Below are 117,680 nucleotides of genomic sequence, written 5' to 3' on the forward strand. Positions count from 1 at the left end.
CGTAAAGTCTATGGAAAGCTTTTTTTGTGGCATGGTTTGTACTTATCTCGTTCAGCAGACAAAAACGACAACCAACGGGCACTTAAATTTGAGCTATCTGCAGTTGATAGCAAAATCACACGAATCCGACACACACCAAACTGACATAAAACAGACAGAGAAATGTAAAAGCTTTATTTCAAAGTTTGTTTCAGCTTTATACGGTATTCGGTTCTTGAGATATTTCAATTTTAATATTAACCATGTGCATCCATGCAGGAGCTCTATAGACACCGGCACCAGAATCGAGCAAATTACGGCATGTCTCGACACATTTTCTTTAAGTATAAAAATCGGCACTAGGCCGAATGAAACTTAAGCTAAAAAAGAAATGTTAAAATGACGAAGCTGACCAAAATTGCTATCTTCAGAAGATAGCAAGCAAAAAAAACAAAAACAAACAAACAATAATAATAATTTTAAAAAAAGAAGAAAAAAAAAGAAACAAAAAAGACTAGAGTCAACAGACACTGAATACAAGCCGCAATTTGACCCCTATAACTTGACCCCTGGGTTACGGATGGGGTCAACTGCTCTTGCATTGTGCTTAGGATGTCATAAGAAATATTCCTGGTGAATTTCAGCTTAATCGGAACTTATACATGGATTTTGATTTTTTGAAAATTTTTGATTGACCTTTTGACCCCCTTAATGACCTTTGACCTCAATGAAAAAAAACCTTACGTACACCGACAAAATGCATTGTTCCAATTTTAATTAAAAAATTCTAACATGTTTAGTTCTCGAGATAAAAATTCTATAAAAGTTATTCAGCTAAAAACAGGAAGTGACCCCTTAATGACCTTTGACCCCCAAAATAAAAATGCCATGCATACACCAGGGAACACTGATTCATGTATGATGGTTATATTATTCTGGTCAAAATTTTTGAACATTTTGATAATTTTGGTTTTTGACCGGAAGTGACCCCTTAATGACCTTTGACCCCAAAACTGTAGGCATCCTAAAGACCCTGGCTAGTAGTGATGCATGTGTGCTAATGGCGACTCTCTGCTATGTAATTTGTAAAGACAGTGATTTTTTGAATATCGCAACTTTTGAAATTTTAACTTTATTCTCAGTAGATATAGCAGCAGTAGGCCTAATTCGATTCGAAAATATATATCTTGCGCAGGGGACAACGAAAACATAGGCCTGCATTTTATTTTAGCTATATACTAGTATTCAGTAGGTAGAACAAAAACTGACATGCAATTAAAATTATGAACCAACACAAAATGTAACAACATTTGAAATTTTAATTTGATCTTCAGAAGATAGCACACCAGTAACATGATTCTATAAAATATCGCTTTAGGGTTCATATACCACTAAATCCGCCTGTGAAGCGGTTTCCGGTAAAAGTTTATCACGCCTGTAGTCCCAAACTTTGCATAAAAATTCTAGAAAATCGGTACAATATTAACAATTTTAGTGATGAAAATCGTGTAGAACTTGTGAATGTGATCTCTAAAAATTTGAAAATTTGAGTGATATTTACGATTATGTGTGCATGAACAAATGAGGTCAGAACGCGGTTAGCAGTCGGATGTAAACACGGGAAAATGTGGCCTTTTATATAGCACTAATTTTCTCAAAAATTAGTCGGACCTAATCATCGCGTAGTCATTTTCAGAAAAGTTCGACGTAACTCGACTTATGGCCAAAACGCAACCCCTATGTAGCACGTAAAGTCTCTGGAAAGCTTTTTTGTGGTATGTACACAGAATTAATTCTGTGAAAATTTGAGTGATATTTACGATTATGTGCGCATGAACAAATGAGGTCAGAACGCGGTTAGCAGTCGGATGTAAACACGGGAAAATGTGGCCTTTTTATAAAGCACTAATTTTCTCAAAAATTAGTCCGACCTAAAATGCGTAGTCATTTTCAGAAAAGTTAGACGTAACTCGACTTATGGCCAAAACGCAACCCCTATTTAGCACGTAAAGTCTCTGGAAAGCTGTTTTGTGGTATGTACACATAATTAATTCTGTGAAAATTTGAGTGATATTTACACAGCCGTGACGTTAGTCACGGCTGTGTCTTTTTTCTTACAGGTTCTTTCTTCTTATGTCAGGCGGATTTATCCGCCTGATATACTGTGAAGCTCCTAAATCTTCTTTCTTTCTTTCTTTCTTTCTTTCTTCTTTAGTAGAACCAAAAATTGCTACTAGTGCCAGACGCTTGGACCAATTTTGGCCAAACTTGGCCACAAGAAGCACTGACCCAAGCTTAATATAACTCCTACACAGATAGGGGTCAAAGGTCATGTAAGGGTTATTAGGGGTCATTTTGTGAAAATCTTAAAAATGCTACTGCTCCTTTAAATGACATACTATGAACACCAAACATGGTCAGCAAGAACCGCTGGCCCAAGCTTCAAATAAGTTGTACCACAGATTGGTGTCAAAGTTCATGCAAGGCTTAATAGGGTCATTTTGTGAAAATATTTGCGTGAAATGTAATGAAGCAGCTATCATTAGAGGCAGCAATTTGGCAGATACCTTGTGCAGGGAAACAGCTATTTGATAACAAGAGATAAGCATATAGTTTCGTTGCATGCTTGGGCATGTCTACTGGTGTGGTTTTAAGTTTCCAGGAAAATTAACAGTAAATATTGCGCTGCTATTTTAATAATAAGAGATAAGAGTTGTTAGGTTTGAAAATTATGCTATCCCATGATGCATTTATGAAAATACACACTAAAGGTTTGGAAATGATGCTATCCCATGATGCATTTATAAAAATACACACTAAAAGTATGTGATAAATGCTATATAGTTGCTTGTGCAGTGGGGATGGTGGTCAAATTATATTCCTTCCCATGATGCATTTATGAAAATCAATAGGCCTACATACACACTAAGGCTATATGGTAAATGCTATATAGCAATAATGGTGAATACCAGTACTCGGGTGGGTGGGGGGGGAAATTCTGAAATATGTCCGATTGGGCTAAAACTTATATATAATAATCATTAGGGGATCATGAAACATCAGCTATGGTCATCCAAGGTCAAATGTTACAGCTGCTCCGATGGGGCAGTAACTCTGGGTAAATGATCCCTGACACTTGGGGAGTATGAAACCGCAAAGGTCATGTGAGGTCAAAGGTCAGGTCAAATTTAAAGTTGCTCCGATAGTGCTGTAACTTGGAAAAAATGATCCCTGACAATAAGGGAGTATGAAACTGCAAAGGTCATGTGAGGTCAAAGGTCAGGTCAAATTTAACGTTGCTCCGATAGGGCTGTAACTTCGGGAAAATGATCCCTGACAATTGGGGAGTATGAAACCACAAAGGTCATGCGAGGTCAAAGGTCAGGTCAAATTTAAAGTTACTCCGATCGGGCTGTAACTTGGAAAAAATGATTCCTGACAATTGGGGAGTATAAAACCGCAAAGGTCGTGTGAGGTCAAAGGTCAGGTCAAATTTTAAGTTGCTTCGATTGGGCTGTAACTCGTGGTAAATGATCCCTGACACTTGAGGAGTATAAAACCGCAAAGGTCAACTGAGGTCAAAGGTCAGGTCAAATTTAAAGTTGCTCCGATCGGGCTGTAACTTGGGGAAAATGATCCCCGACACTTGGGGAGTATAAAACCATAAAGGTCATCTGAGGTCAAAGGTCAGGTCAAATTAAATATTACTCCGATCAAGCTGTAACAACTTGCGGAAACGATCCCTGACACTTGGGGAGTATAAAACCGTAAAGGTCATCCAAGGTTACAGGACAGGAAAGGTCAAATGAGGTCAAATGTTAAAATAGGCCCGATTGGGCTTAAATGTGATGCAAATTACCCTTGATTTGAGAGAGCATGAGTAGTCAACTCGCGTTTACCTGAGGTCAAAGGTCAAATGAGGTCAATCAGAAGTCATCGCCTGACATTTGTGGCTCGTGAGCCACAGTAGCTCTAGTTCTTCTTCTTCTTCTTCTGTCAATTTTTACATTGCTCTAGCACTCACATGCTTACATCGATTTTGACCTAACTTAGTCACAATGATCATTCACCGTGCACCTACAAGTTACATGAAACTCATGGGGTCAAAGGTCACGCAGAGGTCATAGGGGTCAAAAACGTGATTTCAACTAAAATGCATCTTCTCCCACAACTTACGTAGGACAGCGACGCCACTAGCACACATGCATTGATATTACCCAGTGTCTATGTGGTGTACACAGATTTGGGGTCAAAGGTCATTAAGGGGTCACTTCCGGTATAAAACGAAATACCTTCAAAACATTTTATTAGCTAAACAAACTATAGGGCAGTAACGGTATGTTCACATCTGAGTTACAGTTACCTAGTGTATATGTGATATTTTTTTTAATATGGGTCAAAGGTCATTAAGGGGTCACTTCCGGTATAAAACGAAATAACCTTTAAAATGCATCTTCTCCCACAAATTACTTAGGACAGTGACGCCACTTGCACACATGTATTGTAATTACCTAGTGTCTATAGGGTGTACACAGATTTGGGGTCAAAGGTCACTTCCGGTATAAAACGAAATATCTTCAAACATTTTTATTAGCTAAGAAAAACGTAGGACAGTAACGGTATATGCACACATAAATTGTGGTTGCCCAGTGTATATGTGGTATTTTTTAATTTGGGGTCAAAGGTCATTAAGGGGTCACTTCCGGTATAAAATGAAATACTTATAAAATGCATCTTCTTCCACAAATTACGTAGGACAGTGATACCACTTGCACACATGCATTGGTGTTACCCAGTGTATATGGGGTGTAGACAGATTTGGTGTCAAAGGTCATTAAGGGGTCACTTCCGGTATAAAACGAAATACCTTCAAAAAAATTTTATTAGCTAAGAAAAACAAAGGTCAGTAACGGTATGTTCATATATGAATTGTGGTTACCCAGTGTATATGTGGTATTTTTTTATTTTGGGTCAAAGGTCATCAAGGGGTCACTTCCGGTCTGAGACGAAAAACCTTCAAAATGCCCCTACTGCCACAAGTAACATGGCATAGTGATGCCACATGCAAATGTACATTGACACTAGCCAATGTCTATGTGACTTTCATATATTTTGGGGTCAAATGTCAATAAGGGGTCACAGCACGGCTGTGTTCGTGGTCTTAGACCACAGCTAAGTCTAGTTACAATTATGTGCGCATGAACAAATGAGGTCAGAACGCGGTTAGCAGTCGGATGTAAACACGGGAAAATGTGGCCTTTTTATGATATAGCACTAATTTTCTCAAAAATTAGTCGGACCTAAAATCCCGGGGGGGGGGGCACTTCCATGACAGATATGCAACATGTGCCTCGGGATATACCCCCTTTTTCAAACCGGCTTGTACCCAATGACCCCCTTTTTGTGTTATGGTCCTACCTATTACCCAATGACCCCCTTTAAAAGAATTCATGTACTCAATGACCCCCTTTTTCTATTTCCTGCTATACCCAATGACCCCCCTTTTAATTCCCAAATTTAGGTGGTATTTGTGTTCTCCTCCAGAAATAATGAGACTTTTCACATTTCCAAGGTGGCTAAGTTGTTTTTACGCAGTTTGGCACTTATTTATGTGTATACTTAATGATACTCTTTTGGCAATCCTGTACTCAATGACTCCCATTTTACTTTTTGTTACCCCAATGACCATCCTTTTTTCAAAGTTTCATACCGAATGACCCCAAGTTATTCAGGTTGTGTACTGAATGACCCCATATTTTTGTAATTGTACATTTGACCTGAATGCCCCCTACTTTTAACATGGCCGAGGCACATCCCTGCCATTTCAGATAGGGAGTGCCTCCCCCGGGCCTAAAATGCGTAGTCATTTTCAGAAAAGTTCGACGTAACTCGACTTATGGCCAAAACGCGACCCCTATTTAGCGCGTAAAGTCTCTGGAAAGCTTTTTTGTGGTATGTACAGAGAATTAATTCTGTGAAAATTTGAGTGATCATATTTACGATTATGTGCGCATGAACAAATGAGGTCAGAACGCGGTTAGCAGTCGGATATAAACACGGGAAAATGTGGCCTTTTTATATAGCACTATAATTTTCTCAAAAATTAGTCGGACCTAAAATGCGTAGTCATTTTCAGAAAAGTTCGACGTAACTCGACTTATGGCCAAAACGCGACCCCTATTTAGCACGTAAAGTCTCTGGAAAGCTTTTTAGTGGTATGTACACAGAATTAATTCTGTGGGCTTGCATCATTTACGGCCGGCATCATTTTCTCGGAACGCGCGCGCAAACGGTTATCTTCGGAAGATAGCATTGCTCGGGCCTAATAAAAACAACAGAAAATATTTCACAAATTGAGAAAACATCTGTTAGGAAAGTTTGTGTTTGATGTTTTTTTGTTTTTTGTTTGTTTGTTTGTTTTTTCCGCTGTCTACTCAAGATAGTATTTTTTTTAAACAAAATACAAAGAAAGTAAGTAAAAAAGGTTGACAATATTTTGTTATCTACTGATGATACCATTTGGAACCGTATGAACTAATTAAAAAAAAATCATAGAAGTCAGAAATTTCATTTGGTATATTTTTTTTGTTACTACATGTTTGTTTGCTTGTTTGTTTGTTTGTTTGTTATCTACTCAAGGTAGAATCAACGGTGTGATTTGCAAATCACTATAGGCCCTTTGCGACATCACGCATCATCTGCTGTCAAAAAAACGCACTCAAAGCCTACTTACGGCCTGCATCATTTTACTAATAAAACAACACAGAAAATATTTCACAAATTTAGAAAACGTCTGTTAGGAAAGTTTGTTTTGATGTTTGTTTGTTTATTTGTTTGCTTGTTAGTCTGTTTGTTTGTTTGTTTTTTATCTACTCAAGATACCATTGACGGTGCGATTTGCAAATCACCCGTTGCGACATGCATCATCTTCTGTGAACACGCGCGAGCCCACTTACGGCCTGCATCATTTACGATCTGCATCATTTTCTCGGAACGCGGGCGCGCAAAAAACGGCTATCTTCTGAAGATATCATTGCGGGCCTAATAAAACAACAGAAAATATTTCGCAAATTTAGAAAACATCTGTTAGGAAAGTTTGTTTTTGATGTTTTTTGTTTGTTTGTTTGTTTTTTCCGCTGTCTACTCAATATAGTTTTTTTTAAATAAAATACAAAGATAGTAAGTAAAAACATGAAAAAGGTTGACAATATTTTGTTATCTACTGATGACACCATTTGGAACCGTATGAACTAATTTAAAAAAATCATCATAGAAGTCAGAAATTTCATTTGGTATATTTTTTTTGTTACTACATGTTTGTTGTTTGGTTGCTTGTTTGTTTGTTTGTTATCTTCTCCAGGTAGAATTTACGGTGTGATTTGCAAATCATTATAGGCCCTTTGCGACATCACGCATCATCTGCTGTCAACAAACTCGCTCAAAGCTTACTTACGGCCTGCATTATTTTCTCGGAACTCGCAAACGGCTTTACGGGCTTAATAAAACAACACAAAACATGTTTCACAAATTTAGAAAACGTCTCACGGTTAGGAAAGTTTGTTTTGATGTTTTTGTTTGTTTGTTTATTTGTTTGCTTGTTAGTTTTTCCTCTATTTACTTAAGATAGAATTTATTTGTAAAATACAAAGAAATTGGGGGCAAGGGGGGGGGGGCGGGGCAGCTTCCCCCACTGTAAAAAGTATTGCCCCCCATCTTGCCCCCCCTTGTGGGATAGTGACCGCCCTGACATTTAAGACTTTTTATGTTTCTGACCTTTACATTATATTTTGCCATTTTAACCTAAAAAGTGACAATTTTTGCACGCTTCGCGCGTATTTGTTCACTTTCTGTACCATAGCTTCAATATGGCAAAATATGGCATTTGTAACATTAACTGATTTTGTCATCAAAATGTCCCCCTTAAAATGTCATAAAAAGAGCATGCTATAGGATTGTATTTGGTTTTTGATTTAGTTTGTATTTGGTGCAATCAATACTTTTGAATAATATTAACTATGTTCATAGCTATATGCTATATATATCTTTTAAGTAGTTTATTGGGTCCCAAGTTGAAACATGTTGTAAAGTTACATTGTAATTTGATTTATTTTGTATAGCATCTTATTTGCCTTATGTTGCGTGTATGTATGCAGGAGGTGATGGAAGCGATATCACCAATTTTGAGGTCGCCATTGGATTAACACATAATCATGAAATCTTCACAAACATTATTCTAAATTTGTTATATAGGCTATATGTGGTGTCAAAGCAAAATTATCTTACTCTAAAACCGGGCTCTAAAACCGTCGGGGTACGACAGTGTACCACATTGCAAGTATGTAAATTTTCCATTTGTAATTGCTAACCGTGTATTTTGAATGGGGCTGTCAGCCCTGTATCTTCGCCAGCCTCGTATATACGTCACGTGTTGCGCTTCCTATGCCGCCTGTATGTATGTGTGTGAGTAAAAGGCTCCCTCAGTTTTGATCCGAGCCTCGCCAAATTTGCACAGGGCATACTGCAGTTACTGTCCGTTTTCCTATACACAATACACAGTGCTCTCACCATTGACGCGTGAACTCTACAAATGATGTAGGCCTACGTTAGAAGAATGGGCACATGCCTAGTTAACATCACTGTGTGAAAAATAACCAGCCAATATTTTAGCTATTCTCCAAACTTCTAGCAAATATATTTCTCTAACATGACCTAAAATTACAGCTAGGTTAGATGTTCAGAAATAGTCGCACTTTTGTAAAATATGAGTGAGGGCAAGGCATAGCTAGCCAACTCCCCGTGTTAATTGAATGGAGATTTGACCGAAAATATTAGTATCGGACCGCTCACTTCTGAGGATGCCACTAAAAAAGGGTATAAGCTACATTTTAACTATTCTAAATAGGTTCTAGAAAATATAGTTTTGTAACATGTCCCTAATTTTTAGCTAATTTAGATGTTTGGAGAGGGTCGCACTTTTGTGTTTTAGGAAGGATATGTAAACGACAGATAACACCAAAAATATGAAGAAATTATTTCCAAACCGTGTTAAGTCAACAATCATTATGTTGCTCATTTTGAAGAATGCTGGTTAACAAAAAGCAGGTCTTTGTCTCATTTCGTGAACAAAAGTACACATACCATTGTTTCCTTTCGTTTCCTTTATAATCGGTTACCCAACTGAAGCTATAATACCAGCTTTATTGTGATGTCGCACATTGAAAACAGACACTTGTGCACAACCAGAGAAGATCTGATTTTAATCAGTTGAGCTGCTTCAATGAGTGTTATCTTGGTTTAATAGCTTTTAATGGGGTTTCCTGCAAAGGTCGAAATGAATTCTACTGTAGACATGACTGCATCATGGGATGCAGAAAAATACGGGGAGTGTCGTAAGCAAGGTCGTAAGCAGGTCGTAAGCTATATACCTTCGGTCGCCTGAAATCGGAGGTCGAAGGTCAAAGGTCAAATTTTAAACTTGGTCCGATTGGGCTGTAACTCGGTGGGTGGAATCAACACTTTGTTCAAAACCAAAATGAATCAAATCGAACAAGTAATTATTGCACAGTTTAAAAAACACGTTTTTCTCAAAAAGTCAAAAATGGATGTAAGCAGTTTTGCAATTCAACTCTAAAGAAGAATTACGCATCGCACACTAGCACATTTAAACATGAATTTACAAATGGAAACATAACATGCATAGGCAGATATACCAGAGGAAAAAACTCCGGACATACCTGCCTGTGCGGGGACTTGAACCCAGACCTCTCGCTTGTCGGGCGAGCGCTCTAACCACTGAGTTACACAGACTGTCCCTGATAAACAGGACTCAAGTCTGGAACGGGTAATTAAGTCATGTCATCTGAGGTCACAGGTCATCCAACAGGTCATCTACTGTCAATGGTCATGATGGGGTAAAACAGTATCCTATCAGCTGAATTGGGCTTAAACTTGGTAAAATAAATTGGAAGAATTGGTCTCAATAAAAGTCCCTATAGGATTAGGCTAATACCATTTTGATAGTAAGATATATCGCATATTGAGCTTAATAATCATTTACGCATACGGGTATAGCTCTAGTTATCTAAATTTGCAACGGTATTTGAATGTTGGCCTATATGCAGTATTTTTAAAACCTTCATAATTATGTTTTTTATATGTAAATGTTGTATTGATCAGGAAAAACAGATGATTAATCGTGTTTTCAACTGATTGAGTGTCCCAGGTTAACTAGAACTTAAAACAAACAAACAAACAAACATCCCCGTCACTTCCAAAGTCGAGCCCCGACACTTCCGCGTCGAAGTAAAGGTCCGAATGAGTGCAGAGGGCCCATTATGAAATCTCATTTGATTTTATGTCCATGTCCATTGTCCAGATTTGAGCCTCCAACCACAGTAGCCATGGTAGCCTGAGCGTATTTATAGTAGTTTTGTCACTGGCCAAATGGGGGAGGAGAGGAGAATGATGATTTTCAGGGGAACAAAATTTGTTGATTTTGGTCAAAATTTTTCCTTCATTCAAGTTCATTCATTCGTTCATGGCGTTCATTCATTCACTCATTACGTCCATGATTCATCTATTCATTTAGGCCCTAATTCTTTCTTTCATTCATTTATTCATTATCTTCCATTTGTTTATTCGTTCATTTTATTTTAATTAATAACTCCGGGGGGCACTCAACTTTAGAAGTGACGGTAGGCCCCCCTATGTGCCTGTCAATATAGGCCCCTCTTTTGAAGTCGACAATACCCGATTTTTTTAGTTGCGGCTACCCAATGACCCCCTTTTTTTGGTTGCGGCTACCCAATGACCCCCTTTTTTTCTAGATTTTCTGGAATAGCGTCATCAAAATGCCAAAAAATAATGCCGAAACTTTCAAATTTTGCTCAATTTTTTCAAAATTATGTCGAAACGTTCAAAATTTTGCTCCATTTTTTCAAAATTTTCTACTCGATGACCCTTTAAAAAAAATCTTATACTCAATGACCCCCTTTTTTCAAAATATTATACTCAATGACCCCCCTTTTTTATTTTGTTTGTACCCAATGACCCCCTTTTTTAAAATAACGCTCTGTCCCGATAGGCCCCTACTTCGCGACGCCGGTAGGCACATACCGTAAAATGTGGTAACTTCGGTCAGCGGGGTAACTTTGGTCGGTCAAATATATTTTTTTAAATGGTCATATTTTTGTACAGCAAAATTGTTTTTAGTCATATTTGGTGTCAATTTGTTAAGAAATATGTTTGGAAGAAATAATAGTAGCTCATATCCAATTTCCTCGAAATTTACGAAACTTTACGGGATTTTTGACCAAAAATGAGCATTTTTAAACTTTTTTTCAGAAAAATAAAAATCTTATTTGTGAGCAAGGATGTGTGATTAATTTGCAAGGGGTCAAATGTCACAAAAAACAAAAACTTGCCCATAGGCCTACAGCGAAGATCATTTTTAAATTTTTTTTTTCTTCATGGAAATGGAATGTAACTTACTCTGACCAAAGTTGCCCCAAATGCGGGGTAACTTTGGTCAGGCTATTTTTAACCCCTAGGGCACCCTTACAAAAGTATTTAAAAAATCTTTTTCAACTTCAAGGTGTAGAAGGGAACCCTAATGTCATTAAAAAAAGAGTTAATTAGAAATATAATTGGTTTTGTTTGGAAGCAGTGGGTTATAAACTCTGAAAAGTGCCCAAAGTTACCCAATTTTACGGTACCCGTCACTTTTAAAGTTGAGTGCCCCCCGCCCGGGTAATAACTTTTCTAACAAAATTCTCAGAAACGATGTGTCTTTTTGTTCTTGTTTGTTTTAAACAAAATTCTCAGAACTTGTTGATCATGCATGCGGGTAAAAAGGGAAGATGATATAATTTATAGGACGTCATCATTCCGACTTTGAATACAATAGCATCTAATGTATTAGTAATACAGGTACCGATTGTTCGAGTTCGCAGGGTCAGGTGTAATGTGGTCTCCCATTGGTCCACGCAAAGTGATTATGCAAATTTAGCTTTATTAACCAACTTCAACTCAAAACCGCTAGAAAACCTTCAGGTGCTTTTAAAATACTTCAGCCAAGTTCAGCGTGTGGTCGCGGCCCGAGTGCAGGCCATATGAATGACGTCACGAAACTCCCAGAATTCATCAGTACAGCCAAGTGGTCGCCATTTTTTCTGGGAACAAAATCAACAAGAAGACATTACGTATTTTGTTGAAGACAATTATTTATGTTTCTGTGGCTCAACTGTTGTGACTGAAGTGAAATCATATAGAGATCGTTGTTCAGCAGATCTTCAACTACATGTTGGACATGTTAATATCAATATTCACTTTCGAAATGGCGAAAATTAGGCTATATATTTGGTGACCCACCCGGTCGAAATACTCGGTGAATCATCGTATTCAGTGTTTGTACCCGTGTCACCCTGCAGCGAAAATACGCTCTGCAGTGGCATTTAAATCTGTCACATATCTTGATCAACCATGAAAACACGACATTATATCATCATGATCTGTTGATCAGTACAAGTAGTGGTTGGTTCTAATTCCAGGCCATCCATTTTGGTTAAAGATTGTCGTCAAGGAAAGGCTAGTCCCATTGACGGCACTCCGTCCACAGTAACTTTCTGAAGTTGATCAATACCGTTCCTCAACGGAGTGCAAGGCCAGGCCGGTGTAGGCCATTGTTTGGGCCATCATTGTTTATAATTTATTGTATGGAACATTAGTCGGATTTTATTCGACAGAACTGGAAATAAACTTTCAATATGTCTAGCTCTAATTCAACAAATGGAAAAAATGACCGAGATAAGGTGGGTTTTCAAAACTAAATTATTTAATTTGTGTACATCGTGGAACATAATCTTTGCGTCGCTGTGCGTAATACTGTAAGTGTAAGCTATTGTACGCAGATAAGGCCGTGTAAAATTAATATTTTGGTTCTCGCCCCTCCTCCTCAATTTCTGGGATTTGTCAGATTTTTTATTTTTTTTAGATTTTTCTATTTTTTTAGACTTTGGAATGATTTATGAAATCTTCATACATATAAATAAGTTTATTAGAGAACAAGCATCACTTCCAAGTCTTTTTGTGGAACTCTAGAGGGTTTATCCCTCAGAATCTCACATTTGAAAAAAAAAAAAAAAGGCCTCATCGTTTCCTCGAGCACTGTTGGAGAAGACCGAAAACTACTGACAATGCTAATTTTACATTGAAAAAAAAAAAAAAAAAACACCTCCCTCCCTCATCAATTCATGAAAATCCTCTGGGACGAGAACCAAAACATTAATTTTATACGGCCTAACCTCGCATTATGGACGCGTAGAGTAGCGTTGTACGCTTGTGTATTAGCATGATTAGTCGCGGCGTAACAAGCGTAGTTGAATCATGAATGTAATGTTCCACGATGTACACAAATAAAATAATTTTTCTTTAACTTTGAAATTGAATGATTTATTGGACTTTAAAAAAATAATTCAAACTACAGTAAAATTCTTGTCCAAACTGGAACACTATTTAGCACTAGTAGTGGCTCCGCGATAACATGATAAACATGTGTACGCGAACATAGCACGGTACAGAATAAAGCATACATGTGTCTTACAATTGCATTGCGCGTACACGCTTTATACTAATAGTATGCTACATGGACGCAACACGCATGTTCCAGTTTGGCCAAGAAATACTTAATTTAACTGTAAAGTGTAGTAAAGTGTAAGTATCATGTGGGTTGGTCTATGTGTGTGCGCATGAGGGAGGTCGGACATGTTTTTTCTGTCTGCTACATCTCAGAAAACCTCGCCTTTCAACCATCTAGAGGAATAAACTTCCATCTTTTCCTTTTGTGGACTGTATACTTATCATCTGAGTGTCTTTTGGAGTGATTTTTGTCCCGCTTTGAGTCTGAACTTTTGCACATTTTTCCAAGTAAAATTCTACTCGTGTGACGCAAATTTTACCAACATCAAGATGGCGTCCAGCATGGAGGAGTAACGGCAGACGGTTGGGGCGGGAGTAGTATTTAGTAGTACTGGCGGGCGCTGGGTGACCCTCTCTTTTTGGTTTATTTCTTCGTCTTTATCATCAGGCCCTTCACAATTAATTCTTAGTTTCCTGTTTCAAGTTTGAAAATAAAGGACGAGGCGACTTTTAATTATTAATTATTAATTATCTATTAATTATTAATTATCTATTACTTTCTTTATTTTGAAAATGTGGTCGTGACTATTATCAACAGTCCATTTGGTCATTTTGACTAAGACTACGGATTTAATTATTTTACCTTTATAATTGATTTTTAACATTAATATTAGTAGGGGACCCTACAATGTTCTTGTTTTATATTCATAATCAAGTTGAGATGATCCAAAACAGATATTAGCAAATAAAAGTAATTACAAAGTCAATTAAAAGATGAAAATACGTAAATAAAAATAAAATAATTAAATATTTTTCCATTCTTGATTTTGGACGCGCGAGGGAAACAGGAAACTAAGGATCAATTGTAATTGGCCTGACATATGAAGTATAAAACGTGAGTAAAATAATTTTCTTTTGCACAAAACCAAAATATTTTACTCACTTGACGGTTTCGCCTATCATGGTCGATAGGCATCATCAGAATGATGTTGGATGATCCTTACTTCCGGTATATAAAACGTGAGTATTTTCCCTGTCATTTTGTGTATTACTGTGGGACTTATTCATGCAACAATGGAGTTTGATGATCAAGAATTTGATCATGTTGAAAGAGCCTTGTCATCAATGGCATTGACGCCCATCGTAGATGTCGCTGAAGATTATGATATTTATCATGTTAATAATGATGATGATTTGTTTAAGGGGGTACTACACCCCTCGATAAATTTGTGTATATTTTTGCATTTTTCTCAAAAATTAATAACACAGTGGTAACAAAAAGTTATGTATATTATAGGGGCAAGGAATCCAATTACTACACTGGAATTTCAGTGACCCAAGACAAGCGGTTTGTTATTTATGATAAGAAATAAGGTACCGCTAGGATGTACCTCGTTTCCTATCATATATACTGAACCGCTTGTCTTGAGTCACTGAAATTTCAGTGTAGTAATTGGATTCCTTGCCCCAATAATAATATGTATAACTTTTGTTACCAGTGTGTTATTATTTTTTGAGAAAAATGCAAAAATAGTCACAATTTACCACAGTGTAGTACCCCTTAATACATTGGACACATTTATTATGAAATTATGGACTCATACTGTTAAATAAAACTTGATCACTTTGGTATTAAATAACACCATTCATCGTTGGATTTCAAATTTCCTGTCCCAAAGAAAACAAAGAGTCGTTGTGGGTAGCGACCACTCTGAATGGGTCCCTGTGCGCTCAGGCGTTCCCCAAGGGACGGTCTTAGGCCCCCTTTTATTTTAATCTTAATAAATGACCTCCCTGAAAACTTGTCATCCCAGGTGCGTTTATTCGCAGATGATTGTGTGATTTATAGGGAAATAATAAATGACCTCGATGCTGAAGCCTTGCAGAAAGACCTTGTCAGTATGGGAGAGGACTTGGCAGATGAGATTTAACACAGCAAAATGTTTCACTCTGAAAATAACACATGTTCGTAAACACAAACACATAAACCAGATATCAGCAAAAGGTAACAGGGCACTTGGTTTCATAAAACGCAACCTCAGTTCTTGTACTACTGTAGTCTTGCCAGCAAGACTTCAGTCTTTATCATAAACATAATGACATCTACGGACCTGAGTTATGCTGAGTTATAGTTACTAGAACTAGTACTACTGGGGACATCAACTACACAGCTTTTAAAGCATTCATAAGACCAACCATTGAATACTGCTCCTTATACCCAAGATCAAATTTACCAACTAGAAGCGATGCAGCGTCGAGCAGTAAGATTCATCAAGAGCGACTACAGTAAGCGCACCAGTGTTACCAAATTAATGAAGGACTTGGACATGGAGTTACTTGCTGACAGGAGGAAGGTAGACTTTCCATACTACAGAAAGCCAGAGAGGGTCATCTGGCCCTGCCAGTACAAAACAGACTACAACCAACCCACCATCGTACTAAGCGAAGCCACGCAAATTCATACACAAAATTACAAGTCAACAAGGACGTTTTCAAATACTCCTTTTCCCCAAAGGAAAGCGAAATGAAATTTCCATGCTATTTTGTCCGAATAAGTTTGCCGTACGTCGTACGATCATGTTTTTATTGAACCAGGAAGTGGAACGAACCAGGAAGTAGGTTTACACTGGAAGTCGGTGATAGTAGCTCATATTGGCGTGATTTTAAGCTTATCTAACGACCTTTTTCAGCATTTTAAAAATCTCATTACGAGTGTCGACACATGTCGATTGTCATATTTTTTCCCCAACGAAGTGTTGAATTAGAAATCATGTGTCGATAACACCTCTAAAGATAAATTTGAATGGGGCTCCAATTTTGTCAATGTTGCTGTTTTCCTTGTTTTTTGTTTAATTTTTCATTAAAAAATATCTAATGACAACTTTCAATGACTTACCCTTCACTTAATTATGTCATATTTTTATTACTGTTTGTTGCAGGTTTTATTACGATTGATACATCCTATGAATGGAAACAGCAAAGAATTTGTGTTCTCGCCGCATGACTCGGCAGCAGATGTAGCTCAACATGTATTTGATAATTGGCCACAAGGTATGTATGCGTGTCACTAGGTTTTCTGTACTATTAGTGTGAGAGAGGGTAGTCTGTTTTATCGCAGTCAAAGGAGGACCCTCCATTGTTGGGAAACAAACGTACCAAAAGATTGTTAAGTAAAACACGATTTTCAACACTAAAATTGTTAATATTGCACCGATTTAGCACAATTTGTATGCAAAGTTGGGACTATAGTTGTGATAAACTTTTACCGGAAACCGCTTCACAGGCGGATTTAGTGGTATGAACCCTTGAAGGGGCTAAAACATCGTTTTTAGGCCTTGAAAATGATTTTGTTATCTTTTCCACTAAGTTTTGAATTAATCTTAAGACATTTTAGGTTATTTTCTTTGATACTTTAGATACACGGGCAATTTTAAACACAAGCATGATAACCGACAATTGCCATTTTTCGTCATTTTGACGCACATGAACGCACTATAGTTGCAGATTTGCAATTTTCATGAAGATATTACTTGATGTTAAGAATAAAAGTCATTTGAACATCTTCTACAAGTACATAACTTCAAAATTAAAACATTCTAAGTACGTGCAGAATATTTAACAAGTCAAACAATGACAATCAAATAGGCCTACCCCCCCCCCTCCAGCGTCCGTTTTAACCAGTTTTGTTCAAAAACCATATGTAATGAATGGCTATTTGAAATTAAATATTAATATAAATTTAACTTTGAGTGTTATAACAATTTACATTACTGAACAGTGGTATAAATAAAGCAAACTAGAAACTTAAATATCTTAAAATCAATTTTTTTATGCAATTTTATTAAATATGAAGTCCAAAACTTGAGCTTAAATGACAAAAAAAATTAGCTAAAAAAGAACAATGAATTTGAAAAACCTCTTAGTAATTTAGACACCCATAAACAATGTTTTCAATATTTTGAAACTCTTCTCTATTCATATCAAAAGGTTTCAAACTTCAACCAAAATCGGAACTTTTGTTAAATTGGAAATAAAAGCAGGCCTATTCGCGGCAAATTTACGTACAGCGTAAAACCTGGCGGCGTCCATGCACGCGCTTGTTGATGTCCTTCCTCTTTTCTTCGTGTGCATTTTGAATAGATAAAGACGCGCGGAAAACGCATGGAATTGCTCCTTAAAGGGTACATAACACAAAATAGCTTTCCATAGACTTTACGTGCAAAATAGGGGTCACGTTTTAGGCCATAAGTCGAGTTACCTCTTACTTTAAAATATATATTTGATATCATCTTAATCAGAACAAAATTCTGCATAACATATCTGAAAATGACACAACATTTTCCGTCTACTTTTGAGAAAATTAGGCGATATAAAAGGCCCGATTTTCCCGTGTTTACGATCCGACTGCTAACGCGTTTTGACCTTGTGTGTTCATGCGCTCATCATCGTAAACATCACTCAAATTTTTGCATTTTCTTTTCAAATTAGTATAGAGATCACATTCACAGGTTCTAGTAAAACACGATTTTCAACACTAAAATTGTTAATATTGCACCGATTTAGCACAATTTGTATGCAAAGTTGGGACTATAGTCGTGATAAACTTTTACCGGAAACCGCTTCACAGGCGGATTTAGTGGTATGAACCCTCAAAGGTGTATTCATGATGTCCTCATCATGTTGCTGACTAGAAGCTTGAATCAACTTCCAGAATGTGGGAGTACAATACATTCACCTGCTTTACTGCTACATTGTATAGACGATTTCACACATTCCTACTCCTCAATGGCAGCCATAGCCGCGACGGGGACCCAGCTATGTCACCTAAAATGTGAAATGATGTGGCCTTGAAGGGTATTTTAAACTGCATTCTATCACCCGTGTTACACATAGACAAAAGAATGATGACAGTGTACAACACAAAAGAATCTAACATCAAATTTTAAGCGGGTTTAATCCACCCAATTGGGCACTCACAACACCTGTTTGGTGCATGCGGGGAACCAAATATGGCCGACCAAATCCTGACCATGACTTGGCTTGTTGGATTCGTCTATACCTGGATGTGTGATTGTATTATTCTCCATGCTCTGCTCTCCTGGAGGCAATTAACCTTGTGACATCACATGCAAGTGCCCTATAAAGATATGTTCAGTAAAATAAAACTAGTTGAATTTCATAGCTGACTCCGTCCCTCCCTCTCTGTAACCTGAAGTGGTCAAAATAACATTTTTTTAGAGCAAATCATTGTTAGGGAACAAACCAAAAGATTGTTGATGTCCTATAAAGTCATAGCAAGTTGTGTTTCAAACTTGACCATCTTCGCTGTCGCTGACGAAATCGAAGGTGGGTCAAAATGATATTGAGTGATAATTAAAAAGTAATCAACATTTATAACTCCCTCCTCACTCTATCAATCTTTTGGTTTATTCGCATACCCGTAGGCAGGTAGGGGAATAAATTGCATTGACTCTCAATTGTAATGAATATAAGCATTTTATGAAAAATTATTACTGGGGGTTATATAGCACTTGGCATATTACCGTAATCATTACATTTAGCGTACCATGTAGTTATTTTACATGTGAGGTTATTTTACGATGTTTTCATAATTATGAAAATGTCCAAAAGCTAATCGTTCATTTTAGTGCAGTGCACCATTTATTTGGTGAATTCAAATGCAAAGTAGGGATTTTCTGGTGCTCCTACATGTAATGTAAAAAGGATGTACTTTTTTGTGTATAAAGGTATTTTGGATGGGCAGTTAATAGTATCACATTCAGCAAGTAGAAATATCTTGGATGTGCTCTTAATGGGGCATGGGCGCTTTTATGGTGCTTGCGTTGGTCAGTAAATTTACAATTTGTTTAATAGAAGATTTAAAATTTGAAGCCAGATTAAGTTAAACATACTCTAGTAATGGAACCAGAACAAAATTGTCTAGAACATGTTATAGAAGCTAAAAATGTTTTTGGTCAGATCTATTATAGGAAGTCTGTCAGGGATCTTCAAATAATTTTGTTCCAGCACTCAAAATATATTTTTGTACAGCCTACATGGAAGTCTTAGGCCTACCCATTGTATACATGTATGTACAGGTCCATACTTGTTGCAAAGTATTGTATTTTGTTTTGCGTAAAAATTAGTGAATAAATTAATAAATTCCAAACATGGTGGAAGATGTCCACCCACACTATGTTGATATACAATGTATTATCTGCAATTCAGCATCGACGTGGTTACGTAATTCTCTAGGTTACCGGATCACGCTACTTGTGTATTTTGGTATGCCTTCGAGTGCCATATAATATGTGTGGTGATTGTTTCGATCGTGGTTCATTACTCAAGCGTGTGATCCCGTTGACATAGTAACATTACTTAACTTCGCTGACAAATTGTGTGGTTCTGTCCTTTTGTTGTGTGAATGGACAAGGTACTGGTAATCTGGTAAGACTAACTAGTATAAAGCAGTTACATACATATACATGCCGTTTGCACCAAAAACATTTAATGGGGTGTCCAGCGGTGGGGCAGAGTGCCTCCCCCGACAAAAATGAAAGAAAAAGTGCCCTCTGACAAAAAAGAAAGAGAAAATCAAGAGAGCAAAGGAAAAGAAAAAGGGCATGCAGCCTTTTTTCTAGCAAAATTCAGGGGTAAAATACAAAAATTTTCCGCACTAAGCGCGCACATTGTGAATATAAAGCCCTTTCCAGCCCGATAATGGCCGAAAATAGTGTAAAATGTCTTTTTTTAGGCGCTGCGCGCGCACATCATCCTAATAAGCCTATTTCGAAAAGCTCGAAGACATACACTCTCTATGTATCGTATGATGCAACTACAATTTTTTTCGTCTGTGCCCCCGAAATTTTATTTTGCCCCCCTGACCAAGAAAGCTGGCTACGCCCCTGGGTGTCGGGTGTGTCTGATCATGTACACGTCTGTATGCATCCCGTCACACTATCCGAACTTTGCTGTAGCCTGTAGCCCTCTAGTCCGAAAAGGTGCAGCACCTCTGGTTTACAAACATGTTTTAGTCATTGAAGGAGTTGAATAAGTATTTAGCAAGTTTTGGAAAAGCACATTCAGAACTTTCTATAGTTGTTTTGCTCGAGTCACACTTTAATATAAAAGAACTCCAAAGGTCACGAAATTAAATCACCTCACACCTTGTCCTGATATTATTTCCTGTTAGTATTATTACATTAATTCTCTTAACGCGGGTGTTGACTGCAGACGACGTGTTTCAAATTTTTTATAAAAATTGCAGAAATGTAAATTTTCATGACCATATTTGGAATCAGCATGAAAAATGCATTAAAATGAGTACATACAAACAAGCCTAGTATTGGTTCAGTAGTTCTTATGATAGCACTTGATATTTTGAGAAAATATTTCAAAACTTAAACTCTTTTCCGTTGAAGCGCATGGCTAGCACGCAGAGCATTAATAACAGCGTACCGCATGGTACTATCAATTGTAACACAAACCATATCCAACTTCCCCATCATTGGATGAGGCTCTTTAAAAAAGAAACAAGAATTTCTTCCTTAAAATGATAAAAAGTGACAATTTGATTATAATGGATAATGTTTACAAAAAAGTAATTAACACACTTCTTTGCATCTGCATCAAAGTAAGATACTGGAAATGTCATTCATTCCAACAGAATTCAATGTTTCCTAAACTTTTATAAATTTTCACTGTTGTAGAACAATGTTGAGCAACAGGAATTTTGTGAACCTTCATGGCAATTTGAACCAATTATCATTAATTGAAAGCGAAATATCAAGCCAAGGTATGACTTCTTATTTAAAGTGAGTGAGTAAAACTTAGTAAGTAGTGCACCATAGTAATAAATCATTATTTATCCAGTATTACTCATCATGACTTAAATCCTTCAAATCATTTTGATAAACATTTCAAAGGAACTAAGGAAGGCAGTAATTTTGTAGAGATTGGAAAGTCTTAGCACTCTTAGCTGATAGGCTACATGTACATGTACTTGCCTTGAAATGCTGACGATGAACTGGATATTCAACTTGGACACTCAACATCAACTTCAAATTTAAAACTGTATATCATGTAATTAAAGATCACTTTTTAAAGAAGAATAAAAAGATTGATCATTGTTCACTTATCAGTCGAAATATAGGGAATGACTAAGCTAGATGAACACACAAATTTAAAAAAAATTTAATTTGTGCTGGATTGTTTTACCTTCAAACATTTAAATGTTGTGAATATTTGGCAAAATTGTTCATGATATCTTAATAAGTACAGTGTATGTGTAGGCAATGAGGTGTGTGCACTGGAGATATTTGGTGATGGTCACAAGGTGTTTGCATTTTCCTTGTTGATAATTAGAAATAATGAGCCCAGCCTAGTCATAAGATGTAATGAACATTGTATCTTAGGAACCGTGGAAATCTTGAAAAGTGTTGGAATGTGTTACATCATATTGGTACATTACACCAGTTAAAACCTGCGTGGACATTGATAGGAATACATTTGAATTTATTGGGCTTTAAATATGTAATTGCCTGATCACAATTGACATATATAAATAACTGCACTAGACATGTATAATTCATTTGGAAGACCTGACTAGTTTAACAATAAAAGCATTGATCCGTCACGCGTCTTTTTTACTATTCACATTGGAAAAAGACATTGTCATGATGCTTCCATTGTGCTTGAATGAAGTGACAAATTGAACTTATAATTAGCACTTGTTCAGTGCGTAAGGGACCATGACAAGCCCTCTCTGACATTACAAAATCCACCAGTCCTACTCGCTGTAACCATGGTAACTGGAACCAGTTCTAGTTGAACCAAGCAGGGTATTTCCCTTTCTAAAAATAGACACGAAAAAGCAGTGAATAAAATGCTTAACTTAAAGCAGTTGCTCCTTCATTTGTCATTTTGAAGTACAAATATAGAGACTTGAACAATCTTCATCAACATCAATAGTCATAAATTGATAATATTGTTTGAATATTGGAAGAAAGAGCTCATCTTTTTTCCAAGGTTAAAATTACTTCACCATTGTTTTCTTCATTTATTTTTCATACATATACCTGTCAGCGTATGCCTGTAGGGGTTATAATTAGTATGATCAATTATATTGATTGGCGGTTATTGATTCAGCGGCAGCCTTGGTAAAATATTGCTACATTAAATAATATTGACATCATCATGACATATAGATCTGTAATGTGTCCAAATTAAGGAAAATACTTGAGGTTTTCCTGAGGACAACCAATTTAAAACAGAGATTCTGCTTGTCCTTAACATATTTCAGTTGTTCCATAATTGAATGATATTTTTGGTTCCCAAAAATCAAGTTTGATATTTTTGCTCCGGAAACTGTATCTTCAGCTAAGAATTAGGAAACATGTGATAATTGTGCTTGCTTCCAAATTCGCCATTCTGATCATGCAGATCTTGATTTCTGGCACAGTGAAATGATTAATTAAAAATATTCAAAATTTAACATTATACGTTACTGAAGCATAATGTCATAATGTGTGCTAGCAGTGATCGGTTGATCTTTCTTGATAAACAATAACTTTACTTAAAGCCTTAATGTACGATCTTTTTAAATTTTTAGATTTTTCTTTTTTTCTTCTAAAATGATAATATGCAATCATTATGAAAGTTCCCAATACATTTGGACGCGAAAAACATTGGGAATTTGCAAAGAAACAACATCATAAACTTCACCGCTATCACTCGAAACATCTCGCACTATTTGGATTAGGACAGCGAGTGCGGCTTCAGAGTTAGTCTCCCCACTGCGGCCAGTTTGGTTACGCTCCCTCCACATGTGGAGGGACCGTAATCAAGCTAGTTTTATACTGAGACTACGGTTTGCGATCGTGGCCGACATTAAGTCATAATCTAAAAAATTATGACTTTATGTCGGACCAACAGAAAATCGTCCCGTTTTACTACAAATAGGACGAATTTGACAGTTTGCTCATAGATTTAAGTTAGAACATGTGTAAGTATTACAAATATGCCAAAAATTGGTTTTGAAAAAATAAAGGTAAATTCTGAAAAAGATCGTACATTATGACTTTAATGCAGTAATTGTGAGTTTTTGGGAAAATTGGATTTCCAGTGGACAAGTGCATGTTTGACCATTGCTGTCCCCAGTGATTTCTGGACAAGAGGAAAAGTGCGTATTTTGAACAGTGCATCTGCATACATAATCGGCATAATGCTTGCATACAAGACTGTGCATTTAAAGTTTGAAAATGTTCATATTCATTTTCACTACTTTTACAGACTCAGTACACCGGTCGATCTTACCGTTTCCGATGTTGATTAAGATACTTCTTGCATCGATCCCGAGATGCGGAAAAACCAATAGTCATTTTGTCCCACATAAATGAATAAATAACAAAACCCCCGATCCCCGGTGGACTCACCCAAAAGGTGACGTCACACCATATGATCGTCCCTTATCCTCCTTGGTCTCCGACTGACACAGGCGTGCCTATCGATTGTTCATAGCACTGTGTATCAATTTCTCGACAAAGGCGAGATATACGGTTGTAGTTTCACACCTTAGGTAAAACCAAACCGGTATTGTTCGGCTGAGGATAGTTTTGACGGCATTTTCTGGCGAAAAAGTGACAAAAAGCGATCCAAAACTTAGCTACATATCGTGCCTCCGTTTATATCACGGGACACACGAGCAATTCAAAATGGCCGCTCGTTGGCGCCATTCATTTTGTTTCCCACGTAAAACAACCATTGCAGCCTGTAAGTTACAATAGATGTTTGTACATACACATTGTATTTCATGTACGGTAGGTTATTGTTGCTATGTTAGGGTGATTACTCTATCGTTATGTCTTCATTACCGTCCAATAAAGACGAGTTAATCAGATATTCATACGGTGGGGATTGGTAGGGACCCGTCTGACATTTTAGTAATAAAGTTAGCCAGTCCTTACTTTACCACTAACGTTAGCGACCAGCCTCCGTGCTCAGGTTTGCTTACTGGGCTTGAGTCGCGTTTTTTTTTTTTTTTTAAAGTTGTTCATGAATAATTTGTATATTATTGACTTTTATTGATTCTTAACATGTTTCATTGGTAAATCTATTTAAGTGTAAATTAAGTGCATTTTAATCTTGTAGTTAACTTTTAATTTTGTTTAATATGTTGTTCTCATGTAAATCTATGGTATATATTTTAATGGTTTTTAAGCTTGTTCAGCGCTTTGAGTTTGTTTTTACATTATAAGGCGCTTTATAAATTTTATTTATTATTATTATTATTTTCTCCTCGCTTCGCCTCGGCCCTGTCGGGCTTGCCCTTCCCTGGTGACGGAGCGGGACCCACACCCGCTCTGTTTCACCCACAGGGAGTGCTCACGATCTTCTAGATGTCTTTCTTTTGCTTAGGACTCTCCGAGTTCCAGCTTGACGATTGGGATAGGCTCCGTCATCGCCATAAGACGAAGAAGAAATCTACCAAGGGCACTGGTAAGGTCGATACGGTGGATTCTGCTGTGACAGCCCCTATGTGTCATGGCAGGTCTGCTTAAGGGGGCTCCGGTCCCCGAACAAGCAGGCGGTTCCTTCGGGACTGCTAAGCGCGTCCAAAGGCTCAGCAGCCAGCGAAAGCACTGACTATACGTCGGAGCAAAGTAGCAGCCCCGAGAGCTGCACCCACCCCCGACACCACGCGCGGGCGTTGCACGAGAAAGATCCACGGCGAGTCGGTAGATTCTGCTGTGACAGCCCCTATGGGTCATGGCAGGTCTGCTTAAGGGGCTCCGGTCCCCGGACAAGCAGGCGGTTCCTTCGGGACTGCTAAGCGGCGTCCAAAGGCTCAGCAGCCAGCGAAAGCACTGACTATACGTCGGAGCAAAGTAGCAGGCAGCAGAGCGGTAACCACCAGCGAAAACCCTAAGCGGGTTTTGTAGCAGGAGGATACCAGCCCTCTAGCGAAAAATCCTCACGGGTTTTTAGCAGGAGGACACCCGTCTGTTGCAGGCATGTCTCACGGGCTCAAACAGCCACAGTAGTAGCCAGCGACGGGCAGCATGCAAGGGTACCCGGGCTTGCCTGGGTTGAACCCTAGCATGCATGGGTTCAACAGAGGCGATACCGCGGCTAACGCTGTGGGTGTAGTCTTAGCAGAACCAACTGGGGTTGTCACACGGCAGCTGCGTTCCATGGCGGGACCGCCGAGTGATACCCTGGGCCCTAGAATAGCTGCTGGCTGTCCACAGGGACTGGCTGGCGATTATTCAGGGGTTGGGGTCGCAGTCTCTCACGGGACAGCGACCCAGGTGCATTCGGTGGCAGCTACAAAGGCGAGCTACGGCTGGACTTCAGTGGTAGCCGCTATGCACCCGCCCATAGCTGCCGTGAGTGGTCCGCCACACACAGCGACCTTGGGCGAAGCTCTAGAGGGTACAGTAAGTAGCTTGAACAGCCTAGCTGATCAACAACCCACTTATGTCCTCGAGAGCCAGCGGAGCGTGGGTGATCCATTACCGTCAATGGGTCAATTACCCTCTCTTGATCGATCACTGTCAAATCAACAGGGCATAGCTCCATTGATTGACGCTGCCTATTCAGGTGGCGAGGTGATTGATCGGGGGTGGGCAGGCTCAGCTACCCGTGGTACTAGGCAAGCTCCCTCTAGCCAAGGGACAGCCGGTATAGCGGGGTACCCATACACACGGCTTGATCCCCTTGCGGGGAACGCAGTGAGGCATGGGTACAGTGGTACACAGCCGGAGCCCTCACGGGCACCTACGCTAGTGCAGCGCCGGTACCACGCCAGCACACAGCTTGATCCCCAACAGGGAGCGCGGTGTGGCGAGGGTACAGCGGTCCACAGTTGGGAACCCTCACGGGTACCCACGCTGATACCGCACCGGTACCGCAGCACCGCTTTAGTCGCCACAGTCTCTGTGGCAACAAGGGGGAGGCGGTGCTGGTACTGCAGTACCATGGGGTTACCCTGGTGGCGGATCCTTTCAGGGTCAGCTGCCGGCGGGTATGCCCGTGGTACCCGCCGCAGGGTGTTTCTTCCACGGCCTAGCACCGTGGCAAGTGTCGCCTAGCGATGGCCACGCAGTACCATCATCAGCTGTTGACCAGGCCAGCCGGCATGGGGCTAACCCAGATCTTGATCAGGGTAGGCCCGTGCTGCTAAGCGCTAGGACGACGGCTGCGAGAGCATGCGGACCCAGTGGTGCCATGGCGGATACCTCAGGGTCTTGCGGAGTACTCCCTCTTCTGCTGGCAGGTAGTCGGCGAGCCACACAGTGGTTATGCCTTCTTACCCGCTTTCAGATGCCGTCCTCAGTTACCGTCATCATCAGAGCATGATACGGATACTGTGGGCGAGGAAAGGAGTCGGAAGCTGAGTCCGGTAGTGACATCACTACAGTCTCCTTCCCCGCTGCCCCGCGAGGGAGCAACAGCACTGATCTTCCTCCGGACACCCCCTAAGGGGAGTCCATGGAGGAGGACCAGGGATCCTTTCAGTAGGATGCTCAGCTGCTGCTTCCTCACAGGGGCGCCTGCACTCTCATTCCGGCAAACCTCACGGGTAGATATCGTAGGGCTGTCGAGCTCAGTAGAGCTATGGCGCCGCGTGCTTGCACGCTTCCTCTGCGTGTAAGCGGGAGGACCACGAGACCTACCTGAGGGGATCCGAGAGGGACCCAGATGTCGTCAAGCGTATCACGCTCAGACAACATCTGAGCTCTTCCGAGAGGTGAGCCTATTAGCGGTGCTAACAGCTAGCCTCAACGAGAGCTCCATGGGCCTAGCCCATAGGGTGTCCACTCAGCGCCGGGGAGGGCCTGCCACTCCAATCGCTCAACGCGATGGAAAGGCAGGGTCCTTTTCTCTTTGGATGCTTCTGCGCTACGGTGGAGGACCGTGCAAAGAAGCTACCAACGGGAGCACTCTGAAGAGGTCGGAAACTGCCCTTACCATGGGTAGGAGCTCCGACTTCAGCAGGCCGTGCACCACCAACAGTACCCGAGCCCACTACCTCTGCAGCACCCATTTCTGGGAGGCGCAAGGGTAGCACAGGAACAGCTGGCAAGCCCGAAGAAGAGCAAGCGCTCTTCCAAGGGAAGCTAGGCAGAGCATTCCTGGGGGCTCAGCGGTTTTTCCACAGGGGATCTCCCAGTGGGCGACCGCTTATGGCTTTCACCCAGAGGTGGGAAACCATCTCTTTGAGCGCCTGGGTATGGTCAGTGGTGAGTGGGGGTTACAGACTGGCAACCCAGTCTCCCCACATTCGTCTGCACATTTCAGAGGTCCACAGTAGTGCCGTCAGACGGCCCCCAGCGTCGGGCACTACTGACAGGGATCACACAGCTTCTCACGAAGCGGGCGATTGTCCCGGTCTACCCCCGTTCTACGGGTGATCTTGGAGCCATTGGCTCCAAGGAAGACCGGCGACAGGAGCCCCATCCGGAACCGCAGGCCGTTGAACACGTTCTTCAGGCCCAAGAGGTTCAGAATGGGGACTCTCGCCTCGGTGCTAGCCTGCCCCATCAGGGGCATGGGAACAGCATCGCTAGATCTCTCGGACGCCTATCTGCATATGCCAATCGCCTCTCAAGATCGGAGGCATCTGCGCTTCTAGGTACAGGATCAAAATTACCAGTTTTGATACCGGCCATCCGCCTGTCCATCTCTCCCAGGGTGTTTAACACTCTTGGTCAGAGCGGTGGCAGCGTACCTGAAGCACAGGGGTGTCAACATCAGTTGCTACCTGGACGTTTGGCTCATATCACGGACGCACTCCACTGAAGACTACGGGTCTCATGGGGTTGATAGTCCGTAGGGTGCGGGACCCTGGATTTTTGATCAGCTCAAAAAGTCCAGCGTGGTCCCGACGCAGACACCACTATTTGTAGGGGCCCAGATCACCCTCACGGAGGGGTTCGCGGTGCTCTCACCCGGCGGGTGACGAACATGGTGCGGTGTGCCTGACTCTTGGCGAGTCTCGGGCAAAACCCGCTGTGGCATGGATGAAGGTGGTAGGCCTAATGGCCAGTATGGTAGACCTCGTACTGTACTGCCGTTTCTACGTTAGGCTTACCCAACTACACCTTCTAGCCTGCTTGCAGGCCCAGTCGTCACCAATATCCCTCGCGGTTCCGTTGTCGGAGATCGCGCGAGAGGAACTCTGGTGGTGGACCCATCAGCCCAATTTGACCCAGGGTGTCAGGTTCCTGCACCCCGGTATGTCACGTAGTGGCGACCATAGCGTCAAAAGCGGGGCTGGGGGTCCACATCCACGGAGACTCCGTCTCGGGCCTATGGGGCCATAGAGACAGAGTTTCACATCAACCTCCCTCGCTTACGAGGAGGTGATCGTGGAATCACATACCGTTGTCCTGACGGATAACACAACCGTGGTAGCCTACCCCAACAGACAAGGGGACTCCGGGCCACCACGATTGAGCCTGCATGCACGACACCTGATAGGGTGGTGCAAGTTCAGGCAGATTACGATGAGAGCGATACACATCGCGGGCGTCACCAGCATCCTCGCGCACAATCTGTCACGAGGAAGGGTGTCGGGACCAGCAGAATGGTCCCTTGCTCCGCAGGTCGCTCAGGCGATCTTCAAGGGATGTACCACCCTCGAAAGATCTGTTCGCATCTCATCGCAATCATCCACTGCCGGTGTACTGCTCAAGGGTCGCGGACCCCAAGCATTCACCGTGGGACGCTCTGTCCATAGACTGGGGAGGATGACAGCTTATGCAGTCCCTCCGATCTCACTACTCATGAGGGTGGTGGCCAAGATCGGGTGGGAAGACTGCATTGTCATTCTGCTAGCGGCAAGGCGCTGGCACTCCCAGTACCAGATCTACTCCGGATGCCCGGAGCGGAGGTACCCATTCTATCACTAGAGCACCTGCAGTTAGCTGTATGGCCCTTACCAGGGAACACGCAGCGGAGGGATACTTTTCATCAGAAGCTGTTTTTCTCATCGCCGGGGCTAGACGGAAGTCTACCCTCCGTACGTATAGCCAGAGTCTGGCTCCATACTACGCTTGGTGCAATGAGACAAATAGCTCTCCGCTAGAGCCTCTGTGCTGCTAGTTCCGGAGTTTCTGACAGAAAAGTTCCAAGCAAGACTTCAGCGGGCCACTGGGGCCAGCTATAAGTCAGCTGTCCTCTCCATTCACCGAGGTTTGAGCGGTCGACTATCATAGCCGATGGTTACCTTATTAGTCTACGCCGACGGTATGTTCAGCGAGTGTCTACCAAAAGCGGAAAGTGATCCTCCTAGGGATCCCAACACAGTCTTAGATTACTTTAAGGGTCACCCTTTTGACCTTCCGTCAAAAGCCGCTAAATCACGTAACTCTCAAGATGGCTTTCCGGTTTGGCGTTGGCTTCGGGACGGCGGTGCTGAGTTGCACACGGTCTCGAGGTTAGCTTCCGTGTTCACAAACACTGGAGCGACACTGTTTCGGCGCTCTGTTCTCGTGACTACGAACGGGCGCGGTGCATACCGACATTCGTCCCTCTCCAATCCCCAGGGTTGGGCAAGGGTCGGCTGAAGCCAAAGATAGGCTGGGGTGTCCGATAAGGCGCTGCAGCACTATTTCTTCGAACACAAGCCTTGCGAGGGACTCACGACCGCATTCATCACCCTTACAGAGCCTTTCGGTCCAGCCGCTGTCGCAATGGCTGGTCCAGGTGTTGGTGGGGTCCGGGGGCTCGCGAAGGTTTCGCGTCCCACGACCCACTCGACACGAGCTATCTCATCATCTTGGGTATACCGTTCGGTTGTCCCTTGAGGAGATCTAGCAGGCGGTGTCCCGGAAGCCACCTTCGCCCTTCTCTACGATACTTCCGTTTACGTTAGTAATCAGAGACGGGGCGGGAGGTTTACCGGGACATTGTTCTGGCGATCATAATACGGTGGTGTACGGGTACCAGGTTTTCAGACTATACAGAATACTCAGCATGGTAAGAACCAGTGTCGCTATTCTTAACCACCAAACTTATTAAGTAAGGAGGTTTATGTCTGTGATCGCGTGGTCTTTTTGTTTCCCGACCGTTGGGGAAAATATTTTCTGACCTCGCGAAAACCATCGTTACCGCTCCCGATCCCTGATCAGATGCTGACCAATCTTCTACCTCCTTCCGTCGGTTACTTGCTAGATCGATCTTTCAGATGTTGATGCAAGAAGTATCTTAATCAACATCGGAAGCGGTAAGATCGACCGGTGTACTGAGTCTAGTCCCAAACAAAAATGTTTGGTAGACTCATAACCGGTGCGATCTTACCTTTCCGATATTGATTATCCCGACCCGCCACCCCTACAAGTTTGGTCCGAGTAGGGGATCCCAAGTCGGATAAGGGGCGATCATATGGTGTGGCGTCACCTTTTGGGTGAGTCCACCGGGGATCGGGGTTTTGTTATTTATTCATTTATGTGGGACAAAATGACTATTGGTTTTTCCGCATCTCGGGATCGATGCAAGAAGTATCTTAATCAACATCGGAAAGGTAAGATCGCACCGGTTATGAGTCTACCAAACATTTTTGTTTGGGACTAATGTTGCAGAAGTTGCTATGTATGAAATGTGTCCTACTGTCTGTTCAATTAGCTTAGATTCTTGAATTTTCAAGATATTTGAAAAAATAAAAAATTATGGCCAAAGTCATCAAAGAAAAGTGTTAGCACAGCCTTAGACCTAACGTGATTTATACTTTTCAAATTCCAAAGTTCAATTTAAAACCCCATTTCTTTTAAATTTTGCCTCATTTTAGGCAGTTACTTGGGTCCACCAAAAAGGTTCGCGACCTTTTTACAAATCGAGTGGGACAGTCCATTCTCAACTTAGGGCATAGACCCTATCCAATTTAGCAAAACAATAATCTATCCACCAATCTGTCCTGCCATTTCAATTGTTATACCGTTCCGGTTATTGGATAGGTTTTATAGGTGATGATGGTCCACCGGTTTTTGTTACACGAAATAATATGGCGCGATTAAGTTTTATGCATAACATTATTCTGAGCATTATTTTTTTCCTAAACAATGACATTAAAATTATGGATTTCGTTCTTATTTCAACTGGTTTACAATGTAAATTGAGTTTTATTTAATACCATCATTCCTTCCCAAAAATATCAGCATTCGCTTGACATTTACAAGAATTGTTTTCTGTAACCTGATTGTTTTAAATAATATTTTCTTGTACAAAAGTTCTTTTGTTTCCAAATGTCCAAATAAATAAATAAATAAATAAATAAATAAATAAATAAATAAATAAATAAATAAATAAATAAATAAATAAATAAATAAATAAATAAATAAATAAATAAATAAATAAATAAAATTTAATAAATAAATAAATAAATAAATAAATAAATAAATAAATAAATAAATAAATAAATAAATACGCAAGGAATGTATTTATACAAGATGGGCCTAATTTAGAAAACGTTAGTTCATAAATAATAACTTAATGTTTCAACAGTAGTTGTTGAAACTTTTGCTTTTAAAATTTGAATTCATTTACAAGGGAAAATTTGTAGAGGTGTGTAATAATTATGAGCCCCTGGGGGGTAAAATTTCCAAACAGCCTGCCAAAAATCGCTTGGACCATCTCTCGGCCGCCCTCCAAAAATTGCTTGCCCCCGCTCTTGGCTACAATACAGTGTCAGTAATCAAAACCGGACCTTATGCAGCTGAACCTGACCTTATAATATGCAGGTGAAGGTCACAAAAAAGTTTTTCCTTACTTCCAGTCTCCCCACTGAATCCACAAAGAGTGAGTGGTTACCCACCTTTTGACATTGCAGAGCAGTACATAATTGATGGTGACTCAGCTCAGTGATGCAAGGTGTTCAGTATAAACATATTGAATGAAATGGTACTCAAAGAGCTTATTGATCAGTGTACGGTTTCTTGTATGCACATGATAAACCTATGTTGTATATTCCGAGCATTCCCATGTAAAGCTTACCCTCATGCTCATAACCACCTAAGCTGCTGAGTGGATTTTGTGCACGGACACACCTCTTTGCACAATGTGTACTGTGTACTTCAGAAGCACAGTAACATGCAATATTTTATGATTAAGAAAGAGAAAGAAGCCCCTTTTATTTTTTGTCGCTAGAAATGATCAAAAATTCATTTACAATTTTTTGATTCCCTATAGAAGTAAAATGTTATCTGAAGCATATTATCTACGGCAAGTTTTGGGACTCTCTGCTTCTCAGTTTATCAATCCTTGGTCAGTTGTGATATTTGCACAATTGTTAGCACTCCGACAGTTTCAAGTAGACCTATTTGTGTAGCACTTGCTAATTTCCTAGAACCATAATGCAGGACTCTATCAAATTCTTTACACTGTTAGACCCTTGTGCATAGTCCTCAAATAGAGCTGGGCTCTTTGATATGAATAAATTGTCTCCTCAATTGATTTGTTTTTCTCCTTGTCTTTTTCAGAGTGGGATGCTGACAGAGTGAATTCACCAACAATATTGCGTTTGATTTACCAAGGCAGATTTATCCATGGAAATGTGACGCTTGCAGGTGAGTTGATTTAAATTGCTTATTTCCTTATTGGTTTTAGGGGCTGGTTTGTTTATAGTTTTGTGGATCCACACAGCAATATAGTCAGAATTATTGCTTGGTCATATCCTGATCTGTCAATGTACTTAATGATTATTTTGAGAGACATATTTTTTTATTTCATACATGAATATGTTTGCAAGGGAGAAAATACCACGGTTTGAACCAGGATCTACTTTTGTGAAAAAAACACACCCAGCAAACACAAAAATGATTTTCACACATTTTAAATAGATTATATTTTGAGTTTTGGTTAAAACCCCGAAAAATTGTGGAAAATTAAATCGAAAATCTTGAACACGATCGCTATTTTGAGCATCGTAACCCAGCTATCAATCACAGTATATACACAATAGTTTGTTGTGAATTAATATTCATTACCCCTACGTAAGCTTACCTATTCAGCCAATCACATCCGCTTTTATACATTATCTGGTTGCTAGAAATCTGACTTAATTTTTCCGATTGGTCAGAGAAATACCTTCAGCGTACTATCGACCAATCAGAAACGCTGTTAGTAACTAAGCTTCCTCGTGTCGTGAACAAAATCCGAACGCAAGGCAAATCAATTGATCTCTCGATTAGCAATTATTGACTTCCCATTGCAAACCGATGGCGATACCGGTATCGCCTTATCTTGTACATGTGAGCCCATCTCTAGATATGTTTTGAACGAAATAGTTTTTATCCCGGCGAATTTGATCAATATTATTACCAGTTACAGCTGTTTCATCGCTGTTTCGAGTCAGTTTTGCAGCTAACTAGGGATTGCAAAATTTAAATAAATTAAACTGTTGATTTTTGATTGCTTTGTATTATTTAAGTAGGTTTTTTGAGCAATCAGGTTAGTTTTAGTGTAATTTTAGTCGAATTTTACTTTGGTGTCGAATTCAGCTGACAGCAATGCATCGATTCGCTTTTGAAAAATTGCCTTGGTGCCCTTCTCAAATTTTCAACAGTTGCCATGATGCCCTTTTGAAATATTACAAATTGCCGTGCTGCCTTGCCTTTTCAGTGAAAATCCAAGGCAATTATCAACTTGCCCTTAAAAAGTTGCCGTGCCCCTTCAGATCCATAATTCGAGGGCTGAAGAAAACGTTTTAAAACATTTTATGAATTAACACTACAGCAATATTTTGTCAACACTTTAACATTATGTTATAATTATTGCAGTAGGTATGAAAACATACCCTCTATGACCTTTATAAATTTTAACCCAACATTTAAACGTTTTCTAGCAAACTTTTCTAACCTTTTGCAAATGATGTCCAAAACGTTTTGTGTTTGCTGGGCAGTTGAGGTTGATTTTGTGTGAACTACTGGCATGTAAGTGAGATATTGAGACATTTTGCCAGGAGACAGGTTCAGAGTAAAAAGAAGAGCTCTATCTCGTGATCATTCTATAAAAGAGGCTAAGCGGAAGTTACTTCATGGTAACTAGTGGGCAAATAGAGCGTAGAGCCTGCTTACTTAACCCTAGCCTAGTTGGTTTCAATGTTCTTATTAGTGCTAATAATAATTGAATTTTCATGTCACCATCATTAAATACACCAGCAAAGTGCTTGTGTAATCCAATAATCACTAACATTCGTGAACTATAATTGAAATGTTCGTGACTCAAAAGTCTGTCGCATGTGCGCACCCTTGGCGAATTACCATGACTTCATACACTCTTCGATAGCGAGAACCAATCGGAGCAAATGATAGAAAATGTGAACCATGTACTAATTGTGAATAATGCATATGCGGCACTCTGCGTACTACTACGCGCAATGCTTTCACACGTGTTCATTTTTCTTGCGGCTTGATGCATTTATATTTGCTTGTATTTTCCAACATTTTTAGTGACAATTTGGTAATAACAAAAGTCCTGGAATTTTTTCCCCGTGTATGAAATAATGCATATCATTTGTTGCTTGAGAAATTGTACAAAGTAATGCACTTCTAATGAGATGTTGATGCGTGTAATGATGCGTGTAATGCACTACCTCTGCAGGGCTCGTGCATTAAACGTATCGACATCTCAGAACGCATGCATAATTTTGTACAATTTCACTCCGAACAAGTGATATTCTTTTATTAAGCTATAATTCATCATTATCATTCGTAATCAGCAGGCCATTGTAGTCTTTACTATTAATATTACATTATTTTATCAAATCTTGATTTAAAACGATTTTTATGTCAAGGAGGACATTTGGTTGGAAAACGAGAGAGTTCTTAAATGTGTTGTCGCAATGGGAAGATGAGTCCCAACTTGATAACAAAAATATCAACATATCCTTTTGGCCTACACATGTAGATCATGTTACTGTCTGAAGTTCACAAGGAAAGGTGACAAAACATTTCTTCAGTCTGATGGGATCCCAAATCCTTCAATTTTACTTTAAAGCAAAATGCATCAAACTTCTGGGAAGAACTATGTACATGTATGTTCATCAGAAGAAGTATTTGCTAGTAAATGCTAGAAAATAAGCTTTCCTGTGAGAAGCTCTCATTTCTCTAATGGAGGTAGTGTTATCAAACCCATGACTTTGTAGCCCAATTTGGTGATTTCAAACTTTGTTTCATGACTTTTTGAGCTACATGAAAGGCTACTTTTGAGCTTGAGCTAAAAATAATAAGTCCATTTTCAATGAATGTTGCTACATATTTTGGTGGATTTTTGTAAATTTGTAACATTTCAAGTGTGGAATGTGTTGAAATATTTTGCTACTGAGAATTTTCTTCCAATCCAGTAGCACCCAGTAGCAAGGGTCTGCCAAGCTAAAAAAAGTTGTTTTGTAGATATAGTTGCACACGAGGTGAATATAGTATTTTACATAAGAACACTTTTTCATCAAACTTCCTGGCAAAGCATATTGCACTGCAGATTGCACACTAGGTGAATATAGTATTTTACATAGATATGTGAAGAAGACTTTCCTCAAACTTCCTGGCAAAGCATATTGCAATACCGTTGACTTAATATAACTGAATTTGATTTATTGATCAAGAACAACCCCTGAGAATATGATACATAGGAGCTATGAATGACACATTCTCTTCCCGATGCTTGGGGCTGGCTGTGTGGGAGGTGAATTGAATGTGTATTTGTGGGTATGGGTGGGAGGGGACAAGGTCAGTGTATGTTATTAAATTTTAACATGTAAAATTCTAATATTATTAAAGCGTTTCTCAATTTTTATATTATATCGGTTGAAAAGGGTTTGAAGAAGTCTAATTGCATAATTGCACATGTTATTTCACTAACAGTATCTCAGGGGTTGTTCTTGATCAATAAATCAAATTGCTTGATAAAGCAATCAAGTTAGCTCAATCGATAAGGCGTTTAACTATAGTGCATGAGTTTGCAGATTCGAACCCTGGCAGTGGTTAATACACTCTCATGGAAAAATTGAGTTAGCTTGAAATTCCCCTGGACAAGGAAGTTGCTGCTAATTGTCTCATTGCAACCCTAGTACCGAAACTCGGGGAGCTAATCCTGGTTGTGATGGTCAATTGTGGAATGTCTAGGGTGTAAGCTCTTGAAGCTGCAATGTCCCTGAGTTGTTGTTAAATGGTTTATGGATGATATGTGGCAGTAGTGGTCAGCGACAACCAGTAGTCGACACTCGACAATTTTGGCGCGTGTTGAGAGACGGATGTTTTTATTCGTTTTTATGGTCACTATGAGTTTCTTTTAAATAAAACCATGTGATTCGTGCTTGATAATTATTTTTCTTACATATAAGGCATTTATAATGTTGTGATTGCTGGAGACGTGTGATACAGATAACCACCAAACTACTACCTTGTTTTTTAACATATTTCAGTGGCGATATGAGAAAAATAACATAATCTGCATGGGTACATGTAATACACCTTTAAACTGTCATCAAATCTTTCCTTTATTGTCAGACACTAAGGCCAAAGAGACACACCATTTAATTTCCATTCAAAGCTATGGGAGTTCAAAAAATTTTGCCCACTGATGAGTCAAAAAATGTAAATTCCCCACCCAATTCTGTATAAGTAGGCTTAGAGAAAAAAACGCAATTTTTTGACCCAAAATGCGAGATGGCAACTTCAAAATGCGAGAAAAAAGCGAGATTTATGCCCAAAAATTGGCGAAAATCAGAAAAAGGTAAAAAATTGAGTGAGGGCAGTATTTCATTGACTCCATACCCCTGAGTGATACCAAAACAAAGCATGGAAATTGCCGACTGGACTATCAAAAATACACAATTTTGTCCTCATAAATCAGCTTAAAAGGTCAATATATACTGCAAGGTTTGAGTAGTAAATAAAGAATATTACTTGTGTTGTTGCTTGAATGTGCCAGAAAATGGACCGTTTTTGTACATTCAGGCTGGAAAATCAGGTCAAACTTAAGCTTTTTTAGTTGCAATGGTTGTCGAATTCTGCAACCTTTCGCCACAGAAATAGATTTTCGTGGTAGAAATGAATCTTTTAAAAGCGAGAAAAGCACTAAAAAGCGAGATTCACGGCGAGAAAAGCGAGATTGCGTTTTCTCTCTAAGTCTATGTATAAGGTTAAAAAATTACTGCTTTGGCGGCTAAAAAAAAATTCTGTCTGACCCAAACTCCAATGCCACCCCCAAGAATCAAATGGTGTGACCGCTTATGGGTTCAAATTTCAACCAGCCTAATCATGAAGCTCCTGTGGCCGAGTGGTTAAGGCACAGGTCTCGTAAACCTGAGGTCCTGGGTTCGATTCCCAGGCGGGATCACTTTTTCTACCTGTCTCCTTTATTTTTTGCGACGGCGAACCTGAAAAAAAAAAAAATGTTTATTTATATAATTCCTGTCGACCATGCCACTATTTTTCTATGGTGTATCCCTAATATGCAAAAATTCAATTGTCTGATATTTTGAGTAACTTTTTCTCTTGTCTTGACGATACTGATTTATTGGAAATGCAATAATAGACACATTATTTGACTGTGGCAGGTGATGACAAAACCAAAAATAAATTTCAATTTGACAGCCTCGCCAAATTTCCTCAAGCATAGTTACAGAGCCATTGAGAAAGGGGAAATTGTCAATATGACAGCATTCAAGCTTTGACTTACATTTTGTGGACAGAATGGTGAAAACATAAAGTGAAAGATATCCTACTTAAAGGAACATTTTCTAGGGTGAAATTTTGTGTAGAAACTGAATCTGACATAAAAAATGCATAATTATCAACTTGAAAATTTTCCCCATAGCACTGTACAGGCATATTTCTGCCCGAAATCCTCAAATATCATGAAAATTTGCTCTAAAAAAAATAAGTCCTTCAAAATGGGGATACTTAGGGCTAAATAAACATAAACTTGCTCTAGAGTTAGGTATTGGCAAGAGCAAGTTTGTGTTTGTTTAGCCTTAAACCTCCCAGTTTTGAAGGACTTATTTTTTTAGAGAATCCATTAATTTTTTCACGCCCTCAAAATTCTTAGGGGTGGGGGTAGCATATTGCAAGTTATTTTCTTTTCTGTAAATGAAGCTTACTTATTTATTATATTACCATTTAGCTATTGAAATACTGAGCAAAAAGACACTTAAAGCATCCCTATAGCTCATACGAATGATGAGATATGGCCTTTTCAAATAGAAAATGAGGCGAATATCGTACTTTTTCCAAATCAATTGTCACCCGAACACTCAAGTTTCTACTGCTGCTACGGAAATAAAGAAAGATGTTGATCCCATTCAATGCTTTTAATATCACAATTGTACCCTTGTTACACAATTAGTATAGAAAATTAGGCTCTATTTAATAGTGTTCATGTTCATACACTCACAGGAAATCTGCAAGTCAATTTTTTGTCACCCCAAAAGCGGCTATTTTCGGTCAAAATCGGACATAAAATTGAATTTTTCTTGAAATCTATAAAAGATAGGGAGTTTTAAGTGCCAAAATCTGAAACTACATGATATTTTACCCTTGGAAACATATAAACAATCAAGAATTTTTATTGTTTTCACCCCTAAATAATTTTTTCACACTTTTGTCCGCCAAATGTAAGTCAAAGCTTGAACACTGTCATATGAGCCATTAGTCAACAGACAATTTGCGTTTTAAAAAAATGGTTGTTTGAAATGACAATATATTTTGTATGTTTTTGTTGCAGCCTTGCAATTACCAACAGGAAAGGTAACAGTGATGCATTTAATGGCAAGGGAAACCCTTCCGGAACCCAATTCACAAGGTTTGTGCCAATATTTGTACACTTCGTATAATTTTTTTTTCAGGATTGCATGATATCAGCTTTTTAAAATACTGTAAAAGTGGACATTTTCGCATGATTCATTTTTTGTACTGTGCCAAGTTTGAACTTTTCCCCTTGTTTTTAATTTCATGATTCTAATTTCTTTCCATCGACCTATATACAAAAGGAATATATTTGCATGTTGTTATTTTCACGGTAGCAGTTGGAATACGAAAATAAATGTAGCGTGAAAATTTCCACTTTCATAGTAGTTGACTAGACACCAATTATTGGTCGTCGCGAGCATGTGATGATGCAGTTTTATTTTTGTACAATCCCATGATCATTTTACGTAACTTGTCATATATTGCAATGTTCTTGTGCTGTGAACATTTTTGTTTGAAAATGGATTTTTCAGATACATGTAAAGATTGACATGTTTTATTCAAGTTCAAGTTGGTTTTTTTCATCACATCAACAGAATACTATTAGTTAACCTTTTTTGTTCATGAATACAGGAAAATATCTACAGTCTGGTGCAATATTCCATGAAGCGAAGGCTGAATGGAATACTGCACCAGACATGATATTTTCCTGTATATTGTGAGAAAAAGCAAGGGGTAACAAATTTATCCTTTTAGTGAACATGAATTCTATTATCTTCCGACTTGTTCATAAACTTTGTTGAAGGAATTTTCTAATTGAAAGTAGGCCAGTTTCTTCCTTGCTTTTAAACAGTGCAATTATGCTGCGTGTGAAGTATGCACATGAGTCTTATGATATCGCGCAAATTATGTTATGCATACTCATGTGTTAGGACTACGAGATAATCGGAAAATATTACCTGCTTGTATGTTAATGAGAGTACACAGGTAATAATACAGACCTTTATCCAAGTTGTGTTTGACCAATGAGATTACAGAATTCTTATCAACTAAAGGATAATATTAGTTACTCCCTTTATGTTCACAAAATACGGGAAAATATCTATGGTACGGCACCAGACTGTAGATATTTTCTCGTATTTCATGAGAACAAAATATCTTTTTATAGTGAACATTACTATTATCTTCCGACTTGTTTGTAAACTTTGATAAAAGAATTTAGTTTGATAATCTTTGCTGAAATGTAGGCCAGTTTCTTCCTTGCTTGGAAACAGTGCATCTATGCTGCGCGTGAAGTATGCGCATGAGTCTTATGATATCGCGCAAGTTATGTTACGCATACACGCGTATTAGGACTACGCAGATAATACGGAAAATATTACCTGCCTATATTAATGAAGAGTATGCAGGTAATAATACAGAATTTTATCCAAATGGTATTTGACTAATGAGATTACAGAATTCTTATCAACAAAAGGATAAAATATAATGCACTATTGAAATACTTTCTATACTGAAGTAGGCTCAGGCGATTGTTAAAAACAATCGATTTCGATTAATTTTTTTTTTTAATCGATTATTTTCGATGTATTGAACATCGCGTGACTGTAATAGGTTGAGCATCATTTGTTGCATAAAATCCCACTATTAAACAAAGATGTGTTTAACAGTTGTTTCACTTGTTATTCTGGTTTTAGTTTCAGCTAATAATCACTTATAAAGATGCAACTATTTTAAAAACCACCTATCAGTTGAAAAATTGCTTTAATAATCTATTTGCTTAGAAAAACAGTCGATTATTTTCGATAAAATCTAAATGTCGATATTTCAATAATTGGGTTTATAAAAAATTGAGTACCCGATTAAAATAAAAATCGATTATTTTCGATTAATCTAAATATCGCCCAAGCCTGTTAACTGAAGAGTGATACTATCTTTCAGAATGTAAGTGCTTATTGTGTTAAAAGATGTTGAACAAACGATTGTCAGTTTCCTGGTTTTGACCAACAAAGAGGTCTGAAGTAGTTGACCAAATTTAACTTCAATGTTCACTCAGGTCGGCAAAGATTACCAAAAATGCTCACAAGAAAGCGGTAAATTATACTATATCACCAAATTTCGGTTACTCCATGTAATTTTACATGATATTAGGCTTAGGGTTAAGGTTAGTATTAGGGTTAGGTTAGGGTTAGGATTAGGGTTAGCATTAAGGTTATGATTATGATTAGGGTTATGATTAGGGTTAGGGTTTGGATTAGCTTACATGAAATAATTACATGAAGGATCGACTCAAATTTCACAGGAGATTTCATCAAAGTGGGCAACTCTACTGTACTTAAGTTAATTAAAATGTTAGGTTTGCCTCCTTACTGAAATAAATTAATAATGTTCATAGGAAGCAATTTGGTGTAATTGTCTATATTTAGATTCAAGGATATGAACATTAATTTCTTCACGTGGCTATTAATGCCTAATACATTTTGTACAACCAATACAACATTCATTTTTTTCGATTATCTTGTTTTGCCAAGTGAAATTCCGAAAATTGGCCATATACTAATTATTTACTTCAGTTAGTTATAAATAAGGAACGAACCAACAGGTTTGTGGCGTCCTACAAATGAAACTAGTTCTGTTTTTTGGGAGGGTAAAATACTTGATTCCATTTGGAAAAAAAATATTGGTCTGAAAAATATATTATAATTGTAAGAATTATTGTGGTTTTTGTTTGTTTTGTTTTTTTGTTTTTTTATCAACAACAAACATTGCAAAATCATTTTCAAAAAAGATCTTCTAATAAATGCCTATATTGCAATAATCAACATTTTCCATGATTTTTATTACTAGTTAATTACAGTAATTCAAACATTAAAAAGGCACATAAAATTATATGCTACATTGATTTCAGCTTGCCCAGCATTTTCCTCAGTTTTGGAAAGAGAATGAATCAAGAGTACCTGCTGGTTTGAACCATATCAAAGTCATAAGCCTTACAACATGTATAGCTGGCACATCTGGGGTTCGAACCGGGGGCTTCAGATGAGTCGTGGAGATAAGTAAAGTAAAGAAAGGTCACCTCACTAAATCGACTGACTATATAAGTCATCATCGGAAATAAGTTTCAAAATCAAAAAGCATGACTAGCATGTTTCCCCTAAAAGATGCTGCACCAGCCAGTTTCTGTTTAGTTATTACAAGGTGTGTGGATATGCCGGCTTTATTTACCCATCGACAGAGATACTAGGGTGTAATCCCATGATATGTCCAGTTTAATATACCCCGTTTAACCTACCTTTAAATATACAACTCAATGTTTTCAACATTTCAGGAAGACGTTTCTGACAGGGAGGGACGGAGTTGGCTGAAAAACTAAACTAAACTAGTTACATTTTATAGGATATCATCGATCTTTTGGTTTATTCCCTAAAGGATGAGGATTTATCTGTGTTTCATTTGACAAAACAGGATATTTTTTAATCCGCAAAAATTAGTGCTGTATTTTTCATGAGTACATGTAGTAAGATTTTATTGTTTTCTTGCTCATATCACTAGTATCCACAACATGCTCATCTATCAGGGCTCAGTTCTTTAACCCCAATACATTTGCACATTCATTGAATGACCTTTGAAAATTTGGGTTCAAAAACTCATACTCTGCAACATGAGGTCAAATTTTGCACTCTGATTGTTTAATTGAGGTTACTAAACTATGCTATTGGGAGGAGGCTATTGTGGTCCATAGTGTATGTAATTTGTGGGTGTATACATGAAGGTGAGATCAAGTTGAAATGGCAATCCTCATTTGCATGGTTTATTGCTATATAATCAGGTCAATATGGTACACGGACAAAGGTTCTGTTTATTCTATATCTGGTCTCGGTATTTAGTTAGCTTGAAATTCCCCTGGACAAGGAACTCACTGCTAATTTGTCCCGTTGTAACACGTACGAAACTCGGGGAGCTGATCCTGGATGCGATGGTTATTTGTGGAATGTCTAGGGTGTGCGCTCTTGAAGCAGCAAAAGTGCCTGATTTGTTGTTAAATGGTTTATGGAATGATTTGGGCCATAGTGGTCAGCGACAACCTGTAAAGTGTGCTGAGGCTTGTGGATTCACGTCTAGACGTTGTGCCTGTGCGTAGCGCCTGTGCGTAGCGCCTGTGCGTAGCGCCTGTGCGTAGCGCCTGTGCGTAGCGCACTATAAATCTCTGCTTTTTTTTTTTTTAATTTACTGAAAAATGTACACATTATTTTTTACTGTCAGAGGATGTAGTGGGCTATTCCAGTTTCAATCCATACGCCTCCTGTGACAGACATTGCCTTATTCTTCCGCACAAGGGGTGTAGATTTCACCCATTTTGGTAACCCCATTTTGAAATTCACGCATGGAAGATAACGGTCAGTGGCATCAACATATTTATTTTGTGATGCTGGTTAGTGCAAAAGGTGACAGGCTCAAGAAAATATTCAATTGAAATTTGTTTTGGGAACAAAAATGTGACTTCCGGATGTTACTGTGTCTTCTCTTGTGCCAGGATCGTGTGACAATGTTCTAAAACGTATGTGTCAAAACAAACACAGGTCAAAAGTTTAACTTGGACACAAATCAGAATCAACCCCCCAGATTCTGGTGTTGATTCTTACACAAAATTTGCTGAGAAGTTCAGACTTCCGGGCATCAGTCGCCAGTCTAGAAAAACCTTATTTGGGACAGTATATCCTGGTTTGTTTCCATTTTCTGTGTGGGTTTTAATAGACACATAAATCTGTGAAGCCATACAGCCATTGTTTATATCTCAGTACTAATTGTGTTTTTTTTCTATATTTCTTCCATTTTTCTCTATGCAGGACAAAGAAATCGAGGCAAGACAGAAGAGAGCAATTGCTGCGTCGTGCTGTAAAACCTGGCAGGGTGCAGAATTCTTTTTAGTAGTCAACAGCAGATCTATATCAACTCATTCATTCCCACAGTGCCTCTTATGTACCCACACCAACCCCCTGAAAGAATCAAAATCAACAGGTTTTATTTATGACATCGTGCTATTATTATAGAAGTAATTTTTTTTTTTCTGCGGTAAGAGTGGGTGGATACGAAGCATTCCCAGTTGAGTCAAGAGAAAATTTAAAGTGTGAAACATTACATCTGCATGCAGGTGGTATTGGAAGCATGGTATTGAGGGTATTAACTATTGTTTGATTCAAGAGTAGAATGGACATGCAATCACAGGTCCCATATATTTTTTTTGTTCGTAAAAGGTCGTGACACACGCTTCCTGCTTGATGTGGTTGTGTGTCCATTTAGTTTGTTAATTAATAGAGAGTAAGTGTATGCTGCCAGGTATCAAATCCAGAAAAGGAATGTGTTAATGAGCAAGCAATGATTGCATAATGTGTATAAAGGTTGATGGGACGTTCTTGGTCAAGTACGTCCATGATTAGATGGATGACTCATTTATAAATATTTCTGGATGTGATAACTGGCGAGATGGCATTTACACTGGTTAATCCAATTTCCCTAGGTCTAATATTCACCAGCAGAGCTAAACTTGCAATGTTGCGTCTGATGTCAGGGCAATGGCGCCCCGTGATTGGTTGTCGACATGTGCAGCGCAGTACCTCATATCTGGTCGTCCGGACGTCCGGTCAGAAGCAACATTCCAAGTTTGTATCTGCCGGGGACTATAATCATTTTCCCATTTCTGTTTTGTATAATCAAAAAGTCTTATAATTCCAGTGACTTGGGTCATCATTAATTTCAATTGAATTGGAAAGATTTGTCACCCATTCAGGCCAGATTAAGGTCATGTTATCCATGGAAGGTATATGGATTTCAACTGGAATAGCCCTATTCACCCATTGCACGATTCAGCCATATGCGAGGAGAGCCTCGATCTGGCAGCATGCATGAATGGGAATTGAACCAGTCATATAACATAGCCAGTTCGAGGCTCTTCCCGCATATGGCGGAACCGTGCAATAGGCGAATAGCTAGCGTGGAAAATAAACAGTCCCATTTGTAGAAAGTATTGCAAATACTCCCGATTTAATTTAAATATATCAAATACGAATATCAAATCAATGTTAACACTTATGCCCAGGGTAAATTCTGTTTGATTTTGCACATGAATGTGGTGTATGGTATTTGAGACTTTGTCATGACTTAAAGCACATCCATAAATACTGGTGGGGCGCTTGAAGTTAGGGACATGTTCTTGAATAGTCATTTTGAGTCAGAATTGAGTCTTTTTAACGTTTCAAGATGTATACAACACCATGATGAGAGTGTCTTGAGACTTAAACTGAAGTTATACTATCAGCTACAAAGGTGTCATTCCTTCATGTGAGCTACAGTCAGTCTACTCTGAAGTATAAAGTACCGACATGGACGCACAAATTGTGCACACCTGCAGTACTGCATACCTGCAGTAGAGACGCAGCACTACGCACTGTTAACGTGCTGTATACGGGCGTTGTCACTTTGTACTTCAGAGTGGACAAACTGTACTGGCTTAAATTTGCAATTCAAATGCAGTGTTAGACAGCACATGTGATAAGTATTATGACTTAAGTTTGTTTGGCATATATAAGGCGCAAAAACTCATAACACTGTGTATTAATGGCATGCACGCAGTTGGGCGCAATGCTTATATGCTAGTTGTGCGTCGCGTAATGCGTGACTGGCGTATGCTTATGTGAATTTATGCGAGCGTGAGTTGGGACTTTATTGATGTGCGCAGTAACAATAGCTGAATAATTTCCACCTTATATAAACCGAACAAACTTTAGGCTATACTATTTTTCACTGTGGTGAGGTCAGTAATGCCATTGCCTGTTTCATTGGGTACAGCTTCAAATCGCGAGTGTTTGCTCAAAGTGCTGGTATACACATACGTGCATATAAAGGTGCCACATAGATACGCATGCAACACAACTGCATCAGTGTGTTGTCACTGATTTACAGAGAAGAAAAAAGTATAACTTGGTGATTTTGGACTTTGTGTCAAATCTTACAGACTCATTTTCTAACCACCTGTATTTGGGCTATTCTAAACTAATTGGCGCCCCCTCGTAAAGAAGAAATTAACTTTTAAGGAAAATACAAAGATTGGAAAGAGTAATTGAAAAATAGGTGGAATAGAGGCCTTCAGCGTGACGTCATATGCTGCCATCTTGTGGGTACATGCTGTGACGGTTGTTCGATCTCCATGCGTGAGCAGCAAAATCACCTCATTGATGCGCGATAACAGCTGCGTGGCAAGCTGCGCCCTCCGCGTAGTGTCCGACGCATGAACACACAGATCATTTGTACCCACAAGATGGCGAAAGGCTGACGGCCTCTATTAACAGGGATTGAATAGCAGATGGAATGGCGCATTGAAATGTGGATTATTAGGTCTTCTTTGGTGGGGTTTGCCAATAATTATGGAATAGTCCACTAATATGCTTTGTATCAAACGTATTATGAAAGGAATACACACTCCATGACATGTTACACGTCCATGTTTTATTTTTGTAAATCATGAGATGGAATGTATATTTCTCGGTTTCAAAAATACTGTGTGGTGGAAAGAGAATGCCAAATAAGAGTGGTAGTAAAAAATATCTGTCAATTGGAGCTCTATTATCCATTCCGTGGTTAAAGAAACATGCAGTTAGATTCTTTTATGTAAGAGAGAGAGAGAGAGTGACGGCCATTTTTTTCGGTGCAAATTCTTCTGCTATATTATATCAATGAATTAATATTGGATGTGTGTTGTTTCCCATTAATATTTACCTATGTAGAAACAGTGGGTATTCCAGGGTACATAGATAAATACTATTACGTAATTGTACAACAACAGTTGGAATATGCCATTATCGTGAATATGGTTGACCAACAAATGTTGTCTCAAAGTCATAAGGCGTATACTTTGAATAGCTTGAGACAGGCATAAGTTGTGGCTAATAGGCATCTCTTAAAGCCAGGCTATTATAGTCCTACATCATTGCAGGTAATTTTCTGTATTTTCAGTTTTCCGCAGTGACTTGGGTTCTTGGTCTTGATTCTCGGCTCAAGTAGTTAGCTTTTTCGGTATATTGGACTATTGGTGTTTTGTGCTGCAGAATGCATAAATTTTAACTGCTGCAGAATATGTGGTGGCATATAATCTAGTGGTACGCTTGTATCCTCTACATGAGCGACATGCAAACATGGAGAGTCTGAGCTCTCCTTGTATAAATCTCTTTGGTCATGGCAGAAGGTTGAATGTAGGTATTGAAACCACATCACATGCAGATGGTTTGTCAAGTGTTACAACTTTGGATTAAGTTAAAACTATTTTAGAATCACTTGTCATTCAACTGAAAACCTAGGTGATGGTTAAATGTATCTGTGTCTAGTGTCATGGGTAACAAACATGTGGTTTGGCCACTATAAAAGGCTAGAATGTGGTGTATGCTTGGTGTAAGATATTCATGAGTTAAACTAGTGTAAAGACTCCATTGTGAAATTAAGCAGCTTACGGAATAAAGCTGTATAATCCTTCAATAGAAGATTTGTGCTAGGCTAATTCCATGCAGTCTTACACAAAGGATAAACCCAGAATGTGAGAAGCACAATGCAATTCAACAATAAGAAAAATCTGAAATTATTAATATTTTCCTTCACATCAGTCAGTCTGTGTTCTATGATGTTTCTTGCAGGTGCTTAACCAATTGCATACCAAAAATTAATGAGCAGTCGGTCATGACTAAAAGATGACTAAAAGAATCCTGATGGTTGTGACCATAGTACTTCAAATAGACTGATTGCTTGTTATAAGAACATAATGATAGCAAGTTTCTGCTGTGACAAGTTTTGGAGATAGTAGGAGCCTAGTGAGGTACAACCGAAAAGACTGGTTTGTGCGTTGTTTATAGAGGGCAAAATAGTGTACCTCCGGATTATATCGCTATGCGCCTGGCAAACTTTGATTCAAAGTACATGGTTGCTTTTATTCTGCATGTAACGCATTTCGCAAAAAAAGGGCGCTAAGCGCTGCATAAGCAAACATTTGTAACGCTAAAGCTTAAAGATGCCAATCATCCTTCTATTTCTGTCTTTAGCCTATTAAGCATGAGGAGGTACTGTTTGCCCTCAATGAGCGACAAACCAATATGGGTGATTTACCATAGTGTTACACACAGCAATTTTGAGTTGGCACTCTTTGGTTCTAATCTCTGTGGATGATCCACATGTTTTGGGTTTTACACATGTAGCAGCCACTTCTTACATTTTAGGGTTCATAGAAAATTGAAATTAAGTGGTGTCAAAATGATACAACACATCGGCACTAACCATCTATGTATTGAAATTAAGCGTTAGTTTTCACAGTGTGATTATTAAAGAGCTTGACCTGCCCCAGTGTTGTGTGTTCTAATACCAGTTGTATGGGAATTGTATGGAAACTCTTGTTCTCTATTTCCCCATCAGGGAATGGTACTCTAATGAATTAAGTATATACATTGTTGCTATGTTCAAGTGCTCATCATGGATTAAAAGAGAAAATAAACGAGAAGTCTCTGCCCAATGCTCTCCATTCGCTTCAGAATCCCATGAGTGCAGTAATATTAATTTCTTTGTGTCAACCATTATGGCTGAATACCACTCTCCACTCTCTTTGAAAACAAAGCATTTGCCTGGTCTTGTGTGAATTGAAACCAAAAAATTAGACCCAAAATTGGTTTGTCACACCTGGAGACAAAATAGTGTACTTCCGGTATTTATCAATAAATTGTCTAGTTTCGAACGATAATTTGCGTCCAAGCTGTGGCATTGCAAAGGTTTGTGTGCATAGCACTTAGCACATGTTATCGGCACAACACAAAACTTCAAATCAAAGCTTACTTTGGGCATGGAAAAATAATCCGAAGTACATTATTTTGCCCTCCATGAGTGACATACAAAAACGTGGCAGAGTGGGCTCTCTTTAGGTCTAATATCTTTAATTGAAATCATTACACAACCAGTGTGTTTGATTAACACAGCTTGTGGGCAATGAAAAATGGATGTTTACTGTAATTCAGTCGCTGTTTTTCGTCATCCATGGCCATGGGAGTCTGAACACAAGAATAGCACTTTAAATATTTGACTATGGCTAAAAATGAAACAAGTTTGATTCCTGCAGGCTGTGGTTTTTGGAGCAATTATACTGCATTTGGTATTCTTATTTGAACATTAGTAATATATCATTAAAATCGAGCTTTAGTTTTGCACACACTTGTAATTTTCGTATAAAGAAACCCAATTTATAATTGACTCGCCCATCAATATATGCAATTTGAGGGGTATTTTAGGATGAATCCTGACTTGTTCACATTTTGGTCTTTATGCCACTAGAGGACACAAGCTTGTTTTGCCTAAAAACAAGCTAAGTACATAATTTTGGGCTATTCCAGTTGAATTCCATACACCCCAAATGGAAGGCATGACCTTAATCTCCACGCATGGTGTAGATTTCAAACGGAGTTGCCCATTCAGGTAACCCCCATTTGAAATTTACACTCATGCACTCAATATGGGAAAGATTAAGGTCATGTCTTCCATAGGGTGTGTGTGGATTGGTGTTTTGTTTTTGCATCTCGTAGTCTTACTGTTGTTTTCAAATTTAGAAATGAGTGATATTTTTTTAATTGTGTCTGTTTTTATTTCTTCAGTAATAATATTTATTTTGTAATTTTTGCATTTAGAAGTTACGGCTTGAAGTCATTAGTTTGTTGGTGGTGGGGTTTTAGATAAATTTATTAAATAAATAGCCTAGATCCCTTGGTTATTTTCTTTTAAAGTTTTATTATTTTATTTTTTGTTTATGAAAAAAGTTGCACCAACACGCTGGTTGTGTTGATGGGTTATACAGCACAAGCACAGTCGTACGTCATCTTCTATATGTACTCTATATCCATTACGTTAAGATGCAAACAAATAAAAAAAAAATCCAAATAGAATTGTAGTTAATGCTGTAAATGTTAAGAAACAAACTGATGCAATATATTTAAGCTTTTCACACTTAATTAAGAATATCCTCATCAGTGTATCTTTGTAACTTAATTGTGCTTTATCACTATATGTCCAAGATGCGGTGTAAGATATACATGAGTTAGACTAGCGTAAAGACTCAATTGAAGAATTACGCAGGGATATGTATAATCCTTCAATAGAAGATTTCTGTGCTAGGCTAATTCTATGTAGTTTTACACGAAGGATAAACAGTAGATGACCCATCAAAAACTTAAGATTAATCTGTATATCTGTAACATAACTTTTTTTTTTTAATGGCCATGTGGATGTATCCAATATCCATCCTGTTCAAATCCCAACTGCATCCACCCTGTGACCCCTTGTCTTTGTCACTAAAGTCTTCCTACTATCAAATCTGAAGAATGTGGAATGATTGAAGAGGGTATAGTTAGTGCCCAAGGTTCTAAAGCTACAAAATTGTATCTCTTAGATTTGTGGGAATGAAATATTAAGAATTTGTAATTCAAAGAGGAATTTGGGGTGATTCTCATGTGCTTATTGAAGTGTGCATTTCATTGATAGAACTTGAAGTTGACATTATGCTGTCGGTAATTATCTGAAGAAAACAAAAAGTGGTCACAAGACTATGTGGGGGAGGGGCGTGTGTCACTTTTGCGTCTTTTTGTGCTACAAAGAGTGAAGCTCTATTTAAGTTTGAATTCATCTTGTGTAGAAGAATTGTTAAAAATGTGTTATGACAATGACCACGTAAGGGACTTAATTTGGAAGTATGGTTTTTTTTCGCATTCATGATACAAACGATTCATACAATTGCAGATTTCTGAATTTTAGGAATCAGTTGTTAGTTGTAACAAGGTTCTGTAGAATTTAGTAAAAAAAAGCAACATCAAAAATGTAAGGCATTTGGCATGGAGTTAGCTCTAACTTGATTTACAATAGGTATAAAAAACAACAACCAAGATATCATCAAAATTTCTATTGTCTTGATTATGTGTGTCCTTGAGGCCTTGTCATCCCTGCTCTTGACATGATTTTAATGTTGATCACTTGTGTAACTGCATGTTTATACTTGGCACTCTGTATCGTTACGCATAACTGGCCAAGTAACAATCCGATTCACCAACAATTAACTAGCATGCTTCTACTGGAGCCTAAAAATAATGGTTGCGGTGTCTACCGGGAGTAATGAAATTACTGTGTATGTGTACCAAAAGTACTGAAAAACCTTCTGGAACCAGTCAGGTGCCACAACAGTTTGGTGAACTTCCGGTTCACAAACCAACCTTTACTCTGCTGTGTTTCTACTGTGGAAAATACTCGGTGTCGCATTGCATGATCTATCTCATGAGGTGGTTCAACAGTTGCTGAGTGGCCACACCGCATAACTCTGAACCAATCTGTTTCTACTGAACACATTAACAGGTATTACTCTGAACTAAACGGCATCACCCGCTAAACCTTTCCCCAGTAGAAACACAGTTAGAAAGACCATCAACAAGGCCTTAAATATGAAGTTTCTTAATTAGAGGCATTTGGAAATGAGTGGCAAGCATGTATATCTAAGTTTTGATTTGTTTGTAACATACACACACACACACACACAAGTACGCACTGTGCAGATGTATTTGTAGTGTGGGTTGACACAGTGGGCCCTATATTGTATAGTGCCAGTTTTATTGTTGAACCACCAGTCCTTTTTTTCTCCATTGCATATACAATGTAGTGTGTGGTAGTTTTTCCAAGACATGACTCTATTTTGTCAAAACTACCGGGTGGAATTACGATTATGTAATCATAATTTATCTGTGTCGGATAGCATTGTTGTGTTAAACAATACCCATCATTTTGGCTATCTTGTACAGTGGAACTTTGTTATTGCAAAATTGTCAGAGCCACAGAATTTAGTATTTGCTAACAAAATTGACTGTTATCAGGTCTTTATAATGTACGAAATATATGCTAAGGAAGCATTTTGTGTAGACCAAGTTTCCACTGTATTTTGACACCTGTGACGGCTACGGAGTAATCATAACTGTATACGATAGTGTATTTGTGTGTTTATATGACGTCACATGTGGTACAAAATGATTGCCATAATTGTTTTATCATGGTTTGGATTTTGCTTGTATCCAGGATTATATTGGGCTATTCCAGTTGAAGCCCATATACCCCCTATGGAAAACATGACCTTAATCTCCCACACAGGGAGTGTGAATTTCAAATGGAGTTACCTAATCAGACAACCCCAGGATCATATCTTCCATTTGGGGGTGTATGGATTTCAACTGGAACAGTCCATTGATATAAAATCGAATGGATTGAAAATAATGCACAACATTTATCAGGGACCACCTTTTGAGGAGAGCGAGGGCAATTGCTATCTACTGCTCTCCTTAAATCTGATATAGGAGAGTGATTTTTAGCTCTCCTTAGTTGACCATTTTCTCCTTACATTCTGTTGGAAATGCTCTAAACAGCTCTCCTTGCAGGCTCCAGAAGAGCTATTGAATGCTCTCCTGCAAATTCCAAAAGACAGTCCCTGATTTATAGGTTGAGCTATGAGCTGTTAAATATTGGGTAAAACTAAGGCGGTTAAATCATATGTGATACATTGCTCCATTGACCCTAATGCTTAATAGGCCAAACAGTTTCAGGGTACTTATGTGGATAGTGCATAATACAACAATGCTTGTACATAGTGTTGTCACTGTGCAGTGCTCTCTAAACAGTGGCATAGTGCACACCTAACATACTACACACACTTTTTTTCCGTAGAAAGCAGTCATTGCCATGTTATATTAATGTTTTGATTCAACTAAAAATCAAAACGAGACTTTAATTTGCTGCTGTAACCAGCAAACTGTTTTCTCTGCTTTTCACATGCAGTGTGGAAAATAACATTTTTTAAAAAAAAAAAAAAGAAAATGTTGTTTAAAAATATATGTCAAAAGTGACACCTCTCTTTATTTTAAAACAATAAGAGGAGTGTTGTCAAACAAACATTTTATATAGTGTGTGACATGATTAAAAAAGGAAGAGATGAAATTTTGTAATATCAAAATACTGATGAATATGTAGTCATAATATATGCTCATAATGTGATGATAGTATTTATGTAAGTATATATTCTTAATTCTTGTGTACGGTAAAACACACTATTCTGGCTTCTTTATAATCACAAGTTTTCAACAAATTTCCTGTGATGTAAGTGTCACCCACCATAAGCATCAGAATTTCCTACTTTTTGTTGTCTGTTATACCTGTTTTGAATAATTATTCAGGTTAAATTTACTGACATGAATATACTGTTTAATGCTTGTGATCCTTTTTACTGCGGGTTATAATTACTTTTCGGTACTTCCTCAGTATTTTCTTATTCTTTCTCATAGTTCAATGACCCCCATTAAAAACCAAAGCTCGAATATTGACCTCAAGTTATGGAACATGAGTTTTTGTACCCAGCTCATCTAAAGGTCATTATTTGGGTGTAGGAACATATTGTGGTTAAGGAACTGTGTCCTAGAGATTGTCTTGTTTGAGATCCTAGCATCTGAAAGTGGGTAGACAAGAACAGAGAAGTCAAATATCAAACTCGTACAGCAAATCTGTAGCAATTACTGCTTAAGATTTGAAATCAAAGGATGTCATCATCAGCAGTAAATTTGTGATGGTAGCTTATACCTTTAAGACCTTAAAGTAGGGAAGTATTCAAGTTAGTTGTGGGAGAGACTTACGGATGCACACCCCTGGCTCTGAGCTTCAGGCTTTAAAGCAGTCTGCTGCCCTCACACAGGCAAAAATTGCACACTACAGTGTAGGACATAGCAAGAAGGCATGCAGCAAAAATGGCTGTCACTTGCTACTTATGTATGTCTTCTCAATTTAGCTCGGTTGTTGACATCTTAATCATTGCCTCCATTCAGTGCTGAGTCATTGAATGTGTTGATGTAAACGAATCAAGTTAATGTCAGGGATGTTAAACGGGAGATACATCTTTAATGTGATTTGGTATTTTTCGACATCAATATAAAAAAAAAAAGACTTATTTTTAGATATTGATGCAAGAAATGTTGCATACTTTGGTCATTTTTATCAGTGGCATGTCTTATAGGTCTGATTGTCTGATAAATTTGCATATATACGCTTGTTTTATGTTATCACTTTCTTTTGACCCAAAATGTAAAGAAATAGACAAGAATATATGGTCGGAATACAATGTGTCTTAACATGTCTTGATTGAATTGTTCATTTGAGAAGGCCTATCAAAAATGTACAAAAATGATTTGACTCAAAATTTTAGTATTGATCATCGAGAACATTTACCGATGCTAGGTTTGCGGATTTCTAGCCTGAATATGTCAATTGACTTCTTTCTAAACGCTGTGGGAAGTCTTGTGAGTAAATGATACCTGTTGCCTCTACTAGTTCTAGTAATGAAAGAATAGATCTAATATTTATCCAACACTGGTGTCTACATTATGCTTTGACTACTTAACTGTACAAGCCATACATCATTCTTATGTTTTAGTGGGCTACATTATAGTGGCTAACAACATGGGGTGGGATGGGGCTGGTGGGAGGGGATGGGGTTAGGGGTGGGTGGTAATGATTTAATGGGTATTCATTCACCTTTTATTATATGTGAAACTGAAAGATTATTTATAACTTTGAATTTTTGAACTCATGTTGAATAATGAGGAAATAATATATGTGCATGTGTGTGTTCAGACAAGAGAGGGAGAAAAGGAGCAAGCGATTTTTATGCAGTGTTATATGCCGAGTATGCACGACTTGGTAAAGTAGGTCACAATTTATTTTTCTGCAGAGCATATTGATAATGCTTTAATAATGTTTTGAGTTGGGAACGAAAACAATAGTCGTATAATACTGTCATGCGCCACATATGTATATAATGATGATTTTTTGTTTTTTATTTTCCCCGACAACTTGAAACACTGAAATTCATAGCTCTTTGCAAGATGAAAATATATAGAGAATTTTAGGAGAGAGGAGAACATGTGCCATAATTTGTGATGCATATACATCCATTTGTTATTGTAGTCAACTCTGCAACTATTTATACATGGGTTCAAAAGATGTGAATATTGTAATGGAGTTTTTCCATGGTGGAACAATTCATAAGTCATATTAATGTAGTAACAGAGAGTCGCAAGTGTCTCAATATGGTATGTGAGTGATTTTCTTCAAGGCACATGCATTTGGGAAATTTGTGCGTTCAAAACAGGAGCATAGTCCCATTGCAGGACCTGTTGACAAACAAAAAGATAATCTTTCGTAGTATTGGCATCAGATAAGTGTGAATTGGTTACAAAATTGCTTACAATTGTAACACTGTACATAACAATATTTGAGGAAGATTTTTGAAGATTGATGCTGAAGAGTGTATTCAAATAAGCATTGGCATGGCTAATGCTTTGAACAGTAAAGTTTGCTTAGGAACTAATAAAGAGAGATTTGTGTCCAAACTAAAGAAGTTTGATGACTTGATGCAATCATCACTGTATGAAGTCCTCAATCATCACTGTATGATAAACTTTGATGACTTCATAGTGTGGTGATTGCAGGACATTTTATAACTGAATTCTCACCCTGAGAGCCTTGTGATTACTCACATGATTACAGAAGGTTGTATCCTGTGTGTGAGATGCATTGTATAAAATTGAAACTATCCAATATTTGATTGACATAATGTGACTCTGAGAATGTAAATTATGTGCACATGATAGTCTTGTGGTTTCACTGACAAATGTGTAAGAGGTAGTAGTATCGCATTTGTTATGTATCTATAAGCTGTACTGGCTTTGGCGCACAATTTCAAGGTTGCATGTTCAAATCCCTATGGTGCCATTACACTTGAGAAGGGCTTTAACCTCTATTTTATGTCAGCACACTGGTGTACCAGCATATAGTGCTGTTATGTGAAGATACTCACTGCAGGGGAAACCCGAGGGAGGAGCGGCAAATACCCCAAATTAACTTCTACAGGGAGTCTAGCCCAAACGCAAATGTAAAAGAAATGAGAGATGGTTACGGCTGTCACCATTTTTATGTGTTCATTGATGTGGTGGTTATGAAAAAGATAAAATTAACTGGAACTCTTACAAGAGACCATAATATGTCTCAGCTTGAGCAAAAACTATTAATTAATGTCCATTGAAAAGTGATACTATTGAATCCCTAACAATAGCCATTCATTAAGTTGACATTCATCATGCTTAAATTGGCTGCATGTTTGGTTCTTCTCATTGTCAAAAATCCGCTCAAACATCATTGCAACCAACTTTCTGAAGGAGAAATGTAGCAAGACTACACATGCCCACAGTCTCACACTGGTGTATTATTAGAGGGGGAGGGGAGGGGGCTTTTCTGCTTTGTTTGATGTAAGTGTCTGCCTGACCAAGAGAATATCATGAGCATCTCCATAGTAACCGGGCAATTATGAGCAGCAACTCATTAAGGCATGAATCCCTGTAAATGCACTTTTATAAAAGGTTTAGGAAACAGGATATAAAATAACAATGCTTCAAAAGCAATGTGTTTTCTTAGCATTTTATGTCGAACATTTTTCAAAGAAAATTGTTGTAAAGGAAGTTCACTTCCTGAGATTTTCAGTGAAAATTGAGCGAGTCAAAAGATGCAAGATATATCACTCAAGATTAAAATGTATATTGGTTGTGGGCTTAATTTGTATTCAAACCCACCATTGGGAAATGCTAATATGTTTGGCGCATAGGTTTATAGTAATTTGTAGGCCCAAGTGTCCTGATGGAGAATAATGTATTGTAGAGGACTAGAAGCCCAATTATACCAACATGTTGACTGGAGCACTAAAAGATTAAGTGCTTTTCATATAAATCACTTGTTCACTGGCCTATGAACATCAAAATGTGTACAAGGGCATTGGATATTTCAGAAATGTAGTACCGTTTCTTATCAAAATCTGATCGCAGTACTGTGTGATCGGACATTTTGAGAAATGTCTGATATGCTTAGCCTATTACAGTTATCTTAGTCTAGTGTACAAGGGACTGATTTGAAAAAGCAAGCAACATTTATGTGTTCCAAGCAGGTGTAATGTATCAAATATGTAGCAGTGTATTAAGATCTAACAGACAAGTGGATGTATTTGCTGATCATACAAAGGGTTTTTATGGGTTATAATTGTAATACATGATCAGGTGTACAGGTGGTTCACCTATTTGTGTATTAATGCATTTCTTTAGTGTTGAGCAACTCATCAGTAAATGCATCAATATCAGAGTGGGAATTTATATTTGTTGTTACAAACTCTACAATTCGGACATATTGCAGAGTAAGGGAGAGAGAGAGTGAGTGTGAGAGAGTTGATAAAATATTCAGATAATGTGAATTGTAAAAAAATGATGAAGATGATAATAATAATAATATACTCAAAATGGACTTGCTTTTATCTACTCCCTACTTATGTAAATGGACACTTCAATTGCCAACTAACGATGTTTTGTTTCTTTTGTAAATGCAGAATAGTCTTACTTTTCAAAGGCATGTCCATTTTGAGTGATTTAAAAGCAGCAAAGTAGTAAAAACTTGTTAATGTCTACCCCCACTTTATCCACTCATCACAAAGTGATACTAATAGTGTTGTAAAAGAATTGCGAGGAAAAACAGAGCGGGTGCTGAAAACAAACCTTGTCGTATACCACAGTGTTCCAACAATTAGCAAGTTTTTACGATATAGATTGTTAGACTCCTTCCCAAGTCTAGCCATGTTCCCTTTATAGGGGACAACCAAGTGCTTGGATAGGAGTCTAGGATGGCTGCCCTTATTTTTGCCCCAGTTATGTTCTGGGGCTATAATATTACTGTACAGTTGTCTTTGAAATTTGGAATAGTATATTGTATATGTTGTAGATAATGATTCATTATTCATGTATTTCCCCCCCTCTTGTTGTAATGGAATATTCCAGTTTACTGTGGCACCTACAATCATATTCTTAACCCCAGATCATATCAAGAAAAGAATATAATTATAATACTATTTTGTTGTACTGCGTAGTATTTAAAATTCCACAGTTTCATGGAAATGCATTATATATGTGACACCGTTTGATACTGGACAAATGATAAAGGGAAATATTGGTTTAATGTATGCGATAATTTGAGAAAGATAACTAGGGTTTTCTACCACAAATATTGCCCCATTTTAATTGATTAAGTGCACATTCTTCTCCAAGTAAGTATAACAAAAATTTGTTTTGAGTTTATTATGTAGCATTTTATTTAAGATTTGTTTTTACCTGTAATAAAACAACAAAGAAACTTGATGTCCTTTGAAAAGGAATTGATAAATAATATAATATAGCATATGCAATATTTGGTGAAAAAGTGTTTTTATTTTATGACTGTGACCCATCTGGGTTAATGTTATTTCATTTAGATCAGTTTACATTGTATAGACCACTTGACATCTGACGTCATTGTTCGGCCAGTAAATGCGTGACGCATCATAGTTTGCTCAGGGCACATGCATTTTAAAAAGCCCACCACATTTCATATAGTACAAGAAAGCCATTGAACAGTGTAGCGGCTCGTACAAGCATATCATAGATGAGTCCCTCTCCTTTGTTGATAAACAACAATGTCAAGTGGTCTATATAGTGGTCCAAAACTTTCAGCCCATTTTGACAAGCAACAGAAATCCACACAAAAATTTTACTTTTCAGAAATCCACTTTTTGGATGGTATTTTATTTAAAGGGACTATCAGTGACTGGCTAAATCAGAAAATCGAATAAATCATCACAAATCTTAATTTTAGATTTATGTATTTTGTGGAGAAAATGGGTGTGTAAGTGATTAGATGTAAAACAACAACCAAAGTCCCATGTTGCAATGTTGGGGTGTTTGTCTGTGCATTATAAAGTACACTTGTAGCTGCTACATGAGCAAGTCGACCTTGGGGATAAAAAAACATTAGTGACATATCTTACCGATATTATTTTATATGCTTTGTCTCGGATTGCCTTCAATCAATATTTGTCTAAAATTGCATGATTTTCTGTGAATTTAATTTTGATGGTCATTTGATTTGCAATATGATTAAAGTCCCTTAATTGAGCCACAAAATCGGGCAATTCCAGTTGAACCTCTATACACCCGTATGGAAGACATGCTTAATCTTCCACCCAGGACTTACACATGCATTTAACCCTATTTGATATTCACACTACCAGTGTGGAAGATTTAACCCTAACACTGACCATGGGTTTTTGATATCGGAAGGTAGAGAAGGAACAAAAATGGAGAGAAGATGAACAAAGAAGTCACTTGGTATCTCCGGGAATTGACCCTGGGACCCTTTGCGTGCCATGCACAAGATCGCTGACCTCATGCCATGAGGGTTTTGCTGGCCTGGAGAGCAATTCCGTGCATATATATGATTAGGATGATTGTGCCATGGCATCACTTGGCATAAATGCTTGCGCAGTGGTTTTCTTTGTGGTTAAGGTTAGGGTTAATGTCTTCGCTATAAAGGGTGTATGAATTTCACTTAGAATTGCTCATTGTGGAATAGCAGCCCTGAAAGAGTACAGACAGACAGGCGTTGTACAACTTTTGAAAGACATGGGACATTAGCATTTGACATATGGTTATTTAATTTTCAAAAAAATTTAAATACTAATATTTTGTCATGCTTTTGGCAAAATCCAGGGGATGATTAGGACTAAAGCCTGGGGATACTTTAAATCTGACTAGGGTTGTTACATCGTTAAAGATTTAATAGCCGATGTCATTTCTATTAAAAAAACCATTTTGACAAAAACATGCATGTTTGCCACATCAATTCTAAAAACCCTGCTGAAGCTATAAATTAATATCCCCTGAGAAGCAGGCATAATCATGGGGAACCCCCCAAACTTTCCCCTATAAGCATTTCAAGTCAAGGTGAATCCACCGAAAAACGTTGGAAATGTAAAGAAAGCAGCGAGTTTAAAAAAGGCCCACCTATGCTTACTTTTTGAAACTTGGTCCCAATTGTAAAAGGCAATGATTTAAAGCTGTAGGTATTATGTGTGATTTGCTCCACAGCACCACAATTTTTCTTGAATTTCTACTTATAGCATGATTGTATTGCCCAATGGTGTACTAAAATACCATGTGAAAGATCAAGCATGGAGTGCTCTGATTACAGTAAAATTTAAAGTTTTATATTAAATCCAGAGATCTCCGGTTTTATTCAGAGTTCACCGATCGAGTGATGGCTAACATTGAATCCAATGTGACCTTACGAAGTAAAGTTAACAAGCAATTGAATAGACGAAGGTCCAGTTTTAAAAGTGACAAACTTGCCGATACAACAAGGCACAAAAAGATTCCAACAAGCACAACAAAGAGACAACACAGTTTCTTCAATGAAGCTTTAATTATAAGCAGTATTTATTTCAGTCTTTACTTCTCTGTAATTTTCATAACTTCCATTTTATTTGTCAGCTCTTTTGTTTCAGTTTTCTTTTGTTCCTTTTGTTTTAAATTAAAGGCACACACAAATTGGCCATTTACCAATCTCAAACCAGATGTCTAGTCCGTGGAATTTTGAATAAGCCAGTTTGTCACTTTTAAAACGGGACCTTCGTCTAATCACAGATCCTGGAAATGCTTGTAACTTTGCTTCTTGAAGCACAGATCCTGGAAATGAAGTCACATTAGATTCAAAAGGGTGTCATAATGTGCCAGATTGGATGGTGCATCTATTAAAAAAACAAATTTACCCCAATATGGTTCAGTTTTGAAATTCTGATTATTTTTCCAAATGTAAGGATACTTTTTGGAGCAGTATATTTAAGATCAACACAACATATAGCTGCAGTATGTGTCACACATCGATAATTACAGGTTTGTTGAATTTGTTGTGCTGAATTTCAGTTTAAACTTTTGAAAATTAATCACTGACATGTATGATCATTAGTGCCAATTGGGTCATTTTGCCAAAAGTGTGTGTGTGTGTGGGTGGGGGGGCATCCCTCCTGTCACCACCAGGATTGACGCCCATTTGTATGAGCTAACAGATTTGGGGTGCATTTTCACCCATTTTGATTTATTGATTGCCTTCAATTTCATGAAAATGCTGGGGGGGGGGGGCAACTCACATAATGGTCTGTGTGAATGCGTGACCAAAAAAACAAGTAAAAAGGGGTATTTTTTAGGCATGGCAAGTAACGCGCATGACACATTTAGAGTCTAAAAAACACTGATTTTCAAGAATAAGGGTAGTTTTCTGAAACTGAACAACTTGTTTAGGGTATCTTTTTAAATTGTTGGTAAATAGGGAGTCCAAAAAGGGCACATTTTCATTTTTACTAGCCCAAAAGTCTTTAGGGGGTAAATTCTATACTGTAAAACACTTAAATTTCACGAGGTATTTAATTTCATTTAATTTTATGAGGACCTGAAATTTGCAAAATTAACCCCCCCCTCGGAATTAAAAATTTACATTGTAACAGTAAATCTGGATTCGGAATTTAAAATCCTCAAAAATCCTGCTTTTCCTCAATTCGCGAAAATACAGTACATGCAAAGTTGAAGTGTTTTACAGTATTAAATTACCTTTTTAAAGGGCTAAATTTGCTGGTAGTAGGGTAAAAGTCATTTTGGGGGTGATTTAAAAAAATTGGTCACACATGTGTACACTATCATACTTGAGTAGCCCCCCAGATGAAAATTTGGTTTAAGGGATCGGATAGCAATGTTTGCACAATATTTGTGTGGGACATGAGAGCACATCAGGCATATCAAATTGCATTCTGAATATGAGGAATGTCCTGATATCAAATAATTGAAATTTGCAATATACAACATAAAATTTTATGGCAAATTATTCATAATTGATATTTTTGACATTTAACAGTACTAATCAAACTATATTAATGGATTTGGCAATCATAAATTTAACCAAGTATATAAATCTAATATGTACTTAAAGTGTGTGCAGCTAAAAAGCCTTCCATCATTTGAAATTTGTTACCCAAAGACCTAACAACTTTATGTACCGGTATACATGTATAATCTTCAGTACAAAAGATCATGATCGGATTTTCATTCCAGCTACATATACTTTAAGTAGATATCATTAGATTTACAAAGTTAACCTTGAGGACTGTTTTAAAATATCACAAATATCACATGTATCAATTTTTAATAATTTGCCATAAAATTTGTATAGGCCTATAGTTGCGAATTTCAAAAAATCTGAAAAAGTTATTTGATATCAGATATTCCTTGTATTCAGAACGCAATTTGATATGACTAAATTTTTTGTGCTCTCATGTCCCACAAAAAATACTTTGCAAATGCTGATATCTGATTCTTCAAAATTTTCTCAAAGAAGTGCCAATTTTTCATTGATTTTAAAAAAGATAGTAAAAAATTTCAAAAAATTGGTATGATTCCAGGTTTGTTTTTTTGTGAAATTTCATTTGAAGTTGTATAGTTGCACATCGATCCCCACAATTGTTTAAAGAATGGTGGGGGCATCTAAGATATTCTCGGGTGTGGGTTGGGGGGGGGGGGGTAGGGCTGCCAATGTTGTTTCTTGACCCGGACGCTACCAACCCTAGTTACGCCACTGCCCACATACTATGAACCCATGATAAAAATCCCCTGGGGGTAATGGAATATTAGAATTCGACCATTTCTTATTTTTAGACCCTAAAAGTGGCAAAGTGCTATATAGCTATAGAGCAAAATTGTTCACTTATATATTTGTTGGGAGTCATGGCCTCCCCATGAGGCTATAACCCTAGCTTGGCTTAATTGAGCAATTTGCTTGAGCCTTGTTCCATCAGAGCTGGTCTCATCCCGGGGTCCCATCAGGACTGAAGTGTATAGCATCCGCCTGGACCAACTGGTTGAAGAAACTGTACTGGCTTGTATCAATGAAAAAGCACAAGAGTGGATATTGACCATTCCTGCATTTAACCAGTTAACTTATTGACCTCCGTACCAGGTCTCTGCCTGTACAATGTACACATAATAATGTACACATAACAAAGTATGTACACACAAAGGTGCATGATAACAACCAGGTAAGGTGTTGGCAATATTGGGTGGCAATACAAGTAAGCTTAAATCAAGCAAGTGTGTTTTGAATTTTCCATGTGCATCATGCATGCAAATACAGTTGATTTTTTCGGCATGTGCACATGCAGTACCATTGGTGGAGCCACTTGGGAAATAATGCTACAGTTTTACAGACCATGTAGGCCTTCTTATTATACCCCTGGGCTTATTACCCATAGGGAGAGAAACTACTGGGAACCACACAATCTTGGCGCTCTGACTATTTGAGGGGCTATTCCAAACTACTTGCGGCTTCACGGCTCAATGTCGTAGCTTAATTTGCCGCTCGTCCTCCCCTCAATCGCAAGTATTTGTTGACAAAGACTTAGGCCGGTTATAAAGGGGGATGATGTCCGCGCGCACAGGCCACAACTTACAAAAGCTTTACAGTTTTCTCTAGTACTTGAAAATCCACTTCTTTAAAAGTGGAAATTTTAACTAGCCTGTTTACAATCCATGACGCGCCCCTCCAATATACATGTAGTACAAGTCTGGTGAAGCCATTCTCACGCCTGGAATTGGTAACCCTTTTGCTGCTCCATTGATTGGGCTATTAGTAGCTATGAGTATCAGCACTGATTCTGTTGTTAGGCTATATTTATTTTCAAGTATTTCTGTTCCAACTTGAGCCGCTACTGCAAAAATAACAACTCTGGATTATATGCCTTTTGTGTATACAATGGTATAAAGAATATCTTTATGAGATAACAATTAGGCTTTGAATGGAAACAGGGCCGTCGCTAGAAGGGGATATGGGGAGGGCGGGGTGGACCACATTTATTAATTTTGTCGGCAAATCAGCAAAACCATAGGATTGCCGGCAGATTACAAGAGTCGTATAAAAATTAAATGTGTCCGGTTCTTACCAACTTCGGCCATTGTTTGTTGTTTGGAGGAGTGTCCTGGCTACAAAAAATTGGGGTCTACAACCCGGGGTCTACAATGCCTGAATGATAAAAGACCTCGTTACAGTCGGTTTCGATTAGGGTAACACAGGGGCGTAGCCAGCTTTCTTGGTCAGGGGGGGCAAAATAAAATTTTGGGAAAACAAAAAAAAAAAATTGCAGTTGCATCATACAATACATAGAGACTGTATGTCTTGAGCTTCCCGAAAAAGGGCCTTATTGGGATGATGTGCTTGTAGCTAGCTAGAAAAAATGGTATTTTACACTATTTTCGCCCATTATCCGGCTATAAAAGGGCTTTATTGTTACAATTTGCGCGCGTACCGCGGAAAATTTTTGTATTTTTGTATTTTACACTACCTTGCCCTTTTTCTTTTCCTTTGCCCTCCTGATTTTCTCTCTCATTTTTTGTCAGAGGGGCACTTTTTTTTTTATTTTTTGTCAGGGGGGGCACTCTGCCCCACCTGCCCCCCGCTGGCTACGCTACTGGGGTAACAAGCCTGATTGTCGGCTACTCTGTCCCGTAAAAATTGCCCCGACCAGCTACTACGGTGACCCCTTTGTTCATTTAGAGGTGACTTGTGCCTGGCTGAAGATTAATCAGCGTTATCTTCTAGATATCGGCTGTTAATGCCTAGATATGCTTGACATATAAAAAAAAATCAATGGAATATTGACTATTGCATGGGCACAAAGTGCAATAGTCTTTTTCTAAAAATAGGAAAAATAATCAATAGTAATTGACCAATCAAATCACAAGAATCTTTATTTGAGTTATATGAAAGTTTAGAATCACGATTTTAAGTGAAACTGTTCGAAATTGGCAAAGGGTGAAAATATTACATGCGCAAAAATGTCCACTTTTACAGTACCGGTATGTATAGCTAGAGGTGACGGGTATGTACCTACCAGTGTCGCAAAGTACGGGTCATAGGTATAAAACTTTCTTTTTTTTTTAAGGGGGGTCATTGGGTGCAAACAAAATGAAAACTAAGGTGGGTCATTGGGTATATAATATTTTGAAAAAAAGGGGTCATCGGGTAGAAAATTTTGAAAAAACAAATGGTGCAATATTCTATTATTTGTTCCAAATTTCCCAAATTTACAGTACAAATTCGCTGAAATAAGAGAATTTGAAAGTTTCCACATTATTTTGTCAGTTTTTGTGGCATTTTGATGATACAATTGTTGAATAAAAAGGGGGTCATTGGGTAGCCGCACCTAAAAAAGGGGATAGCCTCACTTTAAAAAAGGGGGTCATCAGGTATATTCAACTTCAAGAAAGGGGGCCTATTTACAGGCACATACCATTACTTCTAAAGTTGAGTGCCCCCCTCCTGCACCGGAGTTTTAGTGTAAATGACAATAAATATACACCCCTTCTTATTTGCTGATGGATACAACTGCATAATCTTTATTTTCAAAATGCATTTTAATCTTTTCAGGTACCGTATCACAAGACAAGCTATAATAGGTGACTGGTTCAAATCTTGAAGATGGCTGGTGGAGGAGACTTTCGAGGATTGCCTACCTGGCTAGCAGCATGGCTGACTCTCTCAGTATTAGTAGTGACATGGGATGCAACCTTTGTATTAACTCGGCCTCATTCTATGCCCGGAGGAAATCTGAACTGGTTATATTCTCCATGTAAGTATGCAGAGGGTAGCAGGGGGAAGACTATCCCTCACGAGAAAAGAAATCTGAGAAAAGAAATCTGAGAAAAGAAATCTGAGAAAAGAAGGGAAAATATGAAGCCTTGTAGGAGACACTTGACTTGACACCAGTTCAAAACTAGAACACCAAAACCAAATTTGTGCGATCTCTAATTTCATAATAATAAGGATCGATCAACCATTGATGGTCGATCTAAAGATCAAACTAATTTGATTCTTTTGGCTAAGGGTCTTTGAGTGGGAGATCTGTCACCAAAAATGGGTTATTAGTTAACATGGCCTTAAAAGAGGGTTATTTAGTGAGAATGGGAACAACTTTCAGCGTGTTTATACTGAGCGTACGGCTTTTTGACCCTCTATTTTCCGGGCACAAAATACCGATTATAATCCGGCCACCGTTACCCAGCTTGTTTCTACTGAGACCAGAAAGCTGTGTCTCGCACGATGCACAGCATTTTTTTCCTGTAAACCGGAAGTACGGAAAACAGATTTGACGGTTGTATCCCAAATTTAAATGTCTACACATATGGCAGCTCATGGCATATGATCTACAATCACAATTTAGTGTTTTCGTAAAATACAAATTGCATTAATTTACCAGTGGATCTAGTATCTAGTGGATCTAGATTTGCAGCCAAAATATACCCAACTCATTAACTATAAAGAAGTAGGCCTAGACTAAGTAAAGTCATATCCATTTTACTTCATCAAGTTCATGCGAGTCACACATCATGCCAGTGTATATAATATCAGAAAGAAGGAACCTACTACATTATAGGCCTAGGCTAGACTATACAATTAGAATATAAATCGCGTTATTTTTGCAACACGCATGACCTCGACCCGGCAACCGATCACACGGCTCGTTTCTACTGCGTGGATTACACGCTTTGACCCGGCATGAGCCACCTCAAGAGGTGGATCACGATAGGCGAGCACATGACCCGGCATGACACGGCAACCGATTACCCAGATCGTTTCTACTGGGCTTGTTACCCGGTATGACCCGGCACGGCACGGCATGGCACGGCATGGCACGGAATTTGGCCCTCAGTTTGGCATTATTTGCCTGTGACCAGCGTAACCCTCATGGCTAGAGGCTGGTGATCTACTGCATGGCATGCGAAGGGTCTGAGGTACTGCTGAGTTCAGTCCAGTTCAGGTTTGAATCCTGGGGGTACCAAGTGACTTCTTTGTTCATATTCTCTCCTTTTTCATTTCTTCTTTCCCTTCCGATAGGCACAGGCACAGTTAGGGTTAATATATGAGGTTACTAAACTAGCAGATCCCACCAGTTTCACAAAAAAGAAATTATGAAAACTAATTTGCAAATGGCAACAAATAATAGAAGATAAATATTTTGGTAGAATCTTTTCAAAATTAACTTATAAAGAAGTAGCCATGACTTAATAAAGCAATGCAGGCGTACTGTCATTCAGTTATAACTAAAAATAGATTATTTATCAATAAAGTTGCATTCAATTTGAGTAGTAATAACACCAATTAGTGTTGTATTTCACTTATTTCACAAACAATTATAGTCAAAGAATCAATACTGATTGACATCCAAAGAGGGCGTGCCCATCACCAAAGAAAGAATGGGATCAGTGGCGTAGTGTGGGTCATCCGATTGGGGGGGCACCGACCATGATTGGGTGGGGGAGGGGGGGCACAAATCATTTTTAGCAATTTTCCTATGGGTTTTCTAAATTTTGCAATTGATTGGGGGGGAGGGGGGCCTATGATGCTACGCCACTGAATGGGATCAACATATTTAATTCATGCCTTTTTGTCCTTGGTTGGTGTATTACGAGGGGCTGTCAATAAGTTCGTAGAACAAGCAGTGGCGATGCCACGGGGGGCATGGAGGGGCAAATGCCCCCAGTCAGAACCCTTGCCCCCCTGTTGCCCCCCAGTAAAAAACAAAAAATACGAAATTCACTTCCCCCCATATGTAATGAATTAGCCTTCCATTTCAAGTAATTTTGATAATATTTGTTTGAAAAGTTCCTATATGTCAGCATTGTAGCACACCTACTGATCACTTGGTGGTCTTGGTATCTTTGACTTGACATGACTTATTGTTTTGCAGATAATCTGTATATTACTATTGACAAAAGATATGGTGATATGGAGGACTCATTTGGATTAGCTCAAAGTTGGTAAGTGCCAAGCTGTTCAATTTGGAACTTGAACTTGATTTGAATACTGTAAAAACTTGATAGTTCGCATAATTATGTGCTTACTATCTAGCACGTTTAAAACATGCATTTAGTTATAGGTGTTTCTGAATTTCCCTTAAAATTTTTTTTTTTTTAACAAATTAAACACATTATTTAAAAAGCTGGTGAGAGAATTTAGGTATTATGCTTACACACCATCCCTGAAAGTTTGGAAACCATTCTCCATGTAGGATAAAAATAAAAGCATTTAGATAATTTTCAAAAAAATAAGGAATTACATAAGAAATAATGGAATTGTTATGAAACTCTATGATGTGAGGACTTTTCTTTACTTTGTCTAAGTTTTAAATTAATACACAATTCTGTGGCTATTTTGCTGCCAGCCTAAACCACCTTAATACGTATAACACAAATATCTGCTATCTACTGAAGATAGCATGGTAATTACTGATTTACTGTGTGGAACAATTTTGAGAAATGGCTGTCAATTACAGTTCAACTTGATAATTTGATTAAAAGTATAACAACCTTGGATATCGATATTGAACCCAAGAAGGCCCCCTATGAAGCTTATTTCCATTGGGGGGCCATTTGAACACCAGGACTGGTTGGGAACTGACTGTGAGCTGCATGTACAGGTATAGATCTTCTGTACATGGGACTGACATCTTTATCCCCTCAAAGAAGGGAAATCTCTCTTGTTTCATATACGCAGTTCTAAATGCACCATAAGCTGAAATTGAATGCATCCATCTGTACTAGGAATATGAAAAGAAAATGTTGGGCAGCTGCTATTTTTGAAATAATTTCAAGAGATGAATGCCTCTCTTTAGCTAATGATAGCTCAAATATGTGGCAGTTACTTATAAATGCACATTGTAGCTATACAGCAGATCATTGTTAAAAATACATTATTTGCTAGCATCATATTGTTAAATGACTTTATGAAGCTCGGACAAACTGACATAATAAATCAAGAGAGAAAAATCGGGACTCTCTATGGTATTCAACCCCGCGCCACATGATTCTGGGTCGAGAGGCTCTGTTCTTCATTATTTAGCATCATATGAATGTCACACCTCTGTCACCTCACCACCTTCACACACCTTCACATACCATCCCAACACCATACCCGTTAGCAACATCATCATCCGGAATTGGAAACTCCTTCAAGACCACCATTCTACTAATGAAATATTTCCTGAATCTCCCATGATATCATATCGTAGAGATAAGAACATTAAAGATCGGCTTGTTCACTCCTATCTCAATCCTACAGACAGCTCAGCGTGTGGCACTGTTCCATGTCATCGCCGTCGATGCAATACCTGTAACCACATATCTGATACTAATTGTGTCAGTAGCACTTCAGGCACCTACCACATCAGAAGCGAGTTTTCTTGTACTTCTACACATGTGATTTATGCACTTGGGTGTCAACGACATCCGCATATTCTGTACATCGGTGAAACTGAACGGCGTTTGGCGGATAGGTTCACCGAACATATATCCTCATACGTGACACCGCCAAACCCGTCCCTCAACATTTTAGAGGGGATAGTCATACCATCACGGACCTTACCGTTACCGCTCTCACCCAAGTGCATAATACTCACAAACGGAAAGTCGAGGAACAACTCATCATATTTAATCTTGGCACTCTTCAACCCAATGGGATGAACATTCAATTTAATGTCTTCAACATTAATATTTAACTTTTCACATTACTTTCATCTTTTGCATTTCCTTTCTTTTCTTTTCTTTTCTTTTCTTTTCTTTTCTTTTCTTTTCTTTTCTTTTCTCTTTTCTCTTTTCTCTTTTCTCTCTTTCTCTTTTCGTTACTTTTCTCTTCTCTTCTCTTCTCTTCTCTTCTCTTCTCTTCTCTTCTCTTCTCTTCTCTTCTCTTTTAAGACCGATATTCAACTTCTAGTAACCAAAATTAATTACTGGTAGGCCTTATTTGTCCGAAATAATTGTTTCAAAAATTGGGGCGAGGGGGGGGGGCATTATGTATCCTTAGCCCTGGGCACCACAACCCCTAGCTACGCCACTGCCTGTGTCTAAGATATTCTCGGGTAGGTGGGCACCAATTTTGTTTCTTGCCCCGGGCGCTACCAACCCTAGTTACACCACTGACAGTAACTTAATTTTTCATGATATTAGTAGATTGCAGGTACTACCAAATTACCAATAAATACACATTTTATTAACATAATTATTTGAATTTTTATTGTTTTAATTCAATTCTACAGGTTAAACATTGTGGAAATCTTTCTTGGAATTGTAGCTTTGATTTTGGTAAGAATGCAATTTGTTTTTTCCCTAATGCATTTCAGGATGGGAGAGGGCATTGTTCTAGCAATCCTAGTCGACAGGTCCAGTATTGTATTACAGGTACAATTGGTGAATGGCTGATCACAAACCCCTGAAAATCCACAATTCATCCAAATTCAGATTTTAGAGTTGAAGTTTGAACAACATGAGCAATAAAGCCATAATGTACAATTTGCATTAAATTTTTTTTCCTTTCTCAAAATGCTGAAGTACTAATAGTAACTGTCAGGAAACATTTCTGTCTATTTTAAGCCGATATAAAAAGGCTGGCCTTTTAACGTAGATTGATATGGGGGGACTTAATGTATAAATATAACATGTAACAATTGTTCTGTTTTGCCAAACAAACACAACAAATTTAACTTATTCCATTCATGTGTAAGTTGGGATATATGTAAACATTACAAATATGCCAAAAATCAAACTTGAAAACCATAACCAATTTTCATATTATAAGACCATACTTTATGGCTTTAAGGTGGAACAACTTGAGCATTAAATGTATAAATGGTGCATATGAAATGACAAAGTGAAATAATCTAATAAAGTCAAGTTTTATTGTTTATTTTAATGTTGTTATTCTTGCCAAAAATTACGAAATAATATTGGTCAAAATTGGCAGGAAAGTTTTCTGTCTAACTTAAGCTGGACTAATGAGGTCTTGCAGTTTTGAGTTAAGGCCAGTAATATATTATAACAAACGTTTTGGACATTTCCCACTTCCCAAGATAAAATCACACAGGGAGGAAATGACACCCCTTATATCAAGCCTTGGGATCTCCTTTATAGAACCCATACCACTTGTGTGTCAGCTTTATTTATCTCAATATTTGAGTGCAAACATTCAGTGGCGTAGCAGTGGGGGGCCTGGTTCCCCCGCTTATCACGGCCGTCGGCTCATGTAAGGCCACCTGCTTAAAAGAAAAAAGGGAAAATTGTAAAAAAAAATTATTTGGTTTAGGTTGCTAGCGCCTAGTCTTCTTCTTTTTTCAAACCATCGAAAAAAAAATTGGGTCAACAATTCTCAACTTTCGTTGATACATTTACAAGTTGTGCCCCCTTGGTTCCGAAATCCTGGCTACGCCACTTCAAACATTGCTAGGTCATGCGCCGTTTCAAGCCGCCTTAATAATATCTGAAGATATAATAACATCTCCATCATAATATTGCCAAGCATCATTGTATTAAGTATAAAAACACCATTGCCCCCCTGCAGCATAGTATATCACACTTAAGCCACAACTAGTTTAAGCCTACAAATTTATATTTCAAAGAAATGGAATATCTTGAGCTTTTAAGCTTTTTGTTTAAAAACATTCCCAGGTGTGCAAATTCACATAGCAAAAATGTGTATGGAAAACACAGTGTGCGGGATGATGATGAGACTGATTGGGCTATTCAGTTGAAATCCATACACCCCTATGAAAGACATGACCTTAATCTCCCACACAGGAGTGTGAATTTCAAATGGGGTTACCCGAGCGGGAGATTCCGTTTGAAATCTGCACCCCCGGTGTTGAAGATGAAGGTTATGTCATTAATAGGGGGTGTATGGATTTGAGTTAGAATAGCCTCTTGGAATAGCCCACTTGAAATGCAAGGAAGATGAAACAGCACAAATTCAAGTGTATTATTGATGTTGATCTACTAAGTTCTGGTTTTGCATAATAGGATTATTCTGATGAATACAAGTGACACTGTTTTGATAAAACTCTCGATAAAAAACGTGTCATTTGAAAAAACATGATTTTTATCTTTAGCTGATATGGTGGATAAAGATCCCTGGGAGAATTGGAACCCGGAATTGGAACTAAATAGAAAGTAAATTTGTCTAAAAAAAGGAAGTGATGAGGACTAAAATGACAATAGAAAATCAAGTCCTTCCATTGTGATCTGCGGCATAACTGGGTGTCCCCTTGAAAAAAAATGAAAGAAAAAAGTGCCTCTCTGACAAAAAATGAAGGTGGAAATCTGGAGGGCAAAGGAAATGAAAAAGGGCAAGGAGGCCCTTTTCCACCAAATTTCACCCCAATTATGGGCCAACATGTAGTGTAAAATGCAAATATTTTGTGTGGCACACAATGAAGTCCTTTTCATCCTGATAATGGTTGAAAATAGTGTAAAATACAAAATTCTTTGGTGTCTGTTCTTGAAATGTTAAAAAGGGTTGCTTTTGTAAAAGTGTACTTGAAATGCAAAAAATAGGGGTAATTTTCAAGGCTAATTTGTACCCATTTTTGTGTAAAATAGGGGTAACAAATGCTGAAAATGTTCTTGACACTGCGCAAAATAGGGGGATTTTTTGACTTTGGGAACAATCATGCGTTTAATACGCCTTTGCATAGGCAGTGACAACACCGGGATGCAACTACAATTTTTTTCAGTATGTGCCCCGAAATTGTTTATGCCCCTTGACCGAGAAAGCTGCATGCTACACCCCTGTGCATGAGCCCCGGAGGGCGGATATTGCATTAAACGCATGAGAACATCTCAGTATAAGTGCATTATTGTGTACAATTTCTCGAGCAACAAGTGATACACATTTATTTACCTATTTCATATACAAAAAAAAAATATAGATGCATCAACCCCCGAAAAATGAATCAATCCTACGCGCGCATTTAAATGTGTGCGAAAGCAAAAGCACTGCACGTAGTACATAGAGTGCCATTTTATACAATGCACTCCACATTCTAACCGCTTTTCTGATTGGCTGCTTTGATAAAGGAGTGTTCAGGGATGTTGAATTTGTGTTGTCAAATCGCAAAATAAGCGAAATTAAAATCACTGTGAAAATTTTAGCTCGCATTATGGAATACTCACTCTAATAAATAGACTTACAATCCATGTAGAGTATAGCTAAGTTGATTCACCGTAGCTGTTTTGAAATTCATTGATTTGTTTGTGTGAATCTGAATCAGTTTCAAATAAAACACACAAAGATACAACGAAGAAACAAAGTTTTAAATGGATTTATTGAAACACTCAAGTACAAAATAAAGCTGAACAAAAGTTACCAAAATAACTCGATTACCGTATTGTCTGTATTAAACGCTCCCGTCAAATAAACGCTCGGTGAAAAATGGACAAAAATGTAAAAATTGCCATGCCACATTGTGTGAGCAAGTGTGCATGTCAGTGATGATCGCTAAATTGCATGAACAAAACCTGTTATGACTCAAACGTCCATCCAGTTCATTGTCTAATTATGGTAGAATTTTACTCATTTCAACAGATTCTTGTTTGATGATGCACTTACAAATGTAATTTCATTGCATTTTCGTTCCACCGGGTTCCGTGCGTGCCGCCATCTTGAATTGGAATCCGGAGATCACTGATTTTTCCGAAGAACGATGCCAATTTTGAAGCTCTTTTACTGAACATTCACTTCTAATAAACACCCCGTGTTTGAAAAAATGCGACGCCCCCGGGGCATTTATTACAGACAATACGGTAAGTAATACAGAGGAAGATAGAATACAAGATCCTCTCTGGGGTCTCAATTAAAAAGAGTTCAAAGACTCGTGTTATGGTAATAATTGCTAGAACAGCTTTCACTCGGCATACAAGCATCAAGTATTATAGATAATTGAAGTTTTAATTAGGAATTCAACATAATCACACAGATTCTTCATTATTCTGTATTCAGCACTTTTCAAAATTACTTCCAGGGTTGCAGTGAATATATTTACATTCCTGATTCCAGAAAAATACAGAACTATATTTTTAAAACGAAAACAATATTGTTGCCTTTTTGCTTGTTTTTTTTGTTTGAGATCATCATCATCCTTCAGCTGCAGAGTAGGCAACTATACAAGTTTCTTCCAAACTACTGTACAAGTGTTGCTATTTCCATGACGTGCCTTCATTTCAGAATTTGCGAGGGTAGCGAGGAAAAAAAATCAGGTTTTTACGCTTTTTGGACAAAAAGGTCTAAGGGATGACGGTAATTAGGGATGATATTACAGAGGGTATACGTGCAGACATGCAGGGATGCCATATTCTCCATTATTCATTTTATTCATTGGGAAATTGGTGTAAGAAAATCTAAAGTGCATGACATTTTGGGCAAAATTGAGTTATTAATAGATTATAAAAGTATAGGTAAATGCACACATTTTAAGATATTTTACAATCTCAGAAGCCATATTTGGAATCAGTGTGACAGATGCATTAAAATGAGTACAAACAAGCCTAGTATTGGTTCAGTAGTTGTTAAGATAGCTCTTGATATTTTGGGAAAATATTTCAAAACTTCAACTTTTTCCGTTGAAGCGCATGGCTAGCACGCAGAGCATTAATGGATGCATCTTTGGCATCTTCAATATTCTTGACCAATTCACCCTGTATCCATGTTATTTCCTTTTTGTCATCATCTTTACCCTAGTTTCAATCCACCATGGCTCCGGCACAGATCCCCTGTAACACATATATGACACCAATGGATTGATTTTACCCCCTTCCCCAAGTAAAATGAGAGCAAGAGATAAAAGTGCATATTTTTATAGCTTTAACAGAAACTTTTATTGAATTTTTTAGTATAGGTTTTCTATTTAGCACTTGTGTCTTTCATATTCAGTACAAAAGACATTTAAATTACGTCCCAAAAAATCTTCGAGCCAGAAACGCCAGTTCAATTTCACTATTGTGCTATATTATATATAGATTTCAAATATTGTAGCATTATGCAAGTTATTATACATAGGGTTAATAGGATGAACAAAGTTTGGAACTCATAAGTTCTCTTGATTCCGCCTTCATGCATAAATGTGTCATTTCTACTGGATCAGTAATGGGGTAAGGGGGTATGTGGTTCAGTTCAATGTTCTGAACATCAGGGTGAAGTTCAGCATGGTCTGGCATTATCATATAGTTACAGTAAGCCAAAGAATTAAGGTACCAGTTGCGTTCACCCCAGTATATCCTAAATAAAGACAAGTATATCAAAATGAAAACAAGCAGCCAATACCTGTACTCATTATCTCTGATTTAAGACCTTTTTTTTTTTTTTTTAAATTGGTTGAGAATTAAAGAAACGGTGATCTAAAATCTAAAGAAGAAATGAAATCAAAAGTTGCACTTTTGTGTTCTAATCAATGAAAGCACAACGCTAGTTTTAATGTGCTAATCAATGGAAGCATGGTGTTAGTTCTCTTGTTCACAAACGCTTTGTGTACAAATCAATAGGGCATCCAATGAAGAAAACTGCAACTTTTAAATTGGCATTGCTTGGGTTTTTGGATCGTCGTGTTTTTATTTCTAGGACAATTGCAACAAATGAGGTCATAAATTTGAGCTAAAAGATGCAGCTATTGGCTGCTGGTTCCAATTATGACATATCTGTCTTTGTTTAGGATATACAGGGGTGAACCTAACTGGTACCTTATTTTTTGGCTTACTGTATAAACTAAATGGGATCATCATCAGGAAATATTTGACAATAGATTTCAACTGTCTGCTGAAGAAGTTCTTCAAATGACTGTTATACATCCATTTTATTAACACCTGATGAATATACAAGACAAATGTCTTAAAATGGATGCCAAAAGACAAATTGCTTTTTACGATTCCGTAACCCTCATCACGCGAGGCGAATTTGAAATATCAGTGATACAAATGTGAAATATACTGATACAAATATGAACTTCAATGATTTTTTAAGATGAATTTAAACTGTCCTTTTTATTAATATATTGTGCGAAATACTCTAGGAAAACCTATATTAATGTTTTTATGTATTTTTATGAATCTACCATGCATCACCAGTTTTGTTGTTTTGGCCTACATAGTATACGGCTATACGCATTTCTTAAAACCTGATGATCGGTATACCCAATGATCGTAAGTGAGGTGAGAGTATGCCGTGAAACTATTAGTAATGGTTGCCTTACCAGAGGTCTATACTTTGAATTTGTTTAATTAATTAATCAATCAATCAATAATCAATTAATCAATCAATCAATTTATTTATTAATTTTTTATTTATTTCTTTACTGTGTGGATGGGTCTGAGGAGGTATGGGGCCTAGCCCTATTATAAAACTACACATTTATTTTCAATTTGTTATTTCGTTTTGTTTGTTGAATACAAACTATGACTCATTTGTAAACAAAAGAACTTATGTACAAGATTTAAAACAATGACTTAGGTTACAGAAAACCATTCAGAAAAGCCACTGTATCTGAAAATGTCAAGCGAATGCTGATATTCTTGAAAAGGAATGATAGTAAACAAATCTCAATTTACATTGTATCAATGAAACCAGTTCAAATAAGAACAAAATCCATAATTTTAATATCATTGTTTAAGAAAAAAATAATCCTTTGAATAATGTTATGCATAAAACGTAATCGCACATACCTCACAGAGTTTTACCTAATTTCGTGCAACAAAAACCGGTGGATCATCATCACCTAGTACCTATAGACCCTATTCAATAACCGGAATGGTACTACAATTGAAATGGCAGGACAGATTGGAGGACATATTTTTTTGCTTCATATAAATTCGATAGAGTCTATGCCGTAAGTTGAGAATGGACCGTCCCACTTGATTTGCGAAAAGGTCGCGAGCGCGAACCCTTAGGCTTTTGGTGGACCCAAGTAACTGCCTAATAAAAATTCCTTTAAAAAAGGAATGGGGCGCCCAATGGGAGCTTTGATGTGATGTGCTTAAATCCGGGGGGGGGGGCACTCCCACTTTGGAGGTGACACGTATGTAGGGTTATTAAGACCCCATTTTTCACCATCGCTGTTACTCAAAGACCCCATTACCAGCACATGCTCTGTCACACAAAGACCAGGCTATTAAGACCCCCCTTTTTCACCATCGCTGTCACCAAAAGACTCCATTACTGTCACCAAAGACCCCATATTTTTTCTTTATATCTGTCACTCAAAGACCTAGACCCTTATATTTCCATCTGAACAGCAATGAGTCGTCTATCACTGATTTTCGAGGCTTCTTTTGGCTCTCACCCAATGCCCCCCTAATTTAGATCCAAACGGTCCCATTGAAATTGACAACGAACCGATTGAGAAAGTAGATAGTTACAAGTATCTGGGCAAGACAGTCAAAATGGAGGACAACACAAGAGAGGAACTCTTACTGAGAATCAAGGCTGGCTGGTGTTGTTTTGGCAGGTACAAAGACATCCAAAAAGCTACCAATGACATTGAGGAGGCGTATGTATGATCAATGTGTGTTACCAACCATGACTTACGGCGCTGAAACCTGGTCGACTACTAAAGATCTGGAACAAAAACTCACCACATTAACCCAATAATTATGTATTTCAAACAAAGATGACAAGCCTATACGCACAGGATTTTAATGATTTTTGTAAAGGTAACTGTTTTAAATAACATGTGGCTCCTCACCTGGATCATAGGCCTACTCTGTGATCGTAATAGCGCCATCTCTTCAAAGCGTTTTTAAAAGACATAAAGGCATTTTTGATTCATTTCAGTATTTCAAGCATTAATTCCGCTGTATATAGAACTACTTTACTTGCATTCAATGCATATTGGTAAACAGTAATAAAATCAAAACCAAGCAAGCTGGGCATACTGCCATACTTTAAGCAAAACAGTTGCGAAGTAAATCTAACAAGACCAAAATTAGAAGCTTTTTACAAAGTCAAGCCAAATAAGGGGGCCCAGCCGTAGCGGGCGCCCCAAAAATGAGGCAAAATTGAAAAGAAATGGGGTTTTAAATTGAACTAAAGTATAAATCATGTTCGGTCTAAGGCTGTGCTAAGTTACTGCTAACACTTTTCTTTGATGACTTTGACCACATTTTTTTATTTTTTCAAATATCTTAAAAATCCAATAATCTAAGCTAATTGAGCACACAGCCTGAGTAGTTGCTTGCTGCTAGGCTCGGATTTACTTGAGGTTACTGGACCTTTACAGTGGCGGATTTAGAGGGCGCACGCGGCGCGCGCCCCCTCTATTTTGTGCAGATCGGCGCCTGACTCTGTGTATTTTTGCAGAATTGCGCCTGACTTTGTGTGGGCGCCGAGCCGCGGCGGGCGGTTGCGGTGGCTCGGCGCCACCTCTATTGAAAATTCCTGGATCCGCCCCTGCTTTATGATATAGCGAGGGCTCTGCTCAAAAGCTACTTTGATGTTTTGCAATTTTACTCTGTTTTGGCCCAAAACAAGGCATTTACCTGGCGATATACCTGTAGAGTAATTTGATAGCTTTCTTTTTTGTAGATTGAGTATTTTCGTTTATTTTATTTTCTCTCATGATTTTTAGAAAGGACCATTCCCTTTTTTTCTGCTGCCTACATTTACTACTTTTTGTTTTCTGTAGCTCTGCATCCACCCACACACCTATTAATTATTTTCATATTTATTTCATGCACACTAAAAAGTAATGGAGCAAACTACAGTACACAGAGATATAATTTCATTACTTGAATCGATTTGAGTCCATTATACATATTTATTTGAGTAGTAGTAGGTATCTAATTTGTTATTTCTTTTTTGTTATAAAAGTTCAAGGCTGTCCAACTCAAGTGATTCAGCATCTATATAAGCGTCCTTTATGTCCTTTCATACAGGCCCGACGCAGGATTTCATTTGGGGGTGCTGATTTTGAAAAAGTGGACCTTTTTCCAGGGGGGCAATTTTGTGAAAAGTGGACAAAATTTTGACCTTTTTGTCCAAAAAGCGTAAAAACCTAGATTTTTTTGCTTGCTACGCATTTCATAAATTCTGAAATTTTGGGACTTTTGTATACTTTTCCAAACGTGGGGTGTCGCACCCCCCTGCACCCCCCCTGCGTACAGGCCTGCTTTCATATGTCCTTTTAACCTTCTGTCATAGCTGCCCCCCACACACACACACAAGGTCTGTTTGCCCTAGCTTTCAGCTCAAAATTTGACTGATTTTGTGTGAGTTTACAGAAAATTAAATCAGTCCCATGTCGGCATGTTACATGTTACTAATTTATTTATTATACCACTTGCCTTTATTTTGAGTTGTGGGCCAAACTTGATAGAATGACTGGCAAACTTCTTTCGTATTTCACTTAACCCCTGAAAATGTTTTGCTAAACATGATCTAAGAACCACATTGCTCATAATCTATTTAAATTGAGAATCTCTATCACAAATCTCTGCAATAATTGCTATGATTTAGTGCATATGTTGTAATATTTAGCATACAATGTAGGCTACATTCCAACATGTTCAGATTCATGTTCATACAAAATTAAATTACCACTGTCAGCGAATTATTGGAAGGACTGCACAATCCATATTAAAGCCTTAAGGCCAATTACAATTGATTCTTAGTTTCCTGTTTCCCGCCCGCGTCCAAAGTAGAGAATTGCAAAATATTTAATTATTTTATTTATATTTTGGATTTTCTCTTTAAAAATAACTTTTAATGACTACCATTTGCTACTTTCTGACTTTGATCATATCATCTATAATGATGAATAAACATAGAACCTAATTGTATGTATAAAATCAAACATAGAAGTAAAATAATTTGGGCTATTCCAGAAAATAAGTGCACACCCCCTATAGAGGAGTAAATTGTCAATAAAAGAAATGTCAGGATTTCCAAGTGTGCTTTCTGAAAACGACTGGATTTCCAGTTGCCAATGTTACTGGAAAAAGTTGGAAATCCAATCAAATGAAGGAAAAATCACGGAAATGTTGAAAATGAGCTCTCAAATTAAGGATTTCTGATTTTAAACTATTTTTCTGCCGGATTTTTTTGCCTTTGTGCACTTTAAAAGTCTGGATTTCCAACAGTCACGACTGGACAAAAAGTCCGGATATCCGAACTCCTCTATAGGGGGTGTGCATCTATTTTCTGGAATAGCCCAATGCATGCTCCTTGTCAAAATGGCTTGATGTAGGTTGCGACCACTTATTTTAAAATAAAGAAAATAAAAGATAATTAATAATTAATAATTAAAAGTCGCCTCATCCCTGGTTTTCAACCATGAAACAGGAAACTAAGAATTAATTGTGAAGGGCCTAATGTACGATTTCTGTCATTTTGATTTTGTTATTCTTTATTCAAAATGTTCAAATAATATTAGTAATAACTGACGGGGAAGGTTGCTGTCCTTTTAGGTTGAAATAACAAGGTAAAGTGAAAGAAACCCACTGGTTATTTTAGCCATTTAACACGCAGTTTAAAAAAAAAATTATGATAATATGTCGAACTTTGCTCTGTTGACCTACAAAGACAACAAATTTGGCCGATGCCATTTAGGTGCAAGTTGGGACATGTGTAATCATTACAAATATGTGTACATCCATATCAAAATCTCATTTCATATACCGGTAATAGCTAGGAATAAATAACCAGACTCCTCAAGTAGAGATCACTTCAAATCATCCCCAACTTAATCACATGGTTAAGGAATGTTCTCTGTATTCCTAAACCATGTAAATTGGATGATTTGAAGTGACTTACACTTTAGATGAGTCTGGTATTTATTCGTAGATATTTTGTGAAATGAGACACATGTGGCAGCCGACAAGTGCATCGTTTTGATATGGATGTACACATGCAAAAAAATCAGGTTTGAAAAAAATTAACCAATTTCATATTATAAGATCGTACATTATGGCTTTAACATGTGATGCATTCATTCATTCATAATAAGGGACCGTTCACAAACACTTGTTAGGGAGGACCTGATGCCTGAAAAATCCTCCTAAGGGGGGCCCTGAATAAAATGACCACAAATTTTCTTGGAAAAATTAAGTTTATATGCTTTAAAATGGGATTGACCCATAATTTTCATGTCGAAAAGGGGTCTGTTAAGGGGCCCGAAAAATTTTGAGGTCTGTTAAGGGGGGCCCGAAAAAATTTCACAATGAATTTTTTTTGCATCAGCCCCCCCTTACAAGTGTTTGTGAACGGTCCCTAAGTCATTATATCCAAGATGTAGAAAATTGTCACATTTACCAGTGGCGAAATACTGCTTACTAGATTTGTTGGGGTGACCAGACTCAGTGGCGTAACTCCTATGGGCTCAGGGTGTGCAAACCCGCGGGCACCCGAGCTGAGGGGGCACCCGAAGGGTGCCCCACACACACGGCTTGGGTGCCCATTGGGGGCAGTGGGGCACCTAATGCCCGCGGGCACCCAAAACCAAAGTTACGCTACTGACCAGACTGGTAGCACTTCAACTTCCTGAGATCTGATTATTGGGACAAGGAAAAACACAACTAAAAAAATAACATTGCACCTGTTTTGGCCGAAATTAATTTTGTGACAATCAGTCATTTTCACCGTGGGTGTGGGTGGGCGGGATCATGTAAATTAAAAAAGTAAAGTAGGTTTTGTTTATCCTCCATCTCTTTTCTAATAGGCATCACTTTTTCAAGTTTTACTTGACTTGAGGTGGCTTCAAGTCCCGGGGAGGCACTCAAGTTTTATTTTGTAGGGGTGTGCGCTGAGAATTTGAAAGTGGACCCATAAATATACCAAAATTCAAATTTTTCGGCCAAATTTAACCCATATTGTCTTACTTTTTACAAATTTTCCCAAATTTGTTTGGACAATTCGAAATTTTGACTAGATTTAGGCAAAATTGGGCTATTTTTCAAGAAAATTGAACAATTTTTTTTTTTTTTTCCATTCATATACCAAAATTGGTTTAGAAAAAGGGGCCATTGATATACCAAAAGGCCGAAATGCCGAAAATGCTACCCATATTTGCATCACGTCCCTGTATGGTCATTTTTACTAAGTCCCTCCCTGGGCTTCAAGTCCGACTCCAGTAGAGTTTGATTCAAAGAAGATTGTGAGCCGAATCAAAGTCAAGTCTGAGCCCAACAGATCTTGATTCCAAGTCAAGTTTAAATACACTAAAAGCAGACATAGGTTGGAGTCCGGACTTAAAGCAATAATGTGTGATGATTTGCATAAAGAATAGATTCTTATTTAAATGTTTGTTTTCACTGATCACATTATCCTTTTAATTTCGAGCCAAACAAATGAGGTATAACGAAGAAAATTGTGATTCATTCCAACGCCTACAATGCGTGTACTACGCTCGCCGATCTTATTACATGTAACTGCACGGAGCATCGCGCTCGACGTGTGTACATGTACATACAAGCTGACATCCACGGTACATGTTAGCAAGTACTCGATCATTGAACTCTGAATAAAACCGGTCGACAAAAAAAAAATACAAAAAGTTAAATTTTACTGTTATTAAAGCACTTCAGGCTTAGTCTTTTATGTGGTATTTTAGTATACCACTGGGCATTATAATTATGCAAAAAGTAGAAATCCGAGTAAAATTGAGGGCGTCGCTGTGAAGCAAATCACACATGACTTTAAGTCCTCCAAGACGGCCTAATTATGGAGCTTATCCAAAACTCTGATTATGTAACAACCTTAATAGTTTTGTTTAAAGGTCCGTAACCCGATCGACAGCATCATCCCCCCGATTTTTTTCATTGTTGATGAGGTTTTAGTATCACATAATAGATACTATTTTTCTCATTACTATCCTGAAATTTGACGCTCCAAGTCGATGTATTTCGGAGAAATCATGAAACACAGCGGCTTTTACAGGTATACCAGTTTGTAAACAATGGTAAATACTTTGATTTCTGGGCGGGAATTATGAGCGAAATAGCTCGTAATATCAGTCGCCTCAACAGCTACTTTGGTTTCGCGTCATACACATTCTGTGAAAAAGCGAACCACACTAACTGCTGAGGAGGCGCGTCTAGACGGTGTGCCGTATTTAATTATAAAATTTCCACGATGGAGGCAGCGGGCGATTAGCTCAGTCGGTTAGCGGCGCTTCATGTTTCTACCGAGAGGTAATCGGTTCAAAATCCGGTGTCGGAATGTTTTTTTTTTTCTCTCCTTTTTTAACCCAAACTTTTTTTATATTTCTTTTAAATGTACATATTGCAAGGGGAAATATATTTTGTTTCCTTTTTTTTTTACGAAAAAACAAAAAAACGAAAAAAACAAATATTTTTCGTTCAATACGGGCCGGGCATTGATTGTACAGCATGTCAGCATTAAATTAGGTCATCTGAACGGAAATGGTTGTTGTTGCTTGCCTACCCAGAATGCAATTCACGTATACCAAGGTATTGGATTGCAAATTTGGCTATTTATTCACATTTACGCCGAAAATGCTCTCGTTTTTTCACAAAGCAGCATAAAGGGGGCGATATTTGATATTATTATGTAATTTTAAAGACAATCCATATCCAAAACCAATAGGGTTACCCCCCCTTTAATGTTTGGTTTTCTTTCACAGAATTATCAAAGGAAACCATCTGCCCTATTGGTAACACTGGTAGTCTGCACCATGACATTTTGGAAGACAGTACTCTACAATCTAATGTACACCAGGCTAGCCAACGGAGAAGAACTGGGAACCGATGACCCAATGATGATTATATTCTGCTTTGTGATTCCCAATGGATGTTGGGTCCTATTCCCTGGACTTGCTATGTGGTATTTGTATAATGATATTTTGAGAAGGATAACAAGTGGCGTTTCACATGGGAAACAAAATTAAAAGTTTTGTTTTTTTACTTTCTCAATTACAATGTATATGAGCTTACATGAATGACTTTCTATTCCTCAAATCAGGTCCGTACGCAGGATTTTGTTTGGGGGGGTGCTGATTTTGAAAAAGTGGACCTTTTTCCCAAGGGGGGGGCGATTTTGTGAAAAGTGGACTTTTTTCCCCAAAATTTGGATATTTTTTGACGAAAAACCCGTAAACCCTGATTTTTTTGCTAGCTACGCTCGCAAATTCTGAAATTTTTGGACTTTTTGTACACTTTGGCAAATTTGGGGGTGCGATGCACCCCCGCACCCCCCCTGCGTACGGGCCTGCCTCAAATAATGAGAAAAATAATGAAAATTACAACAATGTGAAAGAAATTTAATCATAATTGTTATTGTTTTCATGAAATGGTGATTTTTGGATGAACTTTTAATATAGACATTTATATAGCCATGCAAAAGTCAATCAATCTTAATTTACTCAAGTTTTATTGTTAAAGTTCATTTTAGGTTTATATCATACTATTTTACATGCAAGTAAATTCAGATTCAGATTAGTTCATATAATAAATAAAAAAAATAAACAGGGGTAGAGATGTGGATGCCGCCAAAGACGCTATGTGTGGAGCTTGGGGCACCAAATCTGAGTATTGCCCTCATGTTCGCCCCATTCCTTTTTTAAAGGAATTTCTATTATGTCCCGCACTGCAACCATTGACCACAACAAGGAATGCAACAATGGTCTATTCGCCCATTGCACAGTTCCGCTCATCATTACATTTTTTACCAACAATTCTGATATAATGTCTGCACTGTATAGTCGTGCGGGAGACTCTTTTCAAGCTCATTCATCTGTAACGAAATGTCCTTGAGCATGAGAAATACGGAAAAAACAAAAAGCAAGCCTCGGAATCTCTGTGTGAAAGTTATGGAGCGTTCTCTCATTTGCATAACAAGGAACCACTTTCATAAGAGCTAATAACGCCCTTTATATCAGTTTAGTTGATCACCGGTTTGTTATGTATGCGAAAAGAGCTTTGATCTGGCAGCATGATTGGGAATTGAACCAGTCACGTAACATTACATAATTCTTCCTTTCATGTTCTTCCAAATGCAATATTGGATTCCCTAAAAATGACCAGACCATAAATCTTTTGTATAATATCACTGTTTATGACATTAATCAGCAACTTTTGCTTGCGGATCTTATGTTGCATTTTGATGTGGCAGTCATGTCCATATATAATCACTTGAAACTGATCATTTTGATACAGCCTGTACACCTGATCTGTGAACTTTGGCTGTCAAGTTAGCTCAATCGATAAGGCATTCGACTACGGTGCGAGAGGTTGCGGGTTCGAACCCTGGCGGTGCCTAGTACGCTCACATGAAAAAAATTGAGTTAGCTTGAAATTCCCTAGGACAAGGAACTCACTGCTAATTTGTCTCGTTGTAACCCGTCACGAAACTCGGGAGCTGATCCTGGTTGCGATGGTTATTTGTGGAATGTCTAGGGTGTGCGCTCTTGAAGCAGCAAAGTCCCTGATTTGTTGTTTAATGGTTTGTGGAATGATGTGGGCCGTAGTGGTCAGCGACAACCTGTAAAGTGTGCTGAGGCTTGTGGATCAACGTCTAGGCGTTGTGCCTGTGCGTAGCACACTATAAATCACTGCGCTTTTTTTTTAAAGACAATTCTTGTTATTGATGATACTCAAACTTCAAGCAGTAGTAAAACTTTTATAATAACTTGTAGTATGTTGTAGAAAATTTTCACGCTGCAAACTTACTCAGGAAATTCAAAAATATAAATAAAAGAGGAGTATGTAATGGATGGTTATGTGCAATGTGTTTTATGTGTGACAAATGTATCTCATGAGTGGGATAAATAAGCTCATGATAGATAACCTCAACAAACTTAAACTGTGATGTGTTAAAGAGTTGTAGCCTGAGTCATTTTATGGGGGGGCACTGACAATGATGGGGGCACTGGGTCTGATGTAGTAAATTACAAGCTATCGGGCCATTACTATATGGGTTTTCTAAATTTCAATCCCCCGTCCTGTGCCCTTATGCTTATGACGCTACACCACTGAGAGGAAACAGCATACAGAGGCACTACTCAGGCACTAGGGATGCACAAGACAGACAGAAATGGAAGATAGAAATGGCCTAGAGGTGAGATGAGATTAGGTAAGATGGATTATTTTCTATCAATTATACATATCAGTTACAATGTATCCAATCTGTTGAATTTGTTTACTTTGACAAAACAGCAAGTTTTGTGAAAATTATCGGATCTGATAATGATAGGGTTTGGTGTGGTATACTGTACTGAATTGTTGCAAATTCATTCTGATACTAGGCCTAGATAAAATACAGGGGTGGGGGGTGGAATTTGGATGTGATATCGCTATTTTTGACATCACCAATGGATTAACACATAATAATAATCCAAAAGACCTCTTCAGGAGCCATCGGGAATGTTCGACAAATAATCACATGGACGCGAGCATCTTTACACACCCAGGTAAATACACAAAAACGACCCTCAACTGCGTGCATTGATGCAACGCACAACTGGCGTAAGTGCGCGCCCATGAACTGCGTATAATGATGGGTCATCAAGTTCACTACAGAGAGAAACTTTGCCAAATGATATTTTACAATAACATTTAGACAGCATTTTATAAATGCTATTGTATTGTTTTTCTAATTTTATGAAAACATTTTGACCAAAACCAATAACATGTTTATGACTTTATATTAATATTTTAAAAACATATTTGTGTTTGCTGGGGATTTAGTTTGCCTTTTAGCAAATGATATCATTTAAATATCAGATATCAGAAAATTTTAATAAACAACATTCAGGGCCTCATTTCTGTCATATACAGGTGGTGGCCGCATTGCATTCTCTAAATTCAGTGAATGGGATTATTTTAAAATTTTAAAACGCTTGAAATGTCACAAACAAATAGGCCTATGTTGATAAATAATATAAATACAAGCTAAAACCGTTGGGGTTCGATAATGAACCCCACAAAACTAACCGACTATATTGGAAAATGCCATACGGCCGGGCGGTTTCACAAGTTGCCGACTCGATCATGTCATCCGCCGCCAGTGGTCATATATATAGCATAGCAACTTGTATAGGGTGCACAACTTATAAGTTCCCCCTACATATTTTTTAAAATAAATCGAAAACTATTTGACGAAATGCAAACCTGTAAAATGATATGGGTAGCCTTATTTGTTTTACACATGTGGACCAAATTTTAGCGTCACACATCATTTGCGTTCAGTCACAATGGTTCATTATGTAAAAAGGAGACCGTTTTAAACAGTGTTAAAGTTGCATCTGAGTCCATAGGACTCAATTCTCAAACACTACAGCAGGCCAGGGATATTCATGTGTTTGTAAAAGAAAACTTTTAAATCTTTGGTATTCTTCTTCTTCTTCTAGAAAAGCAAAGCAGGAGTTTTATTCTTTTCTTTTTAATGATAAATGTCTGAGATGGAAGGGATATGTACTGCAGTGAGAATAGGCCACATCGCCAGTAATTCATCACATGTGAAAAGTCACATTTTAATAATGCCGCGTTTGCCCGAATTTCTTCGCCGTAGAGCAATAGGTTTGCTGGATGAAAATGTACCGGTGAAAGAAATTGCTCGTCGTATGGGAGTTGCGCCTAATGCAATTCGAAAATTGAGAACAAAATTTCAGTTGGGACCATGTTAAAAATGAGGACCTTATCAATGAAAACACAACACTGTAAGAGCTAACCCGAGCAATCCAACATGTATGGAACAACATGGACCAGCAACGGTCCGAATTTAATAAACAGCATGCTTGGCTGACGTTGCAATGCACTTGTCAACAATGCAGGAGGACACATCCCCTACTAAACATCTAGACTTTAAGTTTTATTTCCATTACAAACACATGGACAGGCCTAACATACTGTATTGTTTGACAATTGACTCCTATGGACTCAGGTGCAACTTTTAAAACTCCCTCTTTTTTACATAATGAACCATTGTGGCTAAACGCAATGATGTGTGACACTACAAATTGGCCCAGATTTGTAAAACAAATAAGGTTACTCATAACTTTTTACAATTTTACATTTCGTTAAATAGTTTTCGATTTATTTTAAAAAGCATTAGGGGGAACTTATAAGTTGTGCACTGTATAGTTCACCACGTAAACTTGTATGGCTCAAAATTCGGACCGCTCGCCAGATAATATCAGTTTGTGAATGAGGACATCATATAAGTTCCTTGTGTACTAAGCAACTTGGGTAAAGTGCAAAGGTCGGAGATAATACATATTACATGTAGTACAATATATTTTAAGGTCAAACAAAATTCACTGAAAGGTGATCATTCCTGCCTTCCTATTGTGAGTTCTTCAACCTAGGTTTTTCATTTCTTTTCAGATTTTAAAAGGTAGCTATTGAAGGTGCTGGTTCAAATCTTGAAGATGACCAAACAAGGAGTGTTTCGAGGGTTGCCTACCTGGCTAACAGTGTGGCTAACTGTTGCAGTAGTGGTTGTGATATGGGATGCATCAATGGTGCTTTTGCGACCTCATACTTTGCCAGGAGGAAAGCTTAACTGGTTATATTTTCCATGTAAGTGAGCATAATAGAAGAAATAGTGAAACCACTCCCCGGGGGAGGGGGTATTTGGATTCAGGCTGGGTACCCATGCTCGATCCGAAAAAATTTAGACTAGCGCAAGTCTCGAGACTCCCACTAGGGGTATCAAATCCAAAAAATGACTCTCTCTAGAAGAATATTCAAAATGTCTCTTCTAGTCATGCTAGGGGTATCAAATTCACCTCTTCTATACTCTAAAGGGTATCAATTTTTCTGATTCCATGATATGCCCACATAGCTTATTTTTGGAATTTTTGATAAAAAAATAAAACAAAATGTGACTTTTTGACTTTCAAAGGTCATTTCTGGTGCAACAATTGTTGTATTTGTGCACCTGGCCAAATGGGGGGGGGGGGGGGACTTTCACTGAAACTCTGGGGGAAACCTAGTCCTGTTAGGGATATCTGATCCAGCTAGGGGTATATTTTAACTTAAAACTTGTCTTGGTGTTTACCTCCACAACCCCGGATCTAGCATGGGGTACCCATAAAATCCTCGAGAACCTCCCCCCCCCCTCGGAAACTACTCTTCACAGGATATTACTTTGCTTTCCACAAAATGTTAGTTTTCATAACATTGACATATAAACTGAACATATATTGTTACTTATCTCTAATTGTATGTCTTATTTATACGCCCCTTTTAATTTCGAGCTGAATAGATGAAATAAAACAAAGAAAATCATTATTTCATTCCAGCACCTATAATTATCGTCAATGCGTGTTAGCTCGCCAATTGTTTTGGGCAGAGCTTAACTTAATGCGGGGGCGTGTAAATAAGACATAATTGGAGACAAGTAACAATATACGCTCAGTTTATATATCAATGATCATGCACAAGACATTTCAGGCATCACCAATCAATGTTTAGATTGGTGAACACAGTGAATAAAACAGGGATCTCAGGTTTTATCAAATTATAAAACATTCATATTTTACTGTAATTAAAGCAATGAGCATTACGATCATGTAAAGCATTATACATAGAAATTTGAGAAAAATTGAAGGCAAATCGCACATTTTTGTGCCTAAAATAAAAGTGGATTTATTTCAGGGGGGCACAGTGTCATCGCCCCGATATCTTCATGGCAGAAATCGCCATGGTAGGTTGAATCCACCTCCACGCATGGGTTTTGTATCGACCTGTTTAATAGTTTTGATGCGCATAATAGGCCGAAGGACATCTGACTAAGGCTACTGATAATAGCCCCGATTAGCTCGGTGACTGACCTCGCTGTGTGTCAGTCGAGCATGGATGCCATAGGTCATATCCTTTCAGACTACCTCAACGATTGGCCTATACACTGCGCTATATAATTTGGCACATATAAATCAGAATTATTGCCCGAATTATTGTCAGTTTTTGACTCAAGATGCAAGCTACTGTCTCAAGATGCATGCTAACGACTATCATATCTGTTCAAAATATATATTCAAGGGCAAGGAACCACATCTGGTTTCTTTGTACGAAATCATTTACGGGAGATATTCATCATTTTCTATCCCGGTATCCAAAGATTTTTTTCTCATATCAAACTCGTGCATAGCAAATTTCAGTGTATCGATCCCGGGTATTTATTTTAGTATCTCTGCTGACAAAGTAATTATTAGCCAGGCGATGTCAGTGTGGGGGGTAGCAACATCTACAGCAGAAAGTGCAACATGTATACATTACAAAATACTGAACAACAACAACAAACAACTATAATGACAACAAGAACAGAAGAAAGTTGATGTACCTTTTCCACTACAGGATGAAACATTATAGCTTTACAACATGTCACTATGTCTCGTCTCAAGTTGAGAATAATGCCATGTTGAATTTTGCAGTTGCAGATCCGAATTAGTGCATTACGAGGTTGCATCGCCAGCGTATGGACAAATCGCCCTTCTACATGCGTGTATACGCCCCGCAGCATTAGCTTAGCGTGCCCGATTCGAATCTGCCTCTGCAAAATCCAACATGGTGTTATACTCTCAACTTGAGATGAGACATATTTCATTAGGCCTATGATTTGTTGTTTTGCAGATAATCTGTATATTACTATAGACTTGAGGTACGGTGACATGGAGGACTCTTTTGGAATAGCTCAAGCTTGGTAAGTACATTATGCGCTTTTGAATTAACCTATTCCAGCCACATGATTGGAATGTTGCGGGTTTGAAAATGGGTGGTGCCATCATTTTGAACACCTAGCCAATATGCTTAACCCTAACACCAATAGAGACCACAAAATACCATGATGAAAACCACTGCGCATGCGTGAATCCCATGGTCTGCAGCGTCGAGCGCGAGACCGAGCATGCCAGATGAGCGGTGGTTTAGGAGTTGGATTGTCATCATGGTACAGTACTTTGAGCACGTAACCAGTGCTAAGTGTTAATCAATGGAAATCACGGTGCTAGTTCTCTTGTTTTTTGTTGTGTACAAATCAATTGATCATGCAATAGAGCAAACTGCAAGTTTTGTATTTGCATTTCCTTGGGTTTTGGATCATTGTGTCTTTATTTCTTGAACGATTTCAACGAATGAGATCTTAAATCTGAGCTGAAAGATGCAGCTATTGGCTGCTGGTTCTAATAAGACATAACTGTCTTGGTTTAGGATATACAGGGGTAAAAAATAACTTGTATCTTAATTGTTTTGTGATCTGCATTAGGGAAGAACAAATCAACCCAGAAAACTAAGTATAATCATTATTTTTGCATCCAGGAAGGTAAAACAGACTCCTTGTAAGTAGATCAACAAGTAGGACATGTTTTTCTTAGTTACCAGGGGGGGTGTTGCAGTCAATGATTTTTTCTTAATCTTGAAATCTCCATTCCAGGAATGTTTTATTTTATTTGTTTGATGGCCTTATTTTCTGAGATATTGACCATATAATACATCAAAATTAACTTCTTAAAATTCACACACGCAAATCTGCACATGATGCATAAACTAAACTCAGGGGCTTGGAAATAGGCGAAAAATAATTTAAAAAATTGAGAAAATCATTTCTAATGTACCTAAATCATCATTTCACTGAGCTTGCTTGCTTGATTAATTGATTTATTGATATGTTGATTGATTGATTAATTAATTTGCATGACTTGTCATGAAACATTTGTCATGTTTGTTGATATTGATTGTTTTCTATATCTGCAGGTTAAATGTTGTGGAAATCTTCATTGGAATTGGAGCTTTGATTATGGTAAGAATGTAGTTTCATTCTTATCCGGTCCCCAACTCAACACAAAAGTTGACAACCATGAGAGTTACCAAATTGCGCGGAAAAGGGGTAATTTTTTACCAGACCTTGAAATTGACAAAATAGGGGTATTTAATTTGCACTGTCCATGAAATTTGACAGTGAAATGAGCAAAATAGGGGTATTTAATTTGCACTGTTCTGTTGGACACCCGGCACTTTATGTTTAAAGCAATAATTTATACAATAACAGTGAAAACTTTTCCACGAGTGGCTTCAATTGGTCTGTAATTTCACAAATTTTCAGCTTTTTCAACCTAAAATTTTACACAATAATAGTGCCAAAATGGTCCACCAAATGGCTTCAATTAGGTTTTCATTTTGCAAAAGTTTCTCACTTCTGAGGGGTTTACACCCCCTCAGACACCCCTCTGTGTCACACAACTTTTTGTTTAAAGTAATAATTTATATAATAACGGTGAAAACTTGTTCACGAATGGCTTCAATTGGGCAAATTTTTAGCTCAAGTTTTCAACCTAAAATTTTACATAATAATTATGCCAAAATGGTCCACTAAATGGCTTCAATTAGGTCTTCATTTTGCACAAGTTTCTCACTTCTGAGGCAGACACCTCCCTGCTTTTTTTTTAATGGCTACTTCATGCTATTTTACATTTTATAATTTTTCCTCAAATTGGCTCTGACTGCTCTAGATCTGCCACAGCCTAACCCTAAACATAACCCTAATACAAACCCAAAACCTAACCATTACTCTTAACCTACACTTTAATACCCTAACTCTAACCCTAACCCAAACCCCAGCGCAAACTTACCTAACCCTAATGCTAACCTTATATCCTAAACCCTAAACTTTGACCCTTCATACTAGCTGTTTCCCATACTATGTAATATGTAGTAATATAGGACCAAAATACAGCATACATTCTGTAAAGGTTTGCCTAATGGCGCTATGGTTCCTTTGACATAAGTGGAATTGTAGGCACAACTCCCGTAAAATTCCCACCAACAAATGCACGGAACCTTAATTCTTGTTGGGCTTTCAGACGAGGGAGCTCTCTATATATGAGTTTGTACATGAAATTTACACCAAGGAAAAGGAATCCAAGTGCGCTATTAGGCAATTATTCTTTACGGTATTATCGTATAATATTTGAATTTTTTCTGTAAATTTTCACAGAATTATCTAAGGAAACCATCCACTCTATTGGTAACACTGGTAGTCTGCACCATGACATTTTGGAAGACAGTCCTCTTTCTCCTAATGTACACCAAGCTAGCCAATGGAGAAGACGAATTGGGAACCGACGACCCAATACTGCTTATATTCTGCTTTATGATTCCCAATGGCGTATGGATCCTTTTTCCTGGTCTTTCCATGTGGTATTTGTGTAAGGATATTTTGAGAAGGATAACTAATGGTGATTCACATGGAAAACAAAATTAAAGCCATATTATAACATTTGCTGAGGAGGGCACCCTCAATATTTCTCAAAATTCTTTTTTTTACATGATTATATTGTACTTTATTAAACCAATATACCCTGCAAAAATCAAGATGCTAGGTGTTGTAGTTTGGTCAAAATCCAAGATTTTGAATAAAACGCAGGAACCGTTGTTCTATTATTACGATGGAATTATTAGTCAAACACATACACGATGTTCATAACACACAGTACGTACATGGTGTGTGGGCACAGTGATCTACACAACAAAGGATCGTACCATAACATCGGCGCTGGTAGTAAATTACAATTTTCTTTGCTCATATGGAAAGGTTTCTATACAAAAACGATTCTCTTATAAACCATCATGCGCACAGTTTCCACCTTGATACACCAGAGCACACATTTTTGTCCAAGAGCTCTCAAGCAAGCAGTGAATTGTCTCTGCACTGTCTTTGATTACACTACACGGTTGAGTGCAAAGCAGTGTAAGAGCTGTGGAGCTTCTAGCTGAAAAATGGGCCTCTTTGATTGTTTTTTGTCAAAACCTCAAGTGCTCCCTTCATCCAATCAGAATTTTTTTTATATCAAACGAAAGCTAACATTTCCCCCTAAAAACACTTTTCGTCACTAGGTCAACAGATAACGCAATTCAATGTGATAGCAAGGCATATGTGGAAAATCTGTTGAAAACTAGATACAAGCAAATTTTTGGACCAAAATGTAGGTTTTAAAAGTCAAAACCCCAAGTGTTCCTTATAATATTTTTCAAAAGCACACTTATATTGTCTATATACTAGGGTCACTAGAATGAGCAATGGCCAATTCTCTTTAATTTGCAAATCTTGTGTAAAACATTACTATTTTCGCCTGTTTTGTCATATCATACGGTTGTAAATTCAATGAACTATGACTTTGCTAAAGAGCGCTTACAAATTGATATGTTGTTCGGCTCAAAAATACAAGGGGATTTATCTGACAGTAAAAGCTAACAATTTATGGCAAAGAAATGCTGATCTATTTTGTATGAAAATGTAATAATATGCAGTGGCGTAACTAGGGTTGGTAGCGCCGGGGTAAGAAACAAAATTAGCGCCCTACCCTCACCCAAGAATATCTCAAGTTAGGCGCTGGTGTGTGGGAATGGCATCGGCATTAAGATATTAAAATAAATTGCAATCATGCAGTTTTGTTCAATATTTTTTTAAGTGAGGCTGATTTGGTGCCCCCCTAGTGGTAGCGCCCAGGGCACGTTGCCCCCCTCCCTGCCCCCTAGTTACGCCACTGATAATATGGCTTTAAAAGATTTTGTTTTGTTTGAATTTGGGTTGTTTTTGTTTAAAGTAATAATTTATATAATAACGGTGAAAACTTGTTCACGAATGGCTTCAATTGGGCAAATTTTTAGCTCAAGTTTTCAACCTAAAATTTTACATAATAATTATGCCAAAATGGTCCACTAAATGGCTTCAATTAGGTCTTCATTTTGCACAAGTTTCTCACTTCTGAGGCAGACACCTCCCTGCATCGTGCACAATGGCTACTTCATGCTATTTTACATTTTATAATTTTTCCTCAAATTGGCTCTGACTGCTCTAGATCTGCCACAGCCTAACCCTAAACATAACCCTAATACAAACCCAAAACCTAACCATTACTCTTAACCTACACTTTAATACCCTAACTCTAACCCTAACCCAAACCCCAGCGCAAACTTACCTAACCCTAATGATATCAGGCGGTAGACTGCTCATTATAAAAGTAATACAAGTATGGAAGCCGCCATTACCCTGCCATCGCGTAGGCCTGGAACACTACCGCGATTTCTACCGGCTAAATCGCGTCCGTGCTCCGCGTTCAAGTCATGAAAATCGCGGCTTGCTGCATCCACGGTTAGACTTTTTCAAGCCTGCTACAGTGCATTTTTTTCAAATGTTGAACAGCTTTTTTAATACTTTTAATTATATTTTTTAGCGCATCCATGAACTTAATTTATCAAATGCATTAAATCAACCAACAATCCCGCTATCCGGGCCAAGATTTATACAAGAAAAATTATGTTTCAACCACGAAAATTAACCTAAATTTCGCGCATACCCGTAAGACTTGGCGATAGCCTATTCAGATATCGTTGTCAAGCTCGAGGTGATTGACCTTCAATGATTGACAGTTGGCAGCGCGTACTGTACGCGATGCTGAACGCGTAGTCAAGGAAGCCATGCGCTAAAGGGGGTGCTAAAACCTCAAATGGCGACTTCCATGCGTGTACCCATAGACATACCACCTAGACCTGTAACTGCCCATCCCTAACCATGGCAGTAGGTGAAGCCACGTATCCAAGGTGATTTTGGTCGGGTGGTCGGACGCGGAGAAATAAGCGTTCATGTCTGGAACGAAAAACGCGATCGTTTGCGTGATTGCTGCGCCGTTATCGCCCGCGTCAAACGCAACATGTTCTGTAGACGCGAACATGTCTGCTTGTTTGCGTCCGGGTTGCGTCCTTGTCAAAATCGTTGCTAAGCAGTGTTGACTTCACTACGCAAACCAAAGTTATAGGTCTAGGTTCTTGTTTGTCTGGGCGTGTACCGGGGGTGCTAAAGTGGAACCAAAACAACAGCGGGAATCATGTGTTAAATCGACATAGAAAAGTACAGGAGGGATCAGCGAAATTTACTGTCAGCCCTCTGCTTATATCCTAAACCCTAAACTTTGACCCTTCATACTAGCTGTTTCCCATACTATGTAATATGTAGTAATATAGGACCAAAATACAGCATACATTCTGTAAAGGTTTGCCTAATGGCGCTATGGTTCCTTTGACATAAGTGGAATTGTAGGCACAACTCCCGTAAAATTCCCACCAACAAATGCACGGAACCTTAATTCTTGTTGGGCTTTCAGACGAGGGAGCTCTCTATATATGAGTTTGTACATGAAATTTACACCAAGGAAAAGGAATCCAAGTGCGCTATTAGGCAATTATTCTTTACGGTATTATCGTATAATATTTGAATTTTTTTCTGTAAATTTTCACAGAATTATCTAAGGAAACCATCCACTCTATTGGTAACACTGGTAGTCTGCACCATGACATTTTGGAAGACAGTCCTCTTTCTCCTAATGTACACCAAGCTAGCCAATGGAGAAGACGAATTGGGAACCGACGCCCCAATACTGCTTATATTCTGCTTTATGATTCCCAATGGCGTATGGATCCTTTTTCCTGGTCTTTCCATGTGGTATTTGTGTAAGGATATTTTGAGAAGGATAACTAATGGTGATTCACATGGAAAACAAAATTAAAGCCATATTATAACATTTGCTGAGGAGGGCACCCTCAATATTTCTCAAAATTCTTTTTTTACATGATTATATTGTACTTTATTAAACCAATATACCCTGCAAAAATCAAGATGCTAGGTGTTGTAGTTTGGTCAAAATCCAAGATTTTGAATAACGCAGGAACCGTTGTTCTATTATTACGATGGAATTATTAGTCAAACACATACACGATGTTCATAACACACAATACGCATTACATGGTGTGTGGCACAGTGATCTACACAACAAAGGATCGTACCATAACATCGGCGCTGGTAGTAAATTACAATTTTCTTTGCTCATATGGAAAGGTTTCTATACAAAAACGATTCTCTTATAAACCATCATGCGCACAGTTTCCACCTTGATACACCAGAGCACACATTTTTGTCCAAGAGCTCTCAAGCAAGCAGTGAATTGTCTCTGCACAGTCTTTGATTACACTACACGGTTGAGTGCAAAGCAGTGTAAGAGCTGTGGAGCTTCTAGCTGAAAAATGGGCCTCTTTGATTGTTTTTTGTCAAAACCTCAAGTGCTCCCTTCATCCAATCAGAATTTTTTTTTATATCAAGCGAAAGCTAACACTTCCCCCTAAAACACATACGTCATTAGGTCATCAGATAACGCAATTCAATGTGATAGCAAGGCATATGTGGAAAATCTGTTGAAAACTAGATACAAGCAAATTTTTGGACCAAAATGTAGGTTTTAAAAGTCAAAACCCCAAGTGTTCCTTATAATATTTTTCAAAAGCACACTTATATTGTCTATATACTAGGGTCACTAGAATGAGCAATGGCCAATTCTCTTTAATTTGCAAATCTTGTGTAAAACATTACTATTTTCGCCTGTTTTGTCATATCATACGGTTGTAAATTCAATGAACTATGACTTTGCTAAAGAGCTTACAAATTGATATGTTGTTCGGCTCAAAAATACAAGGGGATTTATCTGACAGTAAAAGCTAACAATTTATGGCAAAGAAATGCTGATCTATTTTGTATGAAAATGTAATAATATGCAGTGGCGTAACTAGGGTTGGTAGCGCCCGGGGTAAGAAACAAAATTAGCGCCCCTACCCCTCACCCAAGAATATCTCAAGTTAGACGCGGGTGTGTGGGAATGGCATCGGCATTAAGATATTAAAATAAATTGCAATCATGCAGTTTTGTTCAATATTTTTTTAAGTGAGGCTGATTTGGTGCCCCCCTAGTGGTAGCGCCCAGGGCACGTTGCCCCCCTCCCTGCCCCCTAGTTACGCCACTGATAATATGGCTTTAAAAGATTTTGTTTTGTTTGAATTTGGGTTGTTTTTCTGACAAAATTGGCTTCATCAATTGAATGACCAAAGCCCATACTCACCAAAAGTTGAGGAAAAATGAATAAGCATATAGTATCAGTGGCTTAGCCAAGTGAGAAAATGGTAAAATTGGCTAAAAAGTGTGTAAAAGGCCTAGCAATCGTTTTCATGACCTTTATAAAACCTGAGATTTTAATATTATTAAAATGTATATTTTCCAGTTGAGTTATAAAACTGTTTATTTAACACTACTTGAGGTGTTCTTAAAAGCTTTTCTGATTCCAAAAATAGCCTTTGAGACTTTGAAAGCTTTTTGGATGCACTTTGTGCAATAAAAAAAGGACAAAACATAATAATTTGAGCCAGTGATTTCATTCTCAAGATTTTCAGGGAACTGTTTTCTGTGTGCAGTAGAACTCATGTGGATGTAATATAGCAATAGTAAGCATCTTGTTGGTTTTCAATGCACATTTACAGACTAATAGACAGTCAGTGAATGATAGACCAAGTTTCCTTTTTCTGCCTGGCAAAGTAGCCCTACTTGTACCAAGTTCGTTAATATTGAGAAGGGCAATACCGTAAACGTTCGCCTGATGACACACCTGGGCTCTTTTGCCTTTGGGTAAATTTCATGTACAAATAGCTCTTATCCCAACAACAATTAAGGGTATGTGCCCTTATTTGCTGGTGGGATTTTTATAGGAGGCACTTTTAGTTTGTGTCTAAAATTCCAGTTATGTCTAGGGAGCCCATAGCGCCATTAGGCGAACATTTACGGTATACCTATTCCAAAATCTTAAAAGGGTCACCAAGTCCATTTGACAAGATAAGAGTTCTAGTACCATAAGATCTCACTAGATGTCTAGTCCTGTTTGACCAGGAATTGCATCATAGTGTCATATTTGACAGGTGCATCAAATTTGATATTTCTGGTCAAATTTTACATGAAACACTGCTTTTTGCATGGTCTACAGACAGGCAGTAGTAGCTGTGCACAAATTAAGGCCAGTCCCTGTTAAAGTCACTGGCCTGTGAAATTCTGTCACCAAAGTCACAACACTGAATCAATGCCATACCAACTTTGACATCAATCTATGATGGAGGCATTACCTGTTGAGTGATTTGCAAGTCTGAATTCTTTCAAAAGTGTCACAAAATGTGGACCAGTGTGACATTTACATTTTACAATTAAAAAAAAAAAAAAAAAGATTGTTTGCTTGACCTCTACAGCTTTTTCAGAATTGGATTGGTCGGTCAGGATTTTTTTGTGTAATATTTTTTCTTAAAGGTCGTAGCCAAAAAATGACTGTATGCCTTTAAATAGCCCAAATAGTTGTGAATTTGGATATTTCTCCACTGTATACCACTTCATTCATGTATCATAAACTGTGTGTTTATCCTTATTCGTCTTTTGGGGAAATGACACACGGGCCACTAGCTTGACAACCTTGGTTGGTCAGGTGTTTTTCTTTCTTTTCAAAAGACCCAAAAACCTTAAAATATCACAAGAGCTGTTAAAGCCATAATGTGTGATTTGCTTCACAGCGACACACTCAATTTTACTCCTACTTTTTGCATAATTATAATGCCCAGTGGTGTACTCCCGGGGTGTACTAAAATACCATGTAAAAGACTAAGCCTAAAGTGTTTTAATAACAGTAAAAATTATTTAACTTTTTATATTAAAACTGGGGAGACCCGGTTTTATTCAGAGTTCACCGATCGAGTGCTTGCTAACATGTCTCATGGATGTTGGCTTATGTGTACACACGTCGAGCATGATGCTCCTTATTGATTCCATGACCAAATCACCTGGAATAAGATTTGAAAGTGGTATCTTACACTTTGAAGCATGGTGAATTATCTAAAAAGTATGCAACCTTGTGAAATGTTGGGACACTCTAGGGCACTTTTCAAAATGACCACCAAAAATTCATAATGCTAAAAAAATATCTTTTATAATTTCATACTTCTTCCTGTGTTTTATACTGTGTGTTTTATGTGTAAAAGTTCCGCGCAATTTGATTTTTTTTTGCACAAATCATTTGTCCCTGCCCATGACCTTGACCATCAATATCAATAATTGATCAAAACATGGAAGTAACACATATTTGTAGTGTATCACGGTGTACATGCTCATACATGCATGTTGGTAGATAAACAAGCAAAGTAGATTTAATAGAAAGGACAGTAAAAAGGGCATCAAAGGTCAAGAGCAGGACAATCAACTCCATCAGTTTATCGTTGAGCATGTTTATAGTCCATCAGTTCATCGTTGCCGAGCGTGTTTATAGTGAGCCAGATTATCCGTTATTTAGTGTATATTTAGCGTATTCTGCGAAATCAGTTGTTATTGCACTGTATATTCTTTCCGTATACAGCCAATAAACACTCTCATTGGGAGTCTCATTGGAGCCCTCCTGATGAGGATGTGTGTTGTACACATCAAAATAGGAGGTAAATATCTCAATATATATACAGTGGAAATTCATTATAACCAAGTTGTCAGGGACAGAGAAATTAGTTCTTTATATCCAAATTTCGTTATATCAGGGTTGTAAAAACAATAAATAACAAAAGAATTTTGTATCTTGGTTCTGGAAAAATACTTCTTTATAAGAGGGTTTTTCTTGTATCCGATTGCGTTATAATGAGGTTTTACTGTATGACAGTTTAAATCCACTTTGCATTTGTAGTCTTTTTCAGCTTTACATTTAAGCGGAGGCACCTTATTTAACGTAAGCTTTGGGCATTTTATTAGAGTATTGATTTTTCACTTGGGTACTAGTCGGGTTGAAAATAAATAAAATAATTAAATATCTAAAGCTAACGCTAAATAGGGCACCTCAGCCTAATGAATGTTATGTCAGAAAAAATAGGGCTGCGCTTAGTAAATAACACAGATATTGCAGCATAATTTTGATAAGAATTTCAAGCAGAAAGGTTTCATGACCCAGAGAAAAGGAAACATACATATATTACCATAAACATGGTAATACATGTGCAGTGGCAAATTCAGTTACCAGTGAATAGACACAATTTAATTAGCAATCATTTTTAGAACTAGCCGAGCGGCTTTGGGGGAAAACAACAACCATATTTTACTGGTGGATGGACTTTTCAAGTAGGGTCAGTTGGTGAGAAATTTTTTTCTGGAGACGGAAAATTATCCTAAAATATCACCGAAAGTTTGAAAATCAGGCAAAAATTTGATGATTTTTGTGCAAACATATCATGTTTTGAATTTTTTTCAAAACATGTCAGTCAAAATCAATCAATTTTGGCCAAAAACCGGCTAATTTTACATGATTTTAATCTTTAATTTTAAAAATATTATGCAATCGCCCAAAATGCAAAATGTGGGTCTGTCGGGCCCGTAAAATGAGTTTTTCTGTGTCGCCTTACAGGTATTTTTTTGTACACCCAAGCAGAAACAGTCAATATTAACCCTAACACCCATAAATACCACGATGATAGCCAAGGCGCATGCATGAATCCCCCAGGTGATGCGATGATGCAATCAGCCTAATGCTTTATGCTCAGGGAATCGCTGGCCACGCAGCACAACCCATGTGGATACCGGCCGGTGATTGTGTGCTTGGCATGCGAGTGGTCTAAGGTTCGAATCCCTGGGGTAACAAGTGACTTCTTTGTTCATCTTCTCTCCTTTTTTGTTCTTTCTTTAACTTCCGATAGCAAAAAGCAGTGTCCGGTGTTAGGGTTAGGAGGGAAAAAAAAACCCAAAGGACATCAAGAAAAAACCCAAAGGACATCAAGAAAAAACCCAAAGGACATCAACTTTTGGTTTATTATTTATTCAGTGAATCACTTACAGATATTGGAACACATCCAATATCTGTGAGTGAATGAACACATTAATGTCTGGTTCATAACCTGCAAAACATTAGTGCATCCTGCAGAAAGATTGATTTCAATCTAAAATCAACATGCCATGCATATGAATTCAGAAAGGTTGATTTCAATTTATTGAAATCAACCGACCATGCATGGGTAGAAATAATCAATTTCTTTGAGAGAATGGAAAAATAAAACATGTCATGCTTGCCTTGGCCTGGAAGAAGTGAAGGGAAAGCTGTTTTTGTATGTATTGGAATGTTGTTTAAATTGACAACAAAGAAAAAAAACCCGTTTTATGGGTGGACCCCGACAGACTTTTCAAATAGGGTCAGCTCAGTCAGTTGAGATTTTTTTTTTTTTGAAGGCTAAAATAAATGTAAAATATCACTATAAGCCTGAAAAATCTGGTAAAAAATTGATTGTTTACAAACATATATGAATTTAAAAAAATTTCAGATAGGGTCAGTCGGTTGAGATTTTTTTGAAGGCTAAAATAACCTTAACATATCACTGAAAGCTTGAAAAATATGGCAAAAATTTGATGATTTTTTGCAAACATTTTGAATTTTTTACAAATATGTTCAGTCAAAATCAACAAATTTTGGCCCCAATAATGGCTGATTTTACATGATTTTAGCAAAATTAAAAAAGAAACAAATTCTCCCAAAATCCGGGTCTGTCAGGCCTGTAAAACAGGTTTTTTTTTCTTTGTCGCCTATATGCATATACTTCATTGTTTTTAAATGATAATGATTAGTGAAACATCATTAAGGAAATGCCCGAGGGGTCTTAATTAAGAGCCGTTTCAGGTATTTTGCCATACAGTAAAATAAAGACAGAGATGTGGGTAAGTGCTTTCTCTTAATTGCATTGAATAAAATAGCAATTATGAATTGCACACAAAAGTGAAACAACCCCATTATTAGAATTTTATTTTCAGATATTAGAATCCTGAATTTGATTGAAACCTTTTGTCAGTTAGCTATTATATATAATTGCATTAACCAAGTTCAAACTGACAGAGTCTTGACAAATGTTATAATCAATTCACTTTTTAAGGGATTTATAATTTCCCAGGGATTTATCACATTCATTTAATTTTGACACCAAACCTTAGACTAACATACCAACATCTTGATATAATATCCAAGTTGTAATCCTGCTACTGAATAAAGTGCAGTTCTTCACATTATCATACCAATCATGATGCGCCTAGTCAGAGATTATGTATAGTGCATATTATGTATTTGCCAACAAATGAGGATACACACATGACATTTCGCATTTAAACCATGGACCTCTCTGCAACGGGGGACTGTTTTTGGTTCTTGAAGGTCTGCAAATAACCACAATTGCATGTATCATGCATTTGCGAGATTTGTCCCCTATCATAAATTAGATATACCATCCACAGTTGCTATACAATTTCATCTTATACATACACATACAAAATGGTAGAAATGTCCTCGGTATGTCGATTCAGACATCTGCATTTGCATATTGCTAAACTTTGTCCACAGTTGGAGGCGAACACCAGTAGGGATTTATTATGTGTATGTTTTCATTGAGTAATGAATGCCCTATCTTTCAAAACACTGATGATCAATGATCCTTTGCATTGACCAACCTTCTCTTGAGATTTCAGACAGTGATTTAGATTTATGTCACTACATAGGCCCCTATAGCTGATCTTCAGTAGACAGCAGTCTGTGACAAGGTACTGTTTTCAAGGGTAATTGTGCAAAATACAGTAGTAACTCTTTAAAATGTGACATTTGGCACGTCATGAAAAATAAAGGTAAGTATACTATCTACTTTTTTCACAAATTTCTCGTATATTGATAGTGCCTTTAGGGCAAGTCAAGGATTTTGTTTCTTATGTTTTCGAAGTTCTTAAGTTCCGATTCAGCTTTAGGACTTACATATTTTCCATATTGGAGGAAAATGACTTATATGCAAAACACAAACATCCACTCTGCAAAAGGATGACACAAAACACAATTTTTCCAATGATCTGATATACAGCATTATCAGTATAACGCCCTTTATTCATTCATCCTATCGGCCATGGATAGTATTATTTTACAAAGATATATATCCATATATAATTTCAATTTGAGTTCAAGAAATACATGATATAATGAGTGCCATGAACTATATAATACCCATGTCTTTATGACATTTTTAAGAGTAATGCTACATTGTACTTACAGAGAGAAATAGTTAAATTTAAACCACATTTATCATGTTTATTTATCTAAAGATTTCAGAATATTAAAAAATCATGATGCCAAATCATGGCATCAATTATGACAATTTAAAATGGACATAAGATAAGTTAATTTTTGATTAAAGAGCTCACCTGATAACTTGTTAATTTTTGTTGTGTATTGAGTTGTGATTATTTGGACAATCAAGGCACTTGCCAGTTTGATAAGTGCGGATGTAAATGAGACAGAAGTGCAAATTAATTGTGTAATGTAACCCATCTCTCTTTTTAAACCATTGCATTGGGGACCAACCTCATCAGTACATAATATGCTGTCAGGTGGGTTTCACCACACCTGGACATCACTCCATCCTGCACTTCACTCTTTGTGCTGAATATTATTTGCGACAAACTTCATCAAGATCTAATGATCATTCAATCTTTTATCTACCAAAACAGGCTATTCCAGTTGAAATACATACGCCCCCTACTGAAGACATGACTTTAATAATCTCCCACTCTGTATTTCAAATGGGGTTGCCAGAATGGGTGACTCCATCTGCAATCTACACCCCCTGGGCTGAGTGGAAGATTAAGGTCACATAAGGGGTGTATGAATTTCAACTGGAATAGTCAAATCCATGAAGTGTAATAAAAAGACACACAAAGTTGACTTTTACAAGTCATATGGCAACCTCATGAATAAAACATTTTCATGAATGTCACCTGGCAACCTCATACCTCATGAATAAAACATTTTCATAAATATCACCTGGCAACCTCATGAATAAAACATTTTTTGATGTCACCTGGCAAGTGCCAACCTCATGAATAATACATCTCATTGCTGTTCATCACTGCCTAGTTGTCATCAATTTACTCCTAATAAAACATAATTTCTTATTTTGTCTTGTCACCAAGTGCAAAAAACATGACATCATGTACAGAGCATCACTCAATAAACATATTTATGTGTTCATATAATCTGTTAAAGGGTATTTCAGTATTACAAAATTAACTGTTAATTAATTGTGACTCATCACATCGAAACACTGCAGTTGTTGTGACAAATAGAGTTCAAATTCCTTATCATTTTCTTTATTTTTAATACCAATTTTCTCCATTATCTTTAAATGTGGTCTTCTGACAATTGCCATGTTTTGATGTGATGGGTCACAATTATGTTACTTACAAGCATTATGTTTTGAGGTAAACTCTTGTGTCATTATATTAAACATGTACATGTTGTTATGATGTGCAGTTCTTTTTTTCCCCAGCCCATTTCTCTCTTTCTTGTTGGACATGTCACAATATCTCAGACTTTCTACAAAGTAGGTGTCAATTAAATGCAGCAATATTTTTTTATATAAAAGACAATGAACTCATAATATACCACACAGAGATTATACCCAAAGATTACCGACTCATAATTGCCCTGTATGTAATGCTATGATAATCCACCATTTTGGATTGACGCTCATGGAGGACAAATTGTGCGCCAGTCTTTCATTAGCAAAAGCTTGAAATAGAATAATTGGCATCTTGCAAATGTTTGCACATGTAGCGCTTCGTCCACATTTTTTGCTATTACACATACAACACAACCAACACACCTTGAATCACAGTGCATGATGAAATAATCCAGTGGGTGGCAGAGTTGGTACTCTTTAGTTTTATCTCCATGGGTTGCACACACTATAAGCTGCTCCAAGTGGCATACTTTACAGAATTTTACATCAATCAAAATATGAAAATACATCTCCCTTAATTACTACGCAAATAGGCAACAATACAAGAAGTGAAGTGTCATTACGTACACAAAGGCAACATGTTTAATTCTGAACACCTATGTACATCACCATACTCCTTAAAAACCCATATGCAGTAATCATTACAAGCATGCCATTATTTATCAAATTGAGCAAAGGGTTATCTGTTTTTACAGGAAGCTTGCATGATGACGTTTACAGTTTACAATACACAATTTTTTTGAAACAATTCAAAGAGTAAACAATTCACCAAAGATTTGTTGCTTCATTTTACTTTTGACAATAGTGTAATTATGAGTACTACTGCCTTTCTTACAAAGCCTCTGATTGGTTAATTATTATGATCTGAGTGACCAATCAAAATAGAGCTTTTAGATCTCTTAGCAATTTTAACCTTGAACCCTTTCAGTCCCACAGACTATTCTATTTCTTACCCATCTCCAATTGGCTCAAATATACGATAGTGTCAAAATGAGTGCCCATGGGGTTACATAGTATAAGGAAGTAGTTAAAAAAAAACTTGGCCTCGTGCTCGCTAAGTTCGCAAGGGCACAGACTGCGCCTAATATTCATTGGGTAAAAATTGACTGGCATTACTTAATAGTGGCAGACTAATTTAATTTTCTCACAGAAGATACACTTTTGCCACAGCAACAACTCTGTATAACAATATCCCTATACATACCCTGTTTTTGATCACCTAAAAGCTTTATGACTGGCCTACATTTTCAGCAATGTTTCAGTGAGCAATTTGTGCCAAAGTGTAGTCTATGGTAAGAAAAGCATGTATCGGACACCCCAGGTTGTTTGAAAGGTTCATTAACCCATAGGTATTTCTATGATTAACCATAACACTCCCAGGTACTACAACAAAATACTACACCATATGTGACCGTCCAGGTTGAAACGCTCATAAAGTCGGCCCCTGGTCAAATTTGTTTTCTTCCATGTTTAGAAAATATATATCATAAGCTTTACAATGATATATCATTTGACTTCAAACGATATCCAGAAGCAGAGTTATAACTTGTTAAACTTTGCTCCTTCAGTGAAAGGGTACATTATTTTGGCACTACATTATTTCTTTTTTCCACATTGCTGGTATAGCCTCTTCAACAATAGGATTAAAGATTGGTGTTTGACTGGACTAAAATGAGAAACATGTCGGACAAATATTAGGGACATATGAATACAACCTCTATGCATATTTTGCACTGTTATACAATTTGCCGACTTTACGAGTGGTTTGAGATGGATGGTCACATATATGCACTGCGCATGCATGCGTCCATCCATCCATCCCACATGAGATGCTGATGCAATCACCTCAAGTGATATATACGCACAACGGTTTCATTGACCAGGCCAGCGAAACACCTGTGGCTACATTTCGCTGATCTAATGCTTGGCACAAGAGAAGTCTCGGGTGCGAAACAACTTCTTTGTTTCACCAAAAAGCAGTGGGAGGTGTTAGAGTTTTAAAAAATCCACAGTCATACCCACTTATGATCAGCACCCAGGGGATCAAGACAGCTTCACAATATTAACAAGTACTTCCTCACACTGAAAGACACTACTTGCTGGGGAAAACTTCCATCACAGAGTTATATACCCTGGATTTTGAAAGTGAAGGTCAATTGATGTCCAGGTTGATGACTGACCTTGACAATGACAGCAGACCACCTAGATGATGTCCAGGTTGATGACTGACCTTGACAATGACAGCAGACCACCTTGCTGACGCCAACTTGTCTCAACTCTTGAGTGAATATTTAAACATTTATATTCCATGGGGGGAGTCAGTAAGCGGGCAGTCATTGTCAAGTCATGTTCAAACTTTAATGTTTCGATTTTTGTGCCAAACATGAGGCCATAAATGTTCAAACTTGATGTGCCAATACATGAGGTCAAGTACACAGTTGTAAAGCTTACTGGTCTAGGGAATACTTGAATTAGGCAGATTGTACCTGGATAAACCTGTTGAAGCATTATTGCAAGGCTTAGTTATGAACTATTGGGTGGCTTGTGTCTGCATATGGAGGACTTGCTAGAAGCAACAAAGTCCTAGGGGACCTATAATTACTAATCATGAACATGGGTATTATGATTTCACCAGGGAAGTGAATCTCACTCCAGGGAAATGAATGTTACTTCCCTGATTTAACATATGCCAGTATGGTTTCAAGTGCAACATAGCTGATTTGTGTTGATTATATGGATATGTCGGTACTTTATACCGTCCGGCTGATAAACCACCTTTGTAGACTTTATGTATACACTTTGTACGACTAGTTCAGCACACAATTCTATACTGCAACCAATAATTACATCCGCCTACCAAACTCAAGGTCAAACACATTTTCCTGTGTCTTTTCCTAGTGATGTCCATTTCCCAGCACCATTCCCACCAAAACGTCATATTTGACACAAAAACCTGTTGCACCATTATTATGAGATATTAAGGTCATCTTTATCAATGTTACTTAACAACCTTAATTTACCATACCTAATTAACTTATGCACAAAATTCAAGTTCTTATGTGCTTTTATTTTATCCTTCATTTAAAATGTTTGTTTGTTTGTTTGTTTACCCAGGTTGGATTTTGTTTGATCAGATTCCCTTTTAACAGCATATGCCACTTACATGACTCATCATATGCCATTTACATGGCTCATCAACACCAAATGATTGTTCCAAAAATGCAAATGTAAATTGGGATGAATTTTAGGGTGTTCTAATTATCACTGATTAGCCCTTTAATAATATCATGATGATTTTCTTTACATGTGTGACAGTCTATAATTAAGATCATTAGTAGTATGTAATCGGTGCATCTTCAGCCTTATTAATAATGCATCTCACACTGGTCAGGGATACTGACCGAATACCGAGCGGATCTTGAGTGGCAGAATATTTTCATTAGACAGACTCACACTACAGGAATAGATCAATTACACTGAAACATGCTCAGAGTGAGCACATTTCTTAATTATCTTATTTCTTAATTAAAATTAAAGCTGAGAAAAAAGTCTTTTCGTCAAAAAATCAATTTTTTATCTTAAGAAAATTCAAGTTACTCAGTGAAATTGAGGAGAATATTATCATTGTCCATGAAAAAGTGTTTTTTTCTTACAACTTAAAGGAGTATTTTGTGATCCTAGCCATCTTCTTTTTATGACGTTTCTCAGTAGATATCCACAAAAAAGCTTATTCCCAAAATTTCAGTTGATTCTGATTTTGCGTTTTGAGTTATGCATGATTATGTGCATTGCACTGCTTCATAGACAATGTGTTGTAATTTCATTCTGGTATACCAGAACAAAATTCAAATTTCACGATATCTTTGCTAAACGAATTAATCTGTAAGAAATATTTTGTACATATTATGTAGCAAGAGGTTTCCAGTGATATAAAAATCTCAATTTTTTTGAGAAAAGTGGGGGGATGATGCTGTGGATCACGAAATGCCCTTTTAAACCAAAATATTACATTATTTAAACTGGCCATAGTTCAAAATAAGGTTTACATGTCAGGTGATTTAAATATTGAAAATCTCGTGTAACTTACAATACTGGACATATATATAACTTCACATTTTTGGCTTGTACAAGAATTAGTTATTGTATTTTTCAACACTTTCATACAATAATTTTTACAGGTATGCGTAAGACAGCTCTCTTTAAAGTGAAACAGATTACCACATACAAAAGCTTAATCTTAAAATAGCATAAAAAAGCAGCAGCTCCTCAACTCCAGAAAATGCTCTACGCAGAATTCATCACTATCTTTTTAGATTATGTATATGTACATTACATATCAAACATTATACTTTGACTATATTTATAAATACGTATTTATAAATATGCATGTGACCACCTCTGTGCTGCCATTACAGGAAGTCTGGAAGTGATGATATCTATCTAAAAAGGTTTCTATCCTTTTCTGCATAGTGGTCAATATACATACATGTGTATTTATAAATATAGTCAAAGCTAGCTGTCAAATGAATTTATTTTGGCTTTAGTCAACAAAAAATAATTTTTGCCAACTGGAGCTCTGGCCTTATTTCATAACTTGTGTCCCATTAAGAGGGTTCAATAGAATTCACTTTTTCTGTAGATCCCATAGCCTTAGCAGGTAGACCTGAGATGTCGTCATTTGACATCACAGCGATAAGGACATCGTTTAGTGATCATATTTACTCCACATTTGAAAGCTGCAAAGTGCTCAGTAACGATGTTGATGTGATGACATCAGAGGTCTACCCACAAAGGCTTATGGGATTTAATGAAAGGTGAATCCAGTAAGAGGGTAAAACAAGAATATTATATCGAGGGTTTAGGACCAGAAGGCCCTACCTGCAATAGCTGCCAGGTGTCATATTTTTAGAATTTTTAGATGTATACAATTACAATATAGAATGCAGAAATTAGTCAAAATGTCTATAAGGCAGCTATTGCTGATAGAACCTTCTGGGTCTTATCCTTCGATTATAATGCAGCTTCTAACCATGTTAGTTAGGTCAAAATCCATTGTCTCTGTATGTGAGACGGCATTACAGTTATGCCCCCTTTACACGCAAGTGTATTATGCTGCGATTCTGAGAACGGTGCACATAACCTACAACATGCTATGACATCACTTCCAATCTCCCCACACTCAGATTTTGAACTATTAAGCCTAATAATGCACCTGATCCTCCTGCCCTGGATCACCGGTCCACATAAGTATTTAATCAATTCATTAAATTTTTACAACAGATCAGCCCATTTTCTTATTCTTACAAGATACACATCGTTATCAGGCTACTATATAATATCTCAGCATTCCTATATCTAACGATCGTATGTGCAAGTATGAGTACGGTATATTCTACTTTACTTCAAGGCACCCATTAATTGAAATTGTTTTCACCATTCCAACATTACAATTTGTCATTGGTATTAAAATAGATTTATTCTCCCAATTTACAATGAACAATATCAAACAAATGGTCTTATCTCACATATTTACAAAAAAAGAACAACATTTTTGTCACAAAAATACCACTTGTGATGATGATTTAAAACAATTGAGTTATCGTCAACACTTGTGCTCATGGAGCACAAAAACACGGTGCAATTGTAGTAGCAGAAGTAACAATATATGGTGTCAAATATATTAGCCATTAGTGCTCAAGGAGCATAAAGTGTGACGATAACTCAATTTTGCAATTTAAAACATTCTTCTACAAGTACATAGTGATTTATATATAGATTTTTTTTATAATCTTATTTGTAATATTTCATGCTTACAAATTAGACAAAACAATACTTACAAAACAATTCTTACCAAACAAAATAATTACTTTTTTTTAAACATCTCATTTTTTAATACATGTCATATATATTTTTTTATATACAGAGAGTACTATTACATGGGTCAAGGTACGGAAATACGGAATCTCAACTATGTACATAATTGTTTTTTGAGGAAAAGTGGCAATTTCTGAAGCATTTTTTACAGAAATAGTAAGCATACATGATGAGGTTCATATTTACATTGTGGTAAAGGGACTCAAGCTACAATAGTTGCCCATGTGTCACATACCTCATATATGAAGCTGTTATTGAACCAACAGTTGACTAGATCCAGAGTTAAACAATTGAGATTTAATTTTCAAAAGTCAAATTTGCTGTGCACATTATTCAAATATCAATAATATCCCTATGTCTATATTCCAATAACAATAAAAATCTTTTTTTTTTAATTTCAGGCTCCAAATAAAACAACAAAATAATTACAAAATACAAGATAAACAACAACAAAATAATGAGCAACACCCACGACCGACCATTCTGTAGCTTATTTTCACAAGTTACATGTAATAGTTTCATGCTTCCGTGGTGATAAAAAAAACACACAGAATAGCGAGCCCATAGCGAGTAATACATAAGTATAACAAAATTATGTGGAATTCCTGGGGTAGGGATTTGTAATGTAGAATCTCAGCTGCGTATATCTGATGGGGCATAAATGTATTATTCATACCTGAATATGCACATTAATAATTATAACAAGAAAGAACAAAAACTATATTGATAAAACAATATTTCAGATGTATATTTCTTGTAATTTGAACACAGCAAAATCAGTTGTACACGTTTCATCTTCAGTTTCCTATTCAATTTCAATTCACTATCTTTTTCGATCAATTTCAATTCTATTTTTTGATTTAATTATGAATTCTAGTTTTTGATGCAAATTCACTGAATAGAAGAGGTCCAGAGCGGATAGTGCCTGAGTTGAAGGTTCCCCAATACACAACATGATCTATATTTCATTGATAAGAGCCAACTTGCCTGTCATTACATAATGTACACAATATCTGGATATTGTTTGACAGTTTGGCACACAGCCCCTTGTGTGTACATGGTTAATGTTCATGTCCATCTGTGGTTCAATTAAATTCTTAAATTTCAGTCATGAGAATGATCATCCATGTATAAACCTGAAATGTTTGAAAAAAGCATGTTAAATTAGGCTAAAAAGGCCAAAAACGGGCCGAAATTAAAAGAAAGTGCAGAAAATTGGACCAAAAACCAACCTGAATTCAGGTTTAAACCTGAAAATTCTCATGCCTGACATTGAACCAAATTGGATGATTAACACAAGTGATACACTCACTCATGGGAAGGGGGATGGGGCATGAAATGTTAACTGTTAAAAAATGTTGACCCCCCTTGTTCAATAAATGAAAAACTGAGGGTTTGTCCTTTAGGTACAGTGATTTGTGATGTTAATTACAATCTTATTGGTGCTTTGTTTTAACAATAGTTGGTTACATAAAGATAAAACATAGTAACATAAACAGCTGCATTATACAATATCATTAAATCATTGTAAAGCACATAATTTGTCAAATTCTTCCATTGTCAAGTGAATAAAAATAAAAATAAACGATGGTTGGTATTTACTATTTATACAGTGCCATTCACATGTATCAAAGCGCTTTACATTTATTCCTCTGTCATTAGAATATATCAACTACCATATACAATATCTAAGGCACACTCATATGTGGCGCTCAATATTCATAACAGCTCCCTATTTCACCCCTGGGTTTGGGGCCATATTAGGTTGTTTTCCATGGGTTGTTTTCAGTCCACTCATTTACAGGGAATGTTTAGCACAAGCACAACCATTCTCTTTACAAAAATACAAAATTCTCATTTTTGCTGATTTTCTGCTTTAGTGAATCACCAATAGTGCTCTGGGTTTAAGGGTTCCCCAAGGTACACAGCATGATGAGTATATATATTCTGTTGATGTTCTGTTCTTGGGTGACATTGCACATTATCTGGATATTGTACATGGATTTTAGCCTCTTCACTTGCAGGGTATGTTGGCACAAAAATGCATAACACTTTACGTTTTTTCTTTTAGATTTAGTGAATCACTGATGGGGCACTTGGTTACACTGTAAGTGTGTACACCCCACACTTTGCAGCATTTACAAGAGTGTGTGTCCCAGGAAACCCAAAATATAACCCAAATTATGTGACCTGGTCTGTCAAAATCGGACGGAACTGGGCACCTACATGCATGTTACATGTAACTTGTTATTAGAGTTTCTGCCTGCTTCAAGCAAAAGCATAAAGCACATGTCCTGCCCCCCCCATTCACACACACATCATGGCATGAATGGGTGTGAAAAGTATAAAAAAAACAGGTCCTATTTGTCGGACTATCCAAAGGTCTCTACAATGTATACATACATACACTATGTGCAAAAAGGTCTTATATGCAAAGGTCTAAAGTTAAAGTAAAAGGTCTCTTTATAAAAGGGGAAACATAGTTCAATAACATAAAATTTGGAATTGAACCACATTCAAACATAGTTCAATATTAACATTCAGTCACCATGAATCAATAATCTGTATAATCTCAGATCAGACATTACAACTCTGTATTGCTATTGATTTCTTTTACAATCCAGACAATATCCCTGTGAAGATGTTAGAAATATCTTCCAAAGTTGGAATATGAATTTTAAATGGAATTAACACATGAAGCAGCTCTATCTGAATTTCATACAACCTCTGAGAATCTTCCACGTTGGAGGATGAGTTGCAAAGAGTTGGGTAATGTGCTAATTTCGTTTGAAATTCATACCCCTCTGGAAGATATTTCCAAAAGTGTACAGGGGTAGTGTGGATTTTCAATAGAATAGCCAATTGGACATAATTAACACCCCTTCCTTAAAGAGGAAGCCCCACCAGAGCAGTTCTTCTGGGGTGAACCAAACCTTCCTGGTTATCAAATTAATCAGTGACAAGGCTATTAGCTGAATTTGACAGGTGCTAATTGATGCAATAACATTAAACATCAATTAGCACCTGTCAATTTCAGAGATAACCTTGTCACTGATTAATTTGATAACCAGGCAGGTTTGGTTCACCCAGAAGAACTGCTCTGGTGGGGCTTCCTCTTTAGGTAGCATCCCTAAGAACTTCACTTTACCTTTTTGAAAATGCATAATTAAATCACAAAAGTTTTCATCAACTGCAAAATTGATTCCACATATATAATTTTTTATATTGAATTGCAGCATTGTTTTCTATGTTAAATATTGAGTTGGAGGATTATAATAAGCGCTTGCTTAAAATGACTTCCTTAAGCCCCTAGGGTGCTAATTAGATCAAACACAACATGAGTTTCATTCCCAAGATACCCAAAGATCATTCATTCCATCATAGTTGCATGGTTAAAGAACTGTTTCCATCAATCATGATTAGAAGAGCATGTCAGTTCCAGATTGGTGGCATTGAAAAGGAGCAGCGTTCTAGCATGATAAATCCTTAGTTTACACATCATAAAAATATAGGGATTTCATGTATGTGATCCTCTGTGATGAAGATGCATCACTTGTCAAGCAAAAATTTAGTTTGACAATTTCAGAGCTTATTTCACTGAAAATCCATCACATGCTGTTCCAGAGATATGGTCATTTTGCATTGGGACCACTCAAGATTCACAGTGTACATGTGTGTGACCACTGACCAGAGACTTTCAAAACATACACAAAACAAGATTTGTCCTTTTGAGGGAAATATATTACCCCAGAAATTGAGTGCTGTTTTGCAAGAAATATGACAGGATTGTACCAGAAAGATAACTCTTGGATTTTATCTGAAAGGTATCACCCTTACAGTTAAACTAAACCCTTATTGTACATTTTAGTATTTATAACTTTCTTGACAATTGTTTTTTGACCCCCCTGACTGGGATTTGTGCGATTCTTGTTCGTTCTCTGAAAAGGACCCTTAATTTGTGTTTTTCTGGTCATGTATGTGTACGCTGTGAAACTTGAGTAGCCCCCGGGGGTCATTTTAATGTTGCTTCTCAGACCAATTAAAGATAAAAATCACAGGAAGTTGAATACTACATGCATACAGTATATTGGCTGTATCTCAAAATAATCATTGGTGACAAACAATTAACTCATTTAGCTTGATTACATCACATTGCTAACATAATATTATGAAACACAAGGAATGATTGATATTCATTTAAAATAATATGCTGCATAAATTTCTTGAAGAAAAAAAGAAAGATGAAATTACTGTCACAAGCCCCGGTCACAAGCCAAAATACTGAAAATTGTCTTTCATTTAACTGAAGATTGTCCTGATTGAAGTACCATACATTAAGAAAATGACGACAGTTTGACTTTGACGTGTCTCTTAATTATAATCGAATGGGTGGAAATAATTCACAGGGCACTATGCATACATCTTCATCAAATTTGTTATCATTTTTAAAGCATTTCTGTTATAAGATCTGCACCTGGAATCACAGGTGTGCATTGATCATCTCATCATATAAATGGATCCATTTGCTCCACTCTGCCATTACTGTAATAGAGTACGGAAATATTACACATTTTTCATGCTACATTTCTTTTCGCGTTTTTCCAGTTCTAAGCAGCAATCGTGAACATAACAACACACCAATTTATTCCTTTTGTGTATACATCAAAGTATTGTAAGGAAGCTTAGAATTGCAAATTTAAAAACAAGTGAAGCAACTAAAAAATGCAAACAATTAATAAGCACAAAATGTTTCACTTTTGCAGCAGTTAAGGTACGGGCCATTATGTACCACATTTTCATTTTGTATTCAGGTCTCCTTCAAAATGTTAACCCTACCCCCTGAAGGCTAGTACAAAAGGCTACAGCACAAAGCGACTGCATCCCAAATTGCGCAATTATCTAAGCATGGCTTAATGCTATTCCCAGTCTTGTCTTCCACACCTAGCCCTGGACCGAAGAAAAAAACTTTTCTCTACATTTTCTTTCTTCCTTCTCCTTTTAAACCAAAAAAGCACAAAGGGCGTTAGGTTAAGAAACATCTTCTTTCCGTTCATTGAGATCTACACTAACCCTAACCCCTGTAGGCTACAGCCTCAGCTATACACAAAGCGACTGCAAGCCTAATCATCCCACATCATCCGATTACACAATCATCTGAGCACAAAAATGCTGGCCGTCCTCCACACCTGAGAGGTCTGTAGTTCAAACAAAACTGGACTGAAGAAAGCGACTTTTCACTTCATCTTCTTTCTCCTTTCCGTCCCCTTTGCCATAAAGTAGAAAGGTTGTTAGGGTTAAAAATTTGAATTTTAGGTCTATGATACATGATTAGTTTCTTTCAAATAACATAGTTATTAACCATCAAATGCCAAAGAAATTGCATCATTTGTTTAGCTGTATTTCCGAATCAATTCACAGCAATCAAAACATGTGACTTTTCACATCATATAAATGTATTCCTTTCCTGTTATGTGTTATTTCCTTAATGTTACGGCGGATTACCTAATGAATGCCAGTCAATATTGATTAATATTTTCGTAATTTTATGTTTGACTCACATTTGCACTGTTGATGTATAAACTAAAATGCTTGCAAGCAAAATGGAAGGTCAATAAATTTGTTCATACAAAAATGTTAGTCAAGTTGAGATTAAAAGTGCTTTCACTCAGACAAGCAGTTCAATGTTTTTATAATGGGCTATTCCGGTTGAAAGACCTTTGCCACACAGGGGGTGTAAATCCCAAATGGAATCACCCATCCAGGTAACTCCATTTGAAATTCACACTCTCTGTGTGGGAGATTAAGATCATTTCTTCCTTAGGGGGTATGGATTTTAACTGGAATAGCAAGTTCCAATCCATGTGTAGGAATTCTTTTTCATTATGTGCCTACATCCAGGTATCTATTTCCTGCATTACACATACCTTACAAAATACCAAGGTCACATTTTAAGAAAGTCTGTACGTTAATATCATTTTGATGATATCTATCTATATCACACTTTTCCCAGGTACAAATAAAACTAGTCTCTGCAAATTTTTTCATTTTTTTTCTCAAAAACTTGAAAACTAAATTATGTCCAAGAAAATTAAGAAAATGATCACTCTTCTTCTTTGCTAGTGACTGACAGACAGGTGAATTAATTAATGGTACTACTGTACACCCATTACATCTGTGCTATTGTAGTGATGGCCAGTCTCATGTGGCAAATTGGCTGTTACAAAGCTTTTATCAAATTGTAACTCAACTTGTAATGATTGGGCATCATCAGAAGAAATACAGAGGCTCTTTTCCAACAATTTTCACCATTAGTTCACAAGGCCCAAGTGCAGGGTTATAGCTAGCCCAAGTTGAGTGCCGGCTAATTTTACTATCCAATTAGAATGTTGCCTCGGGGCACAATCTTTTTAGCGAACATGAGGGATCAGGGAATAGGCTAGGGGGTATACCCCCCAAAAAAAGTTTTTACTCTTTTCATGATGAACAAAAAACCCCAAGATTTTAAATAACCCTGCCCACT

The 117,680-nt window shown here is 37.6% G+C and overlaps 3 protein-coding genes and 1 non-coding gene across 5 annotated transcripts; all 4 read left to right on the plus strand.

The window, feature by feature from the left end:
- Positions 1-12,108: 12,108 nt before the first annotated feature.
- On the plus strand, positions 12,109-51,255 carry LOC140160504 (ubiquitin-like protein 3). The gene is made up of 5 exons (XM_072183737.1): positions 12,109-12,788; positions 16,554-16,665; positions 33,093-33,179; positions 39,337-39,414; positions 44,147-51,255. The coding sequence occupies exons 1-5, from the start codon at positions 12,744-12,746 to the stop codon at positions 44,197-44,199; spliced, it is 375 nt and encodes a 124-aa protein (XP_072039838.1). The 5' UTR covers positions 12,109-12,743; the 3' UTR covers positions 44,200-51,255.
- On the plus strand, positions 37,877-37,950 carry Trnat-cgu (transfer RNA threonine (anticodon CGU)). The gene has a single exon. It is a non-coding gene; the product is annotated as a tRNA-Thr (tRNA).
- An 11,941-nt stretch (positions 51,256-63,196) lies between the features above and the next one.
- LOC140160507 (uncharacterized) lies at positions 63,197-84,104 on the plus strand. Its single transcript, XM_072183740.1, has 5 exons — positions 63,197-63,375; positions 65,760-65,961; positions 68,080-68,149; positions 70,423-70,468; positions 83,776-84,104. Exons 2-5 carry the CDS (start codon positions 65,811-65,813, stop codon positions 84,037-84,039), a joined length of 531 nt encoding a protein of 176 aa, XP_072039841.1. The 5' UTR covers positions 63,197-63,375; positions 65,760-65,810; the 3' UTR covers positions 84,040-84,104.
- Positions 84,105-86,020: 1,916 nt separating this feature from the next.
- Positions 86,021-94,419, plus strand: LOC140160506 (uncharacterized). Of its 2 annotated transcripts, XM_072183739.1 has the most exons (5): positions 86,021-86,222; positions 88,475-88,669; positions 90,725-90,794; positions 91,844-91,889; positions 93,084-94,419. In XM_072183739.1, exons 2-5 carry the CDS (start codon positions 88,519-88,521, stop codon positions 93,348-93,350), a joined length of 534 nt encoding a protein of 177 aa, XP_072039840.1. In that variant the 5' UTR covers positions 86,021-86,222; positions 88,475-88,518; the 3' UTR covers positions 93,351-94,419. The 2 variants fall into 2 exon arrangements, with proteins under 2 accessions (XP_072039840.1, XP_072039839.1); XM_072183738.1 differs by lacking the exon at positions 86,021-86,222 and having other exon boundaries at positions 88,235-88,669.
- Positions 94,420-117,680: the final 23,261 nt, after the last annotated feature.

Source organism: Amphiura filiformis, chromosome 9 (genome assembly GCF_039555335.1).
Source record: "Amphiura filiformis chromosome 9, Afil_fr2py, whole genome shotgun sequence".
NCBI lineage: Eukaryota > Metazoa > Echinodermata > Ophiuroidea > Amphilepidida > Amphiuridae > Amphiura > Amphiura filiformis.

Bases quoted from the DNA above. Each gene is read 5' to 3' on its own strand.
- LOC140160506 (XM_072183739.1), top strand. From the start codon at position 88,519: ATGACCAAACAAGGAGTGTTTCGAGGGTTGCCTACCTGGCTAACAGTG. The intron at 88,670-90,724 runs GTAAGTGAGCAT...GTTGTTTTGCAG, and splicing joins TAACTGGTTATATTTTCCAT to ATAATCTGTATATTACTATA. The intron at 90,795-91,843 runs GTAAGTACATTA...CTATATCTGCAG, and splicing joins TTTGGAATAGCTCAAGCTTG to GTTAAATGTTGTGGAAATCT.
- LOC140160507 (XM_072183740.1), top strand. From the start codon at position 65,811: ATGGCTGGTGGAGGAGACTTTCGAGGATTGCCTACCTGGCTAGCAGCA. The intron at 65,962-68,079 runs GTAAGTATGCAG...ATTGTTTTGCAG, and splicing joins GAACTGGTTATATTCTCCAT to ATAATCTGTATATTACTATT. The intron at 70,469-83,775 runs GTAAGAATGCAA...TTTCTTTCACAG, and splicing joins GAATTGTAGCTTTGATTTTG to AATTATCAAAGGAAACCATC.
- LOC140160504 (XM_072183737.1), top strand. From the start codon at position 12,744: ATGTCTAGCTCTAATTCAACAAATGGAAAAAATGACCGAGATAAG. The intron at 16,666-33,092 runs GTATGTATGCGT...TGTCTTTTTCAG, and splicing joins ATTTGATAATTGGCCACAAG to AGTGGGATGCTGACAGAGTG. The intron at 39,415-44,146 runs GTTTGTGCCAAT...TTCTCTATGCAG, and splicing joins TCCGGAACCCAATTCACAAG to GACAAAGAAATCGAGGCAAG.